Raw genomic sequence first — 140,916 nt, forward strand, 5'->3', positions numbered from 1 at the left:
TCCCTGTGCCAGACACTGTGTTCTTGGTAACAGGGTTGAAAGAGACATGGGTCTGCACTCTCAAGAAGTGTCGGGGTGTGTTTGGAGGTGATCTGCATGTCCCTCCCTGTGTCCGGAGGCTGGCTGAGCTGAGGGCCTGCTGGGGAGACCCAGGGCAAGTGCTATGGCCTACAATAAGAGGGGAGCAGAACAAGGGAACTTTGGGGGGAGGCAGCCTCTGAGCAGGATCTGGAGGGACCGGAGGGGATCAGGGCGGGGATACGGACATTCCTGGTACAAGGAACAACCTGTTACAGGCCACATGGAAAGCGTTCAGGAAAAGCTGAGTGTTGCATGGAGGGGGGTGGGGGGAAGGGTAGAGGAAGCAGGAAGGAAAGAATGAGCAAGAAAACTGGAGAGGTGAGTTAGGAGCAGTTTATGGGTGACCTTCTCTGAGGGGCCCAAAGGAAAGGACATTATCCTGAGGGCCAGGTGGAGTGAGAAGGCTATAAGTAGGTGAGGGAGGTAATAAGAGCGATGCTATGGGAGGGTAGAGAGGGATGGAGGCCAGTCAGGTCACGGAGCTATTCTCCTGCCCAAGCTGAGCGAAAGCCAGTATCTCACCAATGGAGTTGCAGGTCCCGAGCATTGGCAGGGGGGAGGGGGGACAGCTGTGAGCTGGGGTGACTCCCCATCACCGACAGCTCTTCCTACTCTTTTCAAATCTTCAGTTACCGTTCACCAAGTTGGGCCCAAGGCCCTCCAGCTCACTGTTACCCAGAAAGCCTGCAAAAAGGCAAGGCCCAGGCTCCACCCTGGGCATTGGCCTCCATGGGTCTAGGTGAAGCTGAGGACTCGCATTTCTAACCATACCCTGGGAGGTTCTGAGGAAGATTGTCGAGGTGCCCTGCTCCTCCACCCCCTCAGGACCCACCCACACCTCCCAGAGCTTTGGGGCCCTTCTTTGTGCTGGTAACTTCCCCTGCCCACACCCCCTCCTCAGTCCAGTGTCCTCCCCACTGGCCACTTGACATGCTCCTTGGCTGCCCCAAGGTCCCCTTTATCCAACTCTGTAAACCAAAGGCTGAACTTCCAAACCTGCATCCACCCAAACCCGCTTCTCTCCCTCCTCCTATGTGTCCAGTTCACGTGTCCAGTCCAGAAATCTGTCACCAGCCCCTGTCCCCACATCCCATCCATGAGCCAGGGCCACTGGTTCCGCCTCCAGTTTTCTGCTCTAACCCAACCCCATCCCTTCCTCTTCATCACTACCACCCTAGTCCAATCCAACATCTTGTCTCTGCCTCAGCCCGTGTTAACAGCCCCTTCACTGCTCTCCCTCCCCCCGCACTTTGCCTCTTCTAATGCAACCTAATCATGCCCATTTCTTACTTAAAGCCACCAAAGCCTTCCCATTGCTCTCAGGATAAATTCCCCACCTTGTTGTCCAGCCTTACCTCTTGTCCTAAGTGGTATGCCTGGCCTTCCCCTTTACCTGACTAATTCCTCGTTCAGAGTGTGGACTACCTGGGTTTGAATGCTGGCTCTGCCACTTACAAGCTGTGTGACCGTGGGCCAGTTTTTTTTTTTTTTAAATAAATTTATTTATCTTTTTTTTTTGGCTCGTTGGGTCTTCGTTGCTGCAGGCAGGCTTTCTCTAGTTGTGGCGAGTGGGGACTACTCTTCGTTGCGGTGCGTGGGCCTCTCATTGAGGTGGCTTCCCTTGTTGCAGAGCACGGGCTCTAGGTGTGCAGGCTTCATTAGTTGTGGCATGGGGGCTCAGTAGTCGTGGCTTGCAGGCTCTAGAGCGCAGGCTCAATAGTTGTGGCGCACGGGCTTTGTTGCCCCGCGGCATATGGGATCTTCCTGGACCAGGGCTTGAACCCATGTCCCCTGCACTGGCAGGCGGATTCTTTGCCACCAGGGAAGTCCCGGTGGGCCAGTTTTTCAAACTTTCTATGTTCATCTCTAAAATGGGATAACAGTCTGTACTTCCTAGGACAATCGTGAGAATTAAATGAGTTAAACATGTAAAGCCCTCAGAGTGGTGTCTGTCACATGATAAGCACTATTAAAATGTTAGCTAAATGGTTAATTTTTATTTTTGGGGTATCAGGTTAAATTTCATTTCCTCCTGGGGCTTTTCCTCTGTCCCTAACCCAGACCACTTCCTGGTCTACATGTCACAATCCCTCTTCATCATCCTTGTAGTTACTTGTCGGCTGCCTCTCTCTAGAGTGTAAGCTGTGTGTGAGCAGGACCACATTTGTCTCAGACACAGCTGAGCTCTGGAACCCCACACAGAGCTATAGTCACAGGGCAGGCAACCAGCACATATTTGCTAACTAAACAGATAAAATGAAAGTCAACAGATTCATCACAAAACAAAGAACACTGCCTCCCTACAACATGCCCATCCATGGTACTTCATTCATTTAGTCATTTGACATTGATTAGTACCTCTCCTATAGTCTTCCTCACACCATCCTGGTGGGGGAGGAAAAGTAGAGGGACATAGAGATGAACATGACAGATGTGGGCCCTGTCCTCAAGGAATGTATGGTCTACTGCAGAGACAAACATGTAAATGCACCAGAAGATATGACGCAATGTAACCATGTTGTTATACTGGCCTGAAACAATTCTGCTTCCCAGGAGGTCTTTGGGACAGGAAAGTGAAAAGTAAATGAAAACAGACACTGTTGCCTACTTTAGCCCCTACCGCCAGGTCCTAGCAGGGTTGTCTATAACAGAGCAGGAAGGGTAGGTCCTGTCCCAAGGGCATTAAGATCACCCCCTCTTTCCCTGCCTGGAGACCTCCTATTCAGCCTTCAAGGCCCCACTTAAGCAGCACCTCCTCTGGGAAGTCTTCCGGTTCCTGCCAGGGCTCTCTATGGGACTTCGTCACGGCTCTAGTGATTTTCTGGGACTATGGTGGGATTTGTCACAGAGAACCCAAATTTCATGTCATTTGCTTCTTAAAAAAGTAAAAGGTGATTCAATGAATGTGTAACTACATGTGATTTCACGGTTTGGACTTCAGTGGAGGCAGAAAATAGCCTCTGTCAGACCATGTGACCTGATTTGTGGTTTGGAGAACATGGTCACCGTAATTACAGCATTGACCACATGGTGTAACAGTTTCCTCTCTCCTCTCTCCTCTCTCTCTCTCTCTCTCTCTCTCTCTCTCTCTCTCTCTCTCTCTCTCTCACACACACACACACACACACACACACACACACACACACACACACGCGCAGTTCTTCAAGGACAGGGACTATTTGCTTTCTGGCAGACCTTGATATCTGTTAAGCAAATGAAGGAGAAAAATCTGTGAAATGGGCAGGTTATCCATGCTTCAGATGGACAATGGATATAAACTGTTCTGAAAAGCAACCAAAGACTGTCTGAGGTGGGGGATGGGAGTAATTAACAGCAATTAATTGCTTACTCTGGTGCATACTACCTGCTTTCCGCCATTTGTTATTGAGCAGCCCAGAGAGTTGTAGCTCAGAGAGGTGAAGCAACTTTCCCAAGGTCACCCAGACAGGCGTGGCAGAGGAGGTTTCGAATCCAGCCCCACCTAACTCGAAGGTTAAGTTCTTAGCACTATTACCGCACCTCCCAGTGCCCGGGGGCAGTGAGCCTCCAAATTGTGCAGGACCACCTGGGTTCTGTGCCCTAGTCCCCCGCTTCCACAGGGTTCGCCCACCCTTCCCTGTTGCACCCCCACTTTCATCTACGCTGCTGCTGTCTGAAGAGCACTTGCAGCTGGTTTCCAAAGCAGTCCCGTCTCTGGGGCCAGGTTTCCTGTTTCAGGCAGAACCCACCCAAGGATGTGTGTCCCGCCTTCCCCAGCCCATTCCTCACTCCCAGGAGCTGCCTGGGCCAAGGACTCAGCTAGCACAATCCCTTGCACGTGCAGCACTCTTCCTGTGTTTTCTAAAGCATTTCCCAATTCTGTAAACCAATTCCCGGGGACTCCACAGCAGTCCTGAGGATTTTTCACAGTGGAGGCTTTTTCACCCCCATTTGATGATGATTTTCCACCCCCAAAGGTGAGAAAATGGAGGTTTGGCCAAACCGTGGGAGATCCCCTCAGCTGATCAGAGAGCCGAGCTGCAGCTAAACACCATTTCAGACCACCGCCTCCTTCTTCCAAGTCCCTGGAAGGTTCAACTTGACCAAGAGAACGGAGATGAAGGGTGAAAGATCTTTGGAATCCTCACACAGAGAAGATAATAGCTTCTGCAAACAAATGTAAATCAGTTAATTTCCCTTTTTACTGTGTTGATTGTGATGCACTAATTACAACCTGGCGAAAGAAAAATACAAGCGTGTGTGGTCTCTAAATGACGCTACCACAATAGGCTCAAAGTCCTCTGAGGGCAAGGCAGGGTCCGGGGCTCAGTTCCAGCCTGCTAATCTGGGAGCAGAACCCTCTTCATGTGAGGGCAGAAGCTAAGGGCGGCGGCGGAACTGTTCCTTCCCAAACCTCTCCAGAGGAGCTCAGCACTGGCCTTGCCCTCACCCCCAGGCCATTTCTCATCCACTCCTCCACTATCTGGCCTCCTCATTCTTCAATTTCTTCACTTGACCACCAGGAGCTAACTCCTTTTTTAAAAAATTGAAGTAAAGTTGATTTACAATATTGTGTTAGTTTCAGGTGTATAGCAAAGTGATTCCATTATATATTATTTTTCAGATTATATTCCATTGTAGGTTATTATAAGAATAATATTGAATATGGTTCCCTGAGCTATACGGTAAATTCTTGTTGCTTATATATTTTATGTATAGTAGCGTGTATGTGTTAATCCTATACTCCTAATTTATCCTTCCCCCACCGTCTCCTTTGGTAACCATAAATTTGTTTTCTATGTCTGTGAGTCTATTTCTGTTTTGTATACAGATTCATTTGTATTATTCTTTTAGATTCCACATATAAGTGATATCATATGGCATTTGTCTTTCTCTTTCTGACTTCTCTTAGTATGATAATCTCTAGGTCCATCCATGTTGCTGCAAATGGCATTATTTCATTCTTTTTTATGGCTGAGTAATATTCCATTGTGCATATATACCACACTTTCTTTATCCAGTCATCTGTTGATGGACACTTAGGTTGCTTCCATGTCTTGGCTATTGTAAATAGTGCTGCTATGAACATTGGTGTGCATGTATCTTTTTTAATTTAGAGTTTTCATTGTTTCCAGATATATACCCAGGAGTGAGATTGCTGGATTATATGGTAACTTTTTTTTTAGTTTTTTAAGGAACCTCTATACTGTTTTCCATAGTGGCTTCACCAATTTACATTCCCACCAACAGTGTAGGAGTGTTCCCTTTTCTCCACACCCTCTGCAGCATTTATTATTTGTAGACTTTTTGATGATGGCCATTCTGACTGGTGTGAGGTGATCCCTCACTGTGGCTTTGATTTGCATTTCTCTAATAATTAGTGATGATGAGCATCTTTTCATGTGCTTGTCGACCATCTGTATGTCATCTTTGGAGAAATGCCTATTTAGATCTTCTGCCCATTTTTAAATTGGATTGTTTGTTTTTTTGATATTGAGCTGTATGAGCTTGGAGCTAAATCCTTTTAACATGACTCAGATCAAAAGATTACATTCATCAAAGGCAGGGGGGACATTTCTTCTCAAGATTCCCATCAATTATTCCAGTTAATTCTCACCACTCCCATGGGGTGGGGGGTGGGCACCACAACCCCCACTTTCTAGTTAAAGAAAATGTGGCTCAGGGTCCCAGCACCTCTGGCAAGTGAAGCAGGGAGGCTGGGCCAGGCCACCTGGTCTGGAGGTTGCTGTCCAGTTCTCCTAGGTCCCTGCACTCCTTACACATACCCAGCCTCCCTCATTCGTTTGCATTCTCCTCCTGGGCTACCTTGTCATCTTCGTTTATGATTCCTGAACTAATCCAAACTGCCTTTTTACAGATATGGAGACACTGAGGCCCAGAGAGGAACAGGGGTCTGCCCCCATCACCAGTGAGGCAGCCGAGCTACGACGACCCTTCCCCATTGCCCAGCTGTGTGTGCATCAGAAGCTGAGAAGAAGGGGGCACCAGTAAGGCAAGGATGCCCAGGGTCAAGTCTAGACATCATTCCTGGGTCCTTGGAGATGTGCCAGCGTATGGGGGGAAGGGCAGTGTTGACCCCAGTGGGAAGTTGGCTCTGGAACTGGCATGGTGGCCAGACTCTTGTCTGGGGCTATCTGCTCCAACAGGCATGGAAATTCTTATCATTCCAAGGCCTCCTCTTCACACAGACCTGTCTGGGCTGGGTCTGTCCTGAGATGGAGCTGGGGTTGCGGGAGGGGGCAGGAGGGAAATGGCAGGGATACCGCCCCCCATTCACACACAACATGGTCACACGCATTCACCCATCCACTGCACACACCACTCACCCCACCCACCTCCCTTTCCCCCAACCTGCCCTCCTTCCAGTGCTTAAGAGCTCTGGAGCCAGACTATTCTGTGTGGAAATCCAAGGTCAGCCTTCACTTACTGTCACTTAACGTGGCTTCAATTGTTTATTTGTAGAATGGGGATAATAGTACTTACATCGTAGGGTTATTGAGAAGATTAAAGGAAATATTAGGAAACCACTTAGCACCATGCCTGGCATAGCTATAGTTGTTACTGTTGTTTTATCCAGCACTCCCCTATAGCTCACTGGAGTTCCCCCTCTATTGTACATACACACCCCTCCCCAGAGGCCAACTCCCAGGCTGCCCTCAGCCAGCTGAGCCCACCCTCACAGCCCTACCGCCCGCCCTCTTACCCCTCTACTCCAGGCAGCCTGGGACCCTCAAGGCCTGGGTACCGGCCACGTGTGCCCAGCATTCCTTCTGCCCAGAATACCCTCCTCTCCACCTCTTCACAACTCTAACTACCCTCTCCTTTCCTTCAAGTCCCAGCTCCAGTCCCACTTCCTCTAGGACGCCTTCCCTGACTGACCTCTGATCTTCCTCCTCTGAATTGCTGAGGTGCTCTGAGTGAGTCATTGCCACTTAGTACTGCCTTGGAATTCCTGACTCTGTCAGTAGGAAAGCCTCTTCCTTCTTCCTCCCCACAATCTCTTAAAATTGAAAACAGCATTCTACAGGCAGATTTGAAGCACCCTAAATCAACCTGCTGATTCCTGTGTCACCCCACATCCTAGCACCTGGAGTCACCCATCACACATCTTCCTAGAGCTGGGAACAGGGTGGGGCTCAGAGACCACGCAGTGCAGGCCAGTTACCCAGACAGACAAACAGAATACTCTACAAACTGGGAGAGGCTGGAAGGATCCTCACTCTGTCACTGGGGTCCATCCCAGGAACAGTTCTGCTGAGGAATGGGGAAGCAGAGAGGGCCATCTGGAGCAGAGGCTCCCTGAAACTCACCTGTAGGAACAGGTGTCGAGGTAGACCCTGCAGCCTGTAGAACAGTGGCCTGGGGGGAGAGGAGGGAGGGGCAGGACTCAGACTCCACACCTTTCATGGGGAGAAGGATGCAGACCTGTTCTGGGAGGCCCTGGAAGATGCTCTGGGAACCAACCATGAGGGTGGAAGAAGCTGCAGGAAGCAGATCCCACTCGACACCCAGGAACTCTAACCATTCCAAAAGCCCAGCAGCCACGGCGGCAGTGAGTTCTCCACGGGGAAGGTGGGGGGAAGGGGTAGGCAGAGGCTGGTCAGTGCTGGTCAGGGTGGGCTAGAGGATCCTTGCACTGGGTGGGAGAAGGATCAGGATTCTTCTCAGATTCTTTTAGGCTCTGAGAGTTAGTGTCTAAGACTCAAAGTCAGCTAGCAATATAAAGATCTGGAAATCTGGTTCTAAAATTCTATTTAAAATTCTGAAATGAAATACATGAAATTAAAAATTTTCCAGTAGCCATGTTTTAAAAGCAAAAAAAAAAAAAAAAAGTGAGATTCATTTTAGTAATACATTGTATTGAACCCAATATATTTAAAATATTATCATTTTGACATGTAATTAATATAAAGAAATTATTAATGAGATGTTTAAAATTCTTTCTTTTATACCAGGTCTTCAAAATCCACTGTCCACTTTGTATTTTACACTGTCCACTGTGTAATTAATATAAAGAAATTATTAATGAGATGTTTAAAATTCTTTCTTTTGTACCAAGTCTTCAAAATCCACTGTCCACTGTGTATTTTACATGTAGGGCCCATCCCATTCAGAGTAGTCACATATCAAAGGCTCAATAACCACATGTGGTTAGTGGCTACAGTGTTGGATGGCACCGTTTGGAAACCTAAAATCTATGACTCACTTGTCTGAAATTCTGGGATGCTGTGCCTCTGAGATTCTAGAATTCTGCAGCGTACTCACGTTCTATAATGCTACAACTGCGATTCCACCAGATTAAAATGTTGCCCCAAGTCTGCGTATGGAGAAGGCTTCTCCCCACATGTCTTTTGTGTGGAAAGAAATCTAGGCCCCTTCAAAGCCCCTGGGTCGGGGGAGAGGGGAGCAAGGAACCCTCCCGTCAGCTGCCTCCACCATCTGGCCCAGCTGGTGTTAGAGGGGTGGGCGTGCCCGTGTGACCAGGGCACTGGCCTCTCCACGTGGAGCTGCCTCTCCCACCATCCCTCCGGCTCGTCATTTCTCCATCCGTGCACACAAGCCTGGCAGTGGGACTCTCGCCTTTGAGTCCTCCTGGGGAGGGGGCGTGACCCGGCCCCCCAGCCTTGGTTTCTGTCCACTCTGGAGAGCATCTGGGGAGGCTGCTGGAGCAGATGGAGCTGGGGAGTGTGGTTCAAATCCCAGATGGAAGCCCCTGAGGATGGACCTAGTCTCCATCTGCTCGAGCCTAGGGCCCAGAGACCCACCCATTGCACCTCAGAAGGTTCAGAGTGGTCCTGTGATATAGCCTCAACAATGCAGATGGGGAAAGTGAGGCCCAAAAGCAGAAGAGATTTCCCCCCCAGGCATAAGTCGAGTGTTGTGATCTGCCAGAAGGATGCCTCCTGCTTAGCCATGGGCCTCCTCTTCCTACTCTCAAACTCCCGGTTCCACCTCTGCCTGTGGGGAAAATCAAGACGCAAACCTGGAATGGCAGGGTGTTAGCGAGGCTGCTGGAAGGCCCCACAGGGGTTTATCCAGGCGGGTGACTTCTTGGCTTCGGGATGCTTGTGCAAGGCCCGGAGTGTCCTGCTTCCAACCAGGCTCTTCCCAGGCTCCCGCTGCAGCAGGCCCGTAGGCCCTACAAAGGGTCCCGAGTATGGGCACTGGGGCACAGGCAGGAGTCTGGGTGAGGCAGAAGCTGGAGCTGGGTGGGGAGGGTCTCGGTTGACATCAATCAGCTTCTGCATCTGCTGGTATCCAGTTCTGTCCTCTATTTCAAAGTCCTTTCACAGCCACAGTCCCATTTAACCTCATGAGAGCCCAAGAGGAAAGGTGGGAGGGAGGGTGTGCCGTCAGCCCATCAACTCCCAGCACGAAGGCCATGCAGAGGACCTGGTGCTGGAGTTTTGTTACTGTCCCACATTTCACAGGTGGGGAAACTGAGGCCCAGAGTGGGGCTATGACCTGTCTCGGACTATAGAGCCAGAGGGAGGCTGGGTCTAGGCCCCTGGGGAATCATTGGCTCAGCACCCATTCAGGGAGTACACCCACCCCACCCCCGCCCCCCCCATCCTGCTCCACTCCCAGGCACCCAGACGCTCTGCAGCTGAGGAGACAAAGGTCAGCAGTTACCCGTAGCCATATTTTCCAGGCTGGGCTGCTTCCAGGCTGGGTTTCCCCTCGGAGGAAAGCCCCAAGGTTGTTCTGCGTGGTCAGGAGAACCAGAGAGGAAATGACAAAAATCCTGCTACAACGGGCCGCAGAAAACAGTCCGACCTTTGGCCTCTAGGGATCTGGTTCTGCCAACGTGGAGGCGCGGAGGTGGGGGGTAAGGGGCGTGCCGCAGGAAGGTAGCCCTGGAATCCTGATTTGGAAAGGCATCAGCTTTGGAGTGAGGTGGACCTGGGTTGAGTCCCAGCACTGCTACGTAGTAGCTCTGTGATCTCGTGTCTGTGACTTCAGCTGGGCTCTCTCCGGGGGAACTGGCTGATACCCATCTCCAGGGCAGTGGGCGTCTGAGTGTACATCAACTAAGCCCATAGTTAGTTCTTGCTCAAATGCCCTTCCAAGAACTGATCAGTTTTGGGGGCCCCCATCTGCCATACTTCGCTGTCATAAAAATGCTCCATAAATATTTTTTGAATAAGGAAATGAATGAATGATTTTTGCCAGCCAAGAATATAGCAAAATATAGGGGAAGGCTTTGAACTAGTCTCTCCGGAGATCTGACAGATTCTGTCACAGCTCACAGGGTAGCCTCATTTTTTAAAGCCCTTAATAATAACTAACCTTTCTGAAGCATTCACTATGTGTCACGCTTTGTTAAGAACCTTAAGAGCACCTAGTTCTCCCAGCAACACTCTGAGGTGTGACTATTATCCCCATGTTTCAGATGAGGAAACTGAGGCACAGAGAGGCTAAGTAACCCCGTGGTCACATTGCTGGTTTGCCGTAGCACCTAGACGTGGAGCCAGCCTTCCTGCCCCCAGACCCCATGGTTTTCACTTGCGGATGGCCGAGGACCCCTTTAGCTCTCCCTTCCAGGCTCCTCTGGCCAGGACTCCCGTCACGGAGGGCGCTCCCCTTCCCGGGCTAGTGCTGGTGCTGTTCAGGGCTTCCCATGGGTTTCGGAGGCTCCCGCAAATCAGCCTTTGGGGGTGTATGTGGGAGATGAAGTGGGAGCTCTACCCACTCCAAGACTGTCACCCCGGTCCTTTGTCAGAGATTAATTCTCACAGCTTTCTGGCTACTTCCTGCCCAGAGGGAGGCAGGAAGTAAGGCCACCTGGTACTTGGGCTCCAGCTCCTTTGTTTTCCTTTAGCTTATCCTCCCCCTCCCCTGCCCCAGCTGTGGACCTTCCTCTTCCTTGCCCAACCTCAGACCTTGACCCTGAGGTTCACTCCCAGGCAGACTTTCCAGTGTGAGGACAAGAACTCAGGGCTGGGAATCCAGGGACTGGGTTCTATGTGCTGCCAAGAATGGGGGAGGCGGAGCCTATTTTCTCTCCGTGGAGGGGGCATATTTGGAGAAAGCCTGCCCCGAGATGGGGGAGGTGGGGGTCGGGAAAGTGCCAACAACTCACATGGGCACATCAGTTCTCAAAGAAGCTCCACAGTGAATGTGTGGGATCACCCTGACCACCCTGGTTAGAGATGAGTTGGTTTATTATCACCCCAATTTAACAGAAGAGGAAGCTGTGGCCCAGGAGGATTTAAGGGACTTGTTCATGATTATGCAGACATTTAGGGGCAGCAGCAAATGTTTACCCAAGTCTCCAGAGAGTGTATGATTATAATAACTATTATTATTAATTGCAAATATTTACCAAGCTCTGACTCTGCCAAGAACTTTCCTCTCATTACCTCTTTTAATCCTCTCAGGAATTCTAAGTAGTGATCCCCATTTTACAGATGAGGAAACTTGAGGATCAGAGAAGCAAATCACACGCCCAAAGTCCAGTTATTTGCATCCACTAGTCAGGATGTGAACGAGATCTGAACTCAAATCTGTCCGGCTTCAAAGTCTCAGGTCTTACAGGAAAGACAGGGCCACCTCCACCTGGGGTAGAGGAGTCATCTTATTTCCCAAAACAGGGCCTGGAGCAAGCCTGGCCTCACCATCCCCTGTTTAGGGTGCTGCTTTGGGCCTGGTGCACATAGCCCCTGGGAGCCCCTCCGGCAACGGTCCCTGGGAAATGTAGCAGGTACTGCAGGACTCTGGGACATGTTGGGGCCATGTCTGTGTGTGAGCAGCATACCTGGTCTAGGCCTACGTGACCCTGTGACACCCTCACAGATGAGGTTGCACATGTGTGCACACAAATTCCTTCCTTCCTTCCTTCATTTACCAAATGCTAGCGCACCAGCCTTCATACCTTCATATTTCTACAGACATTCCTGTTTTTTTTAGACATTCACGTCGTTTGCTGACCTCCCCAAGTAGGGACAGCTACATAATTGATGGGGCCCAGTACAAAATGGAAATGCAGAACCCCTTGCTCAAAACTTAAGAATTCAAAGACAGGGACAACAGAGCATTCAATGATGCATGAGGCCCGGGTGAGTGCACAGGGGGCCTGCATACCTCAGCTCACCTTGGCCTCTTCCTCTGGGCCTCCCTTCCTGCCACCTCATCCTCCTTTCACATCCTCACAAGGTCCATGATCTTCTCCACCTCAGGGCTTTTGCAAAGGCTGTTCTCCCTGCCCTGAACACTTTTCTCAATCATTCTCTCATGAGGTCCTTCTCATTATTCAGCTCTCAGCCCAAACACCACCTCCTCAGGGATGCCCCCCTGGTCCTCCAGCCTCAAGTGGCCACCCACTTAGCTCTTCATCATATCTGCTGTTTAACCCTTCCAAGTGGGCATCAATCTGTGACCTCAAGTGTACTTGTCAGTTTACTGTCTATTATCCATCTTCCCCGGTAGAATGTCAGCTCCCCAGCGCAGGGTCGTGTCTGTCCTGGTCGGCACTGAATCCCAGAGGCCCAAGCCAGTGCTTGGCACACAGTAGATGTTCAATAACTATTTGTAAAACAGTGAATGAATGAATGGACATAGACATCCTTCCACCCCCCTCTCCCCACAACATTGCCCCACACCCTCCCTGTGCACCCCAGATAAGCACAGGGGTTCTCCCTGAATGTCCTGGTGCTCCAGACATCCCAACACAGAAAGCTGATGAGATCCAGATGGGCAGGCGGATCCTGAGGCCTTGAAATGAGGACAGACAGAAGAGGCAAGGCCTGGAGAAAAAGAAAAGAAGATAGAGGGAGGGAGGAGAGGGGAAGAAGGAGGAAAAGTGGAAAGAGAAAGGAAATGGAGCCAGAGGAAGGACAGAAGAGGTAGACAAAGAGGGGAGAATGCATTGGGCTTGGTGATAATCCCGTTTCTCCTCTTTATTAGTGAAACTAATAATTACTATTAATACCTGGCCCCTCCCTCGTCCCTTCATCCAGGCTGGTGGGGAAGTTTTGAAGATGAAAGTCTGGGGGCACCTCTCAGATGCAGGTTTCAGGGCTTCACAACCACTAATTAAACTTGGCAGCCCCTTCCAATTACCACCCCACACCCCCTCCCCTGGGATGCTCTGTTACCTGACTCAATGTCGGTCCAGGTGGAATGCTACCTGGGCCTTGAGGAAGGCTCAGTAGCTGCAGCTGGGGAGTGCAGGGTGGGGATGTCGGCAGAGACAGTCATGGGGGAGGTGCTAGAAAGAGGAACCTCACACCAGGTGGCACTGAAACTCAGGAGCCCTGCTCCCAGCTGAAATTACAGCCCCATCCCAGAGGCTGCCCTCCCCCCAGTCCCACCCCAGGGTCTGTGTCTCTGGGCCCTGCCAGATGGCAGTGGGGGAAGTGCCACTGGGAAGGAAGATCTCACCAGGCAAAGAGGCAGAGTCGGCATGTCCAGCTCCTCCACGCGGCCTCAGGGCCACCAGGAGTCCTGGTCTCTCGTATCTTCAGAGGCCATTTCATTGCACCTCCCTCAGAGAGGCCCCCCCTGCTCTCTAGCAGTCATGAGAGACATCAGCCCGGCTCCCCTGCACACCTGCAGCAATGGGACCCTCACTACCTCCCGTTACTGAGCTGCCTGGACTTTGGGCTCAATGAGCTCATCTAATCCCTTGGTATTAAATACAATCTAGAGGCTCCTGAAGTTACATCAGCAGCTTTCGACCTTTCCAACGAGCCCCAACTGCCTGCCCCATCTTTCTACTAGGATGTCACATTGGTGGCTTCAAAAATAACAGGGCCTGAGCTTGGTTCCCTCCCTCCACCCACGTCACGACCTCCCCAGGCTCTCCCACCTTGGGAAATGGACCCCCTGTCCACCCATTGCTCAAGCTTGGTACCTCGAATCATCCTCACCCCTGCATCCAATCCATCTGAAAATCCTACCAATTCTACTTCCAAAGTCACTCTCAGATCTAGATATCGTCCTTCACCTTCACAGCTGCCATCGTGCTCGGAGCCATCAACGTCTCTCACCTGCGTGATCATCTTCACCTGAATCTCTAAACAAAGTCAGTGGACTTTGAAATACACAAATCACAACATGCCTGCCGCGCCCTGCTTAAAGCTCCTCTCCCTTCTCACGGTATGTAGGTTATAACACACGCTCCTCATTCGCCAGGCTCCCGGCCTCCTGGATGATTCCTCGCCAGTCCCCCACCTCCATGCGGTCCGTCAGCTCTTTTCCACCTTGGCTGCTTTTGCACTGGCTTTCGCCTCTGCCCGAATGCTGTTTCTTCTGCCGGCCTCATGTCTGCACTCAAAGTCCTGTCCCTGCCCCTCTAAGTGTGAGCCCACCCTGTAACCTTCTCGGGTCCGCCTGTTTCCACAGCACTTACCATAATCTGTAATGTTGTCAGCTGGCTTACTGGTATGATGTCTGGCTGTCTCCCCCACTAGACTGTACCTTCACGTCTACGCTACTCATTGCTTTATCACTCACCAATGCCTAGCACAGTGCCTGGCACATAGTAGGTGCTCAACAAATATGCTAAATGGATAAATGTCCAGGATCCGTAACCTGGTACCACCAGCCCATTGGGTCCTGTTCTTCCATTTGGGGTGACTCAGAACAGGTCCTGCCACGTGGCAAAGAGCACAGGGGCCCAGATCCGTCCTAGGAGGCCTGGTGGCGATCTCTGTCCACTTACTCCACTCTGCACCAGCCGAGCGACCTTGGGCTCATCCCCAACCTTCTTCTGCCCCAGTTTCCCACTCTGGAAAATGAGTATAATAATCTGAGCTCCTGGGGGTGTGATGAGGCACTAAGGGAGAATGTACACCAAGGCCACATCACAACCACGTCCCAGGTGGACGTCCTGAAAGAAGCGAAGATTTACACACACACACTCACTCACTTACACTTACATTCCCTAACCAACCTTGGGGCTCAGAAACTACAAAGCTAACTCCCCAGCCCTCCTCTCCCCAGTATACCAGCCCCAGCCAAGGCCTGTCCTTCCCCCAGGAGCGTGGTGATCGGGCGCCATCTAGCGGGCACCTAGGCGAGAGCCGGCATTCCAGCCCTCCCTTCCACTCCTCAGGGTGGGTGGGGCAGCTCCCTGGGACCCTGCCCTGACCGTCCTCACCAGGCAGAAGCAGGCCTAGGAACAGAGGCGCTGCCCATCAGGGCCCTCGGCCTCTCCCCAGCTGCTTAAAGTCCTAACCCTGAACCGCTGAAGGCCCACCTCCCCAGTCTTCGAGCTCACCTCCCACCATTCCTTCCCCTCCAGCCATACAGAACCTTCCCACAAAAGATCCTGAATAATCCAAGTTTTCCTCTTACCTCAGCCTGGGAGTTCTCCCCACCCTCTTCTCCCTGTTCTGGCTGACCCCTACTACCGCTCTGCACCTCTACTTGAATGGCACCTGCCTAGAGGCCCCTGACCAAGCTAAATCTGCCCTCGGTTGCCCCATGGGCCTCCTCACCCCATGTTGTTAAACTAGATCCACACACTGTGTTTCTTGCCCCCATTCCTCCTTAGACAAAGACATTGATTGCAGACCCTGTAACGCTCCCCTCTGCATGCTAAGTGCTGAGAGAGTCTGGGGCCCATAAGCTCAGACTGCGGGTGAGTTCTGTAAAAATCCGAAGCAGGGGAATCCCCTGGTGGTCCAGTGGTTAGGACTCTGGGCTCTCACTGCAGAAGGCCTGGGTTCAATCCCTGATTGGGGAACTAAAATTCCACAAGCTCTGCAGCGTGGCAAAAAAAAAAAAAAAAAAAAAAATCTGAAGCAGGCGGGTCACAGCCTGTGGAAGATGGAAACTGAGGGGTTTCAGGAAGGATTCAGGGTGCTGCTTCAGGCTGGGCCCCATCTTCAAGCCCCAGAAACCCACTAAGCTGCCGTTAGTCTCTGACCTCTGGCTGTGTTTCTCTGGTGAGCTAACTCACCCTCTCTGGGCCACAGCTTCTTCTCCCCACTCTCCCCTTGCGCGCTCATGCAGAACTTCCTTCCAAGGGATGAAGCCCATGGGTAAATTAAAATATGAGTTGTTGCTAAGAATGGGAAGTATGGGGCCTTCCAGGCTGTCCTTGAGGGTGCAGGAAAAGGTCTGGATTTCTCAAAGCCAATTCTCTGTTCTCCCTTCATCCACTCAACAAATACGTAAAAAATGCCTGGATCCGAGATTAAAAGTACTGGGGCTCTGGAGTCAGATTGTCTGGGCTCCGATCCTGGCACCACTGCTGATGGCTGTTGGCTGCTTGTTTCCTTAGCTGTAAAATGAGGGGGATAAAAATTTCTGTCTTACAGGGTTATCGAGAGGATTCAATGAGAGGATATATGCAACTCAGTACGGGCTCTGGTCTGTCGTAAGGGTTCAATGTGAGGGCTATTGTTGCTACCGCTATTCACGGAGCAACTTCGGTGTCAGGTCACTGATCTCACACTGCATCTCTCCTCCACGCCACACCTAGGGCCTCCCTTGTCTCCTGCACTCCGGTCCCTAGGGGCTCTGGGCAGCCCCTCCCCAGTTCCCTGTCGGACTCCTCCTCAACGCCCGCCTTAAGGCCTTCGGATGCCCTCAGGAATTCCAGAACACCTGCAGTGGAACCTCCTCTCTCCCAGTCTTTTCTCTGAACGCTTCCGTCTTGCCGTAGGAAACCCGCTCTCCCCTGAGGATGCTGCGTTCCCCTGCAGACCTCCCAGTGGCTTCTCCTTTCTCTTCCATAGCCCATGGACAGGAGAAAAAATGGGGAGAGTGGAGGGAGAAACCACAGGCATGTTGTCCTCCTTGCCCCTCACTGTCCCTTTCAGGCTGTCTGTGTTCCCACCTCCCTAAAGGATGCCCGTTTTGAATCTCGTCTCCACCCTGCAGCACCCACACCTTCCCCTGGGAGCAGATGTCTACCAGCCTCTGGGGCACAGCCTCCCGTCTTTGAGGGCTTGCCCCTGGCCTCAGTGTCACTCTCAATCAGCTTGTTCCTGTTGTAGCTCTTGGTCATTCCAATATTCACAGAGATGCTGCTGCCATCACCTTGGCCTCTGGTACATTGACCTGTTCCTATTGATCTTGTCCCCCCCTCCCCCCGCCCATGTCAGCCACTCACTGCCATGGTCTGAAACTCCTCCCCAATCCATTATCTCAATCTCACGCCCCCTGTCCCTGATCGCCAGCTCAAAGTATCAGCTGGTACCTGGACTTCAGCCATCCCTTACCCCAATGGGACCTCAAATCCATTGTTCCCACCACCTTTCTGCTCCCCCTCACCCCCTTGATGCTCTCACTACCCCAATTACCCCAGCTTCAGTGCCTGCTCAGTGGCGAAAATCATTCCTGTACATTCAGCCTCCAATCCCCTGTTCTTCTCTCAAGTTGTCTTCTCTTGGCAAAAACCACAACCCTGGTTAAATCCAGCCCTCTGCCTACTCCATGCCTGCGTCCATGCAGCAGAACATGGCTGGAGAAAACGTCCAGTGGACCCTTAATGCTGCCCTGGAATCACCCCCTAGTCCCCTAGCTCTTGGTGAGGTTTCAAACCTTCTCTCCACCTTCAATCTTCAATATCCACCCACCCCCAGCCTCACAGCTGTTCGCCTCCTACTTCCCTGACGAGAACGTTCTCAAGCTCCCACTCCCAAGTGTGCTTACCCTCCAGCATCTCCCTACTCCCCGTTTGCACAGATGTGCTATCCACGCTCCTATCTAAAGCTGCTACCTCCATCTGTGCACTAGAGTGGGTCACCTCTTCCTGCTCAAGAACACGGCACCATCATCAACTTTTTTCAGTCTCTACTAGACCATTCCCATTGGTATACAAATATCTGTTACTGATGCAATCTTAAAACAGAAAACAGAAAAGAGCCTCTTGATCCTGCTTCCTCATTCTTCTGCCCTTTTGCACACCTTCGCAGCAAAACTCAAGTGCTGTCTATACCTCCCTTCCTCTCTTGAATCGGCTCCATTCAAGCCTTTGCACTCCCCTCCCCCGACCCCTGCCACACACACCTTGACCTCTTGCCAAGGTCCCCAGTGGCCTCCAAGCTGCTACATAAGTGGTCATTCTCAGCCCTCATCTTATTTTACCTCTCAGCAGGCGGACACAGCTGCCTGCTCCCTTCTCTTTGATTCCCTTTCTTCACCTGGCTTCCTGGACACCCCCTCTCTGGGTTTTCCTCCCATCTCACTGCTCCCCACTGCTTTCTCCTTGGCTATCTCCTTCTTGTCCCCACGCTTTAAAGGTCCATCCTTGTACCTCTTCTCTATCTGCACTCAGTCCCTGGGTGGTCACAAGCAGTCTCATACCATCTAGATGCTGAAGACTCCCAAATTTACACCTCCAGCCGAGACCCTCTCCTCAATTCCAAACTCACCTACCCCCAAAACCTTAGATATACAATAGACATCTCAAACTCAGGCCTAAGACTGAACACCTAATCTCCACCCCACCCTCCCCAAATTTACTCCACCCTTGGCCTCCCCACCCCAGCTCATGGTGACTCTGGAGTTAATTTTTTTTTTAAATGTATGTTGAAACTTATGTCTTCATTGGGCACTTACTCAGTGCCAAGCTCTGAGATACAATAATAATGGCACAAAGCTAGGACTTGAAAACTGGGTAGGAATTACCTAAACAAAGGCAAAACGAATGGTCTGGGTGGGGAACATGTATACACAAAGGTCCTGGGGTGGGAAGGCACTTGGAGAGCTGAAGGAATTAAAAACAGCTGGGGGGGCTTCCCTGGTGGTGCAGTGGTTGAGAGTCCGCCTGCCGATGCAGGGGACGCGGGTTCGTGTCCCGGCCCGGGAGGATCCCACATGCCGCGGAGCGGCTGGGCCCGTGAGCCACGGCCGCTGAGCCTGCGCGTCCGGAGCCTGTGCTCCGTAAAGGGAGAGGCCACAACAGTGAGAGGCCCGAGTACTGCAAAAACAAACAAACAAACAAATAAACAAACAAAAAAACAGCTGAGGTGTTGTATGTGAAGGAGGAGGGATGGGAGATCAGGCTGGAGGAATTGCAGGAAGCACTTTCTGTGGGCTCTTACTTCGCAGTTGCCTTGTCTGTTTTTCCCATCCCACCCAACCCCACGCGCTATCAGTACTGTGAGCACAGGAAACATATCTACCACCACCGCTCATAGGTGATTCATTCATTTAGTAAATACTTACTGATCACCTAGTAGGTACCTGGCACTGTTCTAGATACTTGGGATACATCGATGACCAGAACAGATAAAGATCCCGACCAACTTGGAGTTTACATTCTGGCAGGAAAGGCAGGCGTAGTACCTAAGTAAATGTCCTATTATGTTAGAAGATGACCAGTACTATGAAAGAAGAAGTCAAGCAAGGTAAAGGGTATAGGGGTGTGAGGAAAGGGGTGGGGCAGGTGCAGAATTAAATAGAGAGGGCAGGGTAGCCTTGTTGAGGAGAGATTTGAGCAGAGGCATGAAGGAGGAAAGGGAGCAAGCCTTTCCATTATTAGCGATAATCTAAGGGAAGATTATTACTGGAAGAGGGAACAGCATGTGCAAAGGCCCAAAGGTGGAAACACCACTGACATATTCTAGGAAGAGCAAGGAGGCTGGTATGACTGGAGTAGAGTTAGTGAGGGGAGACAGGTGGGTGACAAGGGGATGTAATGATGAGAGAAAACGGGTGGTGGGGGCAGATTATATAGGCCTTTAGGTCATTGTGAGGATTTTGGCTTTTGCTTTGACTGAAGCCATTTGGAGGGTTTGAGCAGAGGACTGACAGAATCTGACTCATGTTTTAATAGGATCAGTACGGATGCTCTGTGGAGGATAGTCCCTCAGGCATGAGGGACTAAAGTAGAAGCAGGGGTCACAGTTAAGAGGTGAAAGATAACTGGTACCTGAGACCAAGGTGGCATTAGTTGGGAGAGAAGGAAGTGCTCAAAATTTGGTTATATTTTGCAAGTAGATCCAACAGGATTTCCTGGTAGATTAAACATGGGACATGAGAGAAAGGGCTGTCAAAGAAGACTCCTCTCATCCAAAGCAGGAACTTACTCCACACTGCTCCAGACTCAGCCAACAAACCTCCTTTACTGGGGAACTCAGTGTTCGAGAACAAAAAAGGTTTTTCTTTCAAAGAATATAAACAGACAATTCACAAGAGAGACGCAAATGCGCAAAGCAATCCACAAAGAGGTATCTGACCTTATTAATTATGGAATAAATACAATACAGCAAGGAGACAGATTTAGTTTCTCAGTTTAGCAGAAGTGAAAATTGATATCAACTTTCTGGAGGGCAGTTTAGCAACAAATATCAAAACTTAAAATATATGTTCCTTTTGACTGCTGGTAGTTTACCCAAGGAAGGACTATCACAAGTGTGTTGCTGACACTTTTGTTTATATTTGAAAATTCTGGAAATAAATGTCCTACAATAGAGAACTGACTAAATAAACAATGGTATAGCTATAGAGAGGAATATCATATAGTAATAAAAAGTAACGCAATACAGGTATTCCTGGTTGCTTGCAAAGAAGAGGATTGAGTTGCTGGGGACAGAAATGACAGGAGTAGGGTTTTTGGGGTTTTTCTTGTTTTTTTGGAGTAGGGTTTTTTAAAACATACTTTTTGATAACTGCAATTTTTAATTTGTGTGAATACATGTAATATTCAAAATAATAAATGAAAATGTAAATATCTGTAAAAAAAGTATTGTAGATCTCTATTAGTTGTTACGGGAGGATGTCCACAATGTTGAGTGAGAAAAAAAGTTACCAAATGGCATATAGAATACAATTCATTTACATGAGATTGTATATTATATACTAAAAATATAGGTATAGATATAAGTATAGAAAGTTATTTCTGGAATGATGCTCCAATTTAATAATAGTGGTATCTCTAGAAGAAAAAATTTAGAGATGATTTTTACTTTTTTGCTATACACTTTTCTGTATTGTGTGGATTGTTTATAATGAGCATGGATTTTTTTTTTTATATTATCAGGGGAAAATATTGTAAGGTTATTTTCTTTTAAAAAGGAAGTGCAAAAAAAAAAAAAAAAGGAAGTGCCTCGGACTTCCCTGGTGGTGCAGTGGTTAAGAATCTGCCTGCCAATGCAGGGGACACGGGTTCGAGCCCTGGTCAGGGAAGATCCCACATGCTGCGGAGCAACTAGGCCCGTGTGCCACAACTACTGAGCCCACAGGCCACAACTACTGAAGCCCGTGAGCCTAGAGCCCATGCTCCACAATGAGAGAAGCCACCACAATGAGAAGCCTGCGTACTGCAACGAAGACCCAACACAGCCAAAAATAAATAAATAAAATAAATAAATTTATTAAAAAAAAAAGAAAACTAGAAACAGAACTACCATATGATCCAGCAATCCCACTCCTGGGCATATATATCTGGAGAAAACCATAATTTGAAAAGATACCTGAACCCCTATGTTCATAGCAGCACTATTTACAATAACCAAGACATGGAAGCCACCTTCGACAGAGGAATGGATAAAGAAGAAGTGGTACGTGCATACAATGGAGTGTTACTCAGCCATAAAAAAAGAACGAAATAATTCCATTTGCATCAACGTGGATGACCTAGAGATTATCATCCTAAGTGAAGTAAGTCATACAGAGAAAGACAAATATCATATGCTATCACTCATATGTGGAAACTATTTTTTTTTAAATGATACAAATGAACTTATTTACAAAACAGAAACAGACTTACAGACATCGAAAACAAACTTATGGTTACCAAAGGGGAAACGTGGTGGTGTAGGGATAAATCAGGAGTTTGGGATTAACATACACACACTACTATATATAAGATGGATAAGCAACACAGGTCTACTGTATGGCACAGGGAGCTCAGTGTTCTGTGATAACCTATATGAGAAAAGAATCTGAAAAAGAATGAGTATATGTATATGTATAACTGAATGACTCTGCTGTACACCTGAAACTAACACAACATTGTAAATCAACTATACTCCAATAAAACTTTAAAAAATAAAATAAAATCGCTTTCTTTAAAAGGGAAGTCAAAACAGTATCTATTTGACAATGTGGTGAGGATTAAATGAGGCAATGCATATGAATCGCTTATCCCAGGCTGGTATACAATGCTAAGTATTGAATAATTTATTCTTATTTTGCCAAGTACACAGAAGTTGAAAGTCTACGATCACCGTGGTTTTGTTGTTGTTGTTCACCTCCACACCACGAGGGGCGCTGCCGCCCCCAGGCTGACCAGGCTCAGGGTCAGGGAAGTCTGTCTAGCCGCGGTCGCCGCCATCTTAGGACACAGGCCTTCCACACCCACCGTGTGCGGCTGCCTCGTGCAGTCTTAGAAGCAGACCCGCTCGCCAAGACACCCAGCCTCTTACCTCTTTAGGCGCTCCTTTAAGTAAGCTGTATTCTCGAGGGCGTTTTAATCTCCTTGGAAACGCTAAAATCGGCGTCTTCCGGGAGCCTGCCTCGCCCCGTGACCGCAGACGTACACTTCCGGGGACACGTGCGTGACCCGTCGCCCCGCCCCCTCCTTCTCTTTCTTTCTGGTGGCTGATTCTGGATAAGACGAGTAGGTAGGAACCCTGGGCGAGGAAAATCGGGTGGCATCCTGCGGCACGGGGACCCGCCGGGGCCGGGGGCGCGGGGCTGGGGTCTTTCCGTGGAAGACAAACCAAGTGCTGGGCGAGAGGAGCTCGGCGGGCCGACCCAGACTCTGGTTCGCGCCCCGGCTCGGGAGGCGGCGGTCTTGCTTCAGGGAAAAGCCGGTAAAGCAGGGGTGAGTTCAGGTCTAGCCTCGAAGGCATAGGCCCTGCGCCACGACCACACCTGCGCTGAAAAGGCAGCACAGCATGGTTGATTGGGAAAGGAGCGGAAAATTTAGTCCTTTGTGACCTCCCCACCTTTACCCCACCAGCTTTTTCGTGAGCGGTCGGAGGCCGGTCCCCTGATTTCTAGTTTATTTTCGATCTGGAAAGTAAGAGTAGTCGTAGGAATTCCGTGGGGATGTAGTGAGGATTCCAGAGGGGAATGCAGAAAAAATGGCCCTTCGTTAGGTGTTTCCTAAATCTCAGTGACTGCTAAGTCGGGCACGTTTTAATTTCTGGGCGCTCAGGGCAGGTTTCTCAAAGCCAGAAATTAGGAGAAGGCTTAATTTCTCTTAACATCAGTGTTTGTTGAGCATCTACCGTGCGCCTATTGCCGCTGAAGGCCGAGACGAGGGACGTTCAAGTCTTGCCACGGTGGGCTGGGAGGTGCAGGGCAGGGTTAGCCTCCAGCAAGCGACACCTGGAAATCCTGAGCGCTGGCGTGTTCGCGGCGTGGGGCGGGAGCGCAAGTGCCCGCGTGTCCCGCGCACCTTTCTCGGGGGAGCAGTTATTCCCAGAGAAGTAAACCTTGGGGTTTTCTGTCGTTAACACTGGGATTCTTTTTTCTTTCCTTAAGAAATGGCACCTCGCAAGGGGAAAGAAAAGAAGGAAGAACAGGTCATCAGCCTTGGTCCTCAGGTGGCCGAAGGAGAAAATGTATTTGGTGTGTGCCACATTTTTGCGTCCTTCAATGACACTTTCGTCCATGTCACCGATCTTTCTGGCAAGTGAGTACCTAGGTGGAGAGGCCCAGGACCCAATTAACAAGGGTTGGGGTTAGAAACGACCCTGGAACTGGGTGGCAGTTTAAGGGAATCTCTTGAAATAAATGTTGTAAAATGTTCAAATAAGGATATGTGCTTGGTTGATGAATCCACAGATGGTGTGATCTCCTAGGTACTGGAGTTCTGAGAGAGAAGGAGACATTTTGTGCTCTTATGGGCTTACAGCATGGGGACCTCGTATGTAACATGAGGAGGAATTACTCATGGAGTAATAGGAGGATTAAATGTAAAAGTACATGCAAATCGTCGATACAGAGCTTAGTTATCTAGGATCTGAACCCCATCAAGGCAGAGCCCATGGCAGTCTTGTTAGATCAGGATGCATGTTCAATTGACCTTCATTCTCTGCCCTACCTGAGTAGTAGTGCTTTTTATTCATTAGGATGTGGTATGCACTCTGAATCTTGTTGGGTAGGAAAGAAAGGACCCTGTGCATTTGTCCCCAGGGAAACCATCTGCCGTGTAACTGGTGGGATGAAGGTGAAGGCTGACCGAGATGAGTCATCTCCATATGCTGCCATGTTGGCTGCCCAGGATGTAGCCCAGAGGTGCAAGGAGCTGGGCATCACTGCCCTCCACATCAAACTCCGGGCCACAGGAGGAAATAGGTAAGGCTGGGACTGGGCAGTGAGGTCACTGGGCTTGGGCAAGACATTCTAGGTGTGTACATAATTAATACAGGCATACCTCAAAGATGCTGTGGGTTTGGTTCCAGACCACTGTGTTAAAGCAAATATATCAGTAAAGCAAGTCATGTGAATTTTTTGTTATCCCAGCATGTATAAAAGTTACGTTTACACTGTACTGTATGTAGCCTACTGAGTGTGCAGTAGCATCATGTCTTTAAAAAAAAAAAAAAAACCAGTGTACATAACCGTAAGTTAAAAATAATTTGCAATTAAAAAAAATTTCTAACTATCTGACAATGAAGGGTTGCCATAAGCCTTCAATTTGTTTTTTTAAAAAAGGCATTATCTGTGAAGTGCAGTAAAATGAGATATGCCTGTAACTGGTTCCTGCACCCTCCCCTGCGCTAACTTACTGTGTTAATTGAGCACTCAGCATACGAGGTACTGTGTTCTAAGTACTAGAAGAGAGTGATGGGGGAAAATAGATATGGTCTCCATCCTCTTATGTGGCTCTTAGGCTGGTGGAGAGACAGGCTTTAAGCAGTATAGAGAAGGGGAGCATGTGGTTTCTTTTTGCAGCAAGTGCTGGGAAGCAAAAATGTGTCAAGGATAGGTTGGTAATAAAGTTTAAACTAAGACCTAATGTTGTGGTTAGAAGTCAGTCCAGTGAAGGAAGGACAGGGGAGAGTATTCCAGCCAGGAACAACTGGAAGGAAAAGGTCTTGGGGTGGAAATGAGCTTGGCACATCTGTGGAAAAGTGGCATGAGGTGTGATAAGATAGGAGCAGGTGAGGTCCTGCTGGGTCTTGAAGAACCTGGTTAAGATTTGGACTTGGGCTGGGGGCGGGGGGGCATGAAAACTTGTTAACAGTAATGACCTGTTGAGGTTGGGTTGTATGATATTTATTTTATTGTTGTTATTTGTCTTTTTTTTTTTTGGTGGTACGCGGGCCTCTCACTGTTGTGGCCTCTCCCGTTGCGGAGCACAGGCTCCGGACGCACAGGCTCAGCGGCCATGGCTTACGGGCCCAGCCGCTCCGCGGCATGTGGGATCTTCCCGGACGGGGGCACGAACCTGTGTCCCCTGCATCGGCAGGTGGACTCTCAACCACTGCGCCACCCGGGAAGCTCTGTTATTTGTCTTTTAAGATGACTGCTGTGTTGGGAACAGACCAGATAGGAAGTTGTTAAAGTGGTCCAGTGGACCGTTGATAGTGTTGTGGTCTTGGGAGGATGGAAAAGGACAGATCACCAGAAACACTTAGAATCACAGCATGTGACCAAAAGGGGCACTTCTTTAAACAGGGTGCAGGCAGAGCAGGATACAAACTGTGACCCATGGTGCTGGGGGGAGTGTGTGACAAAAAGTAAGTGGCATACTAAACCTGAAGTATTTACGGTCTGGCCCTTTGCAGAAAGAAAGTTTGTAGAGCCCTGAACTAGAGGGTTGTGGGATCTTCTCATGACTTGGCCAAAAGCTTTTCTTAATTTAGATATTCATATCCTAGGACCAAGACTCCTGGACCAGGGGCCCAGTCAGCCCTTAGAGCCCTCGCCCGCTCAGGAATGAAGATTGGGCGGATTGGTGAGTGCCCCTCTTTGGCTTATGCTTGGATTTGCTTTGAAGCACTGACCCCGGAAAGCATGTGGTCTGCTCAGTGGATACAGGGCCTAGTCTGGTAACTTTTGACAGTTAGGTTTGTTAATAGGGAGTGCAAGAGGCACCATGTGACATAAACTCTCTCCCTGAACACCCTTGTTGCCTTGATGTGAATGTCCTGCATTGGGACAGCGCCGTCTCATTTCTGAACTTCTGTGCCTGATGGTGACTGGTGGAACTGACAGGAGATGAATTGTCCTTTCCAGTGTTCTCATGGGGGTTGCTGTTGGTATTTGGGGGGGGTGTCTCCTGTGTGATCATTGACTACTCAATATCAGTAGGGCAGGCCAGGCATTGTGACAAGAGTGTATGGAGGGGGCAGTAGCTCCCATGGTTGAGAATCACAGCAGTTCTCTACACTTGTGTAGTATTTATACCCTCACGTCTGATCTGGCCACTTATAGCTCTTAGGAGGGAGATGTTAGCCCTTCCCTACTGTTTCTGTGGCAACGTGTACTGATCCCTCAGTCGAATGGTCTAGCCCTCTCAAGATTTTTTCAGAACATTTTCAGCCTCCTAGCTATTAAAAAGGAGATATTCTTCAGTTTATGAGGATTTTTCCACTAGAGTCAGTGCGCTAGGTGTCAGAAACCTGGATTTATCACCTGCCTCTGACATCCTGTGCAAGTGACCCACTCTGAGCCTCAGTTTCCCCTTCTGGTAAGTTGAGTTCAAACCACATCAGAAATTTTGAGGAAGCAGCAGATGGGGCAGCTCCACATCTATCTGTTAAATACTGAGGACTTAACTTGTGAAGCAGCAGGATCCACTGCTGATCCGTTAGACCAATTGGCCTAGGGAGGCCTGGACCCCTTCCCATCCAGCTCCAGGCAATGATGTTTTCTCTTCCTCCCCACAGAGGATGTCACCCCCATCCCCTCCGACAGCACCCGCAGGAAGGGGGGTCGCCGTGGTCGCCGTCTGTGAACAGGACTCCTCAAATTATTCTTTTCTGTTAATAAATTGCCTTGATGTAAGTTCTTTTCGACTCTAGTCTTTTCTCCTTTGTGTAGGGGCCACCCTTGGGGATATTTTGATTCCTTCCTTCTGTATTTAACCAGGGTGTGGGACTGTCTTGAGGTCATGGGTGCGTTGATAAACCAGCAGCCATTTAATAGATACATTGCTTCAGAGAATGTATCTAGCCTGTCAAAGAGGAGCACAAGAGGTACTGATTCAGCCCCTACCATGGGACAGGGTGAGCCTGTGTTCTGGGAACTGGTTTCCTGGGAGGAGGAGCCTAAGGAAAGGTGAGATAATGGTGGCTGCGGTTGGGTCTTTTCTACCCTGCTTGTTGTGGTGTTAAGTTACCTCAGTCATCTAAAGCCGACCAAGGCCTTGGAGACCTTGTTTTGAAAGTGAAGGTGTTGATTCCAAAAGTGGACCAGTTCTTAAAGAGCGGGAGTGGAGTGGAAACTGTTGAGCTAAGTGTATGTAGCCTGAGCAGAAGAGCCTTCCAGACAGCCATATATAAACACGTGTGGGTGTGTACTCGCCCCCCACACCTTCTGTGCAAAAAAGGGATCGCACTCTTGCATCTTGCTTTTTCTCACTTGGCAGATCTTGGAGGTTGTTCCACATCAGTACATAAAGTACATAAAGATTTGGTCACCCACAAATACACACCAAGCCCTATTTTCGTCGGTGATGAAAAAGAAAGTTTCTGCTTTCCGGAAGCATGCATCCAGCTCCAAGGACCCAGTGGCACCAGATGGTACTGAGTGTTCTGCAGAGGCTTAGCATAGCGCTGTGTGACAGTGACTGCTGCCCCAAGGCAAGACAATGGCATAATGTTTTCAGGGTTCATCACAGCATGTTTCAGGACTTCATTCCTTTTTATTGCTGATTAACGTTCCATTACCTTGATAAACAGATCTCTTCACAGTTCTCTTCCAACTTGGAAGAACCTTGGAGAGGTGGGTCTTGCCATGGCTCCTACCAACTTACCCTGTGTGATGGACAAGCCATCTTTTTTGAGTCTCTTTGTTTCTTCATCTTAAAAATGAGTGATTACAACCCAAAGTATAAAATGAGTCCATGCTGCTGCAGGTGATTTGAATAAATTAAGCCATAAATCTTAAAAAGGATTCTAAATAAAAGTAGATGCTCCCCCTTCCAGTAAGTGGGACTTACTGTGGGCTAGACTTAGTGACTCACGAACATGGAAGAGGGAAAATGTTAACTTTGTTCTGGAGAGACCTTACCCAAACTATTAAGGTTGCTTAACACTTCTGATATATCATGTTGATAGTACTCTGATTTGACAAGATGAGCACTTCACCTCTGAATTCTCTCTGAAAACCCATAGTCCAGTTAGAGGACGTTCTACTGCGTTATCAACATTTAAATGGTCAAAAGTTACGAAAAACAAGGACTTAAGACCAGAGGAGGGACTTCCCTGGCGGCACAGTGGTTAAGAATCCACCTGCCAATGCAGGAGACACGGGTTCGAGCCCTGGTCCAGGAAGATCCCACATTCCAAGGAGCAGCTAAGCCCGTGCGCCACAACTACTGAGCCTGCGCCCTAGAGCCCACGAGCCACAACTACTGAAGCCCGCGCACCTAGAGCCCGTGCTCCACGACAAGGGAAGCCACTGCAATGAGAAGCCCGTGCACCACAACGAAGAGTAGCCCCCGCTCTTCGCAATTAGACAGGCCGCACGCAGCAACGAAGACCCAATGCAGCCAAAAATAAGTAAATAAATTTATTTTTAAAAAAAAAGACCAAAGGAGCTGAAGGAGATGTGATATAATGCATTGGATCCTGGACCAGAAGAGGCATTAGTATAAAAGCTAATATCTAATCTGGAGTCCAATTAGTAGTAATGTACCTATGCTCATTAGTTTTGACAAATGTATTGTTATAATGTAAGATGTTAACATGAGGAAACCAAATGAGTGTTATACAGAAACACCATACCTTTGCAACTTTTTGGTAAATCTTAAAGGATTCCAAAATAAACATTAGGGGAAAAAATGAGGGTACTTTTCTACTGTCATTCTGGTTTCTAAGGCAGCACGTGGTGCACAGACCCTCAGGTATGCATTCCAGGATGAAAATCCCAGTTCCCCAGATTTAGGCTCTAACCTCAGGCAAATTATTTAACCCCTCAGCCCTTTAGTGAAAATTCCTGTGATAAGGGCAGCCTCATAGGGCATCACAAAAATAAGATTGAAGCGTTTAGCACAGTGCCTGGCGCTGAAGAAGCTGCTGCTATTCTTATGCCTGTTCAGTTCTTCTGCCAAGCAGCATGAATGACAGCTGGCTGGAATCCTGGTGGGAAAATGCTGGCGCTTGCTGGAGCGTTCTTTTTATTTCCTGTAATGGGACTTTGCAACCTGTCCTGCTGTTTCCTGGTAACAAGGGATGCAGTCAGCCAGGTCTTTGAAAGCAGTTCATTTCTAGGTTTTGTTTGCAAGTTACAAGGAGAGCTAATTGGTGCAGCCCAGGTGGGAACGTAAGCAGCCTCCTGGCCACTGAGGTGGACAGGGCAGGACTCGAGATGTTGCCCCCCCCCCCAAGACTGCAGACCATGGAAGCCCAGCTGCTGGCTGTAAGTGCAGCCTCAACCAGGGCCATGGAGATGGTCCCTACTTCTCGATCCTTTGTCTTACCTGAGCTCCTGCAACAGTCTCTCCAAGTCTCCCTGTCTTCCCCCAAGCCCCTGCCTATCCCTAGGCCACACTGCAGCTGTGTGATCTAAAATTAATTGGATTCTGTCACTATCCTGCTATTTTATCCCTGCCCCACTCTTCAGTCTAGAAGCCAGTCTCCACGAATCTCCAGTGTTTTATCTAACCCTGCCATACCCTTCACCCTCTCTGCCCAAGCCAAACCTAGTTCCTTTCAGTTTTCCAATTCTCCATGCCTTCAGTCTTTTGCTCATGCTTCCCCCTCCCAGCCTGGCTCCTTCAGTATCTCCTCTCCCCAGCTTGGCCTCACTACCTTCTGTTCACCTGTTGGAATCAGCTTTTCATCACTCGCAAAGTTATCTTCCTGGATGCCCCTCAAGATGCTTCTCCACTCAGTTCCCCCAACACCCTTACTCTCCTCGTGGTACCACTAGTCTCCCTCTGTTCTAATAGCCTATTTCCCCACTAATCTGTGAGCTCTGAGAGGGCAGAGAGTATGTCTTGTTCAGTGTCTGCCAGCCCAGTCTGCAAAAGTAGGGGCTCTATAAAGATTTGTTTGCTGAATCATTGAAAGAATGGGCTTCGCCTTCTGTAGTCAATTAGATAGTTGAAGGACTTCTCTAGACCCTGGATACATTAAAACAAACATGCATTCTTGGGCTCTATTCTCAGGGGAGTTAAAGAAATGAGAAAGAAAAGGACATTAAGATGAAATGCGTTAGGGAGCAGAGAGCTGTAGGCAAAGAAAGTTGGGGTAGCCCTCTGGGCACATACTGGAGTTAGTGCCCAGAGATTAAGTTTAGGCTCTGCCCTCAGCCCCACCCATAGCCCCAAGGTGAGGGAACTGAACTTGACCTTCAATTTAAGCCAGAAATCCTCAGATTTCAGAGCTAATGTGGTCCCAGGTGGGAGTGTCTGGGCTCTTTGTAGAAAAGCAAGTCCTCTGGAGAAAACCATCTATATTTGAGGTCTTGCCAGTTGTTTCTTCTTCCGGTTTGCTTCATTGACCTGGGTGATGGTGTCATGGCTCCCTTTTGCCCAGGAGAATACTATCAAGGCCATTCTCAGTCTCTTAATGAAGGATCTGGAAAACCTTTCCCCAAACGTGGTCTCAGGGGAGCATTGCTGACCTTAAGTGGGCCAAAGAGAAGATGTATAAGGGACTTTAAGTTCTGTCTGGGGGAAGAGGGAGCAAGCAGTCTTGTTGCTTGTAGTTCTTAAGTGGTAGAACTTGGCCAGTGGGTGGGTAGGAGTTGTAGAGAGATTCAAGCATCAGATAAAGAAGAGTTTTCTACAAGAGAGCTGCTAAGAGGAAATAAAACTGCTTCATGAAGAGTGGATCTCCTAATCATTGGAGGCATACACGTGTAAGCCAGACCCCCAAAGGCTAGTTACATCAGAATCACTTAGTGTGGCAGAGACAGTTCCCTAAAGTGCTGCTTTTTTCATTATGAATAGCAGTCTCAATTTTTAGCTGGATGTATAGTTGATCAGAATAGAGATTACAGTTCCTAACTATAGTCACCATGCTGTATATTACATGGACTTATTTTATAAATAAAGGAAACATCTAAAAGGGAACATTCCCTTTCCTCTAGATAATTGCTTTCAGATCTTTGCTGGAACTTGTCACCTTATCAAACAGCCCTTCCTTGATCATCACAGATCAGTTAATGTTTCTGCCCGCTGCCCCACCTCTAGCCATCATTCTTAAGCTGTTTACCTGCCACATTCTTAACACTTAACCCCAACTGATAGTCCGTCCGGAGTCTGTGCCTCTTGAGTCCAGTGGTTCTCAACCTTGAGCGTGCATCAGATTCAGTAGATCTGGGATGGAGGCCTGAGAATTTCTATTTCTAACAAGTCCCCAGGTAGTGCTGATGTCAGTGGTCTGGAGACCACACTTTGAGAACCACTGGACTTGTCTGTTTAGGTCACTGCTGTATCCCAGCACCAGGAACAGTGCGTTAAGTTGTGTTCTCTAAATATTTGTTGACTCAAATTGCAGATATTATCTCATTCAGTAGCTTTAAGGCAGGTACTGTTATCCACATTTTACATATGGGGAAACTGAGGGTCAGAGTAAGTGAGTTGTCCAGGGGCACATAGCTAGAAAGGATCAGAGTAGAGATTCAAACCTGCGCTTGTCTGTAACCGGGGAGCGTGCCTTCCTCAGTCACTGTGCTGTCATACCTTTGTCAGGCTGAGGCTCAGTACAGTCTGGTTGAGGAGCAGGAAGAGGAGGACCCTCCCTGTCCTTGCAGAGGATTGGGGAGTAGATGGCAGCAGAGTGCCCCTCCTGAAGGGAGCCCAGTGGCTGTTGAGTTTGCAGCCGTCATATATGGATGGCCACCAGGTGGCAGCATCGTACAGATAGGAAGCCACCTGCTGGGATGGGGGGAGGTGTCTGGGTTCTGCCACCATTAACTTCTGTGGCCCTAGGCATATCCCATTTCTTATGGGCTTTAATTTCCCCATCTTCACAGACAGAAGACTGGATCTCTATAATACATAAAGAAAACTTGCAGCTCAAATACCACCTATAAGAGACAGGTGCAGCTACTGAAAATCAAATGCCCCCAAACCAAATATACTGTTTCTCTTCTCCTACACTGAAAAAAAACCCCCAAACCCAAAAAACCCACCACCAACAAACCCCCCGACATAACACTCCACTGTACTATCACTGTCCAAAACAAATATGCAAACCACAAAACCGAGCCACATGTAATTTCAAATTCTCTAGTAGCTATATTAATAAACTATAGAAAGTGACATTAATTGTAATAATACATTTTATCTAACCCAATATATCCAAAATATTTTCACTTCAATGTATAATCGATATAGAAAATTATTACCAAGATATTTTACATTTTCTTTCTCTGCTAAATCTTTGAAACCCGGTGTGTGTTTTACACTTAACAGCACATCTCAATTCAGACTAGCCATGTTTCAAGGCTTCAACTGCCACATGTGGCTAGTGGCTGCCCTGTTAGACAGCACAGCCCTAGGATATTAATCGCAAATGTTTATTGAGATAGGCACTGTACTGTTTTATATACATTATCTTAATCAGTCCCCATAATACCCTATAAATCAGGCAAGATTATTATCAGTCAAATTTTGCAGATAGGGACTTCCCTGGTGCTCCAGCAGCTAACCCCATGACCCTTGGGGAGTTCGTCTGGGCTGGGGCAGATGGAGAAGGCTTTGGATGGGAGAAAAGTGAGGGCGATGGTAGCTTGGGCCAGGAAAGCTGTTTGAACAAAGCAGTGGAGTGAGACTTTGTGGATGATGGGGAATTGGTGGCTGGCTTCATGAGAGGTGGGGCTGAGGGTCCTGAATCCAAGATCTCACTTTGATGCGGCAGGGACCAAGGCAGGCAGGTGAGGGTTTCTGAACAGGGGGATCAGTTGAGCCAGGATCAGGTATCTGGGATTTGGAAGGTGAATCCAACAGCCACAGGAGATCAGAGGAGAGACTTGGGCAGGGAGACGGGAAGGTAGCAGAGACTCTAGGAGACAATAGGGATTTCTGGTTTATCCTCTGGGATCAGCTCCAGGAAGTTCTATTTCTGAAATGAAAGCAATCTCAACTAGCCCAGGCATGAGGACTAAAGCTTTTTGCGTCTCTGGAGGCAAATAACTATCACTGGACCTTGGAATCCAATAGCTCTAGACATTACCACCTCCTCCAGGAAGCCTCCCCTGACTTCCCAAGGAGGAATTCCACCCCGGAGTCATGTTCTGTTACGTCAGAACCAGGCCCACCTCCGGCTCAGCCCAGCTTCCCTCAGAGCTTTGACAATACTTGCTCATTCAATTGACCCAATTCCACCAGCCCAGAGAAGGTAAGGAAAGTGTATGTGGTCCCCTTCCCCGGGGAGATCTCAATGTAGCTTAGGGGACCAGCCTCAGTGACTGAAAGCAGCCAGAGAGCAAGAGGGGAGCACTTGTAAGCGGTACCCTGCATCTCCTATGAGCTTGGGACGGGCCCACTGCACCTGAGACTGAGGCTGAAGTCTCTCCCAGGTCAGCCCGGTCACTTCAAGGCTGAGAGCCAGAGGCTCTGACTGTTCCTTCCAGGAAGGCCTTATTCCTTTCTTCTCCCTCCTGTTCGAGGTCTCCATTTCCCTGCTTCCTCACTTCCCCAGAGCACGATCCAGGGGCCTGGGCCCCCACCCCGACTCTGTAGCAGCGGGCTGTACAGACTTCTTTCCAAACCAGCTGTTTTGTGACCTTTTGTGCTTAGAGGTTATGCCAGCCTGTGGCAAAACCACTGTGTACTGTATTTATTTATTCTGTTAGTTGAAAAAACAAGACTCAAATGCCCCTCCCCTGCTCCGCCCCCTGTGTAGTACAGCATGACACTCTGTCTCGTGTATCCCTCTGTCTGTCTGTCTGACTTCCTGTGACATTGTGACCTGTTCTTTGTCCTACTTGGCTAATAAAAGAATCTGGCAGCACACACACAAAAAAATGCGTCCACTGCAGGGGACACGGGTTCTATCCCTGGTCCGGGAATATCCCACATGCCGTGAAGCAACTAAGCCCATGCGCCACAACTACTGAGTCTGCGCCCTAGAGCCTGTGAGCCACAACAACTGAGCCCGCGTGTCACAACTACTGAAGCCTGTGCGCCTAGAGCCTGTGCTCCGCAACAAGAGAAGCCACCACAATGCAAAGCCCGCACACCACAACAAAGAGTAACCCCGGCTCGCCGCCACTAGAGAAAGCCCATGCGCAGCAATGAAGACCCAGTGCTGCCAAAAATAAATAAAATTAAAAAAAAAAAAAAAAATCTCAGGTGACATGCGGTGTGGCCAAAAAAAATTAAAAATTTAAAAATTTAAAAATTCATTTTGCAGGTAACAAAACTGAGGTTCAGGGAGGCTTCTTGGCCAAGATCACACAGCAGGTAAGCAGAGATTCTGGATTTGAACTTGGCTCTGTCTGGCTCTAGAGTGTGTACCCTTCACCTTGACATAATCCTGCCCTGATAGACGTTTAGGATATGCAGTCAGTTAGGCCCACTGATTGGGATTCCAAAGTCAGGGAATGCAGAAGCCCAGGAGCCAACAAGAAGGCCTGTGAGGGCAGGAGGAGAGAGACCTTGAAGCTACCATTCTCCCACCCCCCTCAATGTTTGACAGCGTTGAGCTTGCCTAGCAAACAGCCAGTGACTCTGTCAAGAAGAAATCATGATCTTAGGAAAATCATGTTAGCATGATGAGTAACTGAGCTTGCACACACAAAAAAATTGGTGTCAGGAGAAAATGAAAATTGAGAAATGCAGGACAATAGGAATAGCCTACAGGGAGTACGGAAGAGGGCAGAATTCCAAGGGACAGGGCTAGGCCCAAAGTGTAGAAGTCATAGAGAGCAAGTTGTAGCTCTACCTCAGGAAAAATAGCAATAATGACAGTGTCAGTAGCTAAAATTTATTAAGCACTTACCAAGCAACTTAAATGTAGCATCTTATTTCATCCTCATTATCATACTAGGAAGTAGGTACTATTACTACGATTTTACAGATGAGGAAACTGAGGCACAGGATGCTAGTAGGAAGCAGAGTTGCGATTCAACCAACTGGAGTCCACACTCTGGATTGCCACACTATCCTGCCTAGAATGAGCTGCTTGTGGAGGTACTGAGCTCTGTGCTCTGGAGGCATGTAAGCAGAGCACCAGAGATGTTGGGAAATGCTCCAAAAGGACCATTCCCGAGAAGGACAGAACTAGTGAACTGATAATTAAGCTTCTCTGGAGAGTAAGGAAGGTAGACACTGCCCACAAGGATTGGGAAGGAATCCTATCTGCCTTTTGAATCCAACCCCTTGGGAATAGGGGCTGTAGGCGGCATGGCCTTCACTAAGACCGGTGAAAGTGAGTTAAGGGCTCTATGGGAGGCAAGGTACTTAAGAGAATGGGCTCTGCGGACAGCTCAGACCTGGGCCCAAATCCTGGGTTTGCCACTTGCTGGCACTTGGCTAGTTTGTACATCTCATTTAATCTCCCTGAGGCTCACAGGGCTGTTGTGACAATAAAATGATGAGACAGATATCCGCCAAGTCAGGAAAGTCAGGAGCCAAGGCCTTGGTGTAATTCAGAAAGCTTCACTTTTTCCCCAAACCCAGTGGATGGGCTGTTGGTGGCAGCAATTGGGAAATTAGCTGCCAGGCTGAGGAGGCAGGTCTGAGAGCCGGAGAGCAGGAAAAGAGAGGCATCAGGGAGTTGGTCTGGTGCCTTCACAGAGAGGCAGTCCAGGACCGCTCTTGCCTGGGGAGGAGGCTGGTCAGCCACACAGGGGCGGCTCTGTGGAAGTACCAGGGACTCACTGCGCAGGAGCTCGGCAGAACCCCTCCTCCTCAGCATCATCAGTCCCTCCCTCCCTCCCGCCCTCCCTTCTGAGGCGTTTCCGTCTGGACAAATATGTTCAAACACCGTGACCTGTGTTCTCTTCCAGGGGCTACCCTCACCTCTCTGCTCTCCCTCCCATGCTGGCTTCACTTCTTCCCTCCCAATCGCCTCCCAACCCAATTCTCAGAACTGCTTTTGTCAAGATCTCCCATGACCTCCATGTGGCCCAGACCAGTGGGCATTTCCCTCAGTGATATTTGGCACAGCTGACACTCCTTCACTCCTTTATTGGGATCTGTGATCACACCCTCTCCCCGTTTTCCTTCTGATCCCTGACCACTCCTCTGCACTGCTCAGAGCTGCTCCTCATCCGATCTCCACACATTGAGGGTCCCCAGAGCTCAGCCCTGATCCCATGGTTGAAAATGCTGCCCGTAATTTGGTCATTTACAAAGGTGTATGCTCACTCTTCTTCAAGTTTCAGTCATCTACCTGAGGTCAACACGTGGGTGTCACATAGAATACAGCCAGAACCAAACTCTAGGGTCTACCGATTCCAGAATGTGTTTCCCATCTTCTCCACCCCAGCAAATGCCACCATCCATTGTATAGCTCTAAACCCGGCCACCGTCTTTTTTTTTTTTTTTTTTTTTTTGAGGTACGCGGGCTTCTCACTGTTGTGGCCGCTCCCGTTGCGGAGCACAGGCTCCGGACGCACAGGCTCAGCAGCCATGGCTCACGGGCCCAGCCGCTTGGCGGCACGTGGGATCTTCCCAGACTGGGGCACGAACCCGTGGTCCCCTGCATCGGCAGGCGGACTCTCAACCACTGCGCCACCAGGGAAGCCCCGGCCACCGTCTTTGAACTCACTCCCACAGCAAGTCCTGACATTTCTACTTTCAAAACAGCTATCGAACCCATCCACTTTTCCTTGTCTCCACCACCATCTCTCACCTAAACTACTTTACTCCTAACTAATCTCCAGGCTTCCACTCCTGCCCTTGGTAAATCTATATGCTGCACATCATCTAAAAACATAAACCAGCCCCAGCCCCTCCCTGCTTGACACCCTTTGCCAGCTTCCCATTGTGCTTGGAATAATACCTAAGCTGCAGCCCAGCCTGTCCCCTCAACATCATCTGAAACCACCCTTCCCCTCGCTCACTAGGCTCAGACGCACTGTACTTCTTTCTGTTCCTCAAATGTGCCAAGGACTTCTTGTTTCTGTGAATGACATCATCTCCATCACCCAAGCAGAAAAGCTCACCAAGCATCTTGGTCTCACCCCTCTATCCATATCCAGTTTTGCCTGAGTCCTGTGGACCTCCTCCTGACACTTTTATTCTTCGTCACCTTTCCTCCAGTGCTCCTAGCTATAGCCTCCAACAGGCCTGCCTCTCCAGCTTGACTTTTCACCACAGCCTCCTGACTGGTCTCCCTGCCTCCAGCCTCAGTTGTGACCTGACCCCAGCCACAGATTGACCCCGATCGCTAAGCCCAACCTCAGCCACTGGTAGCCTGGTCTCTGAGTGAGACTGGGGCTCAGCCATCGCCAGGTGTCTCCAAATGCCCCTGTGTCCTAGTGACAGGCACAGAACTGGTGCTTGATACATATTTGTTGGATGAATGAATTCTAGGGGAAGGCTCGGTCAGTCCTACTCAGCTGTGCTAGCTGAGATCATGTCCAAAGGTCATGCTATTAACCTACCTGCCACACGGCAGCTGGGAGAAGAGTAGGGGATTCCCAGATCCTAAATTGGTTGTAGAACATCTGACCTAGGGCAAATTAAATCCTCTCCTCACTCAATTGTCCCTTCAGTAGGATGGGAAGGAGTGAAGCAGCTAGTTTCTTTCTCCCAGAAACACTGTACTATACTCAGTATAAAATGTTTCCGCACCCCAGTTCTCCTTGGACCTTCACAGCAGTGCCATGAGGCAGTGGGGATTATCTGCCCCTATTGTACTGATTTTCAACACAGCCTGAACCACCCTTTTAAACTGCAAGTCAGATAATGACACTCCTTTGCTCAAAGCCTTCCCATGGCTCTTGATTTTACTCAGAGTAAAAGCCAAGGTTGTGACAATGGCCACAGGATCTGACCCCGGAACTTGCTGACCTCATGTCCTGTCATGTTCCACCTTAGTGGCGCCGCTCTAGCCACACTGGCCTCCTTGCTGTTCCTCAGCCATGCCGGGTGCATCCCCACTCTGGGATCTTTGTTCTGGCTGTTCCTTCTGTCCAGGGAATCCTTCAGCCAGACACGGGCTGGATTAAACACCTCAAGCCTGTGCCCAAATCTCGCCTTGTCAGTGAGGCCCAGCCCAACACCCTATAAAGTACTACAACCTGCCCCTATCCTGCTGCTGCAGTAATACCTTTCCTTTTCCCGATCTCTGGCACCACTCTTTTTTTTGTTTTTATTGGGGTACAGTTGTTTCACAATGCTGTGCTAGCCTCTACTATACAGCGAAGTGTGTGCTATACAGCAGGTTCTCATTAGTTATCCATTTTATATATATTAGTGTCTGCCATCACTCTTTTTAAAATTAATTAATTAATTAATTAATTTGGTTGTGCCAGGTCTTAGTAGCGGCCGGAGGGCTCCTTAGTTGCGGCTCGTGGGCTCCTTAGTTGTGGCTCACCAGCTCCTTAGTTGTGGCATGCAAACTCTTAGTTGTGGCATGCATGTGGGATCTAGTTCCTTGACCAGGGATTGAACACGGGCCCCCTGCGCTGGGAGCATGGAGTCTTAACCACTGCGCCACCAAGGAAGTTCCTGCCATCACTCTTTAATAAATAAACTTACTTGTTTGTTTCCCACTAGAATGTAAACTCCGTAAGGGCAGGGATACTTGTCTGCTTTGTTCATTTATGTAGCCCAAGGACCTGGCACAAAGTAGATGTGCAATAAATAATTGTTGAATGCATGAGTGAGTGAAAGAAGTGAAGTAAGTGGCTTGCCCAGGCCAGGCATAACAGGTACAGGACTGTAGCCCAGGCCTGCTCCTTTCCCACAAAGAGGACCTTTTCCAACCCCTTGTTCATGGCCAAGGTGTGCTAGGGTCCCCGTACAGAAAGGATGGCCAGGCCATCCTGGGGTGGTAGATAGGGCTGGACATGCACTGCCTACCACCTGGGGTGGCTCTTTCCTCTCAGGGACTTTGGGACTAAGGAGGAAAACAGGATGGCAGAGGTCCTGGGGGATTCCACCTCCTGGCTCACCCTGGTGATCTGGCAGGAACTCACACCTCTGGGTCTTGGAGTGCCCAGACCAAGGGAGAACAGGCATCTCAACCTAGACTAGCTTAATGGGGACACCACAGGAGGAGACTCCCAGGATGATCCAGAGTGGGAGGGGGAGGCCCCCTCTGGCTCTGTTGAGCAGCTCCAAATCTCTGGGTACAGGCAGGGTCCCAGATTCAGATGCAGCAGATTTGCAGAAAAAAATTTATCACTGAACTACCTAACATTTATTGCACACTTAGTCTCTACATCAGGCATATGTATACTAATTCATTCAATACTCCTAACAATCTAATGGTTTAGGTTCTGTTAGTATGCCCATTTTACAGGTGAGGAAACTGAGGCATGGTGGAGTTAAGTAATTTGCTCAAAATCACATCCTGTGGTGGTGGAGCTGGAATTTTTTTCTTATCAAAACAAAACTTTTGATAGTTTCTGAGAAATTTCAAGGAGGTTTACAACACACATTTTGTGCTCATGCTGTGAAAGAGCCCACTGTCAATGTAATAATGTGTCAATAATGTGATGGGAATATAGTGTCGTCTTAGCAGCTAGCACAGTTCTTATATAGGAGGAAATTGGATTTGTACACAATTGCCTTTACGTTTTTTCTAAACAGTTATTATTCAGAATTTCAAACATACAGAGAAAATGTTCATACATATACCCACCACCTAGATTCACCTATTGTTAATTTTATCTATTATCTTTCTTTTTTTCCTATTTTGAAAATAACTTGCAAACCTCATGTCATGTCACCTCCAAGAACTTCATTCAGCCTTCGGCCTCTAAAAGTATATTTTTCTAGCAGACTAATGTTCCATTATTGCATCTAAGAAAAGCAGTAATAATTCCCAAGTATCAGCTAACATTCAGTCCATGTTCAAATTGCCCCAGCTTCTTAAAAATATTTCTTACAGGGACTTCCCCAGCGGTCCCATGGTTAAGACTCTGCGCTTCCAGTGCAGGGGGTGCGGGTTCGATCCTTGGTCGGGGAACTAAGATCCCACATGCTCTGCGGCATGGCCAAAACCCCCCAAAAAACAGGGACTTCCCTGGTGGCGCAGTGGTTAAGAATCTGCCTGCCAATGCAGGGGACACGGGTTTGAGCCTCGGTCCGGGAAGATCTCACATGCCGCGGAGCAGCTAAGCCCATGTGCCACAACTACTGAGCCTGCGCTCTAGAGCCCGTGAGCCACAACTATTGAGCCCTGCACGCCACAACTATTGAAGCCCGCACGCCTAGAGCTCGTGCTCTGCAACAAGAGAAACCACCGCAGTAAGTCTGCGCACCGCAAAAAAGAGTAGCCCCCTCTCGCTACAACTAGAGAAAGCCCACGCACAGCAAGGGAGATCCGATGCAGCCCAAAATAAATAAATAAATTGTATTTTAAAAAAACCCAAAAAACCAAAAAACAAAACCAAATAAAAATCTCTTACAGCTTTTTTCCCAACCAAAATCTTGTCAAAATTTACAAATTGCATTTGGTTGTTACGTTTCTTCAATCTTTTAAAATATAGAACCCTCTCCACACCCACACATGCACGTTTTTTCATGACATTGACTCTTCGATGGGTACAGTTGTTGTTTGTAGACTGTCTCTGAATTTGTCTGTTTCCTCATAGTTTTATTTCATTCGTTCTTCTGTGTCCTGTAAACTAGAATTTAGGTCTAAAGGCAGATTCATTTAATGATTTTTTTAGCAAAGATACTCCCCAGCTGAGTATCTTACCCCATTAGGAAATACATAATGTTATGTTGCTCCACCACTGGTGATGCTAAAAGTTTGATCACGTGGTGGTGACAGCAGGGCTGCACCATTGTAGACTGCCTTTTTCTGTAAACAACCAGCAAGGACTTTGGGGATGATACTATGGCATGTGGATATCCTGTTCTCCCCCAACCCTTTGTCTCATGGTTTGGGCATCTATTGGTGGTCCTTGCCTGAGTTAATTATTACACTGGGGGTTACAAACAGGTGATTTTCTAATTCTGTCTTTTCTTTTACATTAGTTAGCTTGCATTCTTCTAGAAACAAGGGTTTTTCCTCATCAGCTGGGATTGAACTGTATAGTTCCTTTTAAAGAGGCGGGGTAAATTATTCTTATTGATGCTGGAATTGTCTCATATGTGGTTGGCAGGTGCCTCTTCAAGTTGGCTCCAGGGTCCTTCTGACAAACTCCAGCAGTCTTTGAGCACTTCTTCGCTTTCTGGGAAAAAAAGATGTCTCCGACTCACCTGTGTTTTCCCTTTCTCAGCCCTGGGATCTGCCATTTTGGAACTAGCATGTGCATCCAGCAAGTTGGCCTCAGAGCTCTTTTGTTTAGACCAGTCCCAGCTCTTTGTGACCTTGGGCCAGCTCCTTTCCGCTTTCTGAGCCAGATTTTCTTCATACGAACAGTGGGGGAGCAGAATCCTGCCTTAACCCTGGATACCCCTCAGGGTGTGGCAGATACCAAGCCTTCCTTCTTCCTGTCATTCTGTCTCCATCCCATGCAGGAGGGTAGGTAGGATGGGGCTGCTCCACCGGGCAGCAGGGCCTGTGTGACAACTGAGACCTCTTACCCTACTAGAAGCAAAGGAGGGAGCCATCATCCAGCCCACCCTCCTAGCTGGAATCGTCTCCAGCCTCCTGTGGGCGAGGACAGGATGACCCTTGGGGTCACCCTCAGCTTTGGCCTAAAGCTGCTTCGCAAGGAAAAGGCATTAGACTACCATTTTGTTATCACAGTCAGTTTAGAATCAACTGACTTCGATGTTGAATGGAGTTTTACTTCATATCAAAGTTATAAATTCACATATTTAAATAATCAAATCCTTCTAAAGGGCTGGCTGTGAAAAACAGCCATTCTTTACCTTCCTTTTCATACCACTTTAAAACGTTTTTAGCTGATTCATTTGGTATTAACCTCCATATCTCTAAATGACTACTGGTATTGTTACTTCCAGATTGTTTCAGTTTTAAACATTATCTGGTTGGCTTTTCACTGTGGAAGACCAAGATTTAGCCCTCTTTTCTCCTCTAAGTGACTTTTCCTGACCTCTCGTCCTCCCAAATGCCTCTATTGTATGTTTAGTTAGGTCAGTATTCAAAGTTTACTATATTATGACAATGTAAATGCCTTTTTTAGCTGCATTATGTAGTATAGTATCATGACTATTCATTTCCTATATAACTTTTGTTTTCCCAAGAGTTAATAGTTGTCTTGGTTTTTCATTTGCTTAATTTTCTGTGAAATTATCATAATTCAACCTCATACTCTCCAAAAAAGGATCTAAGTCACCTCTTAGTATGTTCAGACCTATCAGCTATCTATCAATTTTATCTTGTTGAAGAAATGTCTTTCAGAGCCTTTGGGCCTGATCCAATATGGATATGTTGCTTTACTCCTGGGATTTTGCTGTACCATCATTCTGGGGATCCCCATTCCCTCTTGTGAGCTGAATTTCAGTTTCCTGTGTCCCAGGTCTTCCTTTATTTTTAGTGAACACCTTCATTTTGGTGGAGCATACCTTCCTGAAGCTTTCTGAGGAAGAAAACATTTTTGAGATACCTAATGTCTGGAAATACCTTAATGACACCCTCCTACGTATTTAGTAATTTGGCTCAGTAAATATTCTAGGGTGGAAATCATTTTCCCATCGAATTTTGAAGGTGTTGCTCCGTTATCTTCTGGTTTCCAGGGTTGCTCTTAAGAAGTCCAAAGTCATTCTGATTCCTGGTCCTTTATATCTGTCTTGTTTATTTCTTTCTGTGGAATCTTCTTTTTGTCTTTATTTTTCTGAAACTTCACTTGATGTGCCTTGGTGTGAAATTATTTTTATACTTTGGCCCTGGTACTCACTGGGCCCTTTCAGTTTGGAAATTTATGTCTTTGAGTTCTGGGAATTGTACTGAATTTTTTCCCCTCTATTTTCTCTGTTCCCTATTTCTGGAACTCTGATATTTGGCTATTGGGCATCCTGGACTGGTCTTTAATTCTCTTATCTTTTCTATTTCTTTCTTTTTATCTTTGTGGTATACTTTCTGGGAGGTAAAACACACACACACATACATACACACAAAACCTTTATCTTTTACCTACTGGTTGTTTAATATCTACCCTCATATGTTTAGTCTTTAAGAGCTTTTTTGTTGTTCTTCTTCTAACAGTACTTCTATCTTTATAGCATACTATTCTTGTTTCATGGGTGCAGTATCATCCTTTACCTCCCTAAGGCTATTAATGAGTGTTCGCTTCCTGCATGGTTTTTGGGGTTTGGTTAGTTGTTTTGTTCACTCTCTTTTATGTTAGAGGTTTACTTCAGATGTCCCATGACCCTTGATTGTCTAAAAAATCAAGTGGAAGCCGTGACCCATGTGAAGGGCTTATTCACTGAGGGCTTCCCTATAGGGTTATCTGGCTGGGTTGTTTCATTGTTGAACCCCAATATCAGAATCTTTAGGTCATTCCTTGTGGGATGGTCATACTCTCCAGGGAAGCCTTCTCTCATTTATTGCCTGGAGAAAGAAGGTCTGGCTTCTGGCATTCTGTGAACTGGGTCAGAGAGAAGGCTGGGACTCTCAGCTTTAGAACTGGGCCCATGCCCTGCACTGTGCCTAGGGATAGACTTCCAGTCCTCTTTCAGGGAGGGAGGGATAGTTGGGGAGGGAGAGGACATGGATATCCAACTGTTTTCATAAACAGACTTCCAACGAATCTTCTTTTTAGCCCCACCTGTACTCCCACCCAGTGTGCCTAATACCTCAATTCCTGAGCCTGTTCTATCATGTAAATTGGTGGCTTCTCAGCTTTTCTAGCTGCAGGTTTAGGATTAAGCTTTCTGGGGTCTGTTAATGACTACCTCCAATCCACCTGCTTTCCAGCTTCCAAAATTTTGCACTGTTTTCTCCTGTTCTCTTTGTCCTTATAGATTTACACTAAGGAAAAAAAAAGGCAACTCTTCGCCATTTTAGTGACAGAGCCAAGTGAAAGAGGAAGCAAAGCTATATATGTGTTCTAGCGATCATTACCAAGAAATCTGTTTTTAAATTGAGCTATAAATTTCACATAATAGTCAAGCTTTTAAAATGGTACAATTCAGTGGTTTTTCCATATATCCACAAAGTTGTGCAACAATCACCACTGTCTAATTCCAGAATATCTTCATCACCCTGAAAGGAAATCCCATACCCATTAGCAGTCATTCCCCATCCCCTTTCCCCCCCCAGCCCCTGGCAACTGCTGATCTACTTTCTGTTTCTATGGCTTGCCTAGTCCAGACATTTCAAATAGATGGAATCATACAATATGTGGCCTTTTGTGTCTGGCTTATTTCATTTAGCATGATGTTTTCTTTTCTTTTTTTAAAAAAATAAATTTATTATATTTGGCTGCATTGGGTCTTCGTTGCTGCATGCAGGCCTTCTCTAGTTGCGGCGCATGGGCTTCTCACTGCAGTGGCTTCTCCTGTTGCAGAGCATGGGCTCTAGGCACGCGGGCTTCAGTAGTTGTGCCACGCAGGCTTCAGTAGTTGTGGCTCACGGGCTCTAGAGCGCAGGCTCGGTAGTTGCGGTGCATGGGCTTAGTTTCACCATGGCATATGGGATCTTCCTGGACCAGGGCTCAAACCCGTGTCCTCTGCATTGGCAGGCGGATTCTTAACCACTGCACCACCAGGGAAGCCCAGCATGATGTTTTCAAAGTTCATTTTGTGCCATGAATTAGTACTTCATTTCTTTTTTAAAAAATAACAGTTTTATTGTGATATTAATTCTTCTTTATGGCTAAATAATATCCCACTGTACGGATAAATCACATTTTGTTTACTCATTCATCAGTTGGTGTATATTTGGGTCGTTTTCACTTTGAGGCTATTATGAATAATGGTGCTATGAACATTTGTGTATCCACTATGAAGTTTTTGTGTGGATACGTGTTTTCATTTCTCTTGAGTAGATATCTAGGAATGGAATTACTGGGTCATATGTAACTCTATTTAACTTTTTGGGAAATCGCCCAATTGTTTTCCACAGTAGCTGCACCAGTTTACATTCTTGCCAGCAATATATGAGTTCCAATTCCTTCACATCCTTGTCAACACTTGTTATCTGTCTTTTTGATTATAGCCATTGTGGTGGATGTGAAGTGGTACTTCACTGTGGCCTTGATTTGCCTCCTAACGACTAATGATGTGGAACATCTTTTCATGTACTTATACCATAAATTTGTTCATTTATTAATGAAAATTTAAACACACACACAAAAGACATAAAGATTAATAAAAAAAAATAAGGTCTACAAGCCACAGATAGTCAGAAATAAAACCATGCCAACACAGTTAAACCTCCCCTGGGTACCCTTTCCCAGTCCCTCCTCATTCCCTCCCTGTAGAGGTACCTGCTTTCATGAATTTGAACGACACAATTTGAGCATCAGGAGGGAGAAGGGTAGAATGGTTAAAATCATGGGCTGCAATTCCTGGATGCACGATCCTGGGCAAACATGTAGCCTCTCAAAAGCCTCAGTGTGCCTATCTGTAAATGGAGATAATAAAATAAAACAGCCCTCAAAGGGTTACTGTAAAGATTAAATGAAACAAAGCAAGCAAAACGATTAGCACAGTGCCTGGCACAAAGGAGGGCTTGGTAAGTCGTGGCAAATATTAGTACCAGAGCCTTAGAACCATGGACTCAGGTTCATAAAATGCTTGAGTTAGAAGAAAGCAGAGGGAACAGTGAATCCAACTTTCCTCCTCCATTTTGAGATGACATAACTGAGGACTGAGAGAAGGAGAGGAACTTGTCTAAGTTCACAAAGGGGGCACAGCCCCTTTCTGCACCCACTCATCTATAGGTGAGAGGGGAGACAAACAAAGCATTTTGGGTATTTTTTGCTTCAAAGTGATTTCCTGTCTAGGGAGTGAACATTTGCCTGTTTCTCAAAACATCCAAAGAGCCTTATGAATCCACAGGTCTGCCCAGAAACAAGTGATGAGGGCCCTGGGCAGCCAGTGGAAGCATGCTGGCCTTTCCACCTGCCTGGGGGACCTCCCCCGACTCATCCTGCCCCCTTAAAGGAAGCTTTGCTCAAGTGGGGGGTATTTCCAGCTTTGTGGCTTTCACTTCCACTTCTACTAGGTGGGCGGAGTGCCCTCCTGTGGACGAATCAGATTCCTTCTCAGCCCCAACTTCAAGAGGTGAGCCAGGGGCTCAGCGTCCTAGACAGGCAGGAGGCAGCAGCAGCAGCAGGAGTGGGGAAGACCAGAGGCCGGAACCATGGAAGACCAACGCGACCTCATCTCCAACCATGAGCAGGTGCCCATGCTGGGCCAGCGCCCCGGAGCCCAGGAGAGGTATGTGTGAACGGCAGGAGAGCGCACCGCACAGAGTGCGCAGGTGCTACAGGAGGAGCAGTAGACCGGGAGTCAGAGGAGGCATGGACTTGGGCTCTGACCCCAGTGCTAACTGGGTGATTTTGAGCAAGTCTCTAGCCCGCTCTGGGCTTCAGTTCTCCCTCCTGTAAAGTGAGGGAGCTCCTCTAGGACAGGGGTTTTAACTTTCTATGCATCATGCACTTCTCTTCTGAAAATCAAGAGAGCTCTGGACTCCTTCCCTAGAGCTTCACACAATATCAGCAGCTTCACAGAGTCCCCTGAAGCTGGGCCATGAGGCCTAGGTTAGAAATTTTGGACCAGATTTTGAAAATAGTATGGATCCTAGATGGAGCAGATTTTCTAAAAGAGATTGGTAGAAGCAGCTCATCACAGAGGAGTTTCCTCCTAGTTACCACAAATTGCTATATGTGTTTATATCAAGGGAATTATCGTTGCAGGTGTCTGTAGAGTAGATGGAGACCTCCTTTGCCATCACAGGAGGGAATGAGAGATGTTGGAGGGGGATCAAAAAAGGGTGAGGGGGTCTCTGGCTAAATTTCTAGAAGGGACTGTGGGTTGATGTGGGTGGTACCCTGCCTGTTCCCCTCTCCCTTGCAGCAAGGGGCCAGCACAGCCATCCAGAGGACCCCTTCCCAACTCCAAGATGGCCTCATCCATCTGTTCCCCTGAAAAGAAAAGGCGTGGTTAGAATGCAGCTACCCTAATGCCCCTGCTCCCCCAAATAATTCGCAAATGACAGGGACCTACAGTTGTGATATCAGCTGTTGCCAGGCAGAAATGGGTTTGGGAGAGACTCTCAGAGGTGTCATGAGGAACTGCATACTGTGGGACAGGCAACTAGAGACCTTTAGAGACCATTTTCACAGCCTGTGAAAATCCTGGGGAATCCCATGGCTAGGAGGGCCGACTCTTAGGAGGGCTGGATTCTGGTCCAGGTTCTGCTACTGTCATGTGTGACTTGGATAAATCAGTGTCTCTCTCTGGGTCTCAGTAGTAGTAATAATAACTACGACAAGAGTTATGATAATAGTTCCTATTCACTGTATACCTGTCACCAATCTTCAGTCACTGTTAGTCATTACTATGATTAATTTTGTGCCAGACATATAACTAAATGCTAAACTCAATCGTAATTCTCTTAGAAACCCTCTCAGTTGGGTACCTTTTTTTTTTTTTTTTTTTTGCGGTACACGGGCCTCTCAGTGTTGTGGCCTCTCCCGTTGCGGAGCACAGGCTCCGGACGCGCAGGCTCAGCAGCCATGGCTCACGGGCCCAGCCGCTCCGCGGCACATGTGGAATCTTCCCGGACTGGGGCACGAACCCGTGTCCCCTGCATCGGCAGGCGGACTCTCAACCACTGTGCCACCAGGGCAGCCCAAGTTGGGTACTTTTATTATTCCCATCTTTACATAAGAGAAAGTTGAGACATATCAGTAAGTGACTTACTTAAGTTATCGCAGCTACTGAATACTGGAGCCAGAATTTGAACCCCAGGACTAGTCTGATATCAAAGTTTGAGTTTATTCTACCATCTGACCTCCTTCTAGAGGCACGATTTGCAGGGAGGGAAGATGGGTCCCCCTCTGAGCTCAGGCCTCCCAGTGAGTTGCAGACCCAGCATGGGCTCAGTGAGCAGAAAGGGTGCCCCCTCGTCAAATCCTTGTCTAATTTTCCTTTTAGTTCAATTACTGCTTCTAAAAACTGTCCTGGCCTGTTTTGGACCCTTTTGTGAACACTTCTGCCTGGCAACATTTGTAGTTCTGGTTGGCTAGAACCAGTTCTGGTTGGCTAGTTCTGGTTGGCTCCCAACTTTGGCCAATTATTATTACTAGTCAAGAAAGAGGCAGTAGAAAGGAGGAAGTGAAGAGAGGGGTGACAAGGGCTTCCCTGGTGGCGCAGTGGTTGAGAGTCCGCCTGCCGACGCAGGGGACGTGCCCCGGTCCGGGAAGATCCCACATGCTGCGGAGCGGCTGGGCCTGTGAGCCATGGCCGCTGAGCCTGCACGTCCGGAGCCTGTGCTCCGCAGCGGGAGAGGCCACAACAGTGAGAGGCCCGCGTACCGCAAAAAAAAAAAACAAAAAAAAGAGGGGTGACAAGAATTGGCCTTTGTCTAGAAGCAGGAGACAGGCAATCAAGATGCATAGATAGGAAGGCATCTAGATGCTCAAGTTAACTGTTAACTCCTTTGAGATTCGTGCTCAGTGTTACCTATGGGGTGCTAACCACACGCTGGGTATGGAGTCGAGAGTTTTACCCCCGCTCTTGTTTTATATAACAACCTTTGAGTAGAGCAGATGTTCTTACCTCAAGTTACTCACTCAGAGAGGTTAGGTGGTGACTTGCCCCTGGTCCCCGAGCTAAGGGAGTGGCAGAACCAGGATTCCAATCCAGGTTACATGGTCTCGTCTTCATTATGACTCTCTAGAGTCTCAGGCCTTATGAGAAACTGAGGTTCAGAGAGGGGATGGCGGGAGGCAGAGCTGGGGCTAGACTGGGTGTGGGGCTGCTGAAGCGGTGAGACTGTAGAGCTTGAACTCAGGCAAGACCCAGACTTGGGTGGACTTTTCACCACTTCAGAGGCCAGGCCACCCCTGTTCCTTGGGAAGGCCAATGAGTAGGATTTGTTTTCCCCTCCTGTCGGTTTTTCTCCTTTTCTCCACACAGGCTTTTTACTTTCTCCTTTCAGAATAATAATCCCTTGGGCTGGGCCTTGGCCCAGAAATCAGAGGACTGACAAGCAGAGAGCCAGTGAGAATGAGCCATGTCTGTGATGTCATGAGTTACTAGGCAGCAGGGTGTTCCTGGAGGTTCCTAAACTATCCTTGCTGATTGCTGGAGTAAGCAGGGTGCAGTCTCGTCCTCAATTTCCAGTGGGGTCCTAGTAGTTCTACCCCTGGGGTAGGTGGGAGAAAACAAACCGGTCAGGAACTCTCAGGGTCCTGGGGTGGGATCCTTACTTCCCCGGCACGTAATATTTACATGTGCCCTCAAAAGTGTATCCAAGGCCAATAGCTCCAAGGGCTGGCCGAGGTCCGGCCACCCCTCCCTGTGCAGACAGCCGGTCCAGAGAGCGTGAGACGTTCTCCCAGGTCATACAGGCTCAGGCACCAAAATCCTGCTGAGATACGCCCCACCCTGCTTCCTAACCCCCATCCCCGGTAGATATTACCATTCATAATACTTCTGTGGTCACAGACAGATCTTACTTCAGATGATGACCACCAAATTCTAGAATTGCTGATGTGAGAGGTACCCATGAAACAGGCCCAGAGAATGGCAGAGATGTGCTCAGAGGCACAGGGAGTGTCTTGGGCAGAGGATGTATTCCCACAGGGGGTGGTCCCTGGCCCTGCTCCAGCCAGACATTGTCTGATGCACCCAACCCACTCCTAAAAATGGCAAGGCCTCACTTCTCTTTTTCAGGTGGGCTGCATGCTCTGCTGTCCAGGCCCTACTTCCTTCCTTCATCTCTGATTTCACTACAGGGGTTGGGTGCATAGTGGGGGCTGCCTGGAGGGCAGCCCTGATCCTCAGGAGATCCTCTGGTAGAGGGAACCTGGGGAGACCCTCCACCTCGACCCATCATTGCACAGGTGGGACCAAGGTCTGGAGAAGACAAGCACTTGTCACCGCTTCTTCCCCACGCAGCCTAGGCCCAGGGGCAGCTCCAGGATTTCCACCTGGGAGGGCTATAGGGGCAGCACTGGTTGGAGGTAGGGGGTCAGGGGAACGTCTTCAAGCTGTAGGTTCATAGGCACCTGTTTGTGTGTTTGTTAGGGGTAGCTGAGGGCCGAGGGCTGGAAATGGGGGGCACACTCCCCACTCCCTGCTAGTCCTCGGGGCAGCCGCCTCCGCGGACCCTCTTCTGACCTATCTTCCCTGCCCCCAACAGCAAGTGCAGCCGTGGAGCCCTGTACACAGGCTTTTCCATCCTGGTGGCTTTGCTCCTGGCTGGCCAGGCCACCACCGCCTACTTCCTGTACCAGCAGCAGGGCCGCCTGGACAAGCTGACAGTCACCTCGCAGAACCTGCAGCTGGAGAACCTGCGCATGAAGCTTCCCAAGTGTGCGTGCCCCACCTCTATCCCCACAGCCCTCACCCCCCATCCCCACAGCCCTCACCGCCCCCGTCTCTCACCTCAGAAGACCCCTCATTCCTGTACCCAGCTGCGCCCGCTGTCCCTTCTCTCTGGTCTGGAATTCCAGCCCCTCATCTGGGTCTGAGATCTCGGTCCCCGGAGCTGAGTGCCCTCTTCCCTGGGGCCACGCTCATGCTGTACCTTCTGCCCCACAGCCGCCAAGCCTCTGACCAAGATGCGGCTCAGCGCCCCGATGCTGTTGCAGGACCTGCCCATGGAAGGCCCGGAGGTAAGGCCAGCCCCAGGGCGGCGGAAGAGGGAAGCATTACCTAGCCTGGATGGAGGGCAGGTGCCAAGGGACAGGGGAGGACAGCTGGCCCGGGAAAAGTAGAGCTGGAGAGGGGGTCCTGACTGCTGCGGGAGGAGGAGGAACTCCAGAGGTGGGGGAGGAAGGAGCCTCTTGGGGCCCTCCCTGGGAAGAGGGCTCAGTCCTCCACAACTTACGAAATACTTCTCATTTCCCAAGCATCTCACAGTCCCTCCTATTCTCAGATCCCTTGATATCATATATGGATAACGTTTCTGTTCACTAAACGATCTCCCGTCCACAAAGCCTTGGGCAGGAAAGCTTATGCAGAGTTGACGAGTAGGATATTGAGGCAGGAAGGTAGTGACTTGCCCGAGCCCTCACATTTGGAGGTGGCAGAGGTGGGCCTGTTGAACATCTGGGAATCCACACTCTCACCCAGACCCCAGCTGCTGGCTCTGCTCTAGGGCCCCTCCTCCATGGGCCAGTGCTGGGAAACACCCTATTCCTTCCTTCCACAGCCCATGCAGAACGCCACCAAGTATGGCAACATGACGCAGGACCATGTGATGCGGCTGCTCCTGGTGAGTGGAACCTGGCCAGGCATCCCTGAGCTCCTGCCCCATCCCCATAAGCCCCCAGTGAGGCTATGCTTCAAGACCTGCGCCATGCCTGGCTCACAGCAGACATCCAATATGGGATCACCAGATTAGTGAAGGAAGACAAGTGTGGCCCTTAAACGTTATATGAAGTCCAGACCCACCACTCCCCGTTTTGTGTTTGGGATGGAGAAACCAAAGCCCAAAGTCTGGAAGTGACTTGCTGAAGATGCCTGTTTTTTCCTTCCCCAATTTTTGCTGCATGTCTACTCAGTGCCAGGCACTGTGCAAGGCTCTGGACCCACAATCGGGAGCAATCAGATCCAGCTCCTAGTCCCACGGAGACCTCAGGCTAGCATGGGAGACAGACAGGTGACCAGGTGATGAGGGGTGTGCAGGGGACTTTGTGAGGAAAGAGGCCGAGAACCCAACCTAGCTGGGCGGTTGGGATGAAGTCAAGGAAGTCCTCCTGAAGGAGGTGAGACCTGAAAGATGAACAGGAGCCTGCAAGGAGTAGAAGACTGAGGGTTATTGGTAGAACTGGGCCTGGAACTGGGTCTCCCAACTCCTAGCCCTGGGGTCTTGTAGCTGTGTAGCCGTATTACCCAGACCACTTCCCCTCCCCACTAGCTCCAACATGCTGAGGTCTGGGGTCCAGCCCTCAGAACGGAAGACCAGGGGAACATGGGCTGCACATTAAACCTTGCCTGCCAGGAAGCTTTTTAACCTTCCTTCCTGCCTTGCTACCCTGCAGAAGTCTGACCCCCTGAAGGTGTACCCGCAGCTGAAGGGGAGCTTCCCAGAAAACCTGAAACACCTTAAGGACACCATGGATGGCATGAACTGGAAGGTCAGCAGCTTCCCCTGCCCTGGTACCCTCCCTCTCCTGACATCTAGAGCAGCCCTGGGAAGAGGCGGGGTGAGCAGGGAAGCCATTCTCAGGAAGCTGGAGGCGGCTTACCAGCACCCAGAAAACCACAGCCATGGAAGAGTGACCAAGCCCTGTGGGGTCTCTAAGGAGGAAGCAGGCTCCCGCTGGCCCTCCATGTCTCTGTCCCCAGGGACAGAGTCAGGCTGGGTTGGAGAGGGCTACTGAGCCTGACTCTCTGCCTTTATCCCCATTAGCTCTTTGAGAGCTGGATGCATCAGTGGCTTTTGTTTGAAATGAGCAAGATCTCGCTGGAGGAGAAGCCTTTTGAAGTTCCACCAAAAGGTAGAGGGAATGGGAGCCTTGGGGAGGCAGGGTTTCTGGGAGCTCCCTCAGGGGTAGAGCCTTAGGCACTCCCTGATCCATGCACAGGACTCTCCCAGCCTCTCAGCTCTCACTCCTGTCTCTCCTGCCTGCTCTTCTGGGCTTGGCTGCCCCCAGCCCCCATCCTGTCTGGGGTACCGAGTCCTCCCTTCAGGAGGTGACCCTCGTTGTGGCGGATGGTACTGCACAAGGGGGCCTGGAGCAACAACCACCCAAAACATCCCAGGAGTCATGGCAATGACCTTCCCCACCCAGCACTGCACCCTGCAGGTTCCCATGAGAGGGCTGGGCTCATGATTCTTGCCCTTCAAAGGGACCTCTCCCAGGTCACACAGCCAGCAGGTACTAGATAAGAGGGCCTTGGGGTTTTTCCATCTCATGGACAATGTATACCAGGGTTTTCAGCCCTAAAGCCTTTATGGGTCCTGTGTTCTCATCCTGGTGCTAATTTGTTGTGTGACTTTGGGCAAGTCTCTTCCCTCTGGGCTTCAGTTTCAGAAGTGGAAGATCAACGGTCCACCCCTCTCTGGGCCTCAGATTCTCCATCACAGAGTCATAGAGGGCACACTGGATGCGATCTCGACCAACTCCCAGCTAATGTCTGAATCCCCTCTATAACATCCCCATCACATAGTAACCCCCACTTCTACTTGGATACCCCCAGTAATGCAAGCTCAGACTTACCAAGGTGTCCATTGCTTTTCTCTAGAAGTCAGAATCACAGGTGCAATTCTAAACTTTAATAGGCATTGAGTGTTTGAAGAAATCATGTTCTGGGATGAATTAGCCACACAGCCATTCACTTCCTCTTTGATCCTGGACCTTGTTGGTTCAGGCCTCAGTTTCTCCATCTGTGCAATGGGTAGAGCAAGTACAGCCATTTGGACAGAAGGCATTAGGCCCACAGCAGTGGTATGTGGATCTCTGGTTCTGCTGAGACCCTGGCCCAGAGTTTGCTCACTCACTGTGTTCACCGTGCCTGTCGCTTCAGTACTGACCAAGTGCCAGAAAGAGGTCAGCCGCATCCCTGACATCCACCCGGGCATGTTCAGGCCCAAGTGCGACGAGAATGGCAACTATATGCCGCTCCAGTGCTATGGGAGCATCGGCTACTGCTGGTGCGTCTTCCCCAACGGCACCGAGGTCCCCCACACCAGGAGCCGTGGGCACCATAACTGCAGCGGTAAGCAGTGGCCGCTGTGCCAGGAGCAGGAAGGACCAGGAAGGCTGAGGGGCAGGAGGTCTCTCCTGGCGCACCTGGGGCCAGGACACTCGAGGTGACAACTCCTGGGGGGCAGCCACTCAGCCATGCATCCACCCACCTGTGCATTCCTTATCTGTTTGTGCATTTATTATTTCTCTCCTCTGCCCACACTCATCTACTTACTCATTTACCCTTCAGTCCTTCCACTTTACCCATCCACGCATGCATCCAGGCGTCTCCAGATCCACCCATCTGATTGCATCACCCCCTCCTTGGCCTTGCTCACTTAACTCCCCGGCCGCACTTCATTGCCGCTTGCAGCCATCCAACAAGCATCCTTCCACTCATGTCTGTTCTACCAAGCACCAGGCTCGTGGCGAGGTTGGGCAGAACTAGCCCACCCAGGCCCCTTGTCAGCGGGTGCGGTAGTCTGGGCTGCAGCTAACACGTGGACACTGTGCTCCTTTGCAGACCCACTGGAAATGGAGGATCTGTCGTCTGGGCTGGGCATGTCCAAGCAGGATCTCGGTCAGGGTAAGGGCCCCTGCAGGGGATCTGGTCCCTAGCAGCTTAGCCCCCGAGGGGCCTACTCCCTCGTGGGTAGATGACCCTGGGCCATTCTCCAACATCCATTTCACAGATGAGGACCAGGGTTGGGGGTTTCAGGGGCTATGACGGTCAGTACTTGTACCCAAGCGGGAGGCAGTGGAGGGTAGAGTCCTCGACTGCTCTGAGGCCACAGGATGCTGGGAAGGGGCAGCAACAGGTGACTCCAACCCTAACCTGCTGTGTCTCTCTCCGCAGTCATCCTGTGAGCACAGCAGACGCAGACGCCAGCACTCAGCCAGCCCTGCATGGCCACAGCTTCCCTGGCCCCCTACCCTAGCCCCTCTCCCTCCTTTACACACCCCTCCCCTTGCCGTCTCCTACCCTGCACCTCATTCTATGAGACTCTGGCGCCTGGCTCTCCATCATCCTTGGACACATCAAATCATCAGAACAGCACAGATTAACAATGCAGAAGGGCCCTGCTGCTCAAAACCCCATCCACTAGCAGGGACATAAGGCCCGGGGAGATGGACCATGAACCAGGCTGACCCCCACTTCTGACACCACATGGTGCTCCAAGATCTAGGCCCATGGAAGAGGTGGGCAGGTGTAGGGAGAAGGGATGGCACTGACCCAAGCCCCAGAACGGACACCTCTGCTGTCCCCTCCCCCATTGGCCTCGGCCTTCCAGCCCATTTAACTGTGGGGGAGGAGCCACCCTTTCCCTCTCCCCAGCATCACCCACCCAGGAAGAACCAGCCTCTCCACCCGCAGCCCCTCCTTTCTACCAACCCCCAGTTCCGTCTGCACAGCCAAGCTTGTCATCGGCCCTCAGGGCCACGGCGCCTGTGAGAATAAAAGGTAGTGAGTAGAACACTCCCAGTTCCTGGCTGCTCTGTTGGGTCCGGTTCGAAGGGGGTGAACTGCAGACCTTGCATCCTGTGGTTTGGTGGGAGGACACAGCCCGGAGAGCCCAAATACAGATGCCTGTGGGGCGGGGCCGGGCCGTGGGGAGCAGGGCCGGGCCGTGGGGAGCGGGGCTGCAGTCTTTGGATGCGGACACGCTTGGTCTCCATGTTCCACACACAAGATACATTCCCTACTTCCAAGAAGAAACAGGCTCTTGCCCACAGTTCTTTAAGCACAAGCTCCTCTGGGTCCGGCTTCTCACGTCCCCATTTTCTTTTCTATACTGAGAACAGTACAAGTGTGATGACAGATGGCAACAACATGGGCCCTTGTGTCGGGATCACCAGGGAGTGGCGGCTGTGGAAGTGGGGGGCCTATGTCCTAGTTAAGGGGCGGCCGCTGCAGTGCCCCAGCTGCTCATTACCAGGAGGAGCAGAGGCCCCTGTGGTCAGATTTCTGGACTTTTCAAGAGGAGCCCCAAATGAAGAAGTTCACTGAAATCTCTATTTCTAAGTCTGAAGACTTGCTGTGGGTCAAAGGAGCCCAATAGGACACTGCTCTGCGGCCTCTTTTCTAGATCAACACACTTAAGGGGGGAGAGGCTCCCTGGGGGAGGGCCTGGCCCAGGAGCCCCAAGTTAGGGTAAATGTGGATGCCACCCTGGCTCGCCCAGACCTCCCCAGCCCAGTGTTCTGTTTCTGCACGGCCTCTTGCTGCCTTTAGCAGAAGGCTAAAAGCCTTGGAGCGGACTCCATGACCTTGGGTGCTCCACACTACTCTGGGCTCAGGGAAGTGGCCCTCTGCATCACTGGCCATCACAAAGTCCTGCGGACGTCACCCTGACACATCTTTCACGTTCCTCCACTTCTTGCCTTCATCATCGCAGAACCTCTGTTACCTAGACACATGGACAACTCAGTCCTAAATGGGCGTCCTGCTCCTACTGTCCCTGCCAGCTACTCTCCACCAAGTACCTCAAGAGAGCCTGCCCGCAGCTTGTCCTAACTTCAAAAGGTGACTTGGAAGACCCCCTTCCATTTCTTGCTCCTGGGTATCTGCCTGACCTACCTACCACAGCAACCAGCCATGACCATGCCTGAGCTCCCCCTTAGCTTAGATGCCACCTCCTCCAGGAAGCCTTCCCCACCCCAATTCAACACCAGGGCCTTTTGCTGAGTCTCCTTCTCTGGCAAACAGTGTGTCACTCACCACAGTATCACAGAGCCTTGATACACGGTCAAGAATAAATCCTGAGCGATGGTTTGTTCATCTGCCAAGTGTCAGCCAGACTCTCCCTTCCAAGAATCAATCAATGGCAAAACGTTTGCCCCAGATGCAATGGGAACTTGCACCTTTCCTTCACGTCTTTTATTTTCTGAGTTATTACAAAAAACACACAAACAAAATGGGAGAAAACTGACAAAAAGGACAAAGCCTCAGCATAGCTGGAGACCAGGGGCATGGAAGGAGTCGCAGGCTGAGCCTTACGGGGTCTGCAGGGCAGAGGTGGCAAGTCCCGAGACCTCTGGGCATGTTGGGTCTGAGAAGGGAGGGGCAGGTCACTTAAAAAATATATATATGTATTGTACATGTCCATACGAGGCATCCTTTGTCGGCACAGAAGTCAGGCCAGGGTCAGTGAGTGGAGGTCACGGGAGCTGGGCGTGGTTCCTCCTCCCGGGACCAGCCTTTCTGCAGGGCTCACTGGCTTGGCCAGCACGGACACCGCAGCTGGCCATCATCTTCTGGGGAAGGAGGGGAAGTTAAAAATTCAATTCCAACCCTTGGTGGGCAGAGGGAAGAGGCACGGGGCTGGCCACCACTTGGCTAAGAAATCCTTGGGAGAAGGAAACGTCAGACTTCCTGACCTGTTTCTCCACCAAGGAGAACAAACTCAAAATCTGGCATCTCCTATGCAGGGGAGGGGCATTAACTAACCACGGTGGATACTTGTCAGTGCTGACCATGTCCCAGGAACTGGGCTGAGCGCTTTAGAGCTTAATTAACTGCACTGAATCCTCACTACCAGCCCAGGCCTGTATTACCCCCATTTACAGCAGGCTGGGGCCGGCTCAGCCAGGCGGATCACTTAACCACTTCACCACTACCTGGGAAGCACAGAGCCATCAGAATGGCTTGTTTTGAGCAAATCATCTTCCTTCCCATGAGGAAATGCCCTCGAATTACAAAATCATAAGGAAAAAGAACTGGCAGTGGCAAGGGAGAGACTGAGCTGTCCCCGACCTCAAGCCTTATCCTCATGTACAGAGGCACCAGACCAGCACCCACCTCCCACTGCACACTCAGTGTCGGTCACTGCCAGGACTGTCCTGGACACTTCTGATTCTACAGCTCTGGTTCCCGGCATCACCCACTGACCCTGAGGAATGCAACCTCTTTCACCAAACCCCCTTCCCTTCAGGGCCTACCCACGAAGCCCAGTCTAGCTCCCCGGAACCACGGTGAATGCTGGGCCTGCCCTCCCACTCTTCCCGGGGAGCAGATGGTCAGCAGGGGTTCCCGGGTCAGGAAGTGCACCTGCCGCCTGGCGTCCCTCAGACAGTCTGCTCTGCCGTCTTCTTCTGTGAAGAGAGGAGTACGTATGAGAGGCTCCTGTACCTGAAGCATCTCCCCACCCACGCTGCCCCCACCAGGAGGGGATGTGACAGTTGTCTCCTGAGGATTCGTGGCTCCCCCAGAACAGATTTTGGGCATACAGAGATCCCGAGGGTAGGGATGGCGGCCCCCGTGTGCTCTGGAGGAAGGAGCTCAGGGCTTTGCAGCAGCAGATGCTCAGCTTTTCTGACCACAGCTGAAGCCCTGCTGGCCACGGTGAGAACTGCGCCTGAGTATAAGGTGCTGAGGGCCCCCTCGCCAGGCGATCAGCCCTTGACATGCATGAAGCAGACTGTGTGTGTTTCTGTGGTGGGGATGCCCTGCCCGCTGGGGCACACACATGCCAGGGAACGTTTCCTCTCACCTGGAAACCTGCAACAGCCTACCTGGCCTCCCTGCCCACCTGGGGGGCTCTGCTTTCTTCACTTGTCATAAGACTATCCTTCTATCTCACAGGCGAGATAGGGCCACTCCGTGGTGCCCATGTGCACAGACCTCGTGCCCCTCAGGGTGACGCCCCACCCCTAGCTCTTCTCTAGTGTATCATAACGCACAAGCCCCCGTTCTGGACCCTGAGAATGGAAGGGGCACAGTGACCAGGTCTGGCCCACACGAACCCCTACCCTGACATGCAGAGGCTGGGGCTGATCACATTCACCCTGGGGACTGGGTTTGGGCCCCCTTTTCGCGCCTGAGACTCCTCAGGAACTCACTCTACCTTTTTCTTCTTTTTCTTCTGCAATGGTGAGTCAGGGTCTTTGGTTGAGGCCTTTTTTGCTTTCTTCTTCTTTTCTTTTTTTTCCTTGTCTTTTTTTTCTAAGGGAAGAAAGTGAACTTGTTAAACAACAGGTGCTAGTCTTAAATGTTGGCGTCAATGTCGAGAGACACAGGGGGAGGGTCTCCAGGGGCCCTGGAGCTCTCCCCCCCCAAATGCCCCACACCATGGGGAGCCGTCAAAGCACAGGTCCGTAGGCCTTTGCGACCAACTGCCCTGGCCCTCGGGCCAGCCTCGTGATTTCTGCTCCACCCGTGGACCCTCTGGACTATTACCATTTTCCTTTAACTCACTCTGTAAAACGTCTACACATTTATTTTAAAAAGACCCTTTCAACCTGTAAATGGGAATGAGTTACCACCCATCATACAGGGCCGGAGTGAGGGTTAAAGGCAGCCCTGCCGCAGGCGGAGACCAGTGCAGAGCGCGCTGAGGGGCGGCTGCTGTCCAGGAGCCTGGATCGCAGGGGCCTGAGCTGCAAGTGCGCGTGGCGGTGGCTGCTGTGAGGGAGCTAGGGGCTCCGTGGGCACAGGCCCTGGAGCCGTGAGCACCTTCTCAGCAGTGGTGGCCCCTGTGCTCCGGCACCTGGTTCTGCCTTTGCCCATCCTGCCCACCATGGACAAACCATGCTCAGCCCCATCTCTGTGCTGGCTGGGGGCTGCCTGCCCGGGAGGTGACCGACAGCGCTCGGCGGGGCTGGGGAACGCGCTCCGGGACTGCACTGGGCACTTACTCTTGTCGGCTTTCTTCTTCTCCTTCTTGCTCTTTGGGTTGCCTTGGTCTCCCCCCTCACCCTTCACCTTCCCCGGCTCCCCTTCTGGCTTCTCCTTGGCCCCTTGGGAGCCGGGAGACTCCTTCTCCTTCTTCTCCTTGATGTCACCACTCGCTTTGTCCCTCTTGGATTTCCCCTTAGAAGTCCTGGGGGCCTTTTCTGGGGAGACCGCACGCTCCCCGCCATCCCCGGCCGCCAGCTGCTTCTTCTTCTTGCTCCTGGGGGCACCGGCGGCTGTCTGGTCTTCGGAGAGCTTCCGCTTGTTGCCCAGGCGGCCCTTCCGGCTGCCCTCCTTGGCCGCACCCATGGCCTTCTTCTTCTCCTGCTCCAGCAGCTCCGCCAACACCTTCGCCACCGACGCCTGCACCTGCGCCTCACTCAGGGGCCAGGGCTCGCTCAGCAGGCGCCGGGTGATGTCGCTCTGCAGCGCCTGCATGGAGGCCTGGGGGCTCCTGGGCCCCTTCCCGGTCTTCTGAGGTGTGACGCTAGCCTCTCTTCTGCCTATGGAGAGAGGACCCGGGGTCACGGATCTGAGAGAATCAGGAAATAGACCACTCGTGGAATGAAAGTCAAGGGGCTCCAGCACAGAGCTGACCTCCTCTGGTGCAGTACAGAGGGGGACGGCGGGGCCCCGCTGGGTCTCCGGCTCGCACCTCTCTGCCAGCTTCTAACTTAGAGCTCTCTTCTTGTCTCCCCACACTAAAAACTCAAGCTCAGGATGGGGATGGAAATTAACTCCAGAATGTTCGTCAATGGGCTTGAAATCTACCAACAAATCAAAGAATCTAACCGTCAGGATAGGGATAGTATCTACCAGTCAGGAGTCCAGCGCTGGGAGGCAGGAGACCGGGGTTCTGGGTCTGACAACCAAACTCAGTTTCCCCATTTGTAAAATGAGGGGTTAGATGAACTGTGAGCCCCCTCACCCCAATTCTAAATCACAGACTCGTAATAAAAGCGAAGGCCACGCGGTCAGTCAACTCACGGCCACCTGTGCACAGTGGGCCCAGGCCCTCCGTGGTCAGGGGTCCAGGTGGTGTGGCCTGGGGGTGCTGGGTGCAGTGAACATGCACATGGTGGCTGACTAAGCAGGTTTACTGCCTGCCAGAGTGACTCCTGCTGCAGCCTTTGTTTAGAACTTTCCACGCCTCTGCTCTCCTTTGATAATTGTATGCTGGCTACACGTGTGAAAAACCTTCCACAGCCCCCTCTAAAACGTCTCCCTGTCACACCCGCCTCTCACAAAGAGAAGAACGCTGGGGAAGAAAGTGAGCAATGACTCCTCTGCTGACCCGGCACCAGGCAAGCTGCGCGAAAAGCCCAGGGACTGGGGGGTGTGGGACTCAGCATATGTCCTGACGCCGCCCCAACTTCACAGGTGACTTGGCGGGTCTCAGCCCCATTCGGGGCCTCACAGCACAAGTGCGCCGACACCCTGGGCTCGGGGAGGTGCTGGTGGCTTGGCCCTGCTCCACGTGGGGAGGAGAGGGCTGTTCCCGGCAGTGGGCCCTGCAGCAGCTCTGGCTCCAGAGCCCTAGTGGGCCAGGGGTGGTGGGCAGAGCGGGTTGCAGGACAAACGGAGGCCCAATTCAGTCCTCTGGTGCTTCTTGGCAAGGACAGGAATCGGCTAGAGAAGGGAGCTGAGGAGGGCACGGGTGCCTCGGCAACCTCTCTCCCTGCAGCCCACTTCTCTGCTTCCTGTCTACCAAACACCTTAGAACACCAAGGCCAGGGAACCCCTAGAGCTGTCCCAGGTGTACCCTCTAAATGTCCCATAGTGCTGGCACAGTCAGCGGTGGCTGATGCCCTAGGCCAGGTGACCTGAGCACTCCAGTCTGCCCTCCAAACACTGCGTGACCATTTTCCACATGTGCCATTTTCTACGTGACATCAATGGATGCATCGACCCCTGCCCTGTCTGGTTAAGGCGCTGAGGTCCAGAGAGGCCAGGGGCTCGTCTGAAGCTTTAGAGAACGTCAGTCCATAGCCTGGGGTCCATCGCCATGTGCTGAAGACTTCTCCAAACGTGGCCCAACCTTCTGTCTGAGCAACCCTGAGTCCCGACGTCCCGCACCATGAGCCTACCTGTTAGGAAGAAAAGTCAACACGGACAGCTAGAGAGCGCCAAGGCCTGCCCTGAAAGTCAAGGTGCACCTCCTCTAAGGCAGGGGTCACCCTACCAGGTGCACCAGCATCCCACAGGGCTGGATAACCCAACCTCCAGGCTGCCCTAGACCACAGCAGCCAGCCTCGTGGGCGCAGGCCCCTGCCCTTTCATGAGCACCTCCAGGCCTGATGCAGGGGTACCAGGCCTCACTTGGGGAGGCCCTGCTGGCAGACAGGACCATGTTGGTGGGACGGCTCCTGAGGGAGGGAGAGAGGCCCCTGCCTCGTCCTTCCACATCCTGCTGTGTCCTTCCTGCAGCCCTCGACTCACCTGTTTTAGGGGACATGGTGCCTGCTGCTTGTTGGGGCTCCACTTCCTGCTTGCCGTCTGGGGCATCTCTGGTGGCCGGAGTAGAGGAAACCGAGGGGTTGGGGTCTGGCTTGGGAGTGGCCTTTGAAGCCTGGGAACTGGCCGGAGTTAGCCCAGGGGTCACATAACCTGAGAGGAGAGACTGAAGAAGCCCAGTGTGAAGAGGCCCACCAGTGTATGGCCTGCTATGAGGACACCAGCACAGGGACCCCAAGGGTTGGGCCAGCCCTACTGGGTGGTGGGCACACCAGCCCTCTGTGAGTACCTCCTGCACTATTTTAATTAATACATAGTTTTAACAGGCACATTTAAAAAGGAAACTTCTTATTACTAATGCAAATGGAAAAGCACTAGCATTGGCTACGTACAGATGATAACCTTAAAAGAAACCCCATCTGTTAAAGAGCGTTTTTATATGGGGATCACCTAAATCAAGGTAAGCCCTGTCTACAGACTCCAAGAGTCCGCTGCTCACGACTTTATGTTGAAAAGGGGCCTCGGGGCAGGAGCCAGCCTGGCTCCACACGGACAGGACCCTGCCCAGGGCCCTTGGGAAAAGGAAGAGCCCAGACCTATGAGCCAGGGAGTGGCCTCGGCCTACAACTGCACAGGTGGGCAAGAGCCTGGCCTGGGGCTCCTGCCCCAAGGCCCCCAAGGTTGCCAGCCCCTTCCCTCGCGGTTACCTGGGAAGGTGCCACCACCTCATCATCGCTGGAGTCTGCTGTGGTCTCTTCCACCAACGTCTCCCTCCTGGAGGGGGCTGGACCTACTGGAGAAGTACAGGTATCCTAACTGGGAGTCCCAGGTACCCTGTGCCAGCTAGACAGGCCGGAGCCCTCAGGAGGGCCCCAGGACAGCCTGGTCCCTGTGTATGTGCCTCACCCTCCCGCCCAAGGCTTCATCTGCTCCCTTCCAAGGTCTACTGCTATTCACAGCATTCCAAGTGAGACACCTGAATGCCAAAACCTAATTCCCAAGGGAGGCATGGCCCTGGGATTTTGGGGCCTCAGTTAGGGGAGCTTGATACCAAAAAGTTGGGAGTGGCCAAACAGCCTAGTAGGAAGGCCTCTAACGTCATGTGGACCAACTCTGTTATGGGGTTGTGCAGCTGGGTAAACTGAGACCCTGTGTGGGATGGCTAGGCCAAAGTCGCAGAACAAGTGGAGATACAAAGCAGAGGCCTGAGGCGAGGGCTCCACCAGGTCCCCCAGCCTTTTCTTCCCAGGACCCTCACCTGGCCTGTGGGTCAATGGGGCCACCTGGGGCCCCTCAGCATCTTCTTCACTCCCTGAAGAGCTGCCACTGCTGTCCTTGCTGTCATCTGAGGTCCCAGAGGCCTTGGCCTTGGGGCGTCCCGAGGGAGTGGCTATGGCCCGCTGGGTTGCAGGAACCTCAGGCTTTCTGAGCTTGTTGGCCCCTCTGGCCTGCGCGGGGGTGCTCTGGGGACTCGTCATGGGCAGTGTTCCCCGAGCACTGTCAGTCTAATTTGGTGAGAGGAGAAAGGGTGAAAGGAAAAATTAGGGGAAATAAGATCTGGTGCTTACTGAACACCTCAGTTAAGGGCCGGGCACCGTGTTAGCTGCTTCGCACACAGGCCTCATTTAATCCTCCCACAACTCTCTAAGACGGGCAGCAGAAGCCCGGGAGGTAAGCGTGTGTGCTAAGGCCAGTGCTGGTAAGTGCTGGTGCTGGGACTCAGGCCCCTGCCTGGGCCCTGCCTTCTACCCTCTGTGGTCTCTGATGACCGTCCCCTCCAGAGTGGGGCCTGGCCCCCAGCTCCCCCAGCTCACCCCACTTGAAGACAGGGTCCTGGCAGCAGGAGGCTGGGCCTCACTGGCTTTCTGGGCAAGGACCTTCAGGGCAGCCTGGGTCAGCGGGAGGTGAGCTGGGTTCCTCTTTGTCACCTGTGGACAGCCAAAGGCAGCCCTGAGACTCCCAAGTTCCCAGGATGCCACCATGCCACAGCCTGGTCAGATCCTGTCTGGCTGGGGTGGAAGGGGACCTGTAGCTGCAAGAGGAACCTGGGGCTGGAGTGGAGGACTGAGGGGCAAAGGGGCAACGCCACCATCTGGGCAGAAAATGGTGCCAGGCTTCAGGTTATGAGCTAATCATAGCGTTCTCAGAGGTCCAAAGACAGCTCCCAGCCCAGGGGAGGGAAGCAGCTCAGGCTCCACCGGAGGCCCCACCACTCAATCTGCGCCTCTAGCCTCGTGGCTGTAACGGCCTCCTTAACGGTCTCCCTGGTGCCACTCCTGCTTCCCACACACGGCAGCGGCCAAGGACAGAGAACGGAACGAAACCTGGGTGTGATCCCTCGCTGAAACCTCCAGGCCCCCCGCGGCCCTCACCAGGCCCTCACCATGCGTTGTCAGGCCTGGCCCCTCCGCCCCAGCTTCTTCCAGCTCTCCAACCCCCAAGTGCTTCCCCAGAGGTCCCTGCACCTGGGTCTCCCTGCTTGGAGGGCTCCCCAGCTCGCCCAGGCCTGGCTGCTTCTCCGGCCTCAGTGCTGCCTCCTCTGGGAGGCCACCCCGGCCCATCCTTTCTAAAGCAGGTCATCCCCCGGTTCCCTAGTTGGTGAGTACTTTAACTTCTGGTCTCCTTGTTTCATGGCTGACCCCCGCCTTGGGAACTCCACGAGGGCAGGGACCCTCCTTGTCTTCTTCCTGTTGTATCCTCAGTGTCCCACATGGACAGATGCTCAGCACCATCTGCTGGCTGAACGGCCACATGGATGCAGGTTGTTGGGTGCCGTGACCACAAGCCAGCCACCCACTCAGCACCCATGCTCCCAGGAAGCTCTTTTTGAGCTGTAGCTCGTGATGAGCCCCTCTGAGTGGAGGTGCCCAAGTCCTGCTGCCGCCTCCCCAGCTCTCCCTCCTCCTGCCTTCTCAGAAAAAACGGGCGGGCACAAGGGGTCAGGGAAACAAACCCTACAGCCCCAAGAGCAATGGACTGGGAGGCAGGAGCCCCGATTCTGACCCTGCCTGATCCTGGTCACATCTGGACCGTCTTGCTGAGGGCGTGGTGCTCAGTTTCATCATTTGAATGATGAGCCATTAACTCTCCCCTGCCCGGTTTTTAAGTTCCAGCAAGGACCAAATAAATAAAAATGCACTGAAATCCGTGAAGCCTGGGAAGAACGCTCATGGTCACTATGACAAATACTGACAATGGCAAACTTTTGTTCAAACCGGGAGAGAAAAAACAAACCAAAGGCCTGACATTGTTGAAAAAGCTGCTGAGGGACTCAGGGAGCAGGGCTGGCTCTGCCCGGGTGCCACGTGCCAGATCACGCAAGGCTAATTCGGATCAGGGCTGCGCCCAGGCCAGGAAAGGCTCTGGCTTCGAGGGGGCGGGTGAAAGCAACTGCGCTGCCACCCAGAAGCCCTGTGGGGAAGTGGGGGCAGACGAGGGAGCCCCGCAACCCTGCTAGCCCGCACAGCGCCCCCCGGTCCGTCGGGTACCTGAGTGGCTGGCGTCTCCTGTTTCTTGCCTTCAGACACCCGACTGGTGTCCTCACTGCTGCCGGCCCCCACCATGCTGGCTCTGAGGGCTGCCCTGGGGTGGGCTGTGGGCACAGTTGCCACGCTGGTCCTAATGGCTGAGACGGAGCGGGAGGGGCTGCGTCAGGGCACAGGAGCCCGTGGCCTCCCCGGAGGAGCAACACCCAATCTCTCAGCCCATCCTGAGCGGTGCCCAGGGCCTTTGTGGTAGAAGCCCGTTAAATCCCCTCCCGAGCCTTCCAGGCAGGATCTGCCACTGTCTCCACATGACAGGGAGATGACACGACTGCTGTGGCTGTCACCCCAGGCCTCGTCCTCGCCACCTTCAGCCACCCCCCCGCCCCCGCCGCTGGCCAGGCCGCTCCTCCTGAGCAACAGGCAGAGCACTGGAGCCAAACGTGACTCTCCGCGCATGTAAAACAGTCTCTCTTGAGGACGGCCTTGGTCATGTGCAGAGGCTCGATTACACATGTTCACTGCAGCACTGTTCATGTTAGCCAAACACCCCAAACAAAACGCTCAGCTTCCTCCAACGTGGTGCTGGCTAAGCAAACTGCAGGATCCCGCCCCGGTGACCACTCTGTAGCCAGCAGGCATCATGCTGTAAATATGTAACGTCACAACACACCAAGTAAAGATTACTGAGCGTATGTACAGTGTGGTCTCACTAAAAACACATGGCGTTATCATAGGTTTTTGCAAAGTTAATAGTCGTAAAATGTTAACAGTAATTATTCTGGACAGTGGGATTCCAAGTGAGGTTTTTTCTTTTGTGCTAACCTGCATTTCTTAATTAGCCTACCAAGATCAGGTATTAATATCTTCATTAAAAAGTGTTCTAGTAATAATAATAGTAATTAACCATTTTCTTGCTATCACTGTTAGAATCACAGATTGTCAAAAGTCAAAGAAGGGCCTCCCTGGTGGCGCAGTGGTTGAGAGTCCGCCTGCCGATGCAGGGGGCACGGGTTCGTGCCCCGGTCCAGGAAGATTCCACATGCCGCGGAGCGGCTGGGCCCATGAGCCATGGCCGTTAAGCCTGTGTGTCTGGAGTCTGTGCTCCGCAACGGGAGAGGCCACAATAGTGAGAGGCCCGCGTACCGCAAAAAAAAAAAAAAAAATCAAAGAAATCCCAGATCTGGTCCTGTCTCCAGGAATCCTTCCCTACATGTCTCTGTTTAGGGATTACCTAACCCCTCCCCTTTACATGCCACCAGGAACGGAAGGCTCACTACCTCACAGCCCTCTCCATGTTCAGTCAGTCAGTTGTTACAAAGCTCTTCCTTATACTACAAACCTGGTCCCTGCAGCTTCTAGCCTCTGGTCTGGGATCTACCCTTTGGAGCCAGCACAGAGAAGCCCCAGCAGCTACTTCTCCTGAGCCAGCCCAGTGGGGGTGTGTGTGCATGTGTGTGTGCACGCGGGTGTGTGTGCGTGTGTCTGGCAGTTGCAGCAGGGGAGTCAGCCCTGCACAGTGGGCCTGTGCTCACCAGGAGTCAAGCACTGCGTAGCGGGGATCACGTCCTCATCCTCACTCTCAGAGGAGCTCCTGGGTGTGCTCTCTGAGGCCTGGGCCTTCCTCGGGGTGCTTGTAGCCTGGGTTTGGGCGGGGGTAGCAGCTGGGCCAGCTGGACTACGATTAGGGTCGACAAAAATCAGAGGGGTTTTAATCACCTTGAAAAACAAAAACAAAACACACCCCCCCAGTGATTAAAGGCTTGGCCAGGGGAAGAGGAAGGGGAAGGTGGGTAGGGGAGGGTTTTATAAGGCAAGGGGTCCAGAGAGCTTGGGGTGGCTGGGCACAGTCAGAGGTCATTCTAGCTGCCCAGGGCACTCCCAGCTCACTCCCAGTCCACACACCCACTAAGACCCCGCACAGCACCTCACAGCTCACAGGAGCCCATCTGACCCTCACACAAACCCCTGAGGTCAGCAGCGTTAGCTCCACCATACAGATGGGAAAACCACAAGTCCAGAGAGGGGAGGAGAGCTGCCTAAGGTCACATGGCCCAACGGAAGCAGAGTCAGGGCCAGAACGTGCAATTCAGCTTCCCTCCTCTGGCTGACTTCAGAGACACCTGCCGCATGGGGCGCTCCCAGCAGCGCCCCCCTCAGTTGCCTGGTTGTTATACATGATTCACCCGGGGAGTTGTTCACAATCTAGTTGACCCATGCCCAAGAGTCTGATGCCACCTCCTGAGGGTGTGGCCAGGATGCAGCAACCCAACTACATCAGCCCAGTATCTTCAACAAATAAAGTACACAGGGAAAATCAACAGAGTAAGACCGAAGGGACCCAGTACAGTGTGTGGCTCTTACATGGACTCCTATCTGACCATGCCAGATATAGAAAACGTCATTCATGAGACAACTGGGGAAATGGGGACACTAACTAGGTGGGTCAACTTTTTAGAGATTGTGCTTAAAAAAAAAAAAAGGGATTCAGTGGTGTTGGGGAAGTGAGTTGAAGGTTTGGATGAAACAAGCTTGGTCACAAGTTCAGAACTACCAAAGCTGGGGATGGCACTTGGGAGCTCTGTACACTGTTCTATCTGTGGGTATGCTTTGCATTTTCCAGTGAGACACTGAAACAAAGAGAAAGAAAGCAGGACCACCTGGTATTCTACAGATGCCTGGGAACCACAGCTCCAGTGAATATGCTCACTGCACAGGAGGGCATCTGGGGAGCCTACTTTCCAGTCCCCAAAGGTCAGGGCCGGTCTGGGTTCTGGCCCCAGCCCCACCCCCACGGGGAGAGGAGGGCAGCAGGCGGGAGCTGCTCACGGCCACGGTCTGAGACCCAGGTCTCTGCCCACCTCCTGAGCCTGACTCCACCTCCTCCCAGGGTGCTGCTGGAGAGGTAAAGTAAAAAGGAAAGCAGAAAGGGGCCCGCCCAAGGGGGGAAGCTCTGCTGGGCTTGGGCCCTTCCTACCCCTGCCAAACGGCCTCCCCCATGGCTGCTCGGATCTGCCACTTCCAGAGCCTTCCTTCCCACGTGATGAAAGAGAGAAGATGGAAAGTGGGAGAAGGCTTACAGTTGAGGGAGGGGGGATCTATATATATGTGAGAAGACAGAGGAACAGATTGTCGGGGATGAAGAGAGGCAGCAAGCCCACTGAGGCAAACAATAGTGTCTGGGATGTTAAAAGCAGCTCCGCAGCAGAAGCCTCCTCCCTGTTCCACCTGCCCACGCCCTGCACCCCTCCCTCCCCCGGGCTGGGGGCTGGGCAGGGGGCCTGGCTTTGGGGGCCGGGGCACGAGGGGGACCCTGGCTGAGCCCTGGACTGGGGAGGGTTCAGAAGGAGGGCTGTGCTGCCCAGGGGTATGTGGGATGCACTTCTGATCCCACCTCTGCCACGACCTCACCTTGTAGCCCAGCCCCTGAGCTTCGTGGGCCTCACTGTCCCACCTGCTGAAAGGGCTATTAGTAACCCCAGCCTGGGCTCACTCACCGGAGGGCCTCTGGTCTGCCCAGTACACACAGGGGTGACAAGGGCTTTCTTTCTGGGGTACGTCAGAAAAGACGCACTGGAAATGGAAGCAGCCCGAACATCTGGCTGGACACCCCGTGTAGGTGCTGCGCAGTGAGGGCCCAGAGGGAATGCAGGCGCTCCTTTCCTACTACAGGGTCTGACGCCTGTAGGACCAAACCCGGGGGCCTTCTAGAAGTCACAGCTGAGCGCATCACAAGAGTGCCCTCATTCCAGTCTGGGGCAGAGCAGGGGTCGGGTGGATTAGCCCAGGCTGCTGACTCCAAGGGACATGGCCATGAAGGTACCCGAGCTCTGGACGGTAGCACTTCTCCAAAGCCTCTCCCACAGCTGCCTGGGACTGGTTAGCAGATCCTGGGCCCACTCCACCCCAGGGAGATGAGAAATCCCACTCGCAGGGATGTGGTCTGGAGCCTCCACGGTTCACCAGCCCCCAGGGAATCTCACCCCAGGGGTTGAGAAGGCTGAAGCTCAGCGAGAGCAAGTGGCCCTACCCAGGGTGACCAGCAAACTGGTGTCAGAGACAGGGCTGGAAGCTAGTCCTCCAGGCACCAGACAGGAACTCCTTCCAGGACCAACCATGCTAAGCCTCTGATTTAACACCCTCATTTAGTTTCTTACAGGTCTCTTCTTTCTTTCTGACTCAACCTAAAACTCTGAAGGCAGGGCCTAGTCTTCTTAATTTGGTACTTACCCCAGATCCCAGCACAGACCCTGGCCTGGGGTGAATGCCAGCACAACAGGGCTGAGCCACGGACCACCCCCCAAGGTGCCCCTCAGAGCAAGGGGGCAGGCCCCATCCCCTGCATGGGGGGAGGCTGAGGCACAGTGAGGGGGCCTGGGAATGGACCACATCCCCTCTCTGCCTCCCAGCCTGGGGCTCTGCCCACCACCCTGGGATCAATCCCTTTCCCGCACGGACGGGCTAATAATAAAAACAGTGAAACTCGTCAACAGAGAAGTGCCTGATAAACGCATAATAACGATAATAATAATAATTAGTGAGCTTGGGATTAAGGAGATAAAAATGCCCCAGTTAGGAGGAGGCTGCAGCTTCCCCAGGCCGTGCCATCTTCCCTGAATCCTCCCGGGGAATGCACAAAGTGCTGACTTTTTTCTTTCCTCTTTTTTAATAGGGACTCCAGAATACTGAGGACTAACGTACCAATTAAATGGTTCAGTTTAAGCATGATGTTCATATTAATTGTGTTAGTCCACCCCCGCAGAGAAGGGCGAAGGGCCCCCGCCCCCAGCTGTTTCGATCCTACTCAGAGAAGGAGGCAGCCCCCAAAAGGCTCCAGAGAGCCAGAGGGCAGTGTCCAAGCCCTGCTTCCTTCCTGCCACGGAGAGGGGAGTGTCGGGGTAGTGCCAGAGAGCGGACAGCCTGGGTTCAAACACCAGGTCTGTCCCCTTGTTACAGCCCTGTGACACCAGGGCAGCTCACCCAACTTCTCTAGGCCTCATTCCTTCCTCCTCAAAATGGGAATAAAAGAAGCACCTAGGGCTTCCCTGGTGGCACAGTGGTTGAGAGCCCGCCTGCCGATGCAGGGGACACGGGTTCGTGCCCCGGTCCGGGAAGATCCCACATGCCGTGGAGCGGCTGGGCCCGTGAGCCATGGCCGCTGAGCCTGCGCGTCCAGAGCCTGTGCTCCACAACAGGAGAGGCCACAACAGTGAGAGGCCCGCGTACTGCAAAAACAAAAAAACCCCAAAAAACCAACAAGAAGCACCTATCCTCATAGGTCTGTTGTGGGGATTAAACAGAATAATGAAAGTATGGGGTCTAGCACAGTCCTTGGCACTCAGAAAGTGACCAATGGTAGATGGAGTTGCTCATGGTTATTTTTCTAATCTAGGCTATTAAGGAGAGAAAGGCAGTGAGCACCCCAGCACTGGGGGTGTGCAAATGGCATCTGACTCTACCGATGGACTGATTAGCACGTGGTACATCTAAGGGGAGCTGGTTGTTTTTTCAGCTGCACCGCGTGGCATGCGGAATTTCCCCGACCAGGGATGGAACCTGTGCCCCTTGCACTGGAAGCGCAGTCTTAACCACTGGACTGCCAGGCAAGTCCTTAAGGGGAGCTGGTTAAGGAGACCCACTGGTCTGGGGGTTGTGGGCTCCAGCATCTCCGAAGGGCCTGGCAGAAGCTTTTAGGAACTTGGGGCTAAAGGAGGACAAAGGGCAGTGCCAGCTGCACGCGAGGCCTGGGGTTCACACAGAAGCTCAGACACTTGCCAGGTGAAAGTGGGCCTCTGGAGTTGGGCAGACAAGGTGGGCTTGGTGCCGCCCTCAGGGGTAGAGTCAGGGGAGGACGGCCGGCAGCGTGTGAGGATGGGCCGCAGGTGTGTGAGTGCGGTCTGGGACCAGGCCTGTGGGATTCTGACAGGACCTGCAGAGAAGGCTCCCAGTTCCCAACAGGAAGCAGGGGTATCAGCGTCTGCCCCTTCCTTGGCTCCTTATGGGTCACAGGAGTCTGGGGAAATCACTTCAAGTTGTTGGGCCTTGACTCCTGATGCACCACCACGTGCCCTCCTGCCTTCACAGGCCCTCCCTGTCGGGCGGCACGCTGTGTACCTGTGCCAGCATGCAGAGCGGGGAAGCAGGACTGCCACCCTGCCTGTTCACAGCTGAAACAGCCGGGCCTCAGCATGGTTAAGGCAAGCCCGGGCCTTGGAGCTGGTGGGCGGGGCCGCCGGCTCTGACCCTACACCGTCTGGCCCTGCTGCCTTGGCTCTGCTGCCTGCCTCCCAGGGTTATTGTGAGGATGAACGTGTTAAAACAGAGGAAAGAGCTCAGGAAACTGGGAAGTGCTATTTAAGTGGGACAGATCTGCCCCCATGCCCGGGCCCACCTACCCAGCTCTGAGCCCGAGGGTCCTCAGAGACAATGCCTGGCCTACCTGTCTTGCTGGCAGCTCATCACTGCTGATTGAGGACCCCTCTGCCTTCTTCTCCGGGGGCGCTGGGGCCAGGGTCTTGCTTCTGGCAGTTTTGGAGTTACCCTCCTTCTGACGGGACAAGCATATGGTGGGTGAGGGGGCATTTGTTAGCCAACGGGAAGCACAACTGAGAGGCCGGGGTGGGGAAACCACGGCCAGAGAGCAACGACCCTCAGTCTCCGGGGGAGATAGCATGACCCCCCTATATACACACGGGGGGCACAGCTGCTGGCCCGGCATGCCTCCCAGCTACTGGGAACACAGGTCTCCACTCTGTCTATCCTTCCTCCGGAGCTGACTCTGAACGTGAAAGGGATGTGTGAGTCAGACACAACTAAAACCTGAGGGCTGGCGTGCTGTTGGCCGGGCATCTGAATGAGAGGTGATAGTGGCCCGGGACGAAGTGGCAGGGGTGGGGCCAGGGGCCCCAGCACAGCTCACACCTGGCTGTCACAGCCCCAGCTACAAGCAGGAGTTGGCTGAGGGTGGTCCGAGCAGCTGTGATCCCCTCCTGCCCCCCTCCTCCCGGGCCAGGCGTAGACGAGGGGGGCGGGCTGGCTGGGAAGAGCCGTCAGGAGCCAGAGGATGACTCGGAGAGCAGTGATTAATCAGCAAGGCACTGCTGGTGACCAGCTCAGGGGAGCCCAGGCAGGTGCAGAGGGCAGCTCTGGGCCTCCCTACTGGTGCGAAGGCCCCTCTTTCACCACTCAGAAAAGCAGGACCCATGCTGCCTGAGCCTCCAATTTCTTAAGAAAAGCTGGAAGATCCTGATTTGTGTATTTCCCAATTTTTAAAATGAATCAACTACAATGCACACTGCAACAGCCACACCCCCATGGCTTCCTTGCTCACAGAACCCTGACTCTGTTCTGGGGGTCCCCACCACAGGCTTTGGAGAGGGTGGCTCCTTCTCCTAGCCAGTCACAGGAACTGCAGGCCTCTCATCAGTGAGTGACATTTTTGGGGGGTGGCAGGGGGCGGGCAGAGCACATGCTTTAGATCTGGTCAAGGAGACAAGGGGAGGGGAAGTCAACTGGGGGATTTCCTAGCTCTTTAGGAGATGCTGCAGCCCTGCTGTGACAATGAGGCACACGAGGCATAGAGACGGAAGAAATCTGAGTCACTGATGATGCCGAGCTGAAGGAACCACCTTTACAGACACCTTATTCTGAAACATTGTGCACTGAGATAACCAATCCCCTTAGCATCTAAGCGCTTGTGAAGTAGCTCTGTTTTCTCCTGCAGATTAGGATGTCCCGACTGATACAATAACCTGTTTATAACTTTACAGGGACTTCCCTGGTGGTGCAGTGGTTGGGAATCTGCCTGTCAATGCAGGGGACACGGGTTCGAGCCCTCGTCCAAGAGGATCCGACATGCCGTGGAGCAGCTAGGCCTGTGCACCACAACTACAGAGGCTGTGCTCTGGAGCCCACGAGCCACAACTGCTGAGGGCCGCGCACCTAGAGCCCGTGCTCCGCGATGGGAGAGGCCACCACAATAAGGAGCCCGCACACCGCGGCGAGGAGTGGCCCCCGCTCACTGCAACTAGAGAGAGCCCAAGCATAGCAACGAAGACCCAATGCAGCCCCCCCCCAAAAAAAAAAAAAATTAAAAAACAAACAAAAGAAACTTTACAAAAAGCACCACAGTCCAAAACGTGGCTGGGACCCTTGTGTCTTAGTCTGGCATTTAGGTCCCCATAAATGTTACTGGTAACAAGCAACTAGAAGTGACTATTGCCTACAGGACAGCTGGCCTTTGCTGAACCCACCTGACTTTACATCCCCCCTCCCTTTCCACACTCCCCTCCCCAACCTGGAGGGTCTCTCTCTACTTTTGTGTCTAGGGAACCCCAGGTCTTCCTCCAAGCTCAGCTCAATCATCTCATTTGGCCTCTCAGACACTTGTTTTCCCAGCACCATCAGAGCACAACCAGAATATTCTCCAATAATCCAGTCACCTTGTCTTGCCCTACAGACTATATGCTCCTTGAGGGCAGGGCCAACATGTTTCATCCTTTTGTCCCTATCAATAAGACAGCGTGTTCAGCAGTGGTCTGATGCACTGAAGGCAGAGAGGTTAGTGCTAGGAGCACTTACACTTCTTGGTGCTTGTTTACTCATGAAGAAAACAGAAATCTATGAGGGGCTGGAGCTCAGCGTGGAACAGGGATTTCCAGCTTCCCTTAAGAAATGGAAGATCAAGGGACTCCCCTCGTGGCGCAGTGGTTAAGAATCCACCTGACAATGCAGGGGACACGGGTTCGAGCCCTGGTCTGGGAAGATCCCACATGCCGCGGAGCAACTAAGCCTGTGAGCCACAACTACTGAAGCCTGCGTGTGTAGAGCTCGTGCTCTGCAACAAGAGAACCCACCACAATGAGAAGCCCGCGCACCCCAACGAAGAGTAGCCCCCACTCTCCGCAACTAGAGAGAGTCCGCGTGCGCCCGGCAATGAAGACCCAATGCAGCCAAAAATAAATGAATAAATAAATTAATTAATTAAAAAAAAAAGAAATGGAAGATCTGGCCTTACAAAGGTCCATCTCCACCAGGTCATAACTGGCTGGAGCTGACAGGGACTGCTTTTCTAGATGAGACAAGGGCTCTCCAGTTTGTCCTAGTTGCCACCACTCCCTACTGTCTCTCCTGACACCAAGGCTCCATGTCAGTTGCCATCTATCACCCCTACCAGGCCTGAGCCTGTTGTTGCCATCACATGTCTGAGTCCTGGAGTTTGTCACCCTGAACTTCTTCTGTGCAAGCAGACAGAGGGAAAATGGTCAAGATAAAAGTCAGTTGCTCATTCCTTCCCTCTCCCCACTCCCCAGGCTTCATGTTAAGCTAGAAGAGCTCTCCTTGAGAGATACACATGCCTACAGGAGGTCCCAGGCCCAGGTGAGGGATGTGACTTCCTCCAGCTTCCCAGGGCCTCATGGTACCTGCATCACAGTCCAAGCCTCCTCATGGCCCTGTGACATCTTTGGGGGCTTGGCAGGAGTTGCTGGCCTAGCCTTCCATGGGGCTGGTGTGCCCACTCGTGCTATGGAGACCTTGGTAGATATGGGAGTGCACAGGACACCTTTCAGCAGGGAGGCCTTGGTTAGGGGGTTTTTACAGCAGGTTTCACCTAAGGAGACATGGGGTACAGCAGCTGGGGGAAAGGATCCTGGGGTCAGAGCCTTAATCTGGTCTTAATTCCTTCTTCACCTGGCCCTGAACCCACGTTCTGATGCAGGAGTAGGTGGCTCAGAGGCCTGGCACTGTAGCTGCTTCCTCGTGAGGCCTCACCTGGGCTGGGGGCACAGCTGCTGGCGTCTCCCCGTCACTGTCTGACTCCTCCTCGCTGCTGCTCTCTGAGTCCTCTTTCCGCTTCCCGGCCTGGGCGGCTGGGGCTCCTGCCTTCCCAGGGGGTGCTGGGGCAGCCCCTTTCCTGGGGGACCCCTTGGTGGAGGCTGAGGCAGTTCTGACCTGGGGGGTCTTCCCTGAGGGCTTTGCCTGGAGTGAGAGAAGCGGAGTCAGGGAAGGGCGACGGGAGATGGATGGGGCATGTGTAGCTGTGCTGTGGGCAGGTCCTGGCACAGAGGGGAAGCACAGGGCTGCTCTCTGCCCACCCGGGCCTCACCTGAGCGGGCGCCTCTCCCTCACTGTCCGACTCCTCCTCACTGCTCTCCGAGTCCTCCTGTGGGCCCCCGACCGGCCCCAGCTGGGCCTGGGCTGCTGCAGCCAGTGCCTTCCCCATAGCCGGCACAGACACCTGGCCCCTGCCAGAGACGGCACTGCTCTGGGGGGCTCTTGCTGGTGGCTTTACCTGAATCATGAGGAGGGAACAGTATTGGGGAAGGAAGAGGAAAGTACAGTTGCCCTTAAGTGAAGCCCCACCCAGGGCATGGCTGTGGGGAGATCACTCTCGCTTGTGCAGAACCCTTGTCCAGGCTGGGGCCACTGCTTGGCCTCCTCTACATCCCACCCTGGCACCTCTTTTGGCGCTGGTCCTACTTGCCTTGGCTGGGGACCCCACTTTGGCTTGAGCAGCTGCAGAAACCCCTTTTCCAGGAGCTGATGCTGCCCCTTTGGCTGAAGCCACTCTGGTGGCAGCTGGGTTGGCTTTGGTCTGAGTGGTTTTCACTGAGGTCTTCACCTGGAAGGAGAAAAGGGAATTACGGAAAGGAGGTGAGATGCAATAGAGCAGGTAGCCAAGAATGCCGATTCTGGAGTCAGATGCCTGAGTCTGGGTTCTGGCTCCTCCGGTAATAGCTGTGTGAACCTGGGCAAATCATTTGACCTCACTGGGCCTCAGTTTCCTCCTCTATAAAATGGGAATAAATGAGGCCTACCCATAGGGACGGTGAGGATTAAATGGGAGATTCCCAGTGTTTAACACAGTGCCTGGCACACAATAAGCACTCAAACTTATTACTGTGAGAACTTTTCTTACTGTTAGCTAAGTATAAGACTACCCAGAGCAAAGGTGTTTTCCAGGCTCCCTTTTAGCTAGGTGGCCATGTGATTAACTTCTGGCTAATGGATGTAAGTCAAGCATACATTTGACTTTCTTACACACGTAGGAAATGTGTCTTCTTCCTCTCTGCTGCCTGGAATGCCGAGGTAATAGCTGGAGCTCAAGCAGCCATCTTAGTCTATGAGATGCGAGCCAAGTACTCAGGATGGCAGAACAAAAAGGAAAACGACTGTTGTTTGAGGTTTTCTTCAGCTTATCCTAAACTAAACTGATATTCAAGGAACCCCCTAAAAGCCTGTCAGAGTCTATAAACAGAACTATAGACATAAGAGCAACAAAAAGCAAAATCCTTGATAAGAGTGTGAAAGCAAGCCTTGCTAATGTGAAATCGGATGAGGAATTTGGCATCATCTCAAGGCCCCTGTCTCCTTCAGAGATGTCATTTGAACAGTGATATGCCCTACAACCCAGCTTCCCTCATTCGCATGGGACCAAGTGAAATTATCAGTCATGAATTGAAGAAAGAAAACTCTCTAAAGCACGGACTATGTATGACTAAGGGTAAGGTGGTTAGCAGCACAGAACTCAAGTCATCCAGAGGAGAGTAATGTTTTTTACATAGACTTACAAAAACAAAACAAAAGATACCAAGTCTAAGTTGACCTAACAAGTCTTAAAAGTTTAAAAGGACTGAAATCATACAAAATATATTCTCCAGCCACACAGGATTAAATCAGAAATCAACAACAAAAAGAAATCTGTACAATTCCATATATTTAGAAGTTAAGCCACTTCTTAATAATACATTCAAAGAATAAAAATTTAAAAATACAACATTTCGGGCTTCCCTGGTGGTGCAGTGGTTGAGAGTCTGCCTGCCGATGCAGGGGACACGGGTTTGTGCCGCGGTCCGGGAAGATCCCACATGCCGCGGAGCGGCTGGGCCCGTGAGCCATGGCCGCTGAGCCTGCACGTCCGGAGCCTATGCTCCGCAACGGGAGAGGCCACAACAGTGAGAGGCCCGCATACCGCAAAAAAAAAAAAACATTTCAAAATTCATGAGACAAAGTTAATGCAGTCCTCAGACGGAAATTTATAGCTTTATATGTTTACATTAGAAAGAAAGAGATACAATCAAAAATCTAAGATTCCAGGGACTTCCCTGGTGGTGCAGTGGTTAAGAATCCACCTGCCAATGCAGGGGACATGGGTTCGAGCCCTGGTCTGAGAAGATCCCACATGCCTCAGAGCAACGAAGACCACGCGCCACAACTACTGAGTCTGCACTCTAGAGCCCACGAGCCACAGCTACTGAGCCTGTGTGCCACAACTACTGAAGCCCGCGTGCCTAGAGCCCATGCTCCACAACAAGAGAAGCCACCGCAATGAGAAGCCCACACAGCACAACGAAGAGTAGCCCTTGCTCACCGCAACTAGAGAAAATCCGTACCCAGCAATGAAAACCCAACGCAGCCAAAATAAATTTAAAAAAGAAAAGAAAAGAAAAAAAATCTAAGATTCTACCTTAAGAGGCTAGAAAAAGAAGAGCAAATCAAACTCAAAGTAAGGAAAGAAATGATAAAGATCACAGTGGAAATTAATGAAACAGAAAACAGGAAAATGATACAGAAAAATCAATGAAGCCAAAAGTTGTTTCTTTGAAAAGAAAGAAATTGATAAGTCTTTAGCTAAACTTACCAAGAAGGACAGAAGACACAATAGGACAGAAGACACAAATTACCAAAAATTAGGAAAGAAAGCACAGAAGACAGAACAGAAGACACAAATTACCAAAAATTAGGAAAGAAAGCAAGACATCACTACAGACCCTATAGATATTAAAAGGATTATAGGGGAATATTATGAACAAATTTATGTTAACCAATTAGACAACTGAGATGAAAACAGAAAAGTTTCTAGAAAGGCACAAATTATTAACTGTGCACACAACTATTAACAGGTACAAAATAGAAAGTGATTCAAGAATAATAAAATCTGAATATACCAATATCAATTAGAGAAATTGACTTAGTAACTAAAAATCACCCCCCCCCCCACAAAAAGCCCAGGCCCAGTTGGCTTGATTGATGAATTCTATTAAGAAAGAAATAATACCAATCCAACACAAACTCTCAGAAAACAGAGCAGAAAATACTACCCAACTAATTTTATGAGGCAGTATCACCCAATACCAAAGCCAGGCAAAGATATCACATGATATCTACAGACCAATATTCTTTATGAACACAGACACAAAAATCCTTAACAAGTGATTTGCAAACCAAATCCAGCAACAAATAAAAAGGAATATACACTATGACCAAGATGGATTTATCCCAAGAATGAAACATTGATTTAATACCCGAAAATCAACTAATGTAACACATATTAACAGAACAAAGGGGGAAAAATCACTTCAACAGAGAAAAAGCATTTGATAAAAACCAAACTCCAATTCATGATAAGAACTCTCAACAAATTAGAAATAGAAGGAAGCTTCCTCAACTGGATCAAGGGCATCTATGAAAAACCTACAGCTAACATCACACTTAAAGAGTGAAAGACAATGCTTTACCAGTAAGATTAAAAACAAGGCAAGGATGTCTGCTCTCCTCACTACTATTCAACATCTTACTGGAGGTTCTAGCCAGTGCAATAAGGCAAGAAAGAGAAAAGCCATCTGGATTAGAAAGAAAAAAGTAAAACTGCCCTTAATTTGCAGACATGATCCGTATACAGAAAATCCTAAGGAATCTACAAAAGCCACTAGAACTGGTAAGTATGTGTAACAATGTCACAGGACATGAGATCAACATATATCACAAGGTCAGGCCCAGAAGGCACCATACCACTTATCTGGCCATTCATCAAACAAATCCTGCCTTTCTCACACAAGGGCTGTCTTTCTATGATATTTAAGTCACGAATCATCTCCTTCCTGAGTCTCTGGCACATTTGGTTTTCCAGAACGGACTCTCTGACTTTGTTAATTTTTTTTTAATTAATCTTTTTTTTTTTTTGGCTGCATTGGGTTTTCGTTGCTGCGTGTGGGCTTTCTCTAGTTGCAGCGAGCAGGGGTTACTCTTTGTTGCGGTGCACGGGCTTCTCATTGCAGTGGCTTCTCTTGTTCTGGAGCACGGGCTCTAGGTGCACAGGCTTCAGTAGCTGTGGCACGCAGGCTCAGTAGTTGTGGCTCGCAGGCTCTAGAGCGCAAGCTCAGTAGTTGTGGCGCACGGGCTTAGTTGCTCTGTGGCATGTGGGATCTTCCCGGACCAGGGCTCGAACCTGTGTCCCCTGCGTTAGCAGGCAGTTTCTTAACCACTGCGCCACCAGGGAAGTCCTGTTAATTTGTTTTGAACCTCAATTCCCTCAATGGATGGTTTACTTTGAGCTGGCTGGGTGTTTCTGAGCAGATCAGAGATTGTGACTCATTTCTGACCCCAGCAATGCTAAGCAGAATAGAACAGCATTTTGCGGGTGAGGCCATACAAGTATTATTTCAATCCTCATAATAACCCCACAACAGAGACAGTTATTATCCTCATCCTTCAGATGAAGGCGAGGAAAAGAAGGTGGTCAACAAGACTCCTATCAGCCCTGCTTGTTTTAGCAGAAGCTCTTCAGACCTCTTGAAGCTAGGAAAGGCAGTAGCTACTGACAGAGCATCAGGCTATAAAGTCTACGCCCCTATAGAGAGGGACTGGCTGCTCAATTTTACCTGACAGAAAATAAGGCCCCGAAGTATGACCATTTCTGTGGCTGGAAAAGTTTTGGCCAAGATATAGCAGAAGGAAGTGGGAAAGGCAAAGGCTTTGGAGGCAGGCGCTGGTGGGGCTGGAGCAAGTCACCAAACAACTCCTCTAAGTTCCAATTTCCTCTTCTAGAAACCAAAGTAAATGAACACTGTCTCATGGTACAGGTGGGAGGCTCAAATGGGAAGACAGATATTAAGTGATCGGCACACTGAAACTTTTAAGGCATTGGTCTGGAATATGTCTGTAGCTTGGAAAAACAGGATAGGAGACTACTGACCTGAGACTCTGGGAAGGCCAAGAATAGTTTAAAATCTCAGTAAAGGAATGATAGGACCTTGGGTCCTACAAGATAATAGTGAGATCAGGACCAAAAAAAAAAAAAAAAAAAAAAAAAAAAAATCCATAAAAATGTGTGCTTTGGTACAAGGAAACAAGAAATGACTAATTTGAGTGGTTAGTGAAAAGAAGAGTGACAATTAAAAATGATAAATGGTGGGTGGGTGAATATAGGGAGTGAGATATCTTCACTTCTCTCCACTCTCCCAGGCTGGAAGGCACCTCTTGATTCTGCTCCCTCAGGGAGACGGAGGAGAACTTGCTGTGTGCAGGCCCTTTGCCGGGTGTGGCAGCTGAGATCTCATCAAATTCTCAACTCTGCGCAGGTTGATTTCCAATTTACAGAAGAATAAACAGAGGCCCTAATGGATTACTTCATTTGCTAGGACGTGGAGCTAGGACTTGAACCCAGGCAGCCTGGCTCCAAACCTCCCACCATTCGCCATTCACATGGTCTCCCCTAGTGATCCCACCAGAATGTTCTGCTTGGGGAAACTCACAAAGCCAGGCACTCTCCCACCCCCTGGCTTTTGCGCAGGCTGGTTTCTCTGCCCGGAACACTCCACATCACCTGGCCAACTCTTTCAGCCCACAGTTTAGATGCCACTTCTTCAAGAGGTCTTCCTCTACCCAAAAACCTCTAGACACCATCACGTGCCACGCCCTGCTAGCCTAGGCACACATCCTCCATCTCAACCCTACTATCATACCACACTGAAATAATCTGTACATGTCCACGCCCCCCTATCTAGGCTGGCAACTCCAAGGGCCAGGGCCAAAGGAGCCCCAGATAAGTTGGCACCTGGCAGATGGGGTACTTAACAGAGCTTGTGTAAAAAGAAATCTCAGTGGGAGCTCAAAAGGTGATGAAGGAGACCCTGGAGCTCGACCCTGGAGCTCTGATGGGCGGAGGAGATGAGTGGAAGGTGTGGAATGAGGCTGAGCTGAGGCTGCTGCATACCTGGGGCAAGAGCAGCCTAGGTAAGTGCATCCCCAGCCCCATCCCAGGACGGTGTGGGTGGGGCAGGCTGGCTCCTCCCAGGTCTCACCTGTGCTGCAGCTGAGGCCGCCTCCTCATTGTCCGACTCCTCCTCACTGCTCTCTGAGTCTTCCTGCACCTCAGCTTTGACCTGGGCCACGGCAGGCCCTGCCTTCCCAGGGAGCCCTGGAGTGGTCCGTTGCCCTGAGGGCCCCTTGGTGGGCGCTGAGGCAGCTTTCACAGGGAGGCTTTTCCCTACAGACTTCACCTGGAATGACATGGAAAAGAGGCATGTCACAGGAGCCAAAGGACCATGTGGGGGCTAGCCCTGACCCAGCCAAACGAACTTCGCCTCACCTGTCCCACAGATGTGGCAGGAGCCGTCTCCTCCTCGCTCTCCGGCTCCTCGCTGCTTGAAGAGTCCTCCTCTGGCCTCTGGGTGCCCCTGACCACGGCTGGGGATGATGTGCATGCTGGCGAAGTCACCGTTCCTGCTTTCCAGGGGGCTGGTGCGCTTACTTGCACTGGTGGGACCTTGGCAGATGCGGGTGCAATGGGGGTGCCCTTCCTTGGGGAGACCTTGGTCTGAGAAGTTTTCACAGCTGATTTTGCCTGCAGGGACACAGAAGTCAGAAGCTACAGAAGGATCTTGGACTCAGAGCCCCCATCCGCTCAGGGCTGGAGCCCCACTGCCATCCTTCCCCACAGCTCCCTGTGGAGCTGCTCCCCCGGCGGGGGCAGCTACCTGGGCTGGAGTCTTGGCTGTAGGGGCCTCGTCCTCACTGTCTGACTCCTCCTCACTGCTCTCCGAGTCTTCCTTGGACCTTTGGGTCTTGACCTGGGTGGCTGCAGGCCCGGCCTTCTGAGGGGGGCCCTGGGTGGGACCTGAGGCAGGTCTGACCTGCAGGACTTTCCCCGAGGACTTTGCCTGCAGCGAGACACACAGGCTCAGGGGAGAGCACCCAAAGTGTGGCTTTGTGCAGAGACGCAGAGACAAAGAGACAGAGAGGGTCAACAGGCATGGTGAGCGGAGGGGGATGGGGCTTCCGGCACTGAGCCGGAGAGAAGAGCCTGACAGCAGGGGCCTCACCTGGGTCAAGGCTGCTGTTCTCAGCGCCTCCCCCTCGCTGTCCGACTCCTCCTCGCTGCAGCTCTCCGAGTCCTCCTCCCACTTTGCCACCTGGGCGGCTACAGCCCTTGCCTTCTGAGGGAGCGCTGGGACAGCGCTCTTCGCTGAGGGCCCCGTGCTTGCGGCTGAGGCAGCTCTGACCTGGGAGTTTTTCCCCAAGGGCTTTGCCTGGGAGTGACAAAGGACAGGGTCAGGATAGGGGGCTTGGGAGGAATGTGTGTGAGGTAAGACAGGAGGTGCGCAGGGCGGATGGAGGGCAGCAGTTCCGGGTGCAGAGGAGGAGAGGCCCACAGGGTCTCTCAGGCGACGCACAGGGCCGGGCCAGGCATCCTTCCAGCCTCACCTGAGCCAGGCTCGTGGTGTGGGGCACGGCTGTGGACGCCTCCCCCTCGCTGTCTGACTCCTCGCTGCTGCTCTCTGAGTCCTCCTCCTGCCCCCTGGTCTGGGCCTGGATGGCTGCAGGCCCTGCCTTGCCACGGGGTGCTGGAGGGGCCCCTTTCCCAGGGGAAAGCATCTGGGCAGGTGCTGCTGCGGTGGCTCTGACCTGGGGGAGCTTCCCTGAGGGCTTTGCCTGGAGCGAGAGAAACAGTATCAGGGGAGGGAGACTAGACGGTGGGCGTGAGGAAACACAGGAGAGCGGACAGGGTTAAGGACACCGCAGACACCACACCACATGGTGAGAAGGCGCAGGGCTCTGAGCATGGCTGGGGTGCGTGTGGAGCGAGAGAACAAGCCCTCTGAAGGCCTCCTGGGATGGGGTGCTGGCTGTGGGACTCTCCCTCCCCAGGCCTCACCTGCAGCAGGGTCTGGGCAGCTGGCGTCTCCTCCTCGCTGTCTGACTCCTCGCTGCTGCTCTCCGAGTCCTCCTCTGGCCTCCCTGCCTTCCCAGGGGGTGCTGGGGTGGCCCCTTTCCCAGGGGTCCCCTTGGCAGGACCCGAGGCAGCTCTGACCTGGACAGTTTTCTGGGAGGCCTTCACCTAGTAAAAGAGAAAGTGCAGTTTGCTCCCCTCCTTCTGAAAACCCCCTGTGACACCTTAAGAATAAGGCTCGAAGCCCTAGTGAGGCTCACAAGAGCCCCTGCTTCTCTCTGGACTCCCCACCTTGACTGGTGCTCCAGCCGGTATGGCCGGCCAGCCAGTATGGCCATACCTCCTCATTCCCGGGGCCTTCACAACCCCTGCCCATTTCACCTGACCACTACTGCCTCATCCCCTGGGTCCCAGTTCCTTATAGCAGTTCTCCATGATGGCCCTGCCCCAGGGTGGGCAGGCTCAGGGCTCCCAGGGGCCTTTTACCACCTGTCTCACCCCTATTCCTCCCTGTTCTCTGATTCCAACAGCTTCCCAGCCTCTCTGGCTTTCCCTTAGGACATGCCCAGCTGCAGCTCTGGCTACCCAAGCGAGGAGAAGGGGGTCCCAGCAGATGGAATGGAAGCGGATTCCTGTTTGCTAACAAGCCATGGTTTGGCCTGAGAAGCCAGAGGACCAGGTAATTAAAACTTCTCAAGTCCCTTCACAGCAGGACTAGCTGGGACAAGGACAGCAGCCCATTTACTAGACAGGGAAACTGAGGTGAAGGGAGTGGTTATTGACTGGGTGGGGTGCAGCACCTGCCCTTTGGGAAGCAGCCACTCCAGGCCACTGCTTGGACAGGAAAGGTCATTTCCAGAAGCGGGTGGAGCAAAACCAGGTGCCCTTGCCCTTCAACTCCCATAGCCCCGCCTCCCTCTCCCCAAACTCCAAGGCGAGTCTCCTCTGGCAGGGAAGGTGCTCATTACACAGTTTCTCCACCAGTCTCGGGGCCAGGGAACCAGGGAACCCTGAGGAGCAGGCCTCCCTTGGGCCTCACCTGGCTGGGTGTCCCCGCAGGGGCCCCCTCCTCACTCTCGGACTCCTCGCTGCTCTCTGAGACCTCTTCTGGCTTCTTGGCCCTGCTGGCTGGGGTCATGGCACCCCCTCTGACTTGGGGTGTCACACATCCCGCCTTCCCTGGGGTCGGGGCTGCCCTTCTCCTTGGAGACTCCTTGGCCGCAGCTGCCGAGGCTTTGACCTGTGGTGGTTTTACTGCAGGTTTCACCTGGAACAAGGCGATGGAATCAGAGAATAATCCTCTCCACCCCTGAGGAGTATAAGATGCTTCATAGTTTGTAAAGCTCTTTCCTAATGTCATCTGGTTCTCAAACAACTCCCTAAGACAGGTACTATCTTTACACCTATTTTCCAGTAAAGGGCAAAAGGCTCAGAGAGGTTAAACCACTCAACACCAGTACTAAGGGGCAGAGCTGTGACTTGAACCCATGTCTATATGGCTCTAGGGGCAGAGCTCTCAACCACGATGCTCCTCTCCCACCTGGCACACAGGGCCCAGCAGAGGGGCAGCCACTCTCAACCAGGACAGCTCATGACTGTCCCTCCAGCTACAGTATCTTGTCATGGTGGCCACCCCAAGGGCCAGGAGGCTAGGCTCTGAACCCCAGTCTTGGCACTGGCTTGCTGAGATTCCTGGGGCACATTCCTTCCCTCTCTGGGCTCTGGCCCACTGAAGCTATGTGTTTGGCTGCTGGTTTCCCAGGGCCAGGAGTGTCGCTCGTTCCCTTGGCAGGGCCTGGGGGATGGGAGCCCAGGGCGTCCTTACGGCTGGCTGTAACGAGGACCCAACGGTGGGACAGAATGTGGGGAGCAGCCCACAGCTAGGCCCGGGGTAGCTGGGAGCAAGGTCTCTACCTTCGTGGGTGACTGGCTAAGGCAGGAAGGCAAGGTAGGAAGCACCGTGGGGGCCAGGGCAATCCATCCCTGAATGCTACTTTTCTCCCTCTGCAACACCTTTCCCCGGGTGTCCTGGCGCCAGGCACCAGCGTCTCCTGCCAGCACTACTCCAACAGCCCTCAACCACGTCATTACATCTATTCAGCACTGTCCTCCGATCCAGGCCACAAGCAGCCATCTTTCCGAACCGTAAGTCAGGCCACCTTGCCGCTGGGCCTGTAGCCCTGCAGTGGCTTCTCCCAGCCTCCAGAATAAAACCCAAATTCCTCTCAGCAGTCCTCGTGGTCAGGCATGGATCTGGCCCCCGCCTACTTCTGACCTCACCTTGTGTCACTTTATGCCTCATTCATGAAATCGCAGATCACCGTTGCTTAAAAGCACCAAACTCATTTTGTGTCTGCCTCTGCCCCTGCTGTCCCTCTGTCTGCATCACATTCCTGTTACTGTGCCTCAGAGCTCTCCACACCACATTTCCCTTTCATAATAACCATCACCACGGCAGTTAAGTTTCTGAGGGACCCCTCCACTTCCCCACAGCAGCAGGAACCCCACCCGTCCTGCTTACCACTGTTTCCCCAAGGCCTGGCGCTTGGAAGGTGCACAATAAGGAATAACCAGCGGGGACTCCTCCCAGGTCACGGTTCACAAAATAGACACGGCCACCGACTAAAAGACCTGCCTAACCCTGGCCAGTGCTGAGGCCTGGCATTCACCAGCAGGCCCAGAGCCTCCGCAGCAGCCTCACCCACACCCCAATGCCCTGGACAGCCATGCTTCTGCCCCGGGGCCTTTGCCCCGGGGCCTTTGCTCGTGCAGTTCTTCCCACTCGAATACCCCTCCCCCTACCTCCCTCCTGGGTGAAGCCTCCTGTGCGTCAAGGCCGCAGTCCAGTGCCGCCTATCCCAGGAAGGCTTCCCCCCACCTCACAGGCAGGATGGCGTCTCTTCCCCCCAGCCCCACACCTTCGCCTGCCTAGAGTGCAGGGAGCAGTGCCTGGCTCCCCGCCTCCGCAGGCCTCAGCCTTCCCAGCTCCCGGTCACCCTGACGCCCTTGCTGAACTGATCTGGTGCCCCTGGTAGGTGAGGCCCCGGCCAGGCCCCCAGGAGGGTTAGAGGTTTGCAGAGGGCAGCTCCTGAGGACGGGCGGCAATTACCTCCACGTCCGTCTCATCGCTCGAGCCGGAGGTGTCTTCGCTGGAGCTGGCGGCCTGGCTGGCCGCCGCCATTCCTGAGGAATAAACAAGGAGGGACTGAGGGCCTTTCCAGACCCGCCCACCCCTCGCCGGCACCCTCCACGCCAACTACTCAGGGCCAGGTGCGAGCGCTCCCGCCGCAGCTCCTGCGCGGCTCTGAGGCCCCGGTAAGGCCTGTGATGTTAGGTCCCAGCACACGAGCGCCAGAAGCTGATGGCTCAGATGATCTCCTTCCACCAGCACACAGCAGCAGGCAGGGCAGACGCCTATTTTACATGGGAGATGGAGGCAAGCCCAGGCCTCTCAGCTTAGCCTCTGAGCCTCTGCAGCAGGCCCTGCACCCACCTGAGAGCAATAAGCCAGAAAGGGCTCCAAGCCCACCCCGGCTGCTCACACTCCCTCGCAAGGCCTGAGGTGTCCCTGCAGCTGACTCTTCCTCACCCGGGGAGGGGAAAATGGCCTGAGGTGGCTGTCCTCGCTGTCATAGAGACAACCTCCTGAATTCCAGAGGGTCCCAGGGCCTGACAAAGCAGCGCCCAGGTCTGCTTCGTCAGCCCGCACTCGGGGGGCCTGGTCCTAGGGGCAGGGCCGCTCACCAGGCTTGACAGTGGTTCTGAGGGCCGAGACACCGCCCTCCTCCTCAGTTTCTGAGACCAGGATGGTATTTGCAGAGGGCCCTGCCGCCTTCTGGGGTGACTTCCTGGTGAGGAGGTGGGCCACTGCCTTCCCGGAGGCAGGGTGTGCCGTGGAGTTCACTGTCTTGCTGGCTTTCTTGGTCTTTGCCTACACAGAACAGGAGTGACAGACAGTGGGTATGGCCTGGCAAATGAGAGCACAGACCACATCTGAGCCCAGCTCCACCACTTCCTAGCCCTGTGAGCTTGGGCACACTACCTCCCTAAGCCTCAGTGTCTTCATCTGCAAAGTGGGGCTAAAAATGGTACCTCCCCTCACAGAGGTGTGGAGAGAACCGAATTACAGTTCTTGGGACACAGCAGTTTTGCTCAGTGGTAAGGAGCATCTTGTTGTGGACATTACCATGGCCTCATAATTCTTTCTACATATTTTTTGCTAATGCTACAGGCAATATCAGAGACATAATCCTTTACGTGCCTGTGACACTGCTTTGTGGATGACCAAAAAAGGATATTCTACTTTCCAAGTAGTTTCCAGCCTAGAAAGCGATTCTTGAGGGAGTTCCCTGGTGGTCCTGTGGTTAGGACTCCACACTTCCACTGCAGGGGGCACAGGTTCTACCCCTGGTCGGGGGACTAAGAGCCCACAAGCCCCCCGGCACGGCCAAAAACAACCAAAAAAAAAAAAAAACCCAAAATAAAATGCTTCTCAAGCTTTCAGAGCCACCAGTGTCTTATCTGCTCTGGTGTCTCCACTGCCTTGTGCAGTGCCTGGAACATAACTGTATTGGTAACGATTTGCCGAGTGAACAGGTGAATGCAGGGCTGGAGGAGGAAAGGAACTGTCTCTTCCAGGTGTGTAATGTGCCCAGTGGCCCATGGCGGTAGGTATTATCCCCATCTTACAGAAAAAAAAAACTGAGGCCGACAGAGGTGAAGGGACAGACCACAATCACACTGCGACTGAGGCTGAGATCTGAATCCAAGATCTGAATCCAATCCAAGGGTTGGGCAATTACCCACAACCCTATCCTTCTCTGACACAGGGGACTGTGTCCTACAGGGCACTTCAACTCCCACGGGCGACAGCTTGGAAGGTGGTCTCACTCACCTTGGCTTTTTCTTTCACACTTGAAGGCAAAACCATCCCCGTGGCTGAGGAGTTGGTAGATGCTAGTGCCGGGACTGCAAGACACAAACACTGGTTGGGTGAGCCAGATGAGCATGTTCTCATGGGTGAGTGGCAAACAGGCTCAGCTCACCTAATAATTCGACTGGTATGGCTGCCTGGGGCTGGCATGAGATCTGAGGCCGAGCCTGGACTGGGAAAGAGCTCGGTGGTGCATCAGCCACATCCCCCAGGAGCAAGAGAGGAGAGTGACGACATGAAAGCCATGTGTCTGCATCCCCGATGGGGTCCCAATTCCCTGGTGGCACGAGACGCTGAAGCCCCCAGAGGAAAAGGGATTGGCTCCTAGTCCTGCCGCATACTATCCCGGAGGTCCCGCACAACTCCAGGGGTGCCATTCCCACAGGCTACCTGCCACACTGCAGCCCTAACGTCGCTCAGCGAGACAGGAGCAGGTCAGGCAGCCCAGGTCTACAGAGAAAGCTGCTCGAATTCAGCGGTTTCTCAGTGGAGAAGCAGCTGAACCATGAGACCGGGACCCTGTTAGATGTCGAGATTTCCAGATTCTTGTTGCTTTTACACGGGGGTATCGTCTCCTTAGAGCTCAGATTAGGGAAAGATTTCTAATGTATGCTGTGAAATAAACAGGATGTTGTTGAGATGAATGATATGATCTAATTCTTTTCCTGACATTTAATTCCATCTCTCTCTATTTTTAATCACGGAAAATGTTAAGCCCGTTCCTACGTAGAGAGAAAGTGTACAAAACCACCCTGCCCCAACCGTTATCAACTTGTGGCCAATCTTATTTCAGCTGTCCCCCCATTCGCCCTTCCCTGCTGAGTATTATTCTGAAGAAAACATCAGACATCATACCATGTTGCCCACAGCTATTTCAGCATGTTTCTCTCAGTGAGGACTCTTAAAAAGTATAATTATAATTCCATTGTTAGAGCTTAAAAAATTTATTAATATCGAGTAGCCCGTCAGTAGGAAACTTTACAATTTTTGTTTTAAATAGTGTGTAGGTATGGACGTAGGCAAATGTGGATGTCTATCTGTATGATTTCAGATACAAAGGAGAGCACTGTAAGGCTCCCCTCCAGGAGATACATTTAGGGAGTGGAAGGGGAGCAGGCGAGGGGAACAGGAAACCTCCCACTTTTCTTCTGTATGCTGTTGTACAGTTCACAGTGAACTTGCTTTGCATTATAATTTTAAAAGATTAAGCAAGGTATAAAATGCATATTCAGTATGATCTCAAGTATTTGAAAAAACATGTTCAGGGAAAATAAATGGAAGAATAATTTGCCAAATTATATGTGGCAAGAATATGGGTAATTTTTCCCTACCTTTCTGAAAAGTAATTTTCACATATTCTATAATGAATACTCCATAACAAAGCCTGTATTTCTTTTACAATCAGAAAACATATTTAAAAATTAAGAAATTATCTTCTATGTAAGTAAAAACCAATAATGCAAAGAAGAACGATAATTCCTCTGTGGAGCTATGACCACTGTTGGTTAAAGTACAAACTGCCCTGAGAACATGGGGAGAAGGGGCTGTGAAGGCCTCCCCGGGTCACCCCTGCCAACACCCTGACACCAGAGTGCCCGGGACGGCCTGCCAGTGCTAACCTGCACACTTCCAAAATAACAGGAAGATCGGCAACTCCTGAAGCAGCCCGTAAGCACACAGAAGAGGTGCCCGCCAGCTGCCCTCTCTGAAATCTCTCTAGCAGTTCTTCTGAAAATGTGGGCTTCTATCTTTACCAGAATCATCTGGAGGGCTTGTAAAAATGCAGCTCCTGGGCCCCACTGGAGGGGCTGACTCCACGTACCCCAAATTAGACTGTAAGGGCCATCCATGTTTTTGTTCACCATTGGATTCCTAGCCCCTGGGACACGATGTCTGGCCCAGAGGAAGGGCTCAAATCAAGACTGAAATAGGTATGTGGGACCCTTCCAACCTTCCCTCTAAAAGGGCCGGTCCTCTGAGGGCTCACTGAAGGAGAAGCTGGAGGTGGACCCTCCCCTGGAACAATCCAATATACAACAGCCTGTTCCTGAAAGGTGCAGGGCACTGAGCTGAGCCCCTGGCACACAGCGCTCTTACTGGCTTTGGTGGTTCCTGCTTCTGCCTCCTGCGCCACCTCCTCCTCCTCTTCTGAGCTCTCGGAGCTGGTAATGGGGTCTGACACGCGGGTCTTCTTGGCCTGCAGGGCTGCATCTTCCTCTGCCTTCCGCTTCTGGCCAATCTCCGAGGTTCTGCAGGACAAGGGTGACTGGCTAGTTCAACCGGGTGACAAGGACAACCCCAGGAGAGTTGAAAAGGAAGACCTCCCCACATCCTCCCTGCCCCCAAAGGAAACGTGCATGAAGAGAGTTTAAACAGTGATGAAACACAGTGTTAGATACAATTTTGTGTTTTGCATTTTCACTCATTTCATCGTATTTTTACAATTGTCTATGAGTCTTCAAATATTCAGGAAGGGTGGACAATATTATATAACAGCTGCTAAGAGTCACTGAGCGCTAAGTGCCGGCACTACAGACACTTCACAGCACCATCCAGGCTCCTCCTTCCTCCAGAACTTGTGGCACCTGCAGTGCCCTCTTCCTGGAAGAGTCTGCCCAGGTCGGTCCCTATTGTCCTTCAGGCCTCAACTCGAATACAGCCTCCTCAGAGAGGCCCTCCCTGATCACCCCCCCTCCCCTAAGACATTCTCTGCCCTGCCATCCTGTTTCATTTTCTTCAGAGCACGTTCCTCTCTCCTGTTATTTTACCTACTTCCTGCTTGAAGCCCCCACTGCACAGCCAGGCCCCTGGAGAGGAGCGCTGGCAGGAACCTTTTCCAGCTCCCTCAGTACCTTGAGCACATAGCATGAGTCTCACGGGCAAGTGAGTTGCCCAGAGTCAAAGAGTAAGTCTCAGGCACTGGGGAGGATAAGCACCCAGATGGCTGAGTTGCTGGAACTTTCGAGCATCATCTCCCCTGACCCCAGCCTCCTGCCCCGAGGGAGTCACTGTCTGTGCCCCATGTTCTCCAGATGGGACGGATGCTGCTCTGCCAGTTTGGGATGTGCTGCTTGGGTCCCTTGTTCCCAGGGAATCTTCTGCAAAAACAGGTTTCATTTACTACATGTTATCAGTTCACTCTGCCTCTCTCCTCCCAACAGAATGTAAGTTTCACAAGGGCAGGGATTTTTCTCTGGGTTGTTCCCAGCTATATCAAGAACAGTTCTGGCTCACAGTAAGTGCTCGATAAATACGGAGGTGAGTGGGGGTGGGAGGGGGATGCCTCCAATGGCTAGGTTTAGCACTTTACCATTATTATCTTCATTTTATGGATGGAGACAGACTTGGGGAGGCCAAGTTTGTCCAAGGTCATACGGCTAGTTGCTGGGTTTGAACCACTAGGTTAGGCTGTGAGGTCCTCATCCCAGTCAGTACTCCTCACCCACAGAAGGGGCTGGTGGCGGGGAAGGGCGTGTGCTGCGGCTCACTGAAGGAGTTCTCTGGGGAAGGAAGTGCTGTGCAAACACACAGACACCTAGGCAAGTGCGAAAGGAAGTGGGGGTGTGCCCTGTGCTCACCTCAGCAGCAGAGGAGAGCCAAGAACTGAGGGTTGATGGGGCTCTCAAAGACCTTAGCTCTCTACTGGAAGCTCGGATCCCTTCCACACCATGCCTGCCTTTGTTTACACACCTCTGATGACAAGGAACTCACAACTCCACTGTAGCCTACCTCATTTCTGGAGAGCTCTGATGACCCACTGCTTTTACTCAGAAGCTGAAACCTGTCTTCCTAAAGCAGGTACATGTGGGTCCCACTTCAGCCTCTCGGGCCCCAGGGAACACCCCACTCCCTTTGTCTTCAAAGAGGTGCATAAAGAGGTCCCTTGCCTGCCCCTCTGACATCTCTTTCCCATCCTAGACGGTTCAGTATTCACTATCATTCCTCATGGGACATGACTGCAGGTCCTTCACTCCCGTAGCTGGCTGTGGTCAGGCCAGTTCATGGAGAGAACGATTATCCCTCCTTCATTTTCAAACCATTCCTCTGCTGATACGTCCTTAGATTATTCCCCTCCTTGTTTCCCAGGTTTTACAGGCATTTCACATTCAACATGTCTTTGAAATCTTTCCCTCCAAATTGGGTTCCTTCCATTCAGGTGTACAAGTCAGACACCTGGGAGTGGACTAGACTGCCTCTCCAAGCCATCCGCAGACCCTCATCTCATCCTCTCACATTCCTGGACTCTACTGTCTCCCTCCCATGTTATTACTGCCTCAAGCTCCGTCAGCTCTTGCCTGGATAATGATATCCACAGCCTCGACTGGTCGTGCCACGCTGCAGTGATCTCACCACTCTCTGCTTCACCCTTCCATGGCTCCCACGGCTCTTGGGGCAAAGACACAACTGCTCCCCATGGATGATCAGGCCTTGCATGGAATGGGCCCTGCCTACGGTCCAGCCTCGTCTGCACTGTGCCCGCAGCTACAGGCCTCAGACCAGTAGTTCCCTCTGCCAGGTACGCTCTACTGGCCCCTCCACACCTATTGCCTCGTTCACTCCCCTACTACCTGCAGCTCTCAAATCAAAGGTCACTTCGGGGAAGCCTCCCCTAAACCCCCAAATGAGGCTAGGCTAACCTGTTTAGGTAGTTTTGGCACTGGGCACCTCTTTGCATAACCCTTACTACCACTATAATTTTACACTCATTTGTTTTTTCTGAGGTGTGCTTACCTCCCTGGACTCCAATGTCAGCTCCAGGAAAGAAGGAACCATGTATGTCTCACTCATGACAATACCTTTGTACTTAGAACAAAGCCTGGCATTCAGTAGTTACTCAATAAATGTTTACTGATTGAATGAATAATAAAAGCTGCTGAGAAGCTTTTGTCCTTAAGAGGCACTGATCACAGCTCAGTGTCCTCTCCATTACCAGACACTCGTATCTGTGACCTGGCTTCCTGGAGGTGATAACAGTATCTACGGTGGGCTATGGGGACAGATCTTAGACCAGGTTAGTAACCTAGCTGATCCCAAGCTGAGGGCTTGCAGTGTCCCTGCTGTACTCTCTCAGTCCCATTAGACTTACTGTTGCCAGTGTGTGTAGATGTCCAGAAGGGTTACAGGCTGAGTCAGGAAACTTTTCTGCAGAGAAGTAAAGAGAAAGCAGCAATCAATCCCCCAAGCACAGTAAGGGTCCTCCTTGGGCCCCACTCTCTCAACGTCATCATCTACAGAGAGGTGGTTGAGAAGGGGGTCTTTCTGCTCTGGGAAGTATGTCTGCTTGACCCTTCCAGTACCACCCAAACCTTCCAGAGACAAGCAGGGCAAGTATTTCCAGCTAAAACCTTTTAAGACAACATGTTGGTGAGGAGTACCTTTGAAGATTAGAGTTGGAATGTTCCAGGCTAGCATTTATCCAGCCCCCAGCCTCCCTGGCACTCTCCAGGCTTAGATGCCACGAGACAGGGCTTTTTCTACCCCTGACCTTTCAGAAGGCTTTCAAAAGCCAGGCTGGTCAATCTCCCCAGGACAGTACGAACCACAGCCCAGACACCGCGCTGTCAGCTCACCCGCTGGGAAGAGACTGGAACCAAATGGTGCCAGTCCTTTGGTAGAAGCAGAGGCCTTTGGAGCCAAGATCAGAAGCCTATTCCCTCTGCAAATATCAAGAACCTGGGGTGTCAAGTGCCCCAAGGAGGTTGAGTGAGTAATGTGGGGCGAGGGCAGTGCCGGGGATTTAGGCAGAGTGGTCAAGAGGGTGCACCTGGACTCAGGCAGAGCGCCTGTGTTAACTGGATGGGCTACTCTCTTCACCTCTTCAAACTTCTGGTTCTTTCTTTCTAACATGGGGATAACAGCAGTACCCACCTAAGATGTTGCTGTCAGGCCTGATGGAGACCATCTAGCCCAGCACAGGAGCCAGTAACATTGAGAATGTAACTGACAGTAATTGAAAGTGTCAGTTTCACTCTCCTCTGCCCCTGGCACACTGGCCTCCTCACTGTCCCTCAAATCTGTCAGGGCACCCCGCCCGCATGGGGGCTTGCAATTCTTTCTGTCTGGAATGCTCTCTCCTGCCAACTCTACGGCTCACTCCCTCACTTCCTTCAGGTCCTTGCCCGAATGTCACCTTCTCATTGGGGTTTCCTGACCACCCTATATAGATAATTTAACTCTGACATTCTTTATCCCCCCACACCTGCCTTATTTTTATAGCTAGCACCTACCATCACCCCACACACTGTATCATTAACTTTAAAAAAAAAAAAAAATCAGTCATCTTTCGGCTCCTGCTGGAACGTGTGCTCCATGAGGGCAGGATGCTTTTGCTTAGGTAAATGCCCCAAAGCAGATGGGTATTCTCCTTCACCCCCTGTAGCTGTTAAGTCATGTTAACTGGAGTAAGAAGGGCTACCGAGGTCCAAAGAAAACTGGAAAAAGCACAGGTAATGTCGTAAGGCCCATCAGCCTTTAGTTTCTCCAGGAGGTCCTGAGAGCAAGCATCATGACCACAGCCTCCACCACAGCCAAGGGGTACTGATTAACCAAGTCAGTAGCCACCATACCAGCTTAAAACTTCCCCGTGGCTTACCACTGCTCTTCAGATGAAAACCAAAGTAAGCCAACTCCCTTCCTCTGTCTCCCCGGGGACCTCTATCACCCTTGTACTCCACACTTCAGTCAACTTTCTGGGGCAGTACATATGCAACCATTTGCACCTCTGCTTGGAATATCCACCTCCCTTCTCTCAGATCTCAAAGCAACATCCACTTCCTCAGGAAAGCAACCCTGGATATCCCTGACGAGGGCAAGCTGCCATTCTTGTCTTAGCACCCTATGCCTCTCGTTCTTGGCACTTAAGACAGTGTTAAGTGTACGGGTGCTTTTATGGTTCTTTGATTTATGTCTATCTCCGCTACCAAATTCAGACTGTAAACTCTAAACAGTGAATTGAGGGACCGTGCTCACTATTCTGTCACCAGCACTCTGACCGCCAGATTAACAGCTGCTCAAAGAACGGATGAAGTGAAATGACTGCACCACGAGTTCGAATCCCAAAGCTGTCCGACTCAGTACAGAAGGGCTGCTAAGGGCTTGAGCTCCAGCTCAATTAAGGGGCTTCAGACCCCCTCTCTCGGCGCTCTTTCGCCCCACCAGAGCTGGTCGCAATCCACCTCTCAGACTCGCAGCAACCTTCTCGCCCCAAGGAGCCGCGCCGAGCCACGTGGCCCGAGACTTCGGAAACTTTAAACTGCCGCTCCCAGGAAGGGCGTGGAGGTAAGGGGCGCGGGAATTATAAAGCCCTGAGAGTCATCTCACGTCCCGGCCCGCCCAGTGCACAGACAGGGAAACTGAGGCCCATAAGAACTGGGAGCCGCAGGGGTGGGGAGCAGAGGCTGAGCCTCCTTCGGCACCCCAGGCCGCGTCCCGGATCACCGCGGGTATCCGGCTCTGGGCGCCCTCCAGGCCGCCAGGGGAGGAGGCGCGGGCCTCCTCTCTTCAGATCTTGCACGCGGCCCTCGCACACGGCCCGGGCACGCTTACCTGGCCGCTCTGCTCCTTCACTTCCCGCGCCGCGCGCACAAAGCCCGCCTGCAGCAGATGCTGGTAGATCAGGGGAAGCAGCTCCCGCCGCTTCCTGGCCTCGGCCATGCCCGCAACCCCCGGCTTGTCGGCTTACCTGCACGCCCCCCTCAGTCCCCGCCCGCCACTTCCCTCTTGCCCTTAGACCTCGCACCTCCCACTTCCGGCTCCTCCTTCACCCGCCGCGCGGCACGCCGGAACATGTAGTCTTATCTCCAGGAGTGGCCGGCCCCTCTCCGGTGGGTGTAAGGGGCGGAGGCAGGGAGGACAACAAGACCTCCCATTGGCTGGGAGGGCGTGGTCAGACCCGGATACGCCTCCTGGGCCGGCCACGATTCGAATGACTTCCTCTTAAATCCTTCGGACTCGTTCCTGGAGGAGATTTGTCTTCCACTTAGGTGTCTGACAGCTGCGGTCAGGTTTTACTCATCTCTGAACATCCTAATCTCCAGCTCTCTCTAGACCCGAACTTGCAGTTACCCACTCATTTATTCATTTCACAGGTGTTTTAGAACCCATAAACCAAGTACTATTTGTCATTGTTCATTCATTCACTGAACAAATACTTACTGAGCACCATACCTTGGGCTAGCGCTAGGCTAGGATTGGGGGATAAAAAGATGAATAAGATATGGCAGCCGCCCTCAAAGCTCACAGAGAGGAGAGAGACAGTCGGTAACCAAGCAACTATGGTTCAATGTCTTCTGTGCATTGTCCGGGACAGATACAGCCTGTGGGAGAAAGAAGGAGGGGCCCCTGACCCCAGGAAGATATCTAAGCTTAAGCTTAAAGATGGAGTAGGAATTTCTAGGTGCAGAGGAGAGGGATGGCATCCCACGCAGAGGGCACTGCATGAGTATAGACAGGAGAAACCACCCTGGTACAGGCTGGGAAACCCAGATATAAATCCAAGTCTGTGCTGCTGGGCTGTAGAGATGGAGGGTTAAGGGAATGAGTGAGGACACAAAAGGATGGAGAAGTTAGCAGGGCCTAGTGCACCCCCTCCCCCCAGCCACAGTTTGCACCTTTGCTCCAAGGACAATAGATAGTCTCTGACGGATTTTATGCAGGAGGGTGACCTGGGTTTATGTTTTTAAAAGATTGATATGACCAAAGCATGGAAGATGGATTTATGGAGAACAAAACTGGACGTGAGGGTGTTGTAGTTGTGGAGGGGAGGTTGGCAGGGAGAGGGTGACCTAGGCTGGGGAATATTTGAATCAGCTGTTCTTAACTTCATGGATCCATCGAGAAACTGGAGACAGCACGAACCTAACCTTTGCTGTAGAAAAATTTGAAGTGTACAGACACATGACATTTTGCCTCCAGTTTTAGGACATGGATAAGCACATACCTGAACCTCCTAGGCTTAGAAACTGCTGCTCTAGGAAGAAACAGGGACAGGACCAGGTGACTGATGGAATGTGGTGAGAGAGACTAATTTACATTCAGCTATTTAGCAAATATTTATTGAGTACCTACTATTGGGGATAAAACTGTCTCTACCCCAATAGAGCTTATAGTCTAATGGGGGAGACAAAAGCTAAACAAATAGTCATACAAATACATTGTTACAAACAGTAGTAAGTGCAGAAAGGAAAAGGATAGTGTTTTCTTATGGAAGAATTGGAGACTTCCCTGGTGGCGCAGTGGTTAAGAATTCGTCTGCCAATGCAGGGGACATGGGTTCGAGCCCTGATCCGGGGAGATCCCACATGCCGCAGAGCAACTAAGCCCGTGCGCCGCAACTACTGAGGCTGCGAGCCACAACTACTGAAGCCCGAGCGCCTAGAGCCCGTGCTCCACTACTAGAGAAGCCACTGCAATGAGAAGTCCGTGCACCGCAATGAAGAGTAGCCCCTTCTCGTCTCAACTAGAGAAAGCTGGTGTGCAGCAACAAAGATCCAACGCAGCCAAAAATAAATTAAAAAAAAAAAAAAGCTATACTGGAGTCATGCTGCCTGTGTTCAAATTCCCACTTTGCGTCTTATTAACTAGGTGACCCTGGGTAAGTTACATAACTTCTTGGTCCCTCAGTTTCTTCACCCATAAAACAGAGATAATTATAATTTCTACCTCATAGGGTTGCCATGAGGAGTAAGTGAGTTCTAAGCAGAAATGCACAGAAGAGTTCCAAAGAATAGTACTGCGCTTGTGTGTACGTTAGCCATTACTGTGAAAGCATTTGACAGGATGGAGGGACCTATCTCTTCTTGGGGAAGGATTCCCTAAGGAAATGATCTTTGTGAGGAGATCTGAACTATATGCAGGGGAGGATGAGGTACGGGGAAAATCCTAGGCAGAAGAAAGAACCTGTGCAAAGGGCCTGAGGCAGAAGTTACAGCTAGAGAAGAGGTGAGAAAAGGCCTGTGTAACAGGGCCAGAGGGAAAGCAGGGGGATTGGGGAGTGCAGAAGGTGGGCAAAGGATCTTTCTTTTCATCCTCCGAGTGATAGGAAACCACTGACAGTGTAGGCCCAAGAAGGACAGGATGACATTTGCATTTTAATGTGACCCGTGTGAATGCCTAGTGGAGAGTGGGGTAGTGTGTGTATGAGTAGCTGCAGGATAAGTTAGGGTTAGGAGTACGGGCAGGCATCCAGGGAGAATATCACAGAGGTGGTGCTGGTGGCAGTGCAGTTGGAGAGCAGTGGAAGGTTCCAGTTATCAGGAAGTAAAATCGTCACAGAGATATGTGGGAATGGAAGGTAAGGGAGAGACAGCGTCAGGATGGACTCTGAGGTTTCCCTGCAAACAGGCAGGCAGTAGTTTCCACTGAGATGGGGAAAACTGGAGACCACTGGGAGGCGGTGTTGGGTGAGCAAGGATGGGAGGGTGTGGAGGGGGACGTGAAAAGTGCAACTTCCACTTTAGATGTGTTGAGCTTGAAAGGCCTTTGGGACACTGAGTGTAGATGTTGAGTAGGCGCTTGGAGGCCTGGGTTTGGAGGCACGTGAGGATGGGAAGTTGTCAGGAGACAAATGATCACGAGGCTGTGGATGAGGGCTGGATTGTCCAAAGAGAAGGCGCCCCAGGATGGAGCTGTGAGACACACCACAGGTTAGAGGCTGTGCAAACGAGGATATACCTGCAGAGGCCGAGAAGGAGGGCCTGAGAGGTGGGAGAAAACCCTGGAGGGTGGGCGTAGGGAAGGTAGCCAAGGGAAGGAAGCTGAGAGTTTCAGGAAAGTGGGAGGAGTCAATGGGGAATGCTCTGAGAGGTCAGAAGGATGTGGATGGAAGCAGTGGCTTTGGTTAATGACAGACACGGGCAGATGCTGGTGGCTTTAGGGAGCACTGTTTCTGCAGAGTGATGAGAGGGTCAGATGGCAGCGGGTCTGATGAGTGAAGGAGGGGTGAAGGAGGCAGTGGGTCTTTTGAGAAGTATTTGTGTGAAGGGGAGGAGAGAGATGCTGTGACGGGGTCAAAGAATATGTGGGGGTACGGGGGGAGGTGTGTTAGAAGGTGGAAGAGACCTGAGTTTGTTTACAGGCTGATGGCAGATCAAGGGGAGAGATTAATTAAGGGTGTGGGAAAGAGGGGAGATAATCAGCGAGGGATGTTCACGAGCATGTGCGAGGGGATGGAATCAGGCATGTAGGTGGAGAGGTTGGTCTTGGAAAGGAGGAGGGATGACTTCTCTAGAACCAAAAGAAGGAACAAAGAGAGGATGGGTGCAGATGTAGATGTAGGTTTGTAGTGGGATGTTAAGGGAGATTTCATCTTGAGCTTCTATTTTTTCTGCAAAGTGGGAGGCAAGGTCTTCTGCTGAGAGTGAGGAAGAGGTGGTGAGGAGTTTGAAGGAAGGAGGAGAGTGTGCATTCAGACGGTTGAGGAGCAAACTTGCCCACGAAATCCCCAAATGTCCGACAGTGCTGACAACCCAGCGTGTCCTGTCCTGTCGGCTGGGTGATTTCCCCCACCATGGGTCACCTACCCACGTGCAAACAGGGGAAAGTACTTGGTGGGGTTTATCCAGGCCCAGGGCTTTGCCAGATGGGCGGGGAAAAGGGCAGAGCGTTCTAAAGTGTTGGCAAAAGAGATGCCCAATCTTTCGGCCCTGGAAACTAGGCTGGGCAGGGTGGAAAGTGAAGACAGATGGGGTCCATTTTCAGGGAGAGAGTGGAAGCCTTCATGGACTAGGCAGCCACAAGATCAGTAACCAGGAGCCTGAGCTCAGGGTTGGCAACTCGAATTGATGACCGTGCCCTGGTTACTGACTGGGTGGCTGGTAGGGCTACTCACTGAGACAGTGAACATTAGGAAGATAAAAGTGTTTTTACCCCTCCAAGAACCACTTTTCATCCCCTTGGGGCATTATGGCCCCAGTTGAGAATGCCTGCCTTAGTAGAATGTAAATTCCCTGAAGGCAGACTGGTGGTCCGCTTGTTGCCCACATTATTCCCAGCCCCGGTGCATAAATACTGGCCAGTGCAAGGGTGGTTACAGCCTGTCTCCTGAAGAAGAGAGGAGAGCAGAGCAGGCCGGGCACACACCATGAGTACAGGCCTGGAAGCAGAAATGTGGAAGTCTTCTAGAAGACAGTGGAGAAGGAACTAGGTCTTCCATCCTTGGCTGACCTTGGAAGAAATGGAGAATTGGTATTAAATTAAAAAACAAAAACCAAGCCAAACCAGGATGATCTAATACCTTTGGTCTGGCAACAGGTTGTTGGTTTTGTTCCTAATGAAATTCATTTTAGGCGTTTATGGTTTATCCTTGGCTTCCGGGAGGCTGCCTCTTCTGTGGGCAATTTCTCTGTTTTCTTGATTTTCCAAATCATACCCTTCGCCGCATTGCCTTGGGGCTCAAGCACAAAATCAAAACATTAACCTGATAAAATATAACATGGCAACAGTTAAGACAGCAACAAACAAAAGAGTGCATTAAAAAAAGAGCAAAACAGCAAACACAAAACAAAACAAAACACACACAAAACTGGCCTCAGAGCATTTTTCTACCACTTAGAAAAAGATGTCTTTGTTAGTGTTAGAAGCCAGAAGCTTCCAGGCCACTCGACTGTGAGCGCCTCTCGGGTAAGCAGTATGCCTTAAGTCATCTTGCATTCTCGAGCAGGGCACTCAGGAAATGAGTGAAGGAAGGACTGTCAGTAGAAGGAAGGGAAGCTAAGCAGGTAGGGTTCTATCCCCTTCTCTTCCCAGCAGGAGTGGCTCCTGCACAGAGGTGGGAGGTAGCTTGATACAGGGGAGAGGTTACTGGGCCGGGAGTCAGGAAACTGCTTTTTTGGCCTGGCTCTACTGTGTGACCTTGGGTTAGTCTCTTGCCCTCTCTGATCTTCAAATTTTCTTTTCGTTGGAGAAGCTGGACAAAAGCCCTTCCAGCACAGACACTCTCAAGAGAGGAGCCCATGTGGGAAGACTGCCTTTGCCCCCAGCACCCAAAGTCGGTCCCTTCATCCACTGTGAAAATGGATTCTCCCTAGCCAAGTCACTTGGGCCAGCTGTGTTTCCCACAGCTTCCTTCTCTCTCCTGGGATGACAATTCCTCTGTTTCTTTTTTCTTCAATCGCACTGGAGATTTTTTTAAAATTAATTAATTAATTAATTTTTGGCTGTGTTGTGTCTTCATTGTTGTGTGCTGGCTTTCTCTACTTGCGGCGAGCAGGCGCTACTCTTCATTGTGGTCCATGGGCTTCTCATTGCAGTGGCTTCTCTTGTTGCGGAGCATAGGCTCTAGGCGCGCAGGCTTCAGTAGTTGTGGCATGTGGGCTCCATAGTTGTGGCTCGCAGGCTCTAGAGCGCAGGCTCAGTAGTTGTGGCGCACAGGCTTAGTTGCTCTGCGACATGTGGGATCTTCCTGGACCAGGGCTCGAACCCGTGTCCCTGGCATTGGCAGATGGATTGTTAACTACTACGCCACCAGGGAAGTCCCCGCAATGGAGATTTTAAAGGTTATAAAAGATTGAAAAGTTATTACTGCAGTAACAAATAAAACAATTCATAGATATATAAAGACTGAGTTAATCTTCCCTTCTCTCATCCATTCCCAGCCCACTCCTCAAACCGAGTGAGGCCCTTTGGGGCCCCCGGGCATGGAGGCCCTTTTGTCCCCAGTTTCTTGTCAAGACTCCAGCCTCCATGACCTTCCCTGAGTTCCAAAGGGCAGATTCGGGGCTTCCCTGGTGGGGCAGTGGTTGAGAGTCCGCCTGCCGATGCAGGGGACATGGGTTCGTGCTCCGGTCCGGGAAGATCCCACATGCCACGGAACGGCTGGGCCCGTGAGCCATGGCCGCTGAGCCTGCGCGACCGGAGCCTGTGCTCCGCAACGGGAGAGGCCACAACAGCGAGAGGCCCGCATACTGCAAAACAAACAAACAAACAAAAAAAAAGGGCAGATTCGAACAGTTGCTAATCAAGTTGCTAATCCTTCTTCCGCAGCTAAGAAACCACCTGAGGAAAGATTAAAGGAACCAAAGGGACTACCCTGGTGGTCCAGTGGTGAAGACTCCCATTCTGGGACTTCCCTGGTGGTCCAGGGGTAAAGAATCTGCCTTACAATGCAGGGGATGAGGGTTCCATCCCTGGTCAGGGAACTAAGATCCCATATGCCGCGGGGCAACTAAGCCCACGCGTGCCACAACTACTGAGCTCGCCCACCTCAACTAGGGAGCCCGAGTGCTGCAAACTACAGAGCCCACGTGCCCTGGAGGCTGCGTGCCACGACTAGAGAAGAGAAAACCCGCACTCCACAGCTAGAGAGAAACCCACATGCAGCAACGAAGAGCCTGCGTGCCACAACTAAGACCATACGCAGCCAAAAGTAAATTAAATGAATAAATAAATAATAAAATACATCTTAAAAAGAAGAAGATTCCTACTCCCAACGCAGGGGGTCCGGGTTCGATCCCTGGTCCAGGAACTAGACCCTGCTGCAACCCCAAAAAAAAAAAAAAAGATGAAAGGGACGAGAGAAGCTCATGAAGATTAGGTGACCGACCACCTGAGACGAGATGAAGGGAGCGCAAGCCCTCCTCACCCTTAATCTTGTCAGAGACCCCACCATTGAGCCATTGTTATAGACCCCCTCATCAGATCCTCCCCAGTTGGGACGCATAGTTTTTCGAGGCAGGAGCCCCCCTTTGCCTGGCAAAGTAATAAAGCTATCCTTTTCTACTTCACCCAAAACTCTGTCTCTGAGCATTGATTTGGCACCGGTGTACAGAGAGGCCGAGCTTTCGGTAACATTCCCGACCCTGACCCTCAGCCCCTCCCTTCCCCAACCCGTCTCAGGGGCCTAGTGTCAGATCCCTTCACGTCCTTCTTCCTCGCAGACACAGACATCCTTCACCAGGTTTCAACCCCCTTTTCCGTTCTCTCTTCTTTCTATTTTACGAAAGGGGATCATACTAAACACACAAATCCGCAACTTGCTTTTCTTCAGTTAATAACATATTAGAGCCATCTCTCCGGATGTTTGGATCTGCCACGGCCTTTCGAGTAACAGTAACAGCTCAAATTTGTAGAGTGGGTACCATGAGCCTCTGCTGTGCACCCTAGGCGGCATATAACTGGTTATCAGCCCTGTTTATAGATGAGGAAACTGAGGCTCAGAGAGGTCAGGGCCTCAGCCGTGCAGCCAGTGAATGGCAGCATTCGGACAGGCTCCAGCGGCTGAGCGCTCTTAACCATTCCCCTGTGGCACCACTGACCGACAGAGGCAGGAGATAGTGTGATATAGGTTAGCCCTTCTGGTTGCTTGGCTAATACAACAGTGCCGCTCAGAATAGCCTAGTAAATACATTCGTACAGACCAGAGCTTTAATTTTCATAGGATGGAATCAAAAGGGGGCCAGAGGAGATGAATAGGTTTATTTTAATAGCTAAAGCCAGATTAACTGCCAAAAGGGTTATAACAATCCAGTCTCGTCTGCATAATTTCTTCTTTTTTTTTTTGACTCAAATACATTTTATTTATTTATTTTTAATTTTTGAATTTATTTTTTTTTTTGCGGTATGCGGGCCTCTCACTGATGTGGCCTCTCTTGTTGCGGAGCACAGGCTCCGGACGCGCAGGCTCAGCGGCCATGGCTCACGGGCCCAGCCGCTCTGCGGCATGTGGGATCTTCCCGGACCGGGGCATGAACCCGTGTCCCCTGCATCGGCAGGCGGACTCTCAACCACTGCGTTACCAGGGAAGCCTGGAATTTTTTTTTATACAGCAGGTCCTTATTAGTCATCCATTTTATACACATCAGTGTATACATGTCAATTCCAATTTCCCAATTCATCCCACCCCCCACCCCCACCCCCTGGCCGCTTTCCCCCCTTGGTGTTCATACGTTTGTTCTCTACATCTGTGTCTCTTTCTGCCCTGCAAACCGGTTCATCTGTACCATTTTCCTAGGTTCCACATATATGCGTTAATATGTGATATTTGTTTTTCTCTTTCTGACTTACTTCACTCTGTATGACAGTCTCTAAATTCATCCACATCTCTACAAATGACCCAATTTTGTTCCTTTTTATGGCTGAGTAATATTCCACTGTATACATGTACCACATCTTCTTTAGCCATTCATCTGTCGATGGGCATTTAGGTTGCTTCCATGACCTGGCTATTGCATAATTTCCTCTTTATGTTGTTATTTCTCAGAGCCGAAAGGATCCTTGGAGGGCATGGAGCCCAGCTCTCCCCTCTGGCCCATAAGGAAACAGGCCCAAAGGTAGGAACTGACTTGGAGAAGTCCCCAGTGGGGTCGAGGCAGAGGTAGGCCTTGTCCCTCTTTGCCTGGACCATTGCCACATTGCTCTTCCCTCCAGGCAACCTCTGCCCTCATTCTCTTCTCCCCATCACTCTCCCTTCCCCTGTGTGTTCTTCACACTCCATTTGGCATTGCACCACTCTGCTGCTTACCAAACCTTCCCCAGATGAACCACTGACCGTGGGATCAAATCACAGTTTCCTAATCGGCATTCAGGCCCATCCCGGTCCGTTCATCCTTCAAAACCAAGTACAAATGCCACCTCCACAATGATGCCTTCCCTGACTACCCCAGCTTCTCATCTCAGCATCACCGTCTGCAGCAAGGCTACCTCTTCCGGCTGCTCCTTCCAGGAGGAGCCACATTGCAGAAGAACGGGCCAGGAGGGGGCAGTGCACAACCAAAGAAGGTCTCCCTAAAGGTCAAGGTCACCAGGGTGCCTGGGGCCCACTGAGGGCCCTGTGGTGTGTACTCCTTAGTCTCTCCAGTGTGGATGCCTGTGGAAAAATGAGGTTCCACCCAGGACTGTGGCCTGCGGCAAATGCCACCTCTGCCTGCACCTCAGTTTGCATCTCTGTAAACAAGAGGGATGGACAAGTTTAATGTTTCTGAAAAGTGCGGTGACTCACAAAATGATTTCAGGAGATACATAGATGGACATTTCAAAATGGAAATCATTATGTATTTATTTTACAGTGTATTAGACAAAAAATAACCAGCCCATCAAACCTGTTATTTCACAGGTATCATTGCTTAGAGTGGGGCTAAAGCAGGCATTCAAGTAAAAATAAAAACAGTGAGTCAATGTCAAAGAAAGTATCAATTAAATAATAGTACAGGTGGTAAGACAGCCGTGAATGGCTGCAATTGGGAAAACTTTGGTCTGCCTCTGACATTCTAGTTCTAGAATTCTGTGATTTGCGTTGACTCTTGCCCTTGCCCGGGTGTGGAGGGAGGGAGGAGAAGAAAGAGCTCTCTCTAGGGGCTGGGGTGCTGGTTCCTGGGGGCGGAGGGGCAGGAATTATGCAGCTGGGCCATGTCCCTACCACCAGCCCCTCCTCTCCCCATGGAGGGTACCAGTGCTTGCCCCTCTCCCCACCTTCTTTCTCAGCTTTCCTGCAGTTACTAAGGAGTGGGAGGCTGAGAGGGGCTGCATTCTGGAAGCTCATCTGCTCCCTCATTCTCACCCAGCACCCTGTTTGGCATAAACTATTCAGGGTGATGATTAACGAGGATGCAGGAAGGCACTGGGGGTGGGGAGAGAAAATAAGGTGATGTGGGTAGAGTTTTCTCACAGACGTGAATGTCCAACCTGGAATGACCGTCTAACGATTCCCAGACTTGCCCAGGCATTGGAATCACCTGGCGATTCACTAGAAAGACAATTCCAGGGCCCCACCTCAGGCAATTCTGATTATGGGGCCCCTGCATCTGCATTGTTCAAAGCTCCCCAGTAAATGTTGATGCTTCTAGGTTTGCATCTCCCTCAGTGTACTTGGGGAGACACTGAGGCTCAGAGGGGTTGTGTCACTTACCCAGTAAATCAACAGCAGATGTCCTGACTCCCAGCTCAGTTCTTCCCACTAAGCATCCGTTGCTGAGCCTGGTCCGCTGTTAGCAAAGAGAACTCCACTGACAAATGTGGTGCAATTCATCTGAGCCTTCTTTGCCTCTGAGCTTCTCAAGGACTTTCCACAGAAAAGAACATGCTGTGTGAGCAGCCATCTGCTGAGAGGGCCGGAAGAGGTGGTGAGGGGTGGAGGAGGGTGGCAATGGAGGGGACGGCTGGGAGATGCGGGCTCCTCTCTGCAGTTGCCAGCCTGCACAAGTAGCCTGCTGAGGGCAGGAACCAATTCGTATGTATGCCACCAATAGTTGGGTTTTCACATGGGATCCTGAAGGAACAGAATTAGGAGCAATGACTAGGAGTACATTTCTGATGGAATTCTCTAACCGTGATCAGTGACCTGAGAGACAATTGACCCTGGAGCAACTGTCCAGCTCCCTGCTTTTTTTTTTTTTTTTCGGTACACTGGCCTCTCACTGTTGTGGCCTCTCTCCAGACGCGCAGGCTCAGCGGCCATGGCTCACGGGCCCAGCCACTCCGCGGCACACGGGATCCTCCCAGACCGGGGCACGAACCTGTGTCCCCTGCATCGGCAGGCGGACTCTCAACCACTGTGCCACCAGGGAAGCCCCCTGCTTTTCTTTATTATAAAATATTTACCATGAAAAATATAGAGACAAATACATACAGCTCCTATGTCCCCAGGACCTAGATCGTGAAACATGACATCACAAATAAATAGGAGCTTCTCAGCCTGTTCCCCTCCCTCCTGCCCAGAGAGTCACCACCCCATTCCCTGGGGTTGGTGTGAATCCTTCCTGTACATGTTTTCATATTCATGCTACGTATGTATATATTCATAAAACACCAAAAGGGTTGCTTTGCAGATTTTTGAAGTTTTCATAAATGATATAATATTGTACATTGTCTTCTGCAACTTGTTTTCGTTCAAACTTTTGTTTGAAATTTATCCACGTTAATGTGCAGAGCTCTGCAGAATACATCATCACTCTTCTAATCCTTTTCATTGTACGTACCACAATTTATTAATCCATTCTCTTGTTGATGGGTATTTATTTCCAGTTTTCCTCTGTACAAACCACACAGCCATGGGCATCCTTGCATCTGAAGGCCTGGCTAATTTCTGCCTTTCCACATCCAGGCTCAGGCAGGCTATTGTCAGACTTCAGAACTTATGTCACTCTGATAGGGGCTAAATGCCTCCCCTTCATAGTTTTAATTTGTATGTCTTTGATCAGTGAAGCAGAAACGTTTTCATTATTTTATTGGTCTTTTGCATTTCCTCTCCTGTGAATTGCCTCTGTATCCTGAGCCGTGTTTCCCCGGGTTGTTTGTGTTGTTCTTATTGATCTGTGACAGCTCTAATCCTGGGTCCGTTTCTACTATCTTCTGCCAGTTGGTGGCTTGTCTTTTCACTTTATTTATGGAGTCCTGTTGCACAAGGGTTTTACATTTTAATATAACCAACAGCACCAATCTCTTCCTCTACTGTCTGGGCTTCTGTGGGTTGCAGAAGCTGAGGCCATTTTCTGGTCATAGCGCCCTTCTTGGGAGGCCCTGGGGTGGAGTGAGAGGTGAGTGGCTTCTCCAGCTGGGCCAACCTGGGCTGAATTCAGTCTGAGAGGTTTATAGGCTTGGTGAACTTGAGAGGAAGTTACCTTACCTCTGGGTTCCACCTTCCTCACTTGTAAAATTGGGATGAGGGGGAATTCCCTGGTGGCCTAATGGTTAGGACTCAGCGCTTTCACTGCCGTGGCCCAGGTTCAGTCCCCGGTTGGGGAACTGAAATGCCACAAGCTGTGTGGAGTGGACAAAAACATAAAAAATAAAAATAAAATAAGGATGAGGACAGTCTTGAGTTCTCTGGGAGGCGGGGAAGAGGAGGGCAGTGGCAGGAAGTACTGAGGCCCCCAGGCAGGACTCACTAAGAAAAGTCTCTGGAGAAGCTGCCCCCCAGAAGGCCATCCCGTGCGGCTGCCCCATCTAACTACATCTCGGAGTGGGACTGGGTCTCTGCAGGAACTGGGACACCGGGAACCCAGATCTACCAGCCCTGGGTCCCGAGGCATGTTGGCTGCCTCCAGAGGCAGGGATGTGAGTGGAGTGGCATTCCTGGCCTCTCAGGAGAGGAGCCAGTAGGCACACCATCGCTGCAGAAAGCTGCCCGTTCACCCGTGGCAGCAGGCTTGGGAGAGCCCCTGATGGCTCCCAGGAAAACATTTGTCTGGGGGAGAAAGGGCCACACATGCCTCGTCACTTTCACTCATATGTGACCACATTATGGCCACCAAAACAGGTCTCTTTGAGGCCACAGCAGGGCAGTTGCCCCTGTTTCCTCCAAGTAATTCATCCTGGGCACAGCACCCTGTTGGGGTGGGATCAAGCTAGGGGTGGGTGGGCAGAGCCCTCTCAGGTCAGCAGCCCCTTGGATGAGGCCGTAGAGCCATGGTCAACAAGGCCAGGGGATGTCTCTCTCTCTCTCTCTTTTTTTCAGGTCATTTAGCTTATCTTTTTTTTTTAACATCTTTATTGGAGTATAATTGCTTTACAATGGTGTGTTAGTTTCTGCTTTATAACTAAGTGAATCAGCTATACATATACATCTATCCCCCTATCTCCTCCCTCTGGCATCTCCCTCCCACCCTCCCTATCCCACCCCTCTAGGTGGTCACAAAGCACGGAACTGATCTCCCTGTGCCATGAGGCTGCTTCCCCCTAGCTATCTATTTTACATTTGGTAGTGTATATATGTCCATGCCACTATCCAGGAGATGTCTCTTTATTCACCCCACTTACTGACCCCAAAGGACTACCACTGACACCAGCACCACCACAGAGGGGTCAGCCTGCTCAAACGACCAGAGCCCTGGGATGGCAGTCGGGAGCACTGTTTACCTTGAAACGTTTCTGGAGTAGGTGATACATATACATGATGCAAAATTGTAAATGTACAAAAAAGATACAGAGAAAAGTAAGTCTCCCAGCTTCCCAACTCCTCCCCCAGATTCCCAGGAGGAAGCAATGTTACCGGTGGGTATACACATACATGTATTTACATGACGTGGATAGTGGCACATTATACACACTGTGGTAAACCTTATTTATGTTCTCCTACCCTATCTCCTCTTTCCCAGATTGAGAACAGGCAGGAGTGAATGTTCTAAGAACGATGGATTAGTGAATGGGGTGGTGGATGAATGAATGATGTTCGACCAGGTTTAGGTCTTTTTTACTCTGTATTTCGAGACCCATCCCTGACCTTGGGAGGTTCCCTCCTCCTTCCGCATGTCACTGCCGGTGGGTAAATTCAGGCCTTCTTGACCCTGGCATGGAGCCATAATGAGGGAACGAAGTGAACCAGGCAGCTGAACAGCTTAATTGTCATTTCAACCAGCAGATGGTTACCAGGGAGACTCAAAGAATGTTAGAACTGGGAGGGGTTTTTCAGCGACGTGGAGGCAGCCTGACAGAATCTCAGATTGGGGGCGGGGGGTAGTCCCCAAGTTCATTAAGACTTTAATTTTTTTATGCTCATTTCAATGATAATCTCAAACAATTAAAAATTATATTTTTGGATCATCTGGTTGTCTGTCTCATGTGCCTCATGTTGCATGGCCATGTGACTACACCCGTGTTGGTGTTTGTATTTATGATCATATGGGCACTGGGAGAATCAAGGATTCCACAGTCCCCTGAATAAACCAAGATTTTCAGGTAGATCAAACCGAGAAGGTTCTTATATTTTGGGTCTGCAGACCTCTGCAGTCAAGATCCCTTGCCGTATTCTCAGGATCGATGAGAATGTTTTTAAAGGCATCTGGACGTTACTCTAGTATCAGAAACCCTGGTGAAGACAAGAGGATGCCAGGCAAGGGTCAGGAGGCTGTTTGTGGGTCCTGTCTCTGCCTCCGATTGGCTGGGTCACCCGGACTCTTCTGTCTCTTCGGCTTTAATTTCCCCATCAGTAAAATAGGGATCAAAAGGCCTTCCCCGCAGGATATTATGGAGGCAAATTGAGACAGTAAATGTGAAAGTTCAGTCTTTATAAGTCTGTTCAGCTCTCTCACTTTACGAAGGAGGGGGATGAGGCCTGAGAAGGTGAAATGACTTTTCCAGCATCAATTATTGGCAGAGCTGGGCTGGGAACTCAGGCTCCTAATCCCACCTGGTGCTTCTCCCACTGCCCCGGGCACCTAGGCCATTAGCAGTAATGGTGTGACTCTAATTCTGGAAAGCGTAGTAATAACATCTCAGGCGGGGGCCTGCCACCATTAGGGCAAACATACTATCTTTATTTTTGTTAAAGAGATTCAATTAAGGAAACCAAACAAATAAATGAGCACATTGAACTCCCCACAGCTATACCTCTCTTCCCAGAGCAAAAACAAATTCTTCCTCAGGCAGAAGGTCAGACAGGAGGTCGATGGAGGCAGAACACCCAACCAAGCACTGCAGTGCCTGACGCTTTGATTTACCAGTTTGCTGGGGTGAAGGGATACTGAGCCAGGCACGTGGGCTTCATTTCAGCACCTGCTATTCTGGGGGAGGCAGTTTCAGGTTCAGGGTCACCCAGGGCAGACTTTGAGCTTCAGAAATCAGGGACCATGTCTGGTCAGTGCTGTTTCCCCCAAGCTCAGCTCAGAGCCTGGCATACAGTACGTGCTCAATCAACGTTTAGAGAATGAAGGAATGGGTGGCTTGTGTCACTTTCTTTGTGTCTAAAGATTCGGAGGGGCTTCTCAGAGAAGATTTTTGCACAAACCCCCGTTCAAAATCAAGGAGTTCAGGAAGCGAGGGAGATCAGGGCAGAAGTGGCCTGTGGCCTGGATTTCAGGGATCAGGCAGGTAGTAAGCAGGCGTGAGGCCAGGTCCAGAGGCTGAGGTCAGACACAGCAGGTTGATTGATTGATTAACTGATTGATTTGTTGGATCAAGTCTCTGCTGCTGAGCATGTTCCATATGTCAGGCTCTGGGCTGGAGGCTGGGGATCCCAAGTGGAGAAAGTCCTACATCCCAGGAACCTCCAGTCTGTGGTGATGAGCACACAGTAGTGAAGAAGAGTTTGGGTTTCGGAATCAAAAAGACGAGAGCGCAAACCCCAGCTCCACAATGTGTGACCTTGGACAAGCCCCTTTACTTCTTCTCTACATGTCAGTTTCTCTCCCTGTAAAATGAGATGAAGACTAGTAACTTGCTCCTCTGCTGGTAAATAAGATACAACCCAAAGGCACAGAACACCTGGCCCAGAGTGATGGCTTAGTACCTGCTATCCAGCATAACCATCTGACTGGGACTGGGCCCCACTAAGTATGGGCCCAGCTTCTTCCTCTACCCTGAGTCCTGACCAGCTTCTCTGACCCAGCAAGAGGAAGCAGCTCTGATGGGCACCTCTTGTCCGTGCACATCAAGTTATTTATAGTTGATTTGTTATTGTGGTTGTTATTTCTCCTAAGAACATTGATGCTATGAATAAACTGTGCATTTCTCTTGGTGAATGTGGAAAAGAGTTTCTCTCTGGTGTACATAATAATAATAAACAACCAGAAAAATAAGGACACTGAGCAATCGGGGTGAATGCTATGGAGCTGGAACCTGGCTTGGGGGTGTTCTGAGAGGCCAGGTGTTAACCGTATAGCTGCTGGATCATGGAGAGGTTGGGGATGTCCCCAGCGGAGGAGCTGGGGCAGCCAGAGCACAGGGCGTCACATGGTGAAGGGATTGGGGAGACACTCAGAGTAGTAGCTATTTACTAACTGGTATTATTTGGTTACTAATACCAACATGGAATTATTTCAAAATTTTAACAACCAGTGTGGTCGAAATGGTTAGCACTGGGCTTCCCTGGTGGCACAGTGGTTAAGAATCTGCCTGCCAATGCAGGGGAAATGGGTTTGAGCCCTGGTACGGGAAGATCCCACATGCTGTGGAGCAAGTAAGCCCATGTGCCACAACTACTGAGCCTGTGTGCTGCAACTACTGAAGCCCGCGCACCTAGAGCCCGTGCTCCACAACAAGAGAAGCCACTGCAATGAGAAGCCTGAGCACTGCAACAAAGAGTAGCCCCTGCTCGCTGCAACTAGAGAAAGCCCATGTGCAGCAACGAAGACCCAACGCAGCCAAAAATAAATATATAAAATAAATTAAAATTTAAAAAAAGGTAAGCACTGGTATATATACACCTGGGAGTATATATGTCCAGGAGTGGAATTGCTAGATTGTAGGGAAAGTGAATGGTCAACTTTATAAAATATAATAGGACTTCCCTGGTGGCGCAGTGGTTAAGAATCCACCTGCCAATGCAGGGGACACAGTTCGAGCCCCGGCCCAGGAAGATCCCACATGCCGCGGGGCAACTAAGCCCATGCGCCACAACTACTGATCCTGCACGCCTAGACCCCTGGCTCCGCAACAACAGAAGCCACTGCCATGAGAAGCCCACGCACTGCAACAAAGAGTAGCCCCTGCTTGCTGCAACTAGAGAAAGCCTGCAGGCAGCAAAGAAGACCCAATGCAGACAAAAAATAAATAAATAAGTAAATAAATTTATTTTTTAAAATGTATATATATAATAACAGATTGTTTTCCAAATCACTTATCCCCACAGACATTTCCTCTAGCAGGAAGCATCTGGTTGATTCCCGTCCTCGTCAACACTTGGTACTGTCAGTTTCCTTATTTTTTTTCCCCATGTAGTGGATGTAAAAGGATATCTCATAAAGGTCTTAATTTGTATTTCTCAGAATCCTAACGAGGATAAACATCTTTTCATATGTTTATGGGCCTAGAGTTATTTGCTTAAAGGACCTGGGCCTCTGACACCACAGAGAACATTCTGCTACCTGCCTTGATCAACAGCCAGGTGGAGTGCTAAAAGCACCTGGTGGGAAGCCAGGAGACCTGGGTTCCAGCCTCAGCATGGCCATGCCCCCACTCTGTGGACTTAGGCAAGGCATTTGCCTTTTCTGAGCCTCAATTTTACCATCAGCCATGCTGGGGAGAGCCTTATTCTGCTCACAGGTTGGGCAGTGAAGAGATCAAGTGAGATCATGGAAGTAAATGTGCTTTGGGGACTGAAAAATCCTGCAGCAGGCAGGGATACGTATTCCCTCTTTGAAGACAGTTTAAGAAGGCTGTGAAGCCCGGAGAGGAGGAGCAGCCAGCCAACCTCCCGGAAGCAGACAGCACCAGCTCCAAGGCTTGCACGAATGTCTTCTTCCTTCTTCCTGTCACCACCTCCAGGCACTCTCTACCCCCCATCAGGCAGAGAAGGAACAAGTCCCTTTAACTCATGGCACAAACATGCCTTAGGCACTCTGAGGGGCTTTGGGAACCCAAATTCATGCCCAGCTTGCTCTAATGTGAAGACAGTGGGCCTCCTGGGGACTGGTCCTTTCTTGGGAGGCCTGCCGGGCAGGCTTGCTAGCAGGTGGCCACGGACTTAGCTGTCCAGGCCAAGTCCCAGAGATGCAGCCACGTGACAGTGCCTAACTCTTACATTCATAGCTCTTTCCTCTGTTCCTTCTGGCCTCACATCCCTCACCTGTTCAGTAGCAGGAAGGTTAGGCTAGACAGGCATTCCTCAAAGCGTGTGTTGTGGAACACCAACCATCATGGACAGTGGTTAATAAGAGGAGGAGAGATTCTGTGGCGAATGAAACACTGAGTTAAATTATTTTTGCAGCTAACATTTGCTGAATGCGCCAGACACTGGGCTAGGCACTTTGCAAGCATTTTCTCACTGACCTCTTACAACAACTTTCTGAGGCAGGCAGGCTGGCTCCATTTTACAGGTGAGGAAACTCAGCTTTTGCAAGGTTAAATGACTTACTCAAGGTCTCTCAACTGGTAGGTGGTAGAGTCGTGATTCAAACCCAGGCGGCCTATTTCCAGATCTCCTGTTCTCAATCAGGTTGAATTAACAGGACGTGGTGATGGATGACACTGTGGGGGTCTGAGGAAGGGGAGGAAGAATTCACACGCCCTTTCTCTGATTTAGCTCAGTTTCATATAGTAGTGTTCTGGTGGCTGGAGGAGAAATACAATGAAAAAAAAAAACCACACAAAATCCCACCCCACTCTACCCTCCCAGAACTTCAGATGAGGAGAAAGATTTAGCAGAACATGAAAGCACACTGAGGTGGGTATGGGGAGACAAAGCTTCCTGAAGTGGTCTCTTTTAAGCCAAGACTTAAGGGACCATTAAACATGGGAAGAGGGTGGGAAAAGGGAGCCCCAGGCAGGGAAAAGAGCATGTGCAAAGGCCAGGAGCTAAGGCAGAGCATGCACATCCACAGACACAGTGGATTGAAGTGGTGGGGACGAGGGAGACGAGAGCCTGGACGTCAGCATCCAGGGTAGTCACTCAAGGCCTTGACTTTGAGGCTTCTAGCGTGGGACTGGGACAAGGGAAGGGAGGGAATTTGAGGAAGTACTGGGCGAACAGTGGTCTGTTGGCTGGAGCTGGGAACGTGGGCAGAGGAGTGAGGTTGGGGGTTGAGGGGCTGGTGGTAATGAGCTTGGCTTTGGCCTCCCCAGGGTTGAGGGAGGTCACCGTTAAGGTCTCTTCCACTGCTGACCTTCTCAACTTCCCTGGACGGGAGGAACATCTCCCCGCGGCCCCTCCACCCTCAAATATTCTGGGCAGGAAGGAGCAGGATCTGTTTTGTCAACGCAGCTTGTAATGAAGAGTCTCATTCAGGGAGGCAAACAGCTGCTCGACTATTAATAGGCAGGGGCCTCAGCCGCAGCCTGCTGGGAGGGCCACGGCATCCAGTTCTGCAAAGGTGAATCTCCTCCTTCTGCCTGTCTGGATTTTGCATCCCGTGGCAGAACAATGGGCCAGGTGCTCATTTCTCAGAAGGTCTCACCTTAAGACGTGGCTGGGGCAGCTTAGAACACGTGTGGCAGGGCCCTGCTGAGGTGCTGACCCTCCCCCTTCATGCTGGACCCAGCCAGAGGGAGAGGGAGCCCAGAGGACCCAGAGCTGGCCTGAGAAGCAGACGTCCATGCGGATGGAGGGGGATGTCTGGTTGGGGTCTCCACAGCTGCTTTTATGGAAGATCAGGCACACACCCTGAAGGGGGTCATGGAGAGACCAGAGTTGGGTGGCTGGAAGGGAAGGGGGGTGCGGTGTGTGAGTCTAGAAACAAGAGAACTGATGAAAGGAACTGGAGGACACAGGAGGTGGAGGTTGAGCCTGGGGTCAGAGAGAGCCCATGCATGAGGCATCCCTGGTCACGAGCCAGGCCGGGGCTCAGAGGAGTCTGGAAGTCGAGACCTGAAAGGGTGAGGCCTAGGAAAGGCCACAGGCCCCTTCTGGCTGCCGCCATCACGACGCATGACCTTGTGTGTGGCCAGCCAGATCACCCCTCTGAACGAACCTGTGGAGAGGGCGGCTGGGAGTGAGCTAATGGAAACCCGACGGGCGCCCTGCTGAGGCCAAGTCCTGCCGTGTGAACAGCCCCATGGTGCCTGCCCGAGCGGACACAGGCTTCACAGGCTGGCTTTGTTCCCACCCTCTCAGGTGGCTGCTTCAGGTGGTGGCCACTTCAGAGAAGCCCCATTTAAAGCAGGGCCTCGCCTCAAGTTTCCTAAGGGCCCCGTCTGGGCTAATGGGATCATTAAGACGCTCCTTGTTAAATGGTTTAAATAGGGTTTGCCTGTACGGCCTTTGGCCGAGCCCTGCGCCCTGGGTGCAGTTTTTTTAAGAAATTTATTTAATTTTAACATATGTGTATTTGTATCTGCATACATACTTAACAACGTGCTTGAGAGTGTAGGCTCAGGCCTTGGACTGCTGGGATCGCATCCTGGCCCCCTAACTTTCTGGTAGTGTGACCTCAGGTCAGTGACCTACCACTCCTCAGTGCCTCAGTTTCCCCACCTGTAAAAGGGGGCCGGTAGCCGTACTGCTGAATCGCACTATAGAACCATCCGCTGGCTCCTCGTTGCCCTGAGGAGAGTGACCAAGCTCCTTAGACTGGTCAAAACTTCACAGCCTGTGCATGGCCCCATGCCTCACCACACCCCTTTCTCACTCTCCTCACGTGGACCAAATGCACCCGCCCTCTGGATCAGTCTTCACGTGTGCTCTCGACCCATCGTGGAAGGCTCTTTGCCTTCATCTTTCCCTGCCTCCGCTTCCTTCTCCTTGAGGTCCCCATTAAAGTTCTGCTTCCTGGGAGGCCTCTGCCACTCACTGGTTCCGTGTGTCTCCCCCGACAGCACCCGCTGCGTTGTACTGAAACGCCCTGCCAACGCGGTGGCTGTCTTTGCTAGACTAAGCTCCCTGAGGGCAGGGACTCAGCTGCACTCCTCACGGTACCTCCAGGGCCCAGTGCTGCACGTGACAGTTTCTTAATAAGTCTCCGTCATTTATTCGCAGTTCTTTTAAAGGTTAGGGCTGCCTCTGGGTCTTCTGTCATTGGCTGTTCTTCAAGTTGCCCCCTGTTCCTCTCACTGGCCTTGACTCAACCCCACTGCAGTGAAGCGCGTGCCAGGCAGGAAGCACGGGGTCGGGGTAGGGGCCCAGATCCAGGTGCCCTGGAAGCCAAACCCACCTGGATGCGGCTGTCGTTCCTCCATCGACCACCCGAGCTCCAGCCTCTTGGTTAGGCCTATCTGGCTCCACTGGGCCTTCTGCTGAGGAGAGTATGCAGCTTTCCAGAGCATTCTGAATCTTTGTACTTCTTCCCCCCAGAACCCCAACACTGGTGTCTAGATGGATGGGGAGGCCCATGAAGTGGTGCCCAGCTCCAAGTGGGAGGTCTAAGGCTGTCTGGCTGGCATAGCAAGACGGAGGTCAGGATCCTTAATGAGGGGGGAAAATAGCATTTTTCAAGTCACAGGGATGAGGAAAGAGCAGATAAATGGGAGGCAGAGTAAGAAAACTAAAGCTGGGGGTGGAGCAATCAGGCGAGAACCAGGGCCAGCTTGGAAGAGTGAACAGAGTCTGGTGGTTCAGGACCAAGTGTGTGAGCAGAGTGAACCCACCACTAACTTGTGCCGTTGGGGACAACTGGGCAGCTTATGGGGGCCACTCAGACTAAATACTCACCTTCCCACTAAACCAGGAGATCCTCAAGGAGACGGACCATGTACTCTTCACATCTGTGTCCCCTGGATTGCTGAATGAATCCCATATCCTTTCACGCAGTCAGCGTTTAACAGAAGGGTTCTCTTCCCTGGGCACGTGAAATTGATGATGGTCCTCCTCTCGTAAAAATGGATGTAAGGGCTTCCCTGGTGGCGCAGTGGTTGAGAGTCCGTCTGCTGATGCAGGGGACGCGGGTTCGTGCCCCGGTCCGGGAGGATCCCACATGCCGCAGAGCGGCTGGGCCCGTGAGCCATGGCCGCTGAGCCTGCGTGTCCGGAGCCTGTGCTCCGCAACGGGAGAGGCCACAACAGTGAGAGGCCCGCGTACCGGAAAAAAAAAAAAAAAAAAAATGGATGTAATTTGTTGAGCTCTTACCACGTACCAGGCACGGTGCTGAATACCTCACATCCATCATCTCCAGGGCAGTCAGGTCCACGAGAGCAGGAACTGGGCCTGTGTTGTCTCACCACTGGGTCCCCAGGGCCCAGCACAAGCCTGACACAGAACTGATGCTAAATATGCATTTGTTGAATGAACAAACAGTCCTGCCTATAATCTGTATTTAACAGATAAGGAGATGAATCTCAAATAAGCCGAGTAACTAAGGTTATTTAGTTAGTGAGATGGGGAAGTCGGTATTTGCACCCACGTCTGTCTGACTCCAAAGTTCACGGGCTTAGCCATGCTCTGCTGTCATGGCTGTCTGTTATCTCAGACCTCGCTAGCAAAGTGTGACGTGAGAACCAGATCACTGGCATCACCTGGGAGCTTGTTGGAACTGCAGAATCTCAGCTGCACCCCAGACCTATTGAATCAGAATCTGCACCGTAACAAGATGCCCAGGTGATTCTGATACACGTTAAACTGTGAGAAGCCTGTTTTCAGTGGCACACACTTCCTCCCTCCTCCCCAGCCAGGCCACCCCCACAGACCCTCGGGGGGTCTGCGCCCTTGACTGCCAAACAGCCTCATTCAAACTACACTTGGCCATTGGGTCCTTTGTCCTTTGCCACGAGACTGCTGGGTGTAATTGTAGTGCTGGCAGCTTTGGCCTTGACTTTTAAAATGATTACCCTTGAAGGATCAAAAGCATATTTTCACCTTTTAAATCTTGTATGCCCATCAAGTTTCTAGCACCGGGAGGTACATGTTCATGAAAAAGGAGAAAGATTTTTCCAGATGGTGGTCTTGCTTCTGAACAGGACCATTGCAGGGGGTCTTGTCTGGATACGGGCCCTTCTTGATTCTCTGCTGTTCTATATCCAGTCACAGAGGTTGTGCATTCTCAGCCCAGCCTCTGTTGATTATGAACAGACAATTTAATCCAATAATTTTCTTTATAAACAATTCCCCAATGATTTAAGAGGCTCTGCTTTTTTATATTTTGAAGATTATGAGTTTGGTCTTTCAAAATAGCTTAAAGAATTGCTTTGTCTAACAAAAGGAACAGAGAAGATGGTTCATAGTTTACTTCACCCCAATTTCCCCCTCTCCCTTCTCTCTCTGGCTGAGGCCCCCCCAGGTCTCTAGGCCATCGACCCCCGTGTGTCTCTAGCCTCTCCAATAAATTGTGTGCTGCTCTTGTTCAAGAATTCAATGTAGGAAACAAACTTATGGTTACCAGGGGGTAACGGGGGTGGGGGAGGGATAAATTGGGAGATTGGGATTGACATATACACACTACTATGTGTAAAATAGATAACTAGGGCTTCCCTGGTGGCGCAGTGGTTGAGAGTCCGCCTGCCGATGCAGGGGACACGGGTTCGTGCCCCGGTCCGGGAAGATCCCACATGCCGCAGAGCGGCTGGGTCCATGAGCCATGGCCGCTGAGCCTGCGCGTCCGGAGCCTGTGCTCCGCCATGGGAGAGGCCACAGTGGTGAGAGGTCCGCGTACCGCAAAAAAAAAAAAAAAAAAAAAAGATAACTAATAGGGACCTACTGTATAGCACAGGAAACTCTACTCAGAACTCTGTAATGGCCTATATGGGAAAAGAATCTAAAAAAGAGTGGATATATGTATATGTATAACTGATTCACTTTGCTGTACACCTAAAAGTAACAAACATTGTAAATCAACTATACTCCAATAAAAATTAAAAAAAAAAAAAGAATTCCATGTAGGAATTTTCTCCAGACTCACCTGACTTCTGCTTATAGGTTTATCTAAGTCAAGAGTTCTTAACCTCAGTTTTGTGAAATGACCTAGGAGGCCTTTGATCACCAAGAAATTGTATGTGAAATTTGGTGCCAGCATGCATTTTTTTTTTTCTTTTTTGTTTTGCGGTACACGGGCCTCTCACTGTTGTGGCCTCTCCCGTTGCAGAACAACAGGCTCCGGACGCGCAGGCTCAGCAGCCATGGCTCACGGGTCCAGCCGCTCCGCGGCATGAGGGATCTTCCCAGACTGGGGCACGAACCCGCGTCCCCTGCATCGGCAGGCGGACTCTCAACCGCTGCGCCACCAGGGAAGCCCCAGCATGCATTTTTATGGGGGAGAGTCAATAATTTTCTCAGATTCTCAGTGGGGTCTGTGACCTCCAGAAGATCACTGGTCTCTCTTGCCTCTGAACTTTCGGGACCCACATCTGTTTCTCTCCTTGTATTCAGGTGACTTGGATTCTATGCTATTTGTAAAACTGTAAGTTCCATGCGAGTGAGGACTAGAGCCAGTGCTTTTCACGTCACTCTGAGCTGGACTCAGAGTCGCTGCTCCCAGAGTAGGCACCCAAACCTGGGAGGATGCCGATACAGACAGCAGCGGGGGGGCAGTGGATGGAGGGACCACTCAGAGATGTGTTTCCAAGAGACACGCAGGAAGGGGTTTCTTGATTCTTGTCATCAGGATCAGGGTCTGATTTCAGTCTTTTCACACTGTTGCCACTCTCTGAGCTCTTATGCTTCACAGCTCCTGCCAACAGCTTTGCCTGGGAGAACTTGGTCTTGGTTTCTGTGGGTTTCACAGCCACTTTCTTCTCCACTTCCTTCTTGTTTTCTTGAGAAATTCCAAACTTGTTGAGATTACTTCTGTATTCCTTCAGAAGTGCATCATCCTCCTTACACCAACACACGTGAAAGGTGTTGTAATTTCATGTATTTAGTTTGCAGACAATTCTTGATGCACTGACGACTTCCCAGTCCTCTTAAAAAAAACTCTGCCCTCCTCCTCGCATCACATCCCCCCTACCCCCGCCCAGGAATCTGTAGCTCACAGGTTGAGACTTTGGTCATAGATGATAAGAAAGGAAAGATTCTTAGATATTATCAGTCCAATCCCCCCATTTCACAGATGAGGACACTAAGGCTACTAAGAAAAAAAATGACTTGCCCAAGGTCAGAATGTCTGTCAGAGCTGGGGCTAGGAAACAAGTGTTCTGACTTCCCGAATTCCATGCCTGTCCCCCAATGAGGTCTGTGTAGCCTCAGCTACACAGACATTCTCAAGAAATGTTTGTGAAATAAATGATTGAGTATTGGGCATGGTAAGGATACCTGTAGATTTGAAGTTTATTTAGCTAAAACAAGTTAATAGTCTCTCTCTCTGTGTCTCACACACACACACACACACACACACACACACACACACACACACACACACGCTTAGACTGCGTCAATACAACAGTTCGAGCCTGGAGGAAAAGACTGAAGGGATGAGGGGGATTCTCTCTTTGGAGCTTATGGTTAAGGAGCCCTAACTTGATTTCATTTGACTCCAACTTCAGTTTCAAATAATAATCTTATCATATCGCTTTTCAAGCATGGAGGCATCCATTTGATTATTATTTATTGAGCAACTTTTATGTGTTGAGTACTGTGCTGGGCTGAGGATGTAAGGGTCAGTAGATACAGGCGTGTTCCCATCCTCCTGTTGCTTGCAGAGGTGATGGTTACGAATCTTCTTTAGAGGCCGTGGAGCTGATTGTCTCCATTTTCCTGACTGCAAGTCTGATAGATCTTCATTGATCCAAGGGAGTCCAAGTAGCCAGGATCACTTGCTTCTTGTGGTGGGCACTGCTGCATCTGCCACTCCCAGTGCCAGGACTGAAAGGAACTTAGAGGACGTTCAGTTCAATGCTTTGTTTCATATGGGGAAACTGAGGTCCAGAGCAGCCACGGGACTTACCTAAAGTAATCAGAGAATCATGGGTCCAGCCAGGACCATCACCTGGGTCTCAGAATCTGGTCCTGTGGGCTGGATGAAGCCAGGAGCAGAGAGGAGGGTGAAGGCAGGAATAAGGGCAGAGGGCAAGAGGCGGGAATGTACACGGGCTGAAGGGAGCAGGGAGGAAGGCATCCCTGGCTTTTCAGATATTGTTCTGGAGTCAGATGAAGAGAGGTTGCCTTGGATATGAGGTCAAGGTCACCATCACGGAGAAGTTGTTATGTGCCCAGCTGCCGAAGCTGAGCCAGTTCAGAGACTGATGCTGCCTTCAGGAACCAGGGGGCCTGGCAGGTGGGAAACAGAATTGTTACCAAATTTATGAAGTACTTCCATGTACTAGAACATTTTTTTTAAGATTTTTTTTTTGGATGTGGACCACTTTTAAAATCTTTATTGAATTTGTTACTACATTGTTTTTGTTTTGGATTTTCAGGCACGAGGCATGTGGGATCTTAGCTCCCCTGACCAAGGATCAAACCTGCACCCTCTGCATTGGAAGGCAAAGTCTTTTTTTTAACTTAATTTCTTTCACTAGTGTATTTTTAAATTTTTATTCATTCATTCATTCATTTATGGCTGCGTTGGGTCTTCATTGCTGCGTGCGGGTTTTCTCCAGTTGCGGCGAGCGAGGGCTACTCTTCTCCAGTTGCGGTGCGCGAGCTTCTCATTGTGGTGGCTTCTCTTTGTTGCAGAGGGTGGGCTCCAGGCGCGCGGGCTCCAGTCGTTGTGGCTCATGGGCTTCGTTGCTCCACGGCATGTGGGATCTTCCTGGACCAGGGCTCAAACCCTGCAGTGGCAGGTGGATTCTTAACCTCTGTGCCACCAGGGAAGTCCCGGAAAGCAAAGTCTTAACCACTGGACCACCAGGGAAGTCCCTGTACCAGAACATTTATATGTATTGACTCTGTCAACAAGAAAGTTGCTGCCCACCCCACCCTTCCCCAAAGAATTGTGAAGGTTAAATAATAATTATTATTGTTATAACAATAGTAGCAGGAGCCATTTATCTGAGATACAAATATGTGAGTTGGGAGTCAGCAGGCACTCAGACGCGATGGTCAGAGCCAGTGTATCCATCACGATTTTACAGGGAGGAAGTGGCTCCACGGAGGAGAAGAAATTTGCTCACGGTCCCGCTGTGGACGAGCAGTGGGTGGGATTAGGACTTGGGTCCTCCTGCCCACAGGTCAGGGCCTGGCCTGATGCCCCTAGCTCTGCAGCCAGCCCCAGAGAGAGTGAGCACCGCCTTGAACAGGCCAGTTCCTGCAGCCCCTCACTCTCCCTGACCTGGGGGTGCAGCCCCACTGGGTCTGTGCCCGCCCTCTCCACCCCTCAGGCAAAGGCATCACCTAAAGGCCCAGCTGTCTTCACACCTGCACTGAAGCAAGAGCACTTCCGCCTGGCTGAGTCCTGCCAGCGGTCCTGGGGCCAGGAATGTCTCTAACTGTCTCCAGGTGGTTGGCTTTGAGGGTTTCCAGTCTCCCCCTTCTTAGCCAGAGGGGGACGAGCAGAGGAAGCCCCAGGCCTAAAGTTGAGGGCAGTTATCTCGGGATAATATGTTTGTGGCCTGGGAGGTGAGAGTTCCGGGTGCCTTCACCCACGTAGCAGAGCCAGGGGATTTGCACAGTGAAGGGACACACTCCTGTGGTGAACGTAGGTGATGTCCAGAGATGGCGCGGCACACAGAATCCCTTAAGGGGAACGAGATGAAAAGTTCAGTTTTCTTTTCAGGTCTTCTCATTATACTGTTTTAATTTGATGCTAACATGTCTTTAATACCTCTTTAAGCCTTGCTAGCCTCTGTGTGTGTGTGTGTGTGTGTGTGTGTGTGTGTGTGTGTGTGCGTGCGTATACACACACACAGTTAAATAAATTTTTTTTTAAAGCAGGCCTTGGGCTGGGAGCCTTTGGCAGGCAACAGTATCTAGTTAGAATTTAATAACATTGTTTTTATGGTATTTATTTTTACTTTTAGCTCCTATTTATGGCAGAAGAGACTGGTTTTCCATTTGCAGTAGTGATATAAAGTTTCCATTTTAAAGACATTTGTTTAAGTTAAAAAGAGTCAAAAAAAAAAGAGTCTCTTTAAAGAAAAACACTAAATGGGTAATAATACAGGTGGTATGCAGACATAACCTGCATGGTAAAAGTGGTACGGGTACCACTGAAATTTGGGAAACACTGACACATGGAATTGTGGAACAAAAAAAGTCGTATGTTCTCAGAATCAAAGACCATTGAATTTTAGAAGCCCAGGATTCTAGAATCCCAGGACACAGACTCTTAGCACCATAAATCCTAAAATGAACAATATAATATATATGATACTATAAAACATAGTCTCTCACAAAATCTTTGCATGTGGGGGAGAAAGCCTTGAAGCCATCTGTCGGTTCAATTCCCTCATTTTGATGTGGGGAAACTGAGGCCCCAAGAGATTAAGGATAGAATGAAATAACGTATGTGAAAGAGCCTTGTAAAACAATGCGTTCTTCAAACATGAGGGATATATATGTAAAAGGGTTCCCCAAAGTCACAGGGCTTTCTAGCAGGGAACTGGGACTGAAGTCGACTTTCTTGACTCCTGCCCCTGCATCTGGTGCTTTCTTGTCCTCCTCAGCTATGATGAGTTTCTTGAGGCTCCTCTGGCCCAGGCCCGGCCTCTGCTGGGAACGGGGGGACATCTGCATGGGGGTGGCCTGCTGGGACCCCTCCAGAGGTGGGAGCAGAGGAGAGGGAGGCCGGGTTCAGGGGTCCTGGACATAGGGGATCACGCAGTGCAGTGGGGTAGGGGGGTGGCGATGGGGGTGCATTTGGTCCTCTCCCTTCTTTTGGCTGTAGAGTTCCCACTGGCCAGACCAGAAGGTTGCCAGATGGCCTCCAAGGGAAAATCCATTTTATGATTCTAACTCAGTTTATTCTGGGGCCTCAGTTTCTTCTGTCCACCAATAGGAAACTAACTAACACTTTTCCTGACCCCCAGGGCTGCAGGAATGATCTTACCTGTAAAGAGAGCAGGACTCCATCCCAAGGGTGTCTTGGAGAGTCTCAGTGGGAACCAGGACGTTAGGCAAAACAAGGTCTTGAGAGCTGTTGATGAGATGAAGGGAAAAGAGGTCCATTACTCTTCTGAGAAAGACCTCTATCCCCCAGCTTCTGCCAGAGTGACCTTCCTTTCTCCATGGGCCTGAAATTTATGGGCTCTCCTTGGCCTGGGGTCAACTGCCCTGCAAATTGGGGCTCTAAGCTATGGTGACAGGCTGGACCATGTGGGGAGGTCAGATATGCTGATCTGACTTAGTGCCTCTGGGTACCCAGTTTTTAGAATTGCCCACTGAGCCCCAGGCACAAAATGTGGCCCCATGCAGGTCCCAGCCCTTCTTCATGCTGTAGAGAGAGGGGGTCTCTGGCAGGGGTCACGGGGACAGCAATTCCTTCTAACCACACAGCCAATGAGCCCTTTCTCCTGATGACCAGACCTCAGGGAACTCCTTCAGACTAATTCTCCAGGAGATCCAAGGCCACAGAGTTGCCCCCTTCTCATGGGGCACCTCATCTGTCAGGTCCAAATGATCACACCCACTTCTGAAGTATGCTCTCTCTCCATCTCCCCCAAGAACTGTTTCATGTGGCTTGCGGAAGGGGAAATGTCACGGGCAGTTGCTTCTCTGTAGCCTCCTAGCTGGGGCTGCAGCAACCTCTCTTCCTGAGGTGGCCCACAGCCCACCTCCCGGGTGCCAGGGGCCCTGGTTCAGTGAAGTGGATTCCTGTGCGAGTTCCAGGTGGCCCAGCAGCAGCCCACACCAACACGCCTGACCCTTCCCGGCCCATCATCCTCCAGACAGGCGCCTGAGGAGGAGGAAAAAAAGGAACCACTTCTCAGCGTCGGCCCTCAGAAGTGTCTAAGCCATCCTCCCCACATTAATCATGGAAAAGACAGCACGCCCCAGCCCGGGAGAGAAAAGGCGCCTTTTTCATCTGTCTGGCTACATGGGTCTCCACACAAAAGTTCAGCTCTGACTAAGCTCTCGCTCTTGACAGCTGTCCCACCACCTCTGACCCATCTCAGCCTCTTCCAACCACACCCGCAAAAGGTAACAGGATTAGGTCAATTTCACTTTGCCGAGAAATCGTTCCATAGCCTGTCTTGTCCGCTGTGCAGTGGAGGCCAGCTTGGGCTCCTTGGCACCCAGCGGCGGGATCCCTGCCCTCCCTGGCCGTTATCCTGGGCTGGGGCTGTTAAGTATTTCCTCATTTTTAAAGCCCTGGCAGCTCAGCTCAGGTCTGCAAGCCAACACCAATAGTTACAACGGCCCCAGAATGTTTGGACAGATTTCTGCAGTTACGAGTTTATGAAGTTGAAAGGTTTTATAGACGGGGACCATACTGGTGTTAAGGGAGACCATTCCTCTGGGAAGGGGTCGCTGGTGCTGAGTCTGTTGTCTTAAGATCCTAGCGGCAGGAAGAGGAGACAAACGGGCCAGAAGGAACCAGGGAGGGCGACCAAAGAGCAAGAATAACGAGCCCAGACTGCGAGGAGGTAGGGGCAAGAGTGAGAGGGGCACCAAGGGGCACTTTTCCCTCCAAATGAGGAAATATAAATCCCACAAAAGGCGAGAAACGAATCCTGACCACCTTTTGCAACCAAAGGAAGAGCCATTTGATCTTCACTGTTTTCTGTTCCCAAATCTGAAAGCCTCAGCAAGGTCAGGGTGTCTGGGGCAGGTATCAAAGGGGCTGAGGACCCCTCTCCCCAAAGCCGATGCAAAGTATTGTGAATGTGCTTTCTTGGGGAGAGGATCTCTAAACTGTGTTACATTTGAAAAGATGTCTGGGACCAGAGCTCTGGAGTTATACCTACCTTCCCATTGTGTTGATAGGAGAACTGAGGCCCATTCTAGGCATTCAACCAACCGTTCATCAAATATTTATTGACTGTCTAAGCACTGAGGCCACAGTAGGGAAGCAGACAGAGGGTCCCTGGTGGGATGATGCTGATTGTCACGGGGATGAAAGGGGAAGGGGTACAGACATGGGCTCGTGGGACGGGGCTGGTGGTGGGCAAAACCTCTCTGAGGAATGACATTGCAGCTGAGGCTCCAGGTTCAAGAAGGAGGCAGCCCTGTGAAAGTGTAAGAGAGTTCTAGGCAGAGGAAATAGCCAGTGCGAAGGCTCTGAGGGCATATGAGCTTGGAGGGAAGGCAGGGAGCTAGTGCGATAGGAGGGGTATGGGCAAGAGGCAGAGATGGGAGCAGAGTCAGCTGGTGAGATGGAGCAGGTGGGACCATGGCAAGGAATTTGGGGTTTAGGTTTATTCTCAGGGCAGTTGGAAGACACAGAGAGTCTGGAGTAGAATACTCCAGATAATGCCCACCTAGAGAATCTTCAACTTAGAATTCCAGAAGGCAAGCCCAGTGCTCTTCCTGCTGTATCATGCCGCCTTTCTCCAGGTTGCCCTGCATCCGTCACTCCCTGCTCTTTGTGGAAAAGGAGGAACCTCAAGAAAGGATCTGGGGGGTGGGGTTGCCTCCTTGACCACTGCAATAGTTCAGCTGTAGGCCACTCTGTATGAAAGAGCCCTACTGTAACATCTGGCCCAGAGAGGGAAAGAGGCTTGTCCAAGGCCACACAGCACATTCATGGCAGAGCAGGAAGCAGACCTAGTTCCTCTCCCAGGCCCGTGGTCTCTCCACTGGTCCATATGCTCTGGTTTATTACAACACACTCTGGTCCTGACAGTTAGCCATAGGCCAGGGCCAGGCTGGGGCCCTGAAAGGGGGTGAGTAATGGTCTAGAGCCAAAGGGAATGACAGACAAAGAGGAAGCAAGAGGTCTGGTCCTGGAAGGGAAGCTCAGAGAATGGCCAGAAAACTCCATAAATCTTCTTGTCCTACTGGTAAAACCACTAAAACAATGAAGCAAAGCACCCACCTCTTTTCTATTTTAAAGAAATTCACACTGATATTAAAAATGAATTATACAGAAAAGTAGAATAAATTCACCTATGGTCTCATCTCCCCAAAAAGCCATTGATGAACAATTTGGTATATTGTAGATTTGGGTTCTGCTTTCTCTATTGAACTTAACTCCACCATGGAATAGAAAGCAGCAGCATAGACAGGAAAGAGCTAGACTCTTGGGCCCCCTTGCACGCGACTTTAACCTTGCTGTGCCTTCCTTTCCTGGGGGTTCAGATGGGGATAACTGGAGGACATTTTTTGCAGGGTTGTTGTGAATACACAGGATCAGCTACTGGGGGGGAGCCTGTGTGCAGGCAGTTGTCCTCTCAGGGTCGTCGTGCTTCTTCCTCTGTGGATTTGCTCCTTCTGTCCCCTCTCCCTGGAGCAGTCCCTTGGTCCTGGCTGTGCAGTGGTCCCTGCCCTTCCTGGCCTAGACCAGTGCCCCCTCCTCTAAGACGCCTTCCGCAGGATGTGCGTCTGGAGACAGCCTCCCTGAAACGCCGCAGCACTTTGGCCAATGTTTTATGAGCTCTCTGTTTCTACTTTGGATTGTGATAACTTCTGTCCAGATCTTCCTTCCTCCTCAACTGTACACTCAGACCTGGGATTTCATAGACCAGACACATTTCAACAATTTTTAATTTTTTTTTTATTTTTGCGATACGCGGGCCTCTCACTGTTGTGGCCTCCATTGCGGAGCACAGGCTCTGGACATGCAGGCTCAGCGGCCATGGCTCACGGGCCCAGCCGCTCCGAGGCATGTGGGATCTTCCCGGACCGGGGCACGAACCCGCGTCCCCTGCATCGGCAGGCGGACTCCCAACCACTGCGCCACCAGGGAAGCCCTCAAAACAATTTTTTAATTGAAAACTGGGAGACTGAGATAGGATTGCCAACTATTTTCTTTCTCTAAATACACTTTTAAAAGACTATTGTTTCATATAGCGATGATTTCCTTAAAGAAAGGACTTTTTGATATCAAACAAAGCAGGAAGGGCATAACTCCTGAACAAAAGACAATTCTTTAAACTGAGTGAACGAAGCTTTAGGAAAAATGACGTTGTTCTTACTCTCACTTTGCTGTAGATCTATGAAATCTTCCCCTTGGACCAGATTTGGAGCTGTTCCTCATCAGTCTCTGCCTAGCTCTGCCTGAAAAGACCTTGGCACTGCTCTCTGCCCCAGCGGGATTTTCCCCCAGACCCTCACAGCCGTGATATTCAAGGGGTTATTTTTTTTTTCACCTTGAAAGAGAAGCAGGGTCTGTGGATTCCAAAAACTGTTATTAATCCTTTAAAAATTGCCATGTTCCAACCAAAATGTGGACATGCTTTTAAATGTTTGTAGTACCTCCCTCTCCCTCTCAACTTTCAAGAAGTGAGGACTTCAAAGGCCATTTCCTTGCAGAAATAAACACTGGGGCTGGAGGTAGGGGAGAGAAACATGGGCTTGCTGAGTGGAAAAGAAAATTGTATTTTCCTTCTAAAAGGCACCCAGACCCATCACCGAGAAAATGGCCTCAGGTCTGCAGGACGATCGTTCAGAAGGTTGAGGACAAGGGCTGGGGGTGTATGCGGGCCGTGATGACTGGTCCCTTTGCCCTTGTGTGTTCCAACATGGGGTGGGGTTGAGCCTGGGCGATTCCATGAACAAGGGCCATGTTGGTGCCTGAGAACCGCTTTATCAGTTGAGCTTTAAGAGCTCGACTCCGGAGCCTCCTAGCTTCATTCACAGCCCAGTCACTTAGCAGCTGTGTGGATATAACTTTTCCTTGCCTCCGTGACCGCCTCTGTAAAGTGGGGGTAATCGTTTTTGGGAAGATCAAGCCAGCTGATGCATGTGTAATTGCTTACGACAGTGGCTGGTATGTAGTAAGCACTAGATAAATGGTAGCTGTTGTGATTGTTATTATTTATGAAAATGTCCGGAGAGCAGGATGGCTGTCTAATTCCCTTCCCCAAGGTTTTGCCCAAACTTGAAAATTCCTATGGTTCTGATCACCTCCCAGCCCTGTCCCACTCCCTCATCAGGGGAAATGGCTGGATTCCCTGGAGAAGCAGCAGGCCCATTGGCTCACTTGGCAGCCCGGGCAAGCCCCGCCACGGGGGTGCAGAGCACGGACTCTGCAGGCCCTGCTCTTCCGAAAGGCACGAAGGGAGAGGTGGCGCAGAGGGCTTTGGTGCCGGCACCCTGGTTTAGAGCCCCTGCTCAACCCCTACTAAGGCAAGGCCAATGTTACAGGCCTTCATCTGTAAAATGGGACTAACAAGAGAGTCCTTGCGAGGATGCAGTGAGGTGATGTTTGTAAAGAGCATGGTGCAGGGGAGCTCTTCTCCCCCTCCCCTCCTTCTCTTCCTTTCTCTTCCTGTCTGTCTCCTTCTTTTCCTTCTCCATCTTTGTCTTATTCTTATTCCTCAGTGGAGCCTGCATGAAAATGGCCTTCCATGTCCTTCAACATCACCTTGGACTTCCCTGGCGGTCCACTGGTTAAGACTCCACGTTTCCACTGCACGGGGCACAGGTTCGATCCCTGGTCGGGGAACTAAGATCCCACATGCTGCGCAGTGCAGCCAAAAAAAAAAAAGAAAAAAGAAAAAATCCCCTGGGGCTGGCCAGGTCCTGATTCTGGGAAGAAACATGGGGTTGCACCCAAGCCTCAGGGGAAGGGAAAAGATGAGTAAGGAGAGAAAATAGCAGAAGGAATCAGAGAGGATGCCCCAGAGGTGAGGCTGGAGAGAAAGGAGCCCAGTTTGGAAGCTACGGCAGGGCAGAGGTCAGGGAGCGTGTCCAGAGCCTGACCCCAGTGTGTGTCAAAGTGGGAGGAGAGGGAGTGCGCCATGGGGCGCCGGGGATCAGGCAGCTGCCAGTCCACTGTGAGACGGGGACAGCTCAGAGAGAAAGGACCTGGCCACCTCATGTGCAGAGAGTGGAGAGAACGCCTTGACTTGGTTGGGGGCGGGAAGGTCCAACCAAGCAGCTAGGGAGAAAGGATTCTCAGGGGTACAGGTAGAGGAGGCCCAGGCTGGGATGGCTGAGTGCTGTCCCTGGACGGCCATGGTCCCCACCGGGAACCCAGCCTCCCAGGCTCCCTCCCCATTCCCTGAGTGACTGGGCAGGTCCCATCTCACTTTCTCTGAGAAGCTTTCCTCTAACTCCTCCCTGCTCCCCCAGCCTGTCCTCAGTCCCATTGTCACCAGGTGCTCTGTTGTCTGTTCTTGCACTGACTGCAAGCCTGGTTTATTATTTGTTTTTTCCTCACAAGATGTAAGATCTGGAAGTAGACGGCTGGGAGCATCAAGTTCACCCGTATCCCCTGGGCTCAGCTCCATGCCTGGGGCAGAGCGATCCAGCAGTAAATATTGGTAGAACAGATAAATACGAGCTAAAAAAGACATTGCTTAGCAACAGCAATGGTGAGAAAGAAAAGGCTTCTTAGGTGATCTTGGCTAAATTCATGGCTATCCCTCCCTCCCTCCCTCCCTTCCTTCCTTCCTTCCTCTCTCCTTCCCTCTCTTTCTTACACAATATATTAAGCACCTACTATGTGCCTGGTGCTATTTTAGGCACCGGGGTGTTGTGTTGAATGGACAGAGGGTCCCTGTCATTATAGGGCAGATATGCTAGTGGCAGAACCTGGGAAACCACAAACTACAAATCAGTGTATAGTATAAAGTCAGGTAAGGATAAATGTTTTCAGGAAAAACAGTGTCAAGGCTGTGTATACGCGTGTGGTTTTAGGTAGGGTGGGAAGGCGAGGCTTTGCTGAATCCTGGAGACCTGAATGAAGTGAAACGGTACATTTACACTGCGGGATGGTGCTCCTGGTGGCAGGCACGGCAGGTGTTAAGGCCGGGTGGTGAGGGCAACTTTGGCATGTTCCAAACGGGGGTTGGTTGTTGAACTGCAGAAAAACAGACTTGAAGGGCTTTCATCTAGGCTAGCCTATTCTGTGATGAAGCAGGAAAGACCCCCAAAGAGGGGAAGGAATTGCCCAAGCATGTCAGTGGCTGAGCAGGAAGCAGAGCCAGGAGTCCTGGCATTTGAGCTCCTGCCACTGTGCCGATCTCAGCCACTCCTGATCTGGGGCCAGCAGTGCCCTAAAGGACCACCTCAGGCTAGAATCACACAACAGGAAAGCTGGAGGGGCCTCCCAGAGACTGCACAGCCTCAGGCCTTCGTTATGCCAACGAGAAGACTCGGGACCAGAGAGAGCAGGGCCATTCCCCAAGCCTCACAGCAAGCCTAGCCAGTGCGATTTCCCAACAAACCGGGCCCATCCTCTTTGAAGCCTGGCAAGGCACTGAGTAGGGGGCTGCATGGAACGCTGCTGGATGAAGGTATGAATGAAGGCCCAGAGCTAAGGGAGATGCAATTACTCCCATGCACTGGCTGTCTCTATGTTGTATGTGCTATTTCCTGGTGGTGATGATCAACTCAATATTAATGAATATTTATTCAATTTACCATGTGTCAGGCACTGTGCTGACTTAACTGCATTGCCTCTAAATATAATCCTTGCAATAAGCATATGGGGTGGCAACCAATCCTCCTACTTTACAGGGAAGGAAACTGAGACTTGGAGAGACAAGTAACTGAACTAAGGAAGCCAGGAGAAAAGGGTAAGTTCATGAGAGAAGCTCACAGATGGAGAGTGTTGGAGGGCTGAGGGCCCATCCTCGGGCATGTCTAATTAGCAGAGTCAGTAGAAAAACTGTCATTGCAGTAAGTCTGCCCAGCTCATGGGTGAGGATGGGAGAGCAGTCAAGGGCTGAGAGCAAGCCTTCTGATCTGTGCATCGGGTTTCAATTGGCAAAGCCCCTTCACACCATATCCCACCTTGTTTGGGTCTTACAAGAACCTAGTTGGGGGTGGAGAATGCTTTTCCTTTCTCACCGTGAAGAAAAATGAGACCAGGAAGAGGAGTGCCCAGAGTCATGCTGGGAGCAGAAGGCAGAGTCCAGGTGTCCTGATGCCCCAGCCAGAGCTCCCACTCACGTACGTCCCAGTTTCTATGGCCCCATGGGGAAAGTCAGAGGTCAAGGGGCCAAGTCTCCTGATTCCTGGTGTTTTGGGTTGAATTTTGTCCGCCCAGAAGATAGGTTGAAGTCCTAACCCCAGTACCTGTGAATGTGACCTGATTTGGAAATAGTCTTGCAGATGAAATCAAGTTAAAATGAGGTCATATTGGTTTGGGAGGGAGGGCTAATCCAATAGGACTGATGTCCTTTATAAAAAGAGAAGAGACACACACACACGGGGAACACCACGTGAAGACACAGCACATGAGGAGAACGTCCCATGACACAACAGAGACAGAGATTGCAGTGATGCTTCTGCACGTGAAGGAAGGCCAAGGTTTGACGGCCACCACCAGAAGCTAGGAAGAGGCACGGATTCTACCCAGAGTCTCAGAGGGGGCATGGCCCTCTGGAAGCTTTGATTTTGGATATCTAGTCTCCAGAACTGTGAGAGAATACATTTCTGTTGTTTTAAGCCACCCCAGCTTGTGCTACTTTGTTATGGCAGCCCTGGCAAACTAATGTACTTGGTACCCAATCTTTCCACCAAAGGGACCCTCAGGAATAAGGGGGAGGGTCCCAGGCCTTCCACGCACAAGCCAGAAGCAAGGCGAAGGCAGGATTCCAATGAGCAGGGAACATACTGATACTTTGATGCTTATAAATATCTTCTTATGCACCAGGCACTGTTCTATGTGCTTCACATTTATTAACACACTGAATCCTCACAACAGCTGTGCGAATAGCAGAGTCCTACTGCCGTCTTCATGTTATAGATGAGGAAACATCCCCAGAGAGGTGAAGTGATGAGTCTAGGATCACGCAGCTAACAATCAGCTGAGCCTGGATCCAGACACAGGCAGTCTGTCTCATTACCATGACACTGGTTGGAGCAGAGATGGCAGTGTGGGTCATTCCTGCCAGAGACAAACGCACAAAGGCAAAGCTCTGGAAGGGGGAGAGTCAAGGGCACTTCGGGGGAATGGTTAGTTTTCCAAGGTAGTGAACCCAGGGGAGGAGACCTGGTAAAGGTAAGAGCGTTCTGTGAGGAAGACAAAGGCTTAGGCTTGGCCAATGTCAGCACCGCACGGGAATTAAGGCTGTGGGCTCTGAAAAGAGGGCTGCATCTTCAGTATGTTTCTGGATGACATGCTCTATCAGTCAGAATAGTTAGGTTATGATGTGTTAAATAAACAACCCGAAAGCCTTAATGGCTTGTGACATCAAGGCCTATTTCTTGCCCATGTTACATATTCACTGTGGCTCCGCTGGGGGCTTACTTTTCTTGGCACTGTCCTTACTCTGGGACCTAGGCTATGAGGCATCCGCTTTTTGGAAAAGAGAGTGTTGGAGGACCTCAAATCAGCAATTAAATGCTGCAGCCCACAGTAATGTACAATTCAGGACCAGAACTGGTCATGTGACCCCACCCAACCACAAAGGGACCAGGAGGTGTCATCCTTCCATGTGCCCGGGAGGCAGAAACCCAGAAATGTTTGGTGAACAGCACTAACAAGGACCACACGGCCAAGCTGCATTAAAGGACTGGGAAGCACACAGTGAAAAACTGACTTCCTTTTCCCTCTCATTTTAGCTTTCAGATTCTTTCAAGGAGAAAGCCTCCGTTCAACACTAGTGTGTCATAGACACCCACCCAACAAGTGCTAATCTCTCTTTCTCATCTTTTTTTTTTTTTTTTTTTGTGGTACACAGGCCTCTCACTGTTGTGGCCTCTCCCGTTGCAGAGCCCAGGCTCCAGACGCACAGGCTCAGCGGCCATGGCTCACGGGCCCAGCCGCTCCACGGCATGTGGGATCTTCCCGGACCGGGGCACGAACCCGTGTCCCCTGCATCAGCAGGCGGACTCTCAACCACTGTGCCACCAGGGAAACCCTCTTTTTCATCATTTGAGAGCACCTCTCAGGTTCAGATCTTTGACAGCAAACAGTATTTAGTTAGAATTTAGTTAGAATTTACTCACGTTATTTGGTTTTCATTGCATTTATTTTTACTTTGCCCAAGATGGACTTTTATTAATAGTAGCAATAAGAAGTTTTCTTTGAGAAAAAAAAATTAATTTAAGTAAATAAAACACAACCAGGAAACAAAAACCCAGAGTGAGCTTGAGAGTCAGAAGGCCTGGGTTCAGATCCAGATTCCTCCACTTAATAGTTCCTTGACATCGGGCATGTAAAATAGTTCCTTGACCTCGGGCATGTAATTGAATCTCTCTAAGCCTCAGTTTCTGCATCTGTAAAATGGCAGTAACAAGAGTAATCACATCACAGGGTTGTTGTGAAATGTTGGTTAAGTTCTTACCACCATGAAGACCCATAATAAGTTCTCAACGTTAGCAATTATTATGATCTAGCTGGGCAACCTCAGTTTCCCTATCTCTGAAGAGGGTTCAGGGGATGATCTATGGCAGGCTGTCATCTCTGCCTAGGACAGTCACCGTAAATGCCAGTGTGACTGAACTCTGTAGGCAGGGCGAGGACCCCAGTGAGCCTGGCAGCCCCCTCCCTTCTCCAGCCCGGGTCCCTCCCTGCAGGTGTTGTGCTGGACCTCTTGCTGACAGCTGTGTTTCCTCTACTCAGCAAAGGCCTTAACCATAAACAGCAGAAATCTAGTGACCTCCGGCCCTTGGAAAGCCTCATTCCAGGGGCCTGGGTGAGAAAAGGCTCCTTGTGTCTGGGGTAGGGGTGGTTCTGCATTCCTCAGGTCCAACCATTTGGGCAGATCTGCTCTAGGAATGCAGCTGCAGGGCCCAGGCACCCCCTCCCCTGCCAGAAATAGCTGGTGCTGGGCAGCTTTGCTGTGGTCTCCCTGTTCCGGGGAGGGCCCTGCTGGTGCTGGCGGGGCTGAGGGTCACAGCATCTTGGACAGGATACAGGCTGAACCCTGTGGAAAATGGTCAAGCTCTTCCCAGCTGAGTTCTGACTCAGGAGTTTGGGAGTGTTACCCTGGAACCCCAGCCTACAGAGGCATGGAATTGCATTTAGAAAGAAATGAACATGTTTTAACACAGCTTGAAAGGTCCTGCCGCTCTGGCAGCCCCATTAACCTTCTCACCCTTCCTGCCCCAGCAGAGCTTTGCCGCGCGCTGAAGCTCGCCCTTGCCCTTTCCCTTGCCCTTGCCCTGGCAGAAGCGCTCCACCTCCTACCTCTTCATGAGGCTGGCCTCTCACAGTTCAACCCTCTCATCTACAGCGTAAACATCACCCCCTTAGAGAAGCCGCTCCTAGCCACTCCCTCTAAGTGGCCTCCCCAAATCACCCTCAACCGTATCTGTCACTTTCTTGCTCATTATCAGTTTGCCTATTTACCATGTCACTTTTTCCCATTTGAATGTAAGTTGCATGATCGTGGAGACCACGCCTGTCAACATCCATGTTTTCTGGGCTCAGCCAAGGTCTCAACCATGAACATCAGCAAATAGATGACCTCTAGTCTCTGGAAAGCCCTGTTCTCAGCTTTGTCCCCTCCCCCGGTAAGTACTCAGTAAATATTGGTTAAGGGAATGAATGAGTGAATGGGTGAATGAATAAAAGAAGAATGCCAGAAAAGAGCCTGGATACTATTTACTGTTACCTTAATAATAGCACTCAGTTCTTAAGTGCTTTCTCTCTGCCCTGCCCTGTGCTAAGTGCAGTATGTACATTTAGCCCTGCCGCGGTTCTGTGAGGTGGGTATTGGTCTTCCCATTTTCAGAGGCCCAGAAAGGGTAAGTAACTTGCTGAAGTCACAGGTGAATAAGAGGCAGAATTGCGACTCCAGCTGCAAACCAGGTTTGTCTCATGGCAAAGTCTGTGCTCTTAACATCCGCCACCCCCTGCACACCACCTCCGCACCCAGAGGTGGAGAGTGACTTGACCAAAGAGGGGTGGAGGGCATGTCAGAGAACCTTCTCACTGCTTCCCACCTCCTCTCCCAGCCTAGACCGTTGCCAGGACCTTCCACCCCAGGCCCCTTCACAGACAGCACACAGGGTCAGCTTCCAGCTTCCAGGCAGCACAGAAGCAGCTGAGGTTTCTCTGAGTCATCCGAACCCCTGAGACCCCCGCAGGTCAGCTCCCAGGCCATTAGGCCATGACCTGAGGCCACTCATCCGGCTGACTCTCTAACATCCAGCCTAGCTGGAGGATGCACCAGGCTCACCGAGGTGCAGGGGAGGGCCTGTGGCTGTGCTGTGTGCTCTCAGCCCTGAAGAATTCTGCTGACTCACAGTAGGCGGGCTGGTAACCATGACTCAGGGACAGTACAGGCACGGCCCTAGGGAGAGGAGGGGGGGGGTCTCCAGGGGTATGCCACGCCCCAGCCCTGAACTGACACGCCATACGGGCTCTCTCCACATGAGCCACTGTTATCCTCCAGCTCGGTGACCTCAGACAGCCCTTCCCTCTGTGGGCCTCCACTTTCCTGTCTGTGCATGAAGCAGAGACGAAGCATGATCCTTGACTGACTGTCATCTGCGGTGAAGATAATGAATGTGGATGAGAATCAGGTGATGCAGGGCCTTGAGTGCCATTGTGAGGAGGCTGGACAGGACTTGGTGGAGGCCAAAGCCCTGAGCTGGGAGCTGGGAGTCTTGGGTTCAAGTCTCCCCCTTAACACCAACTCATTGCATGACCTTGGCAAAATTAACCTCCCCTCTCTGGTTCCCTCATCGATCAAAGGCTGGCTTCTAGTGGGCAGAGTGGACGGTCACTGACTTGGCTTTTGTCCACACTGTTCCCGCTGCTGAGAAAGCCCCAGCTGCCATCTCTGCCTCCTGATCAGTCAATGGCCTGTTCAAACGTCACTTCCTCAAAGGAGCCTTTCAGAAACTTCCACTCAAAAGTCATCGCTCACAGATATTAAAATGATGGAAAATGATGGCATGAATCTACATTTGATGACATTTAGAAAAAGTCCAAAATAGATTAGGTGAAAAAAAAGCAGGAGACAGAATAAAATACATTAAAGGCATTTTTATCCATATATGTGTGTCTATAACTCGAAATGCATTAATAAAAGGTCTTGGAGGATATCTATATCTATCTATCTATCTATATCTATCTATCTATCTATCTATCTACCTATCTAAAATGTTAACCATGATAATCTCTGAGTCATGACAATTATGGTGATATTTATTTTTTCTTAATATTTTTCAAGGTTTTCTAAATTGATGCAACAAGCATGTTGCTTTTATAAACAGAAAGGCTTTAGAGCTTCTTTCCAGTTCTCTTTTAGCTCTGATCTTTAAAGGTTCTTTTATTTATTAAACAAAAGTATCATTTTCTAAGAAGAGCACGTCGTCTCCCACCTCTTCAGGAAATGTAGCTTCTCCCAACTGCAACCATGTAACCAATGGGAGCTGCCATCTCTTTGCACATCCACCCCTAGTCCCTGTTGATTGGCCAGGGTGGGCACCTGATCTCAAGCTAGGCCAATCAGAGCTCTCCTATGGGACTCTAAAATTTTACTGTGGTGAAATTCACATAACCTATGATTATGTGAGTGAACAATTCAATATTGTGCAACCACCACCTCTATCTAGTTCCAAAACGCTTTCGTCACCTCCAAAGGAAACCCCATACCAGTTAAGCAATTGGTCCTGATTTCCCCTTTCTAACTCCCCTGGCAACCACCAATCTACGTTCTATGGATTTACTTCTTCGAGATCTTTCACATAGATGGAGTCATATAATACGTGAAGTTTTGTGTCTGGCTTCTTTCACTTTACATGTTAGTTTTGAGGTTCATCCACATTGTAGCATGTTTCGGGACTTCCTTCCTTTTTATGGCTGAGTACTATTCCGTTGTATGTATTTACTACAATTTGTTTATCCATTCATCCCTTGAAGGCTATTTGGGCTGTTTCCACCTTTTGGCTATTGTGAATAGTGCTGCTATGAACATTCATGTACAAGTATATGTTTGCGTCCCTGTTTTCAGTCTTTTTGGGTATATAGCTAGGAGTGGAATTTCTGGGTCATGTGGTAATTCTATGTTTAACTTTTTGTTTCCCACAGTGGCTGCGCCATTTTACACTCCCATTCACAATATATCTACAAAGTCTCTAGGACTTCTTAACTTGGACCAGGAAAGACTGGCTCTGAATCTCTTCCTGGTGAGTCTGGGGCTACTTGTCTGGAATAAAGAAAATGACACCCACAGAAGGGAAAAGGCAAAAGATGGGAAGAAGGCAAGTCATCCCCGAAGCTCCCCTCCATCCTCGTGGTGACGCAAGTCTTGCCTAAGCTGGGCACTTGGGTTTCTGTGCCCCCAGGCGTCCTGACTGATACTCTCTTCTCAGTGCTGAGCTCAGAATCTTTTTTTTTTTTTTTTTTTTTTTTTTTTTTGCGGTACGCGGGCCCCTCACCGCTGCGGCCTCTCCCGTCGCAGAGCACAAGCTCCGGACGCGCAGGCTCAGCGGCCACGGCCCACAGGCGCAGCCGCTCCGCGGCATGTGGGATCCCTCCGGACCGGGGCACGAACCCGCGTCCCCTGCATCGACAGGCGGACTCCCAACCACTGCGCCACCAGGGAAGGCCGAGCTCAGAATCTTGATGGCTCAAGCTGTGTTTGAGGGTACTCCAGACGCAGCCCTCTACCTCGGGAGCCACCTGGACCCTGCAGCCAAACCGCTCAACCAAAAGCTCCCTCTGCTGCTCCCCAGGTCCTTAGCCAAAAGCCCAGACAGACCCTAAGGAAAATGTGACACTGGCTGGTCCTCTAATGAGAGAGTCAGCCAAGGAGGCTGGTGGTAAGCACGGGCGGGAGGTGGGTTAGAGGGGAGAAGAGGGCAGAGGTTCTCCTGAGGACACTGTGGAGCTGGGAAAACGGAAGGGAGGCTGGAGGCCAGACTGGGGGCGGGGGGTAGGGGTGCCGGGTCTGGGTGGCAGGAGGAGGAAAAGGTGGAAAGAAAAACCCAGCAGAATTGCCAATGTTAAATGGCCTTTCACAGGGTAATGGAGACAGCACTTCTGTGGCCGAACATAAAGGCAATGTTTCTTCAGGTTCTAAGAGGAAATAACTCCAATTTTGTTTTCTGGGTAGGCAAAAGGGATGGAAAATGATGGGGAAAGGTGGTTTCAGAGGTAGAGTCCAGGCCCTTCTTACCCCTTCATTCTTCAGAATCTCAAATCTGTGATCTGGGCCCATGGGAACAGACCCAGCTTGTTGTTTTTCTAAACAGGATCTGGGGAGCACACACTGGCCCCAGGATGAGGGCCCCAGGGGTGGAGGTAGGGAAGTCCTAATCGTGGACAATGGGAGAAAGTGCTGGATGGCCAGAGCAGTGTATTATTTAGGGAATGAGGGCAGGCCACAGGTGCCATCTCAGGTATACTGTTGTTAGGATAGGAAAACGACTTTGTAATCGTTTTCTATAGAGAAAGTGGAAAGGTAATCCACTCTTTCCTCTTGCATAGTTTTTTAAATTAATTAATTAATTTATTTATTTTTGGCTGCGTTGGGTCTTCATTGCTGCGCACGGGCTTTCTCTAGTTGCGGTGAGCGGGGGCTACTCTTTGTTGCAGTGCGCGGGCTTCTCATCGCGGTGGCTTCTCTTGTTGCGGAGCATGGGCTCTAGGCGCGGGGGCTTCAGTAGTTGTGGCTTGTGGGCTCTAGAGCGCAGGCTCAGTAGTTGTGGCACATGGGCTTAGTTGCTCCGTGGCATGTGGGATCTTCCTGGACCAGGGCTTGAACATGTGTCCCCTGCATTGGCAGGCGTATTCTTAACCACTGAGCCACCAGGGAAGTCCCTCTTGCATGGTTAATTGCATTTTTCTTTTTAGTTTCTGATAGTTGGAATGCATAAAACATGGGACTTCACACAGGGATGTACTCACCGTTTGTGGTACTGCTCCAGGTTTGTGGAGTACAGACACAGGTCTTCTGACAAATTCTATTCCACATGTGTATTAGTTCACCAGGGCTGCCATAACAAAGTAACACAAACTGGGTGGCTTAAACACCAGAAATGTATTGTATTATTGTCTCCCATTTCTGGAGGCTAGAAGTCTGAAATCAAGGTGTCCGCAGGGTTATTCCTTCTGAGGGCTATGAAGGAGAATCTGCCCAGGTCTCTCTCCTGGCTCCTGGTGCACTGCTGACCATCTTCTGTATTCCTTGGCTTGTAGATGCTGTACCCCAATCTCTGCCTCCATCTTTACCTGGGGTCTTCCCTGTGTTTGTGTCTCTGTATCCAACTTCCCCTTTGTATAAGGACACTGGTCATATTGGGGTAGGTCCCATCCTATTGACGTAATTTTAACTTGAGAACACCTATAACCCGTTTTTCCAAATTAGGTCACATTCTGAGGTACTGGGGATTAGG

The 140,916-nt window shown here is 50.9% G+C and overlaps 3 protein-coding genes across 12 annotated transcripts; 2 read left to right on the top strand and 1 right to left on the bottom strand.

Moving 5' to 3' along the window:
- Positions 1 to 22,455: 22,455 nt before the first annotated feature.
- Positions 22,456 to 28,818, top strand: RPS14 (ribosomal protein S14). 4 transcript variants are annotated; one of them, XM_060008522.1, is made up of 6 exons: positions 22,456 to 22,607; positions 23,476 to 23,626; positions 24,130 to 24,291; positions 25,821 to 25,897; positions 26,832 to 26,945; positions 27,533 to 28,818. In XM_060008522.1, exons 2-5 carry the CDS (start codon positions 23,478 to 23,480, stop codon positions 26,897 to 26,899), a joined length of 456 nt encoding a protein of 151 aa, XP_059864505.1. In that variant the 5' UTR covers positions 22,456 to 22,607; positions 23,476 to 23,477; the 3' UTR covers positions 26,900 to 26,945; positions 27,533 to 28,818. The 4 variants fall into 4 exon arrangements, with proteins under 4 accessions (XP_059864505.1, XP_059864504.1, XP_069396681.1 ...); XM_060008521.1 differs by having other exon boundaries at positions 22,475 to 22,603; XM_060008523.1 differs by lacking the exon at positions 22,456 to 22,607 and adding an exon at positions 22,638 to 22,810.
- Positions 28,819 to 46,329: 17,511 nt separating this feature from the next.
- On the top strand, positions 46,330 to 55,453 carry CD74 (CD74 molecule). Of its 2 annotated transcripts, XM_060008524.1 has the most exons (9): positions 46,330 to 46,546; positions 50,481 to 50,653; positions 50,882 to 50,955; positions 51,495 to 51,557; positions 52,327 to 52,422; positions 52,698 to 52,785; positions 53,816 to 54,007; positions 54,500 to 54,562; positions 54,833 to 55,453. In XM_060008524.1, the coding sequence occupies exons 1-9, from the start codon at positions 46,470 to 46,472 to the stop codon at positions 54,841 to 54,843; spliced, it is 837 nt and encodes a 278-aa protein (XP_059864507.1). In that variant the 5' UTR covers positions 46,330 to 46,469; the 3' UTR covers positions 54,844 to 55,453. The 2 variants fall into 2 exon arrangements, with proteins under 2 accessions (XP_059864507.1, XP_059864508.1); XM_060008525.1 differs by lacking the exon at positions 53,816 to 54,007 and having other exon boundaries at positions 46,345 to 46,546.
- Positions 55,454 to 56,818: 1,365 nt separating this feature from the next.
- TCOF1 (treacle ribosome biogenesis factor 1) lies at positions 56,819 to 96,135 on the bottom strand. Of its 6 annotated transcripts, none has more exons than XM_060008530.1 (27): positions 96,012 to 96,135; positions 93,553 to 93,608; positions 90,564 to 90,715; positions 88,428 to 88,501; positions 87,278 to 87,464; positions 86,643 to 86,716; positions 84,573 to 84,800; positions 83,519 to 83,701; positions 83,068 to 83,295; positions 82,686 to 82,892; positions 82,341 to 82,523; positions 81,953 to 82,207; positions 81,666 to 81,863; positions 76,067 to 76,204; positions 75,689 to 75,874; positions 75,355 to 75,561; positions 72,023 to 72,127; positions 67,119 to 67,302; positions 65,590 to 65,726; positions 63,916 to 64,029; positions 63,360 to 63,606; positions 62,809 to 62,894; positions 62,087 to 62,267; positions 59,611 to 60,150; positions 58,821 to 58,918; positions 58,025 to 58,068; positions 56,819 to 57,231 (listed from the first exon to the last, which is right to left on the bottom strand). In XM_060008530.1, the coding sequence occupies exons 1-26, from the start codon at positions 96,117 to 96,119 to the stop codon at positions 58,042 to 58,044; spliced, it is 4,383 nt and encodes a 1,460-aa protein (XP_059864513.1). In that variant the 5' UTR covers positions 96,120 to 96,135; the 3' UTR covers positions 56,819 to 57,231; positions 58,025 to 58,041. The 6 variants fall into 6 exon arrangements, with proteins under 6 accessions (XP_059864513.1, XP_059864512.1, XP_059864510.1 ...); XM_060008529.1 differs by having other exon boundaries at positions 62,809 to 62,891; positions 72,023 to 72,130; XM_060008527.1 differs by having other exon boundaries at positions 56,819 to 57,228; positions 72,023 to 72,130.
- Positions 96,136 to 140,916: the final 44,781 nt, after the last annotated feature.

Source organism: Delphinus delphis, chromosome 3 (genome assembly GCF_949987515.2).
Source record: "Delphinus delphis chromosome 3, mDelDel1.2, whole genome shotgun sequence".
NCBI lineage: Eukaryota > Metazoa > Chordata > Mammalia > Artiodactyla > Delphinidae > Delphinus > Delphinus delphis.

Coding starts and splice junctions, on each gene's coding strand:
- CD74 (XM_060008524.1), top strand. CDS start 46,470: ATGGAAGACCAACGCGACCTCATCTCCAACCATGAGCAGGTGCCCATG. Junction 50,654..50,881: donor GCGCATGAAGCTTCCCAAGT/GTGCGTGCCCCA, acceptor TCTGCCCCACAG/CCGCCAAGCCTCTGACCAAG. Junction 52,786..53,815: donor TTTTGAAGTTCCACCAAAAG/GTAGAGGGAATG, acceptor CTGTCGCTTCAG/TACTGACCAAGTGCCAGAAA.
- TCOF1 (XM_060008527.1), bottom strand. CDS start 96,119: ATGGCCGAGGCCAGGAAGCGGCGGGAGCTGCTTCCCCTGATCTACCAG. Junction 82,208..82,340: donor CAGCCAAGACTCCAGCCCAG/GTAGCTGCCCCC, acceptor GTGTCCCTGCAG/GCAAAATCAGCTGTGAAAAC. Junction 76,205..81,665: donor CGGCCTCAGCTGCAGCACAG/GTGAGACCTGGG, acceptor TTCTCCTTCCAG/GTGAAGACCTCAGTGAAAAC.
- RPS14 (XM_060008522.1), top strand. CDS start 23,478: ATGGCACCTCGCAAGGGGAAAGAAAAGAAGGAAGAACAGGTCATCAGC. Junction 23,627..24,129: donor GTCACCGATCTTTCTGGCAA/GTGAGTACCTAG, acceptor ATTTGTCCCCAG/GGAAACCATCTGCCGTGTAA. Junction 24,292..25,820: donor CGGGCCACAGGAGGAAATAG/GTAAGGCTGGGA, acceptor TTCATATCCTAG/GACCAAGACTCCTGGACCAG.